Below are 121,896 nucleotides of genomic sequence, written 5' to 3' on the forward strand. Positions count from 1 at the left end.
CATATGAGCACTTTATTAGTAGTATTTTTTTACAAACAGGTGGTATCTTTTAAGGCAGGTGTTTCCAGACAGCATTTGTTCTAAGGAGAGTTGGCTTATCAGAGGCTTCTCACTGGCTTCTCTTTCCACACTATGATTAGATCTTTCTGAGAAACAAAAAATGCATCCATTAATCTGTACTGTCATAGAAGAAACCACAAAACTGCAAAAAAGTAGAAAGGTGATTTTACATGGTAATGTAAAGCAAAACAGCCATGATTTTTTTTTCTCTCAAGATATTGCCCTTACTAAAAACAATTTCAAAAGTCCTGTAGAGAAACATACACTTGAAAAAATATTAAATGTTGTGTTACAAGTCATATACTGCTGATGTCTGGAATTTTGAACACAAAACCATTAGAATAGTAGGGGTGGAAGAGTTTTTGAACTCAAGGTAACAAAGCTAGAACAGATACACAAGTGGGGGGGAAAAACCCCAAAAAAACCAGATTCCCTGAATGACAATTGAAATGAGAGACACTTTTTTTAAATGGAGAAATACTCTCACTGAGACCATTTAGCCCACTGAGAAACACAATTCTTTTTTTCACTTTCAAGTATTCTGAAGGTGGAAAAAAAAAAACCTTACTCCAACAGATGAGAGCAAAATACCTTTTTATCTTTCTATTTACTTTCTTGTCTAGTAGCTTTTTCCCTACAACCACATAAGCACTGGTCATTCCAAACAGAGTATCCCCACGATTTTTACAGGTAGGAAGTTGAGTCATAAAGGAGTAAAGCAGTATCCAAGATCACCAAGAAGGCCTGTGAGAGGTAGAAATCAAGAGCTGAATAGAATCTGTAACATGTGCTTTCATCACATAAATATTCTTCCCACCCCAGATTTCACTCCCAGTGCCTATGTAAATATCTTACTCATGTTAAACTGATACATGCAGAATGGGCAAGACTTTTCTTGAATATGGGATTGGCTGGAGCAGGATTCAGGAACACAGAGGATGAATTTGTTACCAAGGTGTTCATAAGTGAACTGAACAAATATGTGACCAAAACAGACATACAAAAAACACATACAAAAATATGGGGGGAAAGTTTATCAGAAGTGTTAAGGAAATAAGAGACAGCAATGAAATTTAAAGTCAATAAAGCAGACTTAGTAACTTCCCCCTATCCGTTCATGCTTTTAGAAGGTCACCTCTACCCCCACAAATTTAAAAAGTACAGCCACAAGCTTTTAAACACCTTGGTGCAATTCTAACTGAATAGCTAAAGCAGTAAGTTGGCAACAGCTGTGGCAAATAAGGGAGTGTCCTCGAGGGACACAAACCTTTTGAGGCTTTCCTGGGTGCTGCTTGGAAAGAAGCTGTAGGCCTGCAATGCTGAAAGAACAGGCTGAATAAGAGCACTGGAGGGCTGGAAGCAATCCTGAGGGGCCTGCAACTACAATGTGGAGAGATGGGAAACCCCAGCTAAACAAGTTTTGCACTGACAAAACTTGAGAAATTATATTTCAGGTATGAAATTTGTTTATTTGTGGCTGGTATTTCTGACTGTGAAAATTGTAGAGGTTGGCTGGGTGAGACAGAATTGGTGCTGCTGTTGTTGTCAGAGATGCTGTACATAGAATGGGGTTGATTTCTGGAGCCATGGGAGGTGCCTTAGGAGAATATTTTTGAGTTGAAGAAAGTCAAGAATCCTGTTAAATGTATTTAAACAAAAGCATAGAGAAGGCTCTAATGTTGTTAGCAATTGCACAAAACCCCTGAGAATTGAAACCAGCCAAGTTCTGGAAAGAGGGAAATTTGAGGGGGTTGAAAATAACTCCAGTTGTGAGGATAATAGTGAATAGTCAGATCAGTGTTTGTGCTCAGTCAGCCCAGGACTTGTCTGCCAGAGAGTTTGATTTTTGTGAAGGGAGAACAATGGAATTGCACATACAAAAAATGATACTTTGTGGATGGGAATGTTTCTTGAAAAAAGAAAAAGGAAACCAGAAGGGAAAAGGGAGCATAGGTTAAACTGATGTTTAAAATTTAAAAATGTGAGCAAGAAAAAATAGGAAGAAATAGAGAAATAGAACAAGCATAAACAACAATAAATAACTCCAAAGGCACTGGATAAAGTAGGCATTATGGTGGTGGCAGCTCCTGTGTGCTATGGGCCATGGTGGAGATATCAGTGAGCTTGTAGTGTGTTACTTATTTTGGTACTTTTGCAATAATAAATTAATAGAAACAGCAAAAATGTTCTAAGAGATGTCAGTATGGAGCTGGGAAATCAGTAGGTTTCTCATGGAATTTCTTTCAAAAGGGAAACACAAAATAACCCAGAGAACAGTAAATCCTAGTAAATGTTTATACACTTAACTTCACTCTGATGAGCAGCTCAGTCCCCCTCTGCTACAGAGCCCTGGAGTAGAGCTGGCAATTAATCTCCAATTGCTTGGGTGGGAGCAGTTCACAGCTCAAGGGGCTCTGTGGATTATAAATCTGGCAAGCAAAATGGGAACTCAGAGAACAGGTAATGAGGCAAGTGCCAATAGTTAAAGCTATAATCACCAGAATTGCAGGCCAGATAGTCGACACCTATATGGCAATTTTCAATTCAATAACTAAAGCTAATCGAGTTGCCTAACAACACCACTGAGCTGCGATTACAACTGGCAGCATTATGTAATTGCAATAACCAGACAAAGTGAAAAGAAAAAATAAGAGAGAAATGCATATATATTTCCAGTCCTAGTTACCGAAGGAGTTTGGGGGATAGAGCCCCCTATTTGAAAGCTGCAGAGAGAACATACTACAACCCATTTTGGATACTCATCAACACCCCAGGGATCTACAGACACACACAAAGAAAAGGCACCTTTTTTTAATCCTTACCATGAAAGTGGCACCGAACCATATTTTTTCCAGTGATTCAATGATGCAATCCAAGTATTCTTAAAAAACCTAGAGGCATGGCTAGCCTCATCTCTAGCCACCAGTATGGGATTTTGTACTGCAATATTCTCATGTTCAAATTTACCATAGCAACCTCCACATCACATTTAATACACGGAAACATCCCTCTTCTTTCCTGTTTAAAGAGACCTTGTTAAGTGGTTTTGCTGTATTTTAGATGCCAAGATGTCGGTAAGATTGATGGAGGGGTACACAATCAAACTTACAAGGAGAGCCTAGCATCTAGCTCATTATGTAAGAGAATTAGCAAGGCAGTTCTTTTGACATGACAGTCCATTAGGCAGCTGTCAATCATACCTTAACATAAGCTTTTTGGGTCCCCTTTGATGATATTTTTTTAAAGAAGTTGTTCCTTCCTGTTCCTCAATAAGGCAGTGTGTAGATGCTTTGTGTATGTGCACAGTAGCTGTTGTAGGTCTAGATGGACAGTGCTTTCTCCACATAATTGCTGGGTAACATGTAATTATGCACACATGTGTAATCATGACTCATATGGTTCTTTGGCCCAATTTTATGTGCACAGAGGCTTCAATCTGCTATGGCTTCTCATCCACCTCATAGCTTTGGCCCTCTCATATAAGATAGTGATGCTTAGGTATTTTGGTGCAGAAAGTCTAGGTTTGCTTCCTGAGGGAAATGCACCTAGAAGGGCAGTTATATTTACTCATTCCCCATTCAGAAGAGGGAAGAAAGTCTTGCACTAAGACTTGTATTAAAATGGTATCAGACATTGATGCCATAATAATATGTACTGGTTTTCATAAAAGGACTTCCATATAATGAACAGAGTAATTAATTTAACCTGGAAGGTGATTCAGTGTTACAGCAGTTGGCAAGTGAAGAAAAAGATGCATGGAGAATCTCAAGTTTGTCTCCAGTTCAGTACCCTTCCTCAAGTCTTCTACAACTGAGCCACTGTATATTAGAAAAGAACAGGGATGGAAAGGAAGCAACTGCTTAGAAAGGCTCTTTACTTCTCTGAAAGAACATCTAAGAGGGGGAGGGGGCACCAGAAGGACAGATTGCCTCTGAAAAATAAAGAAGTTCATCTGTACAATCTCAACTGGTGTGTTCATTTGAGACGGATGGTCACTGGCAGCAATGCATGCTAGGAACCCTGGGAAGTTAACACATATCAGTAGTGCATTTGCAAACATAGAATATGTATTACAATAGAAACATCTTTTCATTATATTTTTAAGAAAAAATCCTATATATTAGAAGGCAGCTCTTGGAAATTATAGTTTCACCTGCTTTAATTCGCACATTTGTCAAGCAGTACAGTTGAGACTAGGAGAATGCTTTACTGGTTTTGGTTCACTCACAGGAGGGAACAGAGAGATAAGTTGGAAAAAGAAGCTTCATTACTGCATATTCATCTTTCTGCCACTTGTTCTTTATGAATGTCTCTCTCTTTTCTAGTGCCTGTAAATTCTATGTTCTTGTCTTCTGGGAGAACACAAATGTAACTAACACAAAGCTGCACCAGTGGAAAAGAGGTAACCCATCTGTCCTAGCAAAGATGAACTTCCAAAAGAAGGTTAGTTCCCTGGAAAAAACAAGGAAAAATGCTTTATCTTGGTTACAGCTTTCATTGCTGTGAGTAGGAAAGTGGGACTGCATTTTAAAAGCCTAGTGGGAATACAAGGGTTTGGGAAGGTTTCTTCTTGAAGTAAATGTTTTCAGAAAAGTCCTTTAAAATATTCTCTAGTTTTCCTTCTCTTAGTTTTTTTCTGGGAAAAGTGTGTGCTTTATTTTATGCTGTAACCTACAAACCTAGGTAGGACAGAGGCATCCATATAAATGTAGATATATTACCCACTCTGCCCTGAGGATCATGCAGATTAAGGCTTGTTTCCTGGAAATTGCTGACTTAGGCAAATACTCTTGCTTGCATACATTGGCAATGATTTCGAGGGGATCCTCCAGAGCCAGGGCTCAAGAGACCTCCCAGCAGGACAGGTCTTGGACAATGGGTATTGTAATCATTGGCCTTACTCTTTCTGCACAAATGGATCAAGCATCATTGACTTCATTGGTACTGCTCAGATGTGCAGTGGTGTACAGATTTTTGCTTCTGACCTTTTAACATTCTTTTCCATTAAAAATCAATAAATGATGTCCTGAAATATGATCAAGATGCACATCATTCCAGCTGATTACAGCTTAGGTGTTTTTTCTTTCTGTGATATCATTTCATAGTCCTTAAAAATTGTTCTTTTTTTTTCTTGAGGGAAAGAATATATATATATTCACAAGCTGTTCTTCAACTTCAAGGATGCTTCATTCTACTATTTCAACCATTAGGTGACTCTTCCCCTGGTCTGATCTGCAATGAAATCAGTGGAAAGTGTTCTATTAAATTCATTTGGCTTCAGATCAGATGCTACCATTGAAAACTCTAATACAGGCAGCCTGGTCTTTGTGATATCTACCATAATGGCACAGTGTGGTCCCAATCCTGCAGTCTGACTCTGGGAAAATCCCTATTGACTTCAATGAGAGCTCTTCTGAACTAAAGATTTCACAATCAGGTAATGAGAAGCAATGAGCATACGCTGCCCTCCCTATTAGATCCTGTAGTCAGACTACTTCTGCTGGGCTTCTATAAAGTGATTTTCTCTGGCAATCTGTGCTTGCAGCAGCACCTGCTCTGTTAGTCTCTCAATTCTTCCCTTAACAAAACAGCTTGACTCCACAGGTGAAAGATTCTGAAATGTTTTAATTAACTAGCTTGAGCACCATTTGATTTCTGTCTCCCTAGATGTTTCAGAAATTGCAAACTGCTTGGCTTTGTGACTGCCATCAAACAAGATTTGAACGTATGAAACAGGATACTATAAAAGGAAAAGGTGTTGAGTTTATAATGTAAAGTTTATATCAGGCTACTGTAAACAGTGTGTGTACACAGCTTGTTATCATTGGGAGATTTGACTAGCAATGTTTCTGAGGCTGCAGGAGTAGTTCTAGAAACCATGGGCCAAATCTTATATCTCTAATTTAATCAAAACTCCTATAGATCTCAGATATTTTGAGTTGAGGCTTATCTTGAGTTTTAGAGAATGAAATAAAAGATCAATGGGAAGAGGAAAAAAAAAACACCTGGAAGTTTTTAACCTATTCGTTTTTAAGGTTACATAGGAATATGCATTTTGGTAGGCTGGCATTATACAAAAGCAATTGGAGCTCTTGGTCATACAGTTTAATAATTACTGCAGTGTTCTGGCCAGATTAGCACAGCGCAGTTCAGTGGGTCAAAGCTGTGCTCCTACCACCTCTCAGAGAGGGATGAAAAGAAGGCAATGAAACACAGTGCTGGGAATCCTTCTGAGACATCCCACAGCTCAGGCTCCCAGACCCTGCCCCAGCTGCTCACAGCACAGAGCAGCTGAAGATAAAGAGCTTGGTGTCTGCCTGCAGTGAAATAGATCCTTCCTAAAGTCCTCAGAATGGACCTGTATTTAGCAGTAGCACAATCAAGCAGGAGTAGCTATTACAGTTTATTTGCAGTATCAGCCCGAGTTACTTGCTTACAGGATTTGATATCAGGCTTCTAAAAAAAGGGGAAAAGTAGGTGTGTGAAAGGAGGGAAAGCCATGTCTGTCATGGCCAGTGGGACCTTTTTTAGTCTTGCCAAAATGATGAAAATATACCTTTAGTAAAAAGATAAAAGCTAAAATTCTCCTGTTACAACTTGCCTTCATGATCTAGAATATCACAAGGTTTATAAAGGGATGAAAACTGAACAGTTTTACTGGTACAGCAGCAAAGCACAGTGTACATCTGTGGAATCCAGGATTTGAACGTGATTTAGTCTATATGGAATGAGTTTAAAATGTTCTACACAGAGTAAGAAACCACTTACCAACAAATGTTTAATAATCAGTGAAGTGCTGCAGAGGAATTTTTTAATTTTTATTTTTAGTCTGAGATTATAACACAGATATCTTTGCAGAATTACATGTATTACTGTCCTGAAGTCAGAAACTTTAATCTTTAGGGTTTTTTCCTCCTCACATTAAAGCCAGTAAGCTAAATGAAATGTTCTGTGCTGCATTGTGTCTTTCCATAGTAATTGAAAAGAAGCCAATTTAAATAGTTAAAATCCATTTATGGGTAATGTTCCTCACAAACACTGCACCACTGAGACTATTTGTCTTTCTGAACTTGTGCTAGTGCTCACTGCATTAGCAGTTTAATCAGATTTGTTAATGAATAACGTTTTGCTTGCAAAGTATATCTTACATGCATTAAGCTCTTAATTGTAGAGTTGCCACAAGCCCTGGATAAAAGGCAACGTGCATTGAATCAGTCAGGAAATCCAGATCCCAGCTGGGTTCCTGCTCCCACTCACTCCTCCATGGAATTCCCACTAGGTAGGTAACAGGCACTGGTGAGCACCATCTGGTTTAGCTGAGCTCTCTGAGTCCTCTGAGCACTGTCCTGCTTCCCTCGAGTCCTTGGTGGACTCGGGTAGCAAGGACAAAAAAGATGATTTTTCTGATGTAAGGGTTTTTTTGGTTGTTTACAGTTTCTTTTTTGGTAAATTGAAACAGAGGAGTGTATGGGATATTGATTCCTGAAAATACTAATTAATCCCCATAGAATAGTTTCTATATTGTTGATTGCTGATGTGGTTTTCCCTACTGATGCCTTTGCTCTAGCCTTGGAGTTGTACTTTCATTCTTTGGCTTAGCATTTTAAGAAATTAACCAAAATATGGAAGTTTGATGTAAGTTTTGGGCTATTTTAACCTGCTCTTTCTTAATGCCTGCTCCTTACTTTCATAAGTTTCATTCATGTCTTTTTCTTGAGTGTTGCTTGGAGTCGTCGTTTGGAGACAGTAATAACAAGAACTCCGAGATCCATACCACGACAGCAATGGTTTATTATGGAAGCCTGCTTATATAGGGAGTTTAAAACTCCCAGGCTCAGACAACTGATTGGTCTGGGTCTTAACACCGCCCCAGCTCCTTGACCAGTGATGTGTCTACTTTCTGGATTGAACATGATTGGCTGAGTTCCCTGCTTGGGTCTGAATCCAACTCATCCCTGCCCCATCCGGGGACTTGTTTTACTTCTAGGCTGGTTGAGTTTGGGGGTCCGATATAGCCAAATTTATTTGGCAGCTACAGGCTAGCTGCAACTGTGACAGCTGAGTGGATGTAATTTATTAGTAAAATATATTCGCAGTTGGGCATCACAAAATTCCACAGGCTGGACAGTCTTTATTAAAGTAGAAGCTAGCTTCTACATTCTGACTAGTGATAAATCACAGCACTGTGTATGAAACTTCTCATTAATTGCAACATAGAACAGTGGGGCAGAAGTAGGAAGTGAGGTTTTCTCTTTGAAGTTAAACATTCCACTTCTCATTTTCTTATGAAGTTTTCAGTATCATATGTCTTTGAAATACAGCAATTATATTTAACACTGCTTTCAACAATGACATAGAAAACTGTGTGCCAAATTTTTTTAAGGCCTGGAAGTACATATAAACATAAGTTGTTTCACGTAATGTTTTATTTTGTGGAGTTTTTTGGAATGCAAACTAGAATACTGAATCAGCGTTAGGCACTTATTTAAGACATAATGAAATCTAGAAATTGTCAAATAGGAAATCAGGTTCTGTATCCAGGTATTAGTGATCAATTCCTTCCTCAATTTGGGTGGCAAAACACTTTTACAATGTTTTAAATATGTTCATTTTCCTCCATGGTGATTTTTTTTTTTTTTTTCTCCCCCAGGAAAAGCTAGTATGGTCTCAGGCTGGATTATCTAAAATTGCTTTCTTTAAAGTATCTTTTTCAATACTGTGAATTGTAACTTTTATTGAGTCATTCTAAAATCTGTCCAGCTTCAAAGAAATGAGACAGACATGCCTCAGCAGGGTGGTTTTGTAGCTGTCTGCTCTATGCCTTCACTGCTGGGCTGTGCCCCAGCAATGTGAAGAACCTCTGGCTGTGCCCATAAAGGGCACAGTTAGTCCCTTGAGCTATCAAGAGCACTTGTGGCCAGTAAGCTGAGCTCGGTGTTCGCTGTCCCTTTCCTCAGGTGACATCTCAGGTGGCTCAGAGGTGAAGCAGTGTGCATGAAAGCCACAGCAGATCCCTGTTACCAGCAACTTTCCCCCTTAGCCCCATCCTTTGTTGCCACCCGGCCACTGAGCACTTCGTGGGAGGTAGCAGCTCGCGGTCCTCGGCTCCCTGAATGCCATCAGAAACTGCCTACACACATTCTCCTCCAGCTGGCTCGGGAGGAGACAGGCTCCTGACGGCTGGGGCTCCTGGCAGTAGCACATGGTTCATTATTTATATAGGTTCTGTATTAAATGTTCCCCTATGCCTGCTTCGCTCACTTGCTCCTACCCTTTCCCGGCTGATCCTGGGAATTGCTCTGCTCCAGCGGCCCTGATTGAGGAGCACGGTGTTTGTGCAGCCGCGCTGGGGCCGGCCGAGGCTGATGTGCCAGCCCCGAGCGGGGCCAAACACCGCGCACGTCACTGCTACCCATGGCTCCCCGCCAGCCTCCAGTTCCTTCCTGCCTTTATTTATTGCTTGTGGTCAGCACCAGCTGAATGTGCCGTTTTATCCGCAGTAGGGCAGGGCACACCCAGTGAGGAGAAGCAGAAAGTTCAAGCCAAGCTAGGAGTCTCTGCGGGTCAACACAAGTGAGTGGAGCGCATTTGGACCGGGAAATACGACGGGTAAAACTTAAGGAAGGAGGCAAAGCCAAACGTGTCAGCTCTATCCAAAGCAGAGCTAGACAAACCTGCTGTCTATTAGGTTACACCAGCTGCTGTGACCCCTGTTTCCTAGAGTAAAGGCACAAAGAAACCAGATTGTAACTTTAAGCCTCATCTTATATGTTTGCCACTCTGGCACTGTATTTTGGTAGTAGAAGGATTGAAATTTTTGAAATTAATGTGTGATTGCTTTCTTTGTGTGTACTTCTGTGATGCTTATGTATGGATAGCACATCTCAGCATATTCCATGATTCTGAAGCTGATCCTTCTGCTTTGGGACTTCAATGCAAGTTTATCTGACTGATCTTCCCAATCACTGTAAGATTTTTATTTAGCACCTAACACTCTGTTAAGTTCTTTTTCTCCCTTCCCAATATACTGTCTACTTGGGGGGTTGCTGAACACCCATTGCCCCAAGCAGTGTCACCACTTGTCCTTCAGCTGATTCCCTGGAAGCACCCATGGCAGAGAAGAATATTTTATTATAATAATAGCTTATTATTATGAACTGTATACTTATATAAGTATATTATTATAATAGTTTATTAGAATAATATATATTATTATAAAATGTTGCTATGCTCACATCATTTTTCTGCATGCTTCCCTTGTAAAGCCAGCAGACTTGAGGGAAGGAATTGCTCCATCTTTGGTTTAAGACAACTTCTGACACCATGTAATGCTTTTATAAATACTCGAGAGGCAGGTTTTTCAGGAGAGAAGGCACACTACCTGTTAAATGCATGAGTAGTCAGCTGTGGTTGCTTTTACTCTGGCTATTGTAAACTGATGTTTTGCTTCAATAGAACCAGGATTTCACCTTTTTGGTAGACACAGGATACTCTAAGCAGTTCCGTTCTGTGTGATTATCAGCACAGTCACATATACACCAAAATTATCGTTTTATTTCTTAGTCACATTCCTGCTTGCAACCAGATACCTCAGCCCTAATACTCTTTGGGTAACTCTGCTATCTTCTTATGTACAGTCCTGTTTCCTTTGTGGACATAGAACTGAAATATGATCAAGTGCCAGGCCGTGCTGCCAAAGTGTAAAGTGCATATGAAGAGCAGACTAGCTCATCAGTAGAGCAACCAGTGCCATAGCCACGGATAACATTTATGTATGAACTGAACTATGCTATAAACATGAGAGAAAAATCCCAAGTCAATGAGAATACTGTTACATAAATAAAGTCATATTTATTTCGTTGGCCTAAGAAAATGTTGTGACTAAAATAGTGAGAGAAATCAAAGAGGCAAAAAAACCCCAAAGCCCTAAGTAACACAGTAATAAGTGGTGAGTCCAGCTTCCCTCTTATAAACTGATCAAGTGTGCCATAGCAAGTTCTTAAGCCCTTCAGTGATCACAACTGGAACAATGCTGCAGAGCACACAGGAGGTGGGAGGCTGTTCTTGGCCAGGTCCTGACTAACACTGACAAGTTAGCTAAGGGTGTAGCTGTGGCTAAACCACTGAGCAGCAGTGAATACAGTGAGTGGGGCAGTACTTTGAAAATGAAGTTTCCTCTCATTAAGAACACATGGAAATATCTGAGGAAAATTAATTTTTAGAACACTTTAGGAAATGGGCAAATTAGGTCTGACAGAATAGTGATACGCAAAACAATGAATCTAAGACAAAAAGTGGATTGTGGAATTCTCAACACCTCTTTCATAATAACAAAGCCAAAAGTCATGCAAGACATGGAAAGATAATTTTCTTTCAAGATACAGATTTTTTTTCCCCTAATTTTCTGGCATGCTGTTCCTATTTAGCAGCCTGGGAGCCTCTCCTCCATCTGCCTGCAATGCTAGGTCTTGGTTGCACAAGATATCACCAGTGAGTAAAGTTATTCAGACTTCATATTCACAAATAAGGTATTGTTTTTCTGCCTGTGTGAGAAATAAAATATTGAGACCTTACTAGTATTCAAGAAAGGACAACTAAATGTTCAGAAACAGGTCATGAGCTTATCTACACTGATGTGAACTAGGATAAAAATCTTAAGAGATTTAAATGCTTATAATTTGCAGCATATGTAAGTACTGACTGATGAGATTTAAGGAAATATTTCCTTCTATGGCAGGCTTTTCCATAATCAACCATTACAGGCACGCTTCCTCTGGTCCATGATACCAGACTACAGGGACAGCAGGTGTGATCCAGAATGGCAACTCCCATCTTCCTGCAAGTAACACCTGTGGCTTACAGTCCCTGTTCTCTTGGAGCCATCCCTACTGCAAATATGCAGCCCATTTGGGGGTTTTACCAAGGCAATATAGGGGGTTCTGCTTACTTGTTTTTTGTCATTTTAAGCTCTTTCCCAGGTCACCTTGTTAAAAACACTTCCAAAATTGCTGTGGATTGATTTTTGATCTGCTGTTATACCCAACTAGCCAGTGACTGGTCCAGCAAGGAATGTTCTCATTTGTGCATGTTGCTATTTCAAGACAAGATTGCAGTTAGCCTGGGGGGAAAAAAAAATGTATAGAAAAATTACTAGATGCTCCACTTTGGTCAAAGTCTTCCTTCTGTAGTTACCACCTGCCTTACTTCAAGACGAGCAGATACTGTGAGTAGGACTGTCAGGAAGGCAGGTGTGACTTTGAACATGTATGGTCCTGTTAGATCAGCAGTTAAACCTGTCATACCCTGCCACCAAAGACAGAGGTCCTGTCAGGCTGCTGTTTCTATGCTGTGAAACTAATATATAGATTTGTTTGTCAGAAAAGAGAGGGTGTCTGATGTGCAGAAGTAAGGGATCAGCAGCTGGGGTGGGTGCCTGTATCTTGCACATCTAAGGGACAGCTTTATACAGACTGGAGCAGCTCAACATCCACTAAGTGCTGTGATCTTTAACAAGTCTCCTGTACTGTGAAGGCACTAAAAATTGAAATCAACTCCCTTTTCTGTTGACAGCTCTTTATGATCCTCTCACTCGAAATACTGAAGTCTGCAGTTGAAACAGTAATAATGTTTAAGAAGTATACTTTTTTCTGTTTGCCTTGGCTAGAGGCTGAAGTGAGTACAGTGTGAGAATGGGGTGCAATAAAAGAAGCTTCAAGAAAGAAAAGAGTATGAGATGTGTATGTTGTAGATGTAAATATCGCTAGCAGAGTTGTGCTGCAGCATAAATTGAAAGGTTTATAATGGGTTTCTGTCAAGAGGTTGCATAATGGTTAGAAAGGCAATACATGGTTCAAGTCTAGAAATGGCAGTAGATGGAAAAGTATTGATTTCTATTAGTAACAGTAGAAAAATAAAGGAAATAATTGAGCTACAACAATATTGTTTCAGCTAGTTTCATGCTGAAAGAACAGTGTTCACATTCCAGTTGCTTGCTGCTAGTAAGTGTCACAGTAACTCCAGGAGAGATGCCTGTATTTCAACCACTGACACTGGCATGTTTGAGGGCCAAATAATTTAATAGCCATCAACTCTGAATCTAATGGTGTTATCCTGCATTCAGCTAGTGGTATTGAAAGCAGAATTTTGTCTCAATAGGAAACAAAGCTATCTTTATTTCTACCAGAATCTAATGTAAAAGATGTAAAAGCACAATTGTGCTCAGTGCTAGAGAACGGGAAAGATGTCAAAGATGTGACTATAGCCTCTTATATGCTGATCAATCTATACTGACAGACCCTGGATGACTTAAAAAATTATCACGAGATCACCACTGGAATGGAATTTTCATTTCATATGAAATGAAAAATCATGGGAGCAAAGCATCCCAAATACCACTTTGTTTCCAGTTAAAGTCCCTAATGAGATTGGAAAGGCACAGAAATCACTTCCACTTGGCTTTATCCCTGTAGTGAGGGAGGGTTTTTTTCTGGTCACATAAAGCAAAATCTGTTCCTTTGTGCCACTTTTACAGAATCAGGCTGGGATTTGTAATTCACCTGTAGGGGGCTGCAGCTAGACTGAATTCAGGAGAGTTCCCTGTGGGTCCAAGATCCTCGGGTGTGCAAATCAAGTTCTCTGGCACACAGGCAGCCAGACTACTTCCCGGGAAATCAGGAGGGATGGTGGTGGGTGGCTTGACAGGGGCTTAGCAAGACGGCTGAGGCAGAATCTGAGATGGGAATGTGCTCCAGTATCTTCCAGCCACCAGAGCCTGTGGCATAAACACGGGCAAACTTCTCACCTGAAGAGCTGCATGCAAAGAGACTCCTGCTATCTGCGCTCCTCTTCTCTCCCTTCATCTCTCACCTCTTTTCTGAGCAGAAATACTGAGCTGAAGCAGTCTGGGTTCCAGTTCAGTCTCATCTCCCACAGGGTACTTGTGCTCCCCTTTCTTGGAGTTTTAGGAGTGACAGAATTCCTGTATGTGTTTTTTTTTGTGAGTGTAGCTGCATGGAGAGGTGTGCCTGAATGTAGGTCTTCACATAACTTAGCCCTGGAACAATAAAAGTTCTGTAAATTAGGATTGAGTGTTTAAATCCGAGCAAAAAAATTATACAGGGGTCAACTAAGGCTGTGAACTGTGTTGTGCAAAACCCTGTATTTTCATCAACCTACTTTGCACACTTAACCCATAATATACAGGCTCTTCCAGCTGGATTTGCACTGTGGTGAGGCAGCTTTCTGGCAGAGGTGGCTACACATCCACATTTGCAGAGCCAGTCCTGAAGGACCTTGCCCATATTCCTTTGGAAAGACAAAGTGTGCCCAGTTCTGGGGGTGCTGCTGACACTTCCTGCCATCTTTCACTGGTATATCTGCCCCAGTAAGTGACTGTGCAAACCAAGAAAGATGAGTGGGATTTCTGGAGGGACCTAGGCTTCTTTTAAAGGACTACTAATATTGCCTGCTGCAGGAGCAGATGGGATTTGCAGGAACCCCAAGCTCCATCTGTTCACAGTAGACATGATGAACCCAAGATCCAGGGCACAGCTGAATGCAATGGCCAGCCCCTCATTGTCAGCTGGGAGTGAGGAACAAGTGGGTCAGAGCAGCAAGATTAGAAAACAAGCAGTAAAGGCTTCTTTCAGTAGAAAATGACAGAAAATACTTTTTACCACTGTTGAAATATACCTGCGGTAGAATCGAAAGTCCAGCAAGGCCACCTCCTAAATATGCCTGGCTGTCCTTTGAACAGCCTTATTTCCCCTTCTAAGCTGTCCGTGGCTGTGGCTGCACTGAAGGAGCCAGAGCCAACTGCAGCATGCAACCTTTTACATAGTGGGTGGAGCTGGCACAGCAGCATTTGTAACCTCAGAAGCTTGAATAACCCAGTTTCTAAAATCATCGTACTTGCCAGCCTATGCAAAGAACATATAATTAGAGCAGCTTTGGCTATTTCTGTTGAAATAGCTCTTGCAGCTTCTTGTTAGTTCTGATAGCAGAAATGTTGCTGCTTCTGCACTAATTGCTGTAACAATCTTCTGAGGGCTCAGTCCTGCAGTCAGTACATACCATTCTTGCTGAGCATGCTGCTCTTAAAACTAAGGGACTGTCAGCCCTGGCAGAGAAAGGAGCAGTGCTGGCTGATGTTCTGCAAGTTTTTCTTGCATAAAAGGAAAATACATCATTACTTATTATTGATTCAGTTCTTTAATGTAATCTGCTCAGCTGAACTCCAGTGTGATCTCCTCTGCTTCTGTCAGGCTGTACACAGCTAACTTCTGTCAATGTCCATGAGCTCTGCTGTGACTCTCAGGAACAGTCTCTTACTGCTGCAACAAAATTAGCCCCCTTGGGTAAATGGTGAGTTCATCTAAGATGGTATCCCTTGCTGATTAACTCATTACTTTATATGGGGAGAAGATGCTAAAGCTACTTTAGCTCTCTGTTACCTGTGACGTGTTTATCATTCTCCACAATGGGAAAGCTTTCTTATTGTTTTGGCTGTGATTCTTAGTTATCACCTGATATTTCCACATCAAAAGCACCAGGGCATGATTTGCTTCTCCATGAACTCCTAGAACTTCTATGCCTTTGCATAAACTCCTGGAACTGCTCACCTCAGATGAAGCCACATTTGAAGTGGACTTTTTTTGCATGCATAGAAGGCCAAATCAACTCTGTATCCTGGAATGGCCTGGGATCGTCAGAACTTTTCACCAAAATGCCAAGCTTCCTTTTGAGAGCCTTGGCCAGTGTTAGAGGGTTCAGGCTAAATCATTAGCAGACCAGGATCTTGCCTATGTAATATAGTTTAGAGTGTTGTATTTGAAATACTTCAACACAAATTTAGCAGTCACTGCCTCTGGGGCATTTGCCTGATATGTTGCAATCACCTGGATATTGTAGCAGAGTTTCAGTAGACTTGCATCAAAATCATTTTGCCATCATCTTGACATAGTAATGTAGTCTCCAGTGACTGCAGTGACATTATTTTGCCATCATCCTGATATAATCTATTACAGCATTATGGTCCCCATGCTCTGGCATTGCTGAGCACTTTGCCTCATTATACTATTTTCATAAGCTTGCTCTGAAATTTGTGCAAAATAGCTGTGATTTTCATAGCACGTTACATGCATGGGGAAGTTCCCTAAAATCAGAAAAGATATTTCAAGTATGCTGATCTGTTATTTTAAGAAAACTCCAGATTTTTAACATTTTTCCTTTAAATGACCAAAATGTTTAATTCATACAAAACTGCCAGAAAAAATGTTCACTTAGGAGGTAAATTATGTTTTACTCAGATTTTGGCAGGAATACTGAAAACTGTTTCCAAATTATGCTTTGTTAAACTCTTCATCGTTAAAAGCAACATAAACTTAATTTTTTGGGGGTGTACAGTGGAGGGAATGTTGCCTATTGCAGCTTGAAATAGCCTCAGTATTCTTGTGTTTGTAATCCAGTGACTCCTATGTTTGGGATCCATCTTATTTTGAGCAAACTCAGTACTTTACTGTATTATTTTAAGTCTTGATCACACACATATCCCAAATATCTTCAGATGCACAGATAATTTCAGAAATTGAGAGTATTCCTGAATTGTCTTCTGGGCTTAGCCTGGCTATATTTAGCTAAAGCCATCTTAAACTTGGCCATATTCTGAGTTTAAGACAAACAATTTCTCCAGTGGGATTGTTCATGTGAACATTAAATACACACATAATTATTTGGAGAATCCAAGAGTGCAAGAGACAGATGTAAAGATTCTCACTGACTTTTGTGGCTTTAAAATGGCTTCAGTTGCTTTACACCAGGTCGCCAAAGGGCTTCTACTTCTCATATTTGTAGAAACAGGAGGAAAATTTAAGCTTGGTGCATCAGTCAGTGCACAATGATGTTCCTCTTTGCAATCCTCTAAGTACTGGAGTTTGAAACTTAACTATGGAAAACACTGTCTGTGGTGTTTCAGCTCTGTAAGCTCCAGGAATGCTTTCAGCAGGGGGTACAACACTGACAACACTGCAGACACAGTTGACACAGAACTTCATGTTAAATAGCAGTTCATATTTTGCAAGCTTTTTATAAATTGCTGTAGGGTCCCTGCTTCTTAGCACCCTGCCTTGGTATTCTCATATCTCTATTCTGTTGGTCTCTTTTTCACCTTTTTAGTTAATCACATTTTCTAAAGAGAACCACAGTAAAAATTAGGTACCAGTGAAGTCATTAATCCTTTTTTTTTCCATGCCTTCATAGGAGGCCACCAGATTATAAACAAAAAAAAAAAATTAAGACAATTAGTTTGGTTATCTTTTAATAGGGAGAAAATAGCTGGGGTTTCTTTTTTATTGCTATTGATGTTACCCTTTTCAAAAGTACACATGTAGCAGGAGTTTTAAAGTTTCAGCTTTTAAAGTATGTTGTCTCACATTCCAGTACTGATCCTTGCAGTATTGTCTCTTGGTTGGCTGCCCTTTCATTTCTCTTCAATTACATCTCCCTCAAAAGCTGTATAGAAAAAGATGCAAAAGAATAACACAGGCCATTATTCTAGGCTTTCAGTGGTGATAAACTCCACTATAGCAGACATTCAAATAATGACTGAACTATCACTCCCCTCAGAAGTTGTTCTAACAAACCACCAACAAAATTCATGGGGTTAGTTAATGTTTAATCGTGACAAGTTATGGGATGATATGGAATCACTTTTTGTTCAAACCCAGAATTACCTCATGGTTTTGTTAGCTATATTAAATCTTCTTTAGTCCAAAAACAAGACTGAAATCAGGCCATTCATACACTGACATCTGCTGAGCTTGCAGATGAATAAAACTTTGTGCTTCTTCCCTACATTCAGTGGGTTGGCAAACAAATAATTATTTTCTGTTTGTATTTTGTTCATACAAAACCATCAAATCATGGTGCAAATATATGCAATAGTAAATCTTCCATTGTCTTTAACCAGAGCCATGTCTGGGTCCATCTATATGCAAGTTGTAAAGTCTGTACTGGTAAGAAGAAAGCTGCCTGGTAACTCTGTGAGTATGCCAGCAGTCATAAATGTGGTCTATTTTACAGGGCATGCTGGAAAACTACTTGTGTTAGGGAAAAAGTTACTGACAGCAGCAGCCGCTCTCCCCCAGGATGGGAAAGCAGGCACATCCATTAGTGATTCCTTTGTCGGTAGGAGCAGCTTATCTTCATAATGCAGCCAGGGGAAGGCTGAATTCCTATCAGGAAAATAGACAAGTAGCTACTACTATAAGCTGAGTGGGAGGAGAAGCATAATGGGGACCACATCGGTGGGACTGTGCTGAAGGGAGTGAGAGGGAAGTTAGATAAAATGAAAATAGGGTCAGTGTCAAAATGTTTAATTAAGAGGCAGCAGCAGTGGAGTGAGCAGGAACAGGAGATCACAAGAGATAAAGGGATGGTGCAGAAAAGTAACAAATGCGAAAAGCTCAAGGATCGTCTTTGAATTCTCTAGGGGTTTTTCCCAAGGAGAAACATTGTATCTGGAAAAGAATCTTCACCTCATTTACCCTGGTAGGAGGTGTAAGTGTGAAGCCTGAGAGGGTTTCATTGATCCTTAGCAAGGAGGGGGGGAGACCTCGGGGAAAGGGACACTGCTGCCACAGGGAAGGAACTATTGTGTGAGGAGTACCTCTTCCATTTCACTGTAGGTGAATAACAGTAAATGCTCACCTCTGGGACAGGTAGGTAGAAAGCCCCTGCGCCCCGAAAGGAGGGAGGGAATGGTTTTTGTGAGCCTACTTGATGAGGCTGGTGGGATGAGGTGTGTGAGGAAGAGCTCAATGTGAAGGAAAAAGGGCTTTTTCTCTGGGTGCCCACAGGCTACAGCCCAACACAGAGTATTTAAAATGCTTCTGCTAGGCCCTGCTTACATTTTTCGTATTAAAACAATGAATATAGATAGTCCTAATTTATTGTAGTATGCTCAGAGCTGGCAGATCACAAGCGTTGTGATTAACCACCAGATTAACCCTGGCATCCCCTGAGTTGCTGCCACCAGGGTTGTTGTTTTGAATTCTGCAGCACCAGCTCAGTCAATCAATCACCCCAATCAGTGCTGGCACTGAGACACAAAATAACATGGAAAAAAACCCACTGTGTAACCCAGGGAAGGGCTGGGTGGCATTGTGAAATCAAGAGCAGACACATCCTGCCAGTGGCTACATCATCTCCTCATTCCCTGCTCTGTGTTAATGTGTGTGTGTATGAGTATGCACATGTGTTGTGTGGCTTTTCTCCTTCCTCCTACAAGTTTGAGAAACTTGGCCCAATATGCCAGAAAAACCTACTGAGACAGCGAAATACTTAATGGATCCTCTTTATGCCTCAAATCCAGTCCAGGCTAAGGAGAATGGGAGAAGAAATTGTAATTAAATAAATAGTTTTATGTATTCTTGATACATGCTTTATTAGCATGTAACTAACAGTAAACTGAATGAAATATGTTGTGTAACAGCTCACACCTCCTTTACAACTGAAACCTTAAGATAGAGATCAGTGTTTGTACAGGAGGGGAATGCAAGACTTCTAATACATTTTGCCTTTTCAACCAGCAGACAAGCTCTGCCTTCTTCTGATTTCCCCAATTTTATTATCACTTTAGCGATGTCATCTCATGCTGTGCATTTTCAGATAAACGAACTTCCTCATTTTCTGAGAGCTGTGACTTTCTTACAGCACTGTGGCTTCAGTGGGCAGAGATAGTGACATGTGTCTGGGACTGCTGGGGTTGGTAGGAACATTAATATATTTGTGACTGTGAGCTTAGTGATAGATATTCTAGTTACCATTTTAATGGAAAGATTCAGCAACTGCTTCATTCAGAGCATTCTACACATGGCTAGGTCTCAGTTTAAACACGTTTGTTGTAGGGATAAATTTTTGACTAGTGAATGATCTGATGCCTACTGTCTGCATGTGTGTTACCCTCAGGTTGTGCAGATGCTCCCAAGCAGGGCAGGAGGTGCAGTGGATATGACATGATCTGCTACATGAGACTCTAACTTGGAATTTGGTGTTCAATACTTTGTGTCGCTCTGAAATGAATTCTTAGCTAGAGCATGGAGTGCAGGCTATGTTTCTACCCAGCAGTTCAGTTTTCTCTGGAAACATGGAGCATTGAGTAAAGTCGCTGTGTCCTTCAGCAGCAATTCCCAGCTGAGCACTGCCACAGGTGTGAACAGTGGATGGTAAAAACATGCAGTTGTATTTGCACCTTGGCAGGGGAAAGGCTGCCAGCTGAGCTCCTGGTTCAATAAAATGCTGAAAAGTTAGTACAGAGGTGCCTGCAGGAGGGATCACCTCTCTGCTGGAGCCGAGACACCGGCTGACACACCTGCTGAGTGCTGACTCCCAGAGAGGGCAGGGATATGCCATTCCAGCATCCAGGCATGCTTGCCATTTTCCTAGAGTGAATTATCCTTTCAAGCTGGGAGAATAGTAGCCCACATAAAGGGAAGTGGGTGTTTACAGGTCATCTAAGTCTGCCACAACTTTAAAGGCAAAACTTCTGTTAAGTGTTTATCTTGCATACTCTTGAAACCTTCCAAGGAGGGAGGCTCTACAACCTCCCCAAACGATCTTTTCCAGGGCTTAACTAGCCATATTATTACCAAGTGTTTCCTAATGTTTAATCTAAATTTCCTGTGGTCCTGTTTAACCCAATACTTCTTATCCTATCCACACTGGATAAGGAAGACTACTCACTCCTTTTCTCTTTTAAGTGCATATTACATATGTAGTCCTCCTCAGCCTTTTCTGCAAGACTATATGAGAGCATTGCTTCCACTTTTCCTTGTAGCTTGTGTTTGCTGGGCCACTGGCTACTCTCAGTGCTCTCTGCTAGATCTTTTCTGTTTGGTATCTTCTTTAAAGCTGAAAGGACTTACCACAAACTGCCTACACTGCTCCAGCTGTAAAAAAATTGCATTGTATTCTAAGCAAACAGCCTCAGAATGGCCTGGCATCACCTGTGCAGCCCTTCTCACTTTTACTGTATGCAGAAACATACTATATACATAATATACAGAAAGATAACTTTCTGTATGCAGTAAATCTTTCTGATCTAACATACAAGACTGGAGTAGTATTTTATAGGAACAAATCCATGGCAGATGCCTACAGAAATGTATTTAACATACTTCTAATTTGAGAGAGAATTTTGTAGGTGGAGGGAGACTATTTTTCCTAGCTCACTTATGACCATGAAGAGGCTGATCCTGGAAAAGTTTAATAAAGTTGAGATTTATCTGTTGCTTCTTCTCCATTCCCACTGAAGGAAATTAAACTGTTTTAACAAATCTGTGTTTTTAACAAAGTCGTGCTAACTGTTACTCATCTCCTTGTTATTTCCTGAGCGGTTACAAATAATGGGTTTGTTTCCATATTTTTTCCAAAAACTGACCTTCACTCACTGCTCTTTAATTCCCCATTACAATCTTTTCCCTCTCTGTAAGGAAATGCACTATCTGCTGTTTTTCTGTCTTCTGGATATTCTTTATCCCTTAAGATCTCCAAGAAAACCAGTCATGGCCCTGAGATTGCTTCGGGTATTTCAGTAGGGTACTTTAACATGAATTATATCTGACCCAGCCAATTTGAAAGATCTGATTCATCTAAGCACTATTGTTGGGGTTAGGTGTCCTCCTTTTAGTTCTGGCTCACCTGTGGAATTTTTACCCATTAGTTGCAGGGAAAACCTGACTGCTGGTACTTGGTGGGTGCTTGTGAAAACACAGAGTTCGGCTGGGCCCGGGGGGAAGGGGGGACAGGAAGAAAGGGGAGGGCGGGGGCAGCTTGCTGGTTTCTTCAGCTTCAGAGAAGGACACTTTGCTGGGAGCTGTTGCTGTGGAGAGAAGGGAATTTATCATCACCCAGACGGAGCTGCTGCTTCTTCTCCTTCTTCCCTCTTCGTTGGTGGCCTCGCACCCCCTGTCCTGCCGGGACGTGTGGCAGTGCCAGCCACTGCCATGGAGCTGCTGATCCACCTCAGCCACCGGCCCAGGATCTCTGCTCATCCCTGCTGTTCCAGCTGAGTGTTCCTCAGAGCCCTGCAGGAGCACCGGGACTGACAGCCCGAGGGGTTTGTGAAGCAAAGCCTCTCCTCCATCCCTTCCCATCTCAGCTGAGAAGGCTGTCACGGGGTCCCTGGTTCTGTTTTCTTGCTAATGCTGTAGTTATTGTTGTTTGTTTGCCTTGCTATACATACTAGCAAAGAACTGTTATTCCTATCCCCAGATCTCTGCCTGAGAGCCCTTGATATTGATTATAATAATTCGGAAGGAGGGGGTCTACATTTTTCATTCTTCCATTTTTCACTCCAGCCCTCCCTAGCAGACACCTGTCTTCCAAAACCGAGACAACTATTTAATCTGTTCTTTCTCTGATTTCACTAGTGTTTCTAACTCTTTGTCACTACTGCTGTCTCCCACCTAACCTCATTTGACCTTTTTGGTAAAAGTTGAAGGAAAAAAACCAAGCCCTCAGCCTCTTCAGCATCACCTGTCAAAAACTTTCCCTGCCTTGTTCAATAGAAGACAAACACATTTTCCTCATCGTCATTTCTTTATGAAGTATGGTCACATCCTGATTTCTTGCTGTCCTTTCTGTACCAATGTGTTCTCGTCTGACCTTTGTTATTCGGGCCCTACATTCTCTTTTTTCTTTCCTCCTGCTCTTCAGTAATCTGACCTAGGTTCAACTTTCTATGCTTTCCTGGTATTTGAGGTCAGAGAGGAGGAGTCCATGATTTAGCTAAGGAGGTTTCTTACAACACTTCAAATGGTTTTGCTGCTTTAATTTGCACTCATGCTGTTAATAGAACTATTTTAAGGAACTATCAGCTACTCTGAGTGTATTCCCCATGAGATAACACTTAAAATTCTCTGAGTTTATTTAATCTGGCTATTTTCAAGTTTATTGCTTATATTTGCTATTCATTTTCCCTTCTAGGAGCAGTGGGTTTTCTCATTCCATAATAACTGTCACCAAATTGCATTCTGTTTGATTTTTAAACCTATTTCTCCTGATTCTTAAAATTAAGAGTAAAGAATATTCCCTTCAGTTGCTTCTCCAGCCTTGTCTCCCGCAAGACCCTGGCAGCGTGGGAGTTTGTCCTGCAATGCCTGTGTCCCAGCAGGTATCTCCATCAGCCTCCTGCTTCCATCTCCTGTGCCTCCATCGTCTCCAAGCCCAGGGCCTGGATGTGTGTATGATTCATCTTCTTGCCCTCCAAAAGAAGGGGTTCTGTCCATCTGTTCTTTGTGGCTTTATTTTGTACATCCCCCCCCCCCCCCCATTGTGACAGCACCTGTGTTCACTCCCTCTGTTATTATTAGCTAGGGATTTTCAACTGGTTATCTCTTCCCATGTTTTACACTGTGGGATGAATGTGTTTGTGGACAGCATTTCATCCTGCTCCCTGAACAAGCTCCACTGGGTATATTAATATTCTAGTCATGTGAATTAGCCCAACAAGTTTCTTGTGCCAATTAATTCATAATTTTGAGCACGTATTAAAACTTCCAAGTCCCCCTGTTTATTCCATATATTTCTTGCATAAGTTCTTGTGATTACTTTTTTTGTGATTGCACCCAGCATCTATCAGGAATAACTCTCTGAAGTCAGTGGGTCGTATTTTGCTGTCATTTACATGAATGTCAATCCAAATGATTCCAGTGATTGGTAAGAAGCTATTTCAGATTTACTTACATGAGGATAAAGGAAGAATTTGGCCCCCTCAGAAATGAATTCGGAATTCAGAAATGAATTCTGTGTGAAATAGATCTGGGCCAGGAGGATTAACATGTTTCTCTAATTGCTTGATGTGTTATATTGTATGTAATCAGTGTAGTGGCAATAAAATATGATTGCCACACACAGATTATTTCATCACTGAGCTTTTTTGAATCCTTTAGTTGTCCTTCACTTGTTACTGTGCTCATATTAATAAGATGCAGAGTTTAACATAATTGGAAAAACAAAATTGTTAAAAAAGAGAACTCAGATGTGCATGGAAGCAGACTGTACCATGTACTTAGTGCTAAGCAAAGCAGCAAAATGAGGTAGAAAAAGTCAGCTTTTGAGGTTTTATTACTTTTTGCTTTGTGATGACTGGCTTCAAGCCCACACATTTCTTGAATACACAATAGGGAGTTGGGCAAGACTGCAGAAATAAATTTTATTAACACACAATCACTGCAGCACCAGACAGAATAATCTCCTTTAGTCTCCTGTAGCTGGCAGAGTCCTCTTTGTACCAGGTCAAGTCAATTAGCAGTATAAGGTACAACAATGTTTTACTGAAAAAGGGTTTAATTAAAGTTTTGTTACAAAGCTCATACAAACCAACAATCTGTCTTTTAGGGATATGTGTTATCTAGAAATTGATTTTAACTTAAACACTAATTTATAGACTGTCCCCTTTAATAAGTATAATTCCTTGGAAGATATTAAGGTCCTCCTACCCCAAATAAATTCAGGTCCTGATTCAGCAAAACATGTAATTACTAAGGACTTCAATGAAGCCACTCATGCACTAAAAGCTGAAGGTGTGCTCCAGCACTTTGCTGAATCGGGGCCTTACTGTGTAACTCTACACTGATTACACACATGGGCGAATTCAGCTATGTAATTGCTGAGAAAGACAAAACCATTGTGATATCTTTAAAATATCTCATACAGACCAGTAAGGATGGGAGCATTTCCTTCTTCTAGGTATGGATGGTTTTCACAAGTCCTGGTATCTTCTCAGTTCTTACATCTAAATACAGTGATTTGCCTGTGCCACCTGTGAATATATTTTTTTTAAATAGAAAATATGAACCCTACTAATTATTTGGGTTTTTTCTTTTTTCTCTTCTCAAGAAAGCAAAAGCTGTCTCTCCAGAAAATGCAGCTAAGTAGAGCTACATTAACTTAAATGGAACTATGTTAATTTATGCCATTTGAGGATGGTAGCCCAAAAGTTTAAGTAGATGTTCTAATGAAGACTAGCAATACTACTCTAGTGATTGCTAACTACAAACTTGTGCCTGATTGTAATCCCTTTAGAATAAATATACCCCTAAAAGCTGAAGAATATGTCACATTTCAAGATAAATGATAATTCATCATTGTATGTGATTTTTTTTTATTTTTTATTTATTATTCACAAGCTATATGATTTAGAGTAACAAACAAGTGACTAGAAGGGATTTCTGTGTAGAAAAGATCCCTGATGGTTTTTGGCTCTCTCCTGGGCAGTGTGGTTAACTTACACCCAAAACCTCGGGATCATTAATTTTCCCAGTGACCAGGAGGCAGGTGAGCTGGGCTCTGTAGTGCACCTTGGACACTCCAGAACATGCTGGATATTTACAGCATGTGCTGGAGCCAGGAATGCTGCACCCTGCTGCAGCAGCTCCCCATGCTGGAAGCAGGCTTGGGCAGCCCCAGCAGCCCCCGTTCTAGCAGCATACAGCCATGAATCCGCAACAATGGCTAAAGACACTAAGAAGCCTAAGATGGCTTAGAAGGCTATCTTCACAGCATGTTTGGGAAAGTTATGCCTTTTTCTTGTAATGTTTATTAGGAAAGCAAAGCCTCCTCATTTTTTGTTTTCACTTTTTAAATCTTTGATACACACCTAACAGCAGGTCAGAATTTGTTTTGATTGATCTCCAGTCTGATTCTACTGTGTTCTTCCCCATGGTGCAAATCTAGACTGCAGCTGGTAGGGGTTTGTATGCTTAAAAAGAAAAAAGCCTCAGCAGCACAACATGCAAAGTAGCAGGCTCGCATTGCTTACTTCTACATCTGAATGGTCTGAAAACCAAAACATAATTCAAACACTACTCTTCCTGCCACCTTCTGCATGAGCCCTCAAGAGCTGAGGCAGGGAAGGCAGGTGAGTATTTGAAATATGTGACAAGAAAATAAAATGGGCGGGGGGGGGGTGGGCAAGCAGAGGGAGAGAGAAAGAAGTGCATTCAGATAACTTGTAGAAGAGAGTAAAGACAACCTTGAATAGAGCAATAAATTCTGTGGGACACGTCCTACACTGAGCTTCAGTGACGTATCCCTTGATTTCAGGGAGGTTGCTGACACTGAGCTGTTCAGGAGATTTTGCTGTAATGGCCCTACTTGTTTGAGCAGAGCTGTTGGGTGGGGATGCCTGACCCAAGTATACATCACAGGCTGCCTGCTAGCTAGAAGAACAGGCTTGCTCATTTAAAATTGAATCAGGCTTCAAGCTTAAGTTTGCAACAGAGAAACATAAAGAATGAAATAGTTTGCAAAGAAATCTCAAGTAATTTGATAAATTCTCAAACCAAGCTCTTCAAGATGTGTCCAGGATTAACACCCAGTTATATTACAAGTTAAACATGCTGGTCAAAGCATATTTTACAAAATCTGAAGAGCTCTAGCACATAATAGGGCATGGGGTTCCACAGGAATAGTCACCAGACTCAGGTGCACTGGAGCATAGGGCACAGCTGGTGCTCCACCAGGCATGGCTGGTGTTCCTCATGAAGGCTACCAGGCTGAGGGACAACTGACCTCTGCGATTAAACAGAAATCTTTTCTATGATTGGGTTCCTTGTTGTCCAGTTAAGAGGAATGGGGTATCTTTACTTGCCATTTTACAAGTCTGTGTGTGACCACATTGTCCATAGGATATGGAGAGAGATGAGTGTTTAAGGACTCAGTACTATTTCCCTGGCTCTGCATAAGTGTCCAGGGGTGGTGGAATGGCTGTGTTGGGATGTGTGCAAAGCCTCACAAGCGTGAGTACTAATGAAAGTAGCCTGGTAGAAGGGAAAGAGACGGAATCAGAGATGAGCTGCTGGGAATGGTTGGATGTTGAAAGGTGCTGTGCACCAGCCAGTGCAGGTCACTGCACTTCCCAGAACATCAGCTTCTAAGGTCCCGCAGTCTTCCAAAGACATTTGCAGGTTTAAAGTTAAGTGTTTTTAGAAGTGCAATTGAGATTGAGGCCAAACTGATCAGCATTTTAAGAGTTCAAACCCAGAACTGTAAAGCAAAATAAACCCAGGCCTCCATGTGCCAAAGCCTAATGTGTTAGTCCACTCTTTCATCCACCCTTTCCTTCCCTCCCCTCCAGAAACAGTCTCACCCAATTTTACTGTACTGTAATGGAAAATAGGAACCAGATTGCACTGGGACCTCATTTACTGATTTTTTTTTTTAGTCCAAATAGGTCCCATAGACCTCTCACCAAGTGATTTCAGTTCTCTCAGTCAAAGTAGCCACATGGGATAAAATACAAACAGCATTAATCCTAAAAGACAAAATACAGTAGAAGAGTTGCAGTGAAAATTAAAATATCTGCAAATGAATTTAACTAGTGTCCACCATCCTTTTTACATTCAGAGTGATCTTCCTCTTGAAAAAAATAATTAAGGTCAACATACAAACTTCCTCTGCTTCCTGGAATTCTTACATATTTTCACTATGATAACATGATTTGTGTGTGTGTAAATGCAAGGGGAGAGGCGGCCGAGAGCTGCCAGAGAGCTCCCTCCCCCTCTGTCCTGGGAGAATGCCTGAAGCATGAGCTCAGCTGTTCGGCTCTCTGTGCATGGTGTCATACACTTCCACAAGCAAATTCACAGTGACATTAAGAAAAGAAGATCTGGGGCCCTAGTCTCTAAAGTGTTCACAGTGTCCACGAGACAGCTCCTACATAAAGGACTGTTTATTTGTTGAATTAGCAAGTTGGTACCCATGGAGGGGGTTGAAAATATCTATGCAGTCCTGGGGTTTTCTTTGGTACAGTCACAAAAGTGTGTTTTCTTCTATGTGAGTTTTCTCTGACAGAAACTCAGGTCTTTGCATTTCTGCTTCCTTCCCCTCCTCCCTCATAAATAAATACCCTTTTAAAAAAGGGTAGTTCACAATTAGCCATTAATTAAGTCCTTTACTGGTTTAAAATAAATAGTTGCTGAAAGCTTAGGATGAGGATCTCAGCACAAAGCACATCTGTACACCATGGTATGCTTCTGAGAAACAGAATTTAAATGATTTGCATATGGCCGCCTAAATATTTAATGGGTTTGCAGTTTAGGAAAGCTGGCTTAGAACTATGATGTGCAGCCTATCATGTCCTCTAGCTCTGCTAGCTATGTTGGGTCAAACATGTTATTATTTTTAGGGCCTGATCCTGGAATCAGAAGCTGTCAGAGCCCTTGGCACCATTTTAAATGGGGGCTCCTCTCCAGCTTTGTGTCTGCACACAGCTGAGCCTAGGACGCATTCAAGTTCCTAAAGCTGCTGGAGTGTTTGAGAATCTTTAAGCTAAAACGTGGCAGTGTTGTTCCCTTCACAAAGAAGTTTCACACTAGCATGGTATCCGTTCTCAAGCTGCCTTACAGCCCCTCTTTCTTCCCCTGCCCCATCCCCCCACTGTGGCCCGCTATGTACACACTCCCAAGCCCAGCTAAGCATTTCACGAGTGTGCAGGGCTGAATGCACATTCACAGGAAACAAAACCGTGAGATACTTTCAAAAACGCAGACACACACAACACTTCTAAACAGCTACAGGCAGGCGCAGTGTTTATGCTCTAGCCAACTGTCCGGCACTGCAATAGGACAGGGGCATTCCGATGAGACTGCAATCCAAGGCCACAGTAAAATATTAACTGAATGGAAAAGTTAAAGGAAAAGAAGCAGCTCTTCCCAGTGGAAATTGTAGCATTCCCTCGTCACATTCTTTTGAGCTCATTCATTCCTTTGAGCTCCAATAACAAGTCAGCTCTTTGTATATGGTGAGACTTGTAATGGAGAAGAGAGAGAAATTCCCTCAGAAGCAGAATCCGGTCTTGCACGTTTTGCAGGGATCACAATGCTTCTCTGCCAGCCACAGAAAAATTTCTTCCTAATTCCACTTCCAGGCAGGTTCTCTGGCACAGGTCTGGTCCGTGTTCTTTAGAGATCAAGTCTCCCATCACAAACATGCATCCAAATAACCAGCATTTTTGGAGCAGTCATCCCAAGTACTTAATCAGGTAAACACTGTGGCTGACTAGGCTAATAGCCCTGGGGATTCTTAATCTCATGCAGAATCAGGTTTTACTGGCTAAATCCCAGTAATCCAAAATTCCTGTTGACTCCAGTGGGAGTTGCAGGTGCTTGAAAACCTCAGATTTCTGGATTGCTTCATTCATCATTCCACTGCAGCCTTGTCTGGACAGGAAGACAGTAACCTTTAAAGAGCAACACTTCACAACCATTAAGGAACTAATATTTTATGCATTTATATCACAGTTGGCTCCAAAGCCAACCTTGGCAAGTGTCTGGAGATTTCTCCTGAGAGATATTTTGTGTGTTAATACTGCTGCTCTGTCTAAGATGTTTAAGGGTTGTTTCTCTGGTCCTTCTTCATTAGAGGTAATTGAATAGTTTAGAAGCCAAATCACTGTTTGGCTGAGTCTTCCAGTCAGCAACCCACCAATTGAATAATCGCTCACAAGACACAGAGGCACAGAAAGATAAGTTTATCACAATCTTCTAGTACTCAGAACATCTTTAAAGTGCTTGACAAGCCACTAATTACCTTTTTTTATAAACAGCTGTGGATTCAAATCTTGCCAAAATGCTGAAAGATTCCTGTAGCTCATTATTTCAATTTCCCTACTTCACTGGTGACTTCGGCAACAACATCGTCTGCACAATTCCCTCAATTGGGGGAAAAAAATTCCCTCCAGTTGCTTTGCAAGGAGGTTCTGTGCAACCCCAGGTGCCAGCCCCTTCCAGGCTTCTGAGCTGCTCTGTGTTCTTTCTGCACTAAGAGATTTCATTTCACCACCCCCAGTGAGACAGAGTCTACCTTCTGCCTGAGGCAGAGCTGCAGCTCAGCCATGCCAATTATAAAAGATGCCTCCCAAACGTGTATTCCTGGTTTCCAGAGTGACTTCGAAGTGCTACCTCACCTATCTTTAGAGTGGCTAAAAGTTACCAAAAGGCAGTGTGGTCACAGGGAGTCACATACCCTGCTGATGAGCATAGCATGAATTGCTAACTAGATGGTCAGGGACACTTGGATTTTCCTCCTGAAATTTCTAACTGACAGAGACAAATCTACAAATCTCTCTCTTTGTTTTTGTTGTTGTTGTTGTTGTTTTGGGGTTTTTTGTTGTGTTTTTTTGTTTGTTTTGTTTTGTTGGATTGTTTTTTTGTGGATGAACTGCTGTTTGGCTCTCCATGCTTTGCTGGGACATACCATGGCTTGCTTTCCTCCTTGGCATTACACCCAAAGTTGCACTTGCCTCTTACCTCACCTCTTTAGGCTGCTCTGTATCAGGTGAGCCCCACCTGGGAAAACTACTCCAAGCTCTGTGCTCCATTTCATTGTCATTGACTTCAATCCTGCTGTCTCAAAAACACTTTCCCATGACCCCTGTGGAAACTGTGATACATGCTCATACCAGCATTCAACAACCTTCAAAATAATGTGAATTTTGAATGTATGGTCACTTTCATCCTTGGACTGCTGACTCCCCAAAAGTCTCAGAATTACTGCACCAGAAATTTTATCAAGATCTCTGGTTTAGTGTCTAAAGGTGTTTCTGGGGCAGAGCAGCATGACTGCTAGTACAATAATTTGGCAGCAGGCTAGGGTTAAGGTTGCCTGTGCTGTAGATATTTCAAATCTATCCAATTAAACAATATTAATTAGTGGTGGTTCTTTTTTGTAGTGCAGTCAGAGCTTTTTTTTTTTTCCCTGTCTAATAATGTTAGAATGCCACCACCTTCAGAAGTGATTTCTATGGACTGATTAAGGAATATTTGTTCAACTTAGAGAAGAATGAAGTCCTACCTATATGTTAACACATCCCCACCAACACAGAATGGCTTTTTGTTGTTCTCCCCTGTCTGGAACATGAACAATTTATAGTCTCCTGTTGCATCTAATTAGTGAATCTGACCCTTAAATTGAAACAGTAGAGGTTTGTGATTTCTAAGTCCAACATTTCTAGGCTCTGTCGTTGAAAAAAGGCTTCATAAAAGACTCAAGAGATGCAGTAGGATAACTTTTAAAAGCTGGTCAGATACAGCCAAAAAATAAAGGCATGATCTGAAGCAGTTGCATGGCTGTCTTGGTTCACATTCACAATGCAGAGCGAAGGTAAACTGCTTTCAACATGGATATGTGGGAAGTACTTGGCCTTGTACAGCTTCTTCCTTGGTACTAGCCAAGATAAAAATACATCAGGATTACCAGCATCTAGGAAACTAACATATGGTGCTACCACAGAATGCAATATGAATATACTTTAGAAAACCATTATTTTTCTCTTCTTAAGCAGTTTTGCATTAATCTAGGTGCCATTCATTCTCTGCCTGGATCTTTTCCACATTTTTCCCATGAAAAGAGAGGATATGCTTGAATCAATTTAATTTCCAACCTTTTTTCAAGTAGTTATGGCAGAAATAACTTTTCCTAGCCAGGTTAAAGACCCCCTTCAGCTCAGCAGTTAACTTTTATTGTTGCTGTCAGCCCCTCTGCATTGATTCAGAATCACAGTGCAATTAGTGCTGAAGTGGCTTGGGAAGTTGCAGTGCTTCCTTTTCTCTCCTTTCTTTTTCCTGCAAGAGAAAGATGGTCTCACCATAATCTGGCAGTAAGTTGTTTTCAAATACTTTAGGAAGAGCCAGAGTGCTCAAAAGGAATTCAGGGGTTCATTTCCAAGCCATTTGAAAATTGTCCCCAAATGAGAGGGCTCCTTCCTTCATAGTGTTGTGATCACTGTTCTGTGGGGATGTTGTGTCTTTGGGAAATAAGCATCAGCCAGGCAACATCCCCCATGGCTGGAAGATGCTTCCCACCTTTTCCATCCTGCCATGGCAAAACCCAGCTTCCTCAATGTAATGTGTAAAGTGCAGGTGATGCTGCTCCACATAGCAGTGGGTACAGTTGGAAGGCAGAGCAGGAATGATCACCACCACCTCTCTGAGATGGAAGGGCTTTCCCTGTCCCATCTGCACCAGCCACAGCAGCAGGGAGGGAGCAAAGCTGATTCATGTCCATCTCACAGTCTACCTGCAAAGGTTACGCTGGCTGGTCCTGTAAGGCTGTGCCTCGTTCTCTTGTTCCCAAACTTAATCTATTCTGCACTGTACATAAATAAGTGAGATGACAAAAGAAAGTGCTATTCTGTTTATTCTGTCATTTCTGCCACCACTGTCAGCCTTGAACATTTTGTATTTTTGTAAACATAGAATTCATTAGGGCATGCAACTAGCTTGAGAAAAGTGGTGGTGAAACGGGGAGATTTTTTGGAGAAAAATATAAAACCAAACTCCTTCTCTGAATACTGAGATGGATATGGATGGAATTCTGCATGCAGCAGAATTGTCAGCATCTTTCAACAAATTCCAAAAATGACATTGTACCCTGTGGCACATCCTGGCAGCTCCAGCAGTAAGTGAGGGACCTGTCTCCACCCTGGAGTACTTCCCTTGGGAAAGGGAAGACAGCAGAGTGGGTAGCTGGAATTAGAGGTACGAACACAGCAGAAGGACCAAGAGAAAGTCTTAAGGAGTAGTAGGGCTAAATGAAAGAAATACTGACCAGGAGCAGAAGATGGGCAGAAGAACAGAGGGTTCTGAGAGCGGGACAGTCTGAGAGGACACACATGGTGGAGTTCCCAAGGACTCCCAGGGGTATTCTCCTTTCTGCCTTTTACAAGTGCTGGAAATTCAACTATCACTTTTGGTCCTAATGTACAAGAGTAATTATACTCATCATCCTTTGGCACTTGCATGTTGTGTAACTGACTTGTAAATTATACATACCTAAAAGTAGTTATGTTCAGGCTGTTTCTTGAATTATATGAGAAGTCTGAGGTTGCTGGTTATGTACTTTCCTTTGGGGGACAGGGAGGGTCAGTAGCACAATTACTCAGGACCATGCTGCCATATTTATTTGAATAACAAAATGTACAATTCTGGATGGATGCCACATTTTGTTGATAGTGTATTGGACATAGAAATGTATCTTAATAACTTTCATTCATTCCTATACTGAAGGGAAGTAAAGCTTTATTTTTCAGTTCAAGAAATCTGACACTAGTTGAGACACCACACATTTCTACAGAAGGCTGCAGTCTCTAGCAAACGAATGCATATTTATATGACAGGATATGCTCAGTAGCCCTTGGAAACCAGGAATTTAAATCAATAATTTCAAGTAAATCACAAACTGACATTGGCAGCATCCTAGTCTGGCTGAATATCTGTATCATCACAGACACTCTTCTTTAATAAACAGAACATACAATGTTTCATGCACTGGTTTTGCATTTTCTTGGCAACTGCATAAAAGTATAATTTCTAAGCATGATCCAAGGGATCTCTGACAAAGGAAGGAGGGTAACATTTGTTTCTGTGAGCTTTATGGGTTTAAATCTCAGGGCCAATTCTGCCATCAGGTAGTTCATGAATATTCATGTAAATTGTTTTGAGTTGAAGAATATGTAACTTTGCCATGTATCTGGCATGGAAAGAATACTTTGACAGTCATGAAATAGAGAATATTTTAAAAAATAGCTTTAGCAAAGGGAGGACAGCTTTAGAAACGAAAGGGAAAATTAAGGAAAAAAGGTGTGTTTCCCAAGGAAAGCAAAATTATGTGAATGTTGAAGCATTTTCGTATGCTTAGATATTTAAAGCAATTTGGAATATCTTGTATCAGGTATGGTTCACATTCTGCCTTTCTGTTGATTTCTAGAGGAATTGAGACAGGTCTATATGTCCCTGATCATTCCACTTGTGTATGAACTGTGTGATCCAGCAGTGAAAAACAGTGAGGCTAGAATTATTGCTAAGCCTTGTTTGTGTTATTACATATTCTGAGTGGTATATTACTTGCAGTCAAGTACAGGAGTCAAATTAGTGTGTCCTATTGCCTAGACCTATTGTTAACCTGGAAATTTGGCAGGTGGTGCCTGTCACTATTTGCTTCTGATCCAATGCTCCCCATGTGCTGGGAGCTGATTCTGTACCCATTTGGCTGCTGGAGCAATTGATAAATGTTACAATGCTGCTGAACATAATGCTTGGAGGAAAGGCATTCCTGGGGAGCTACAGGGGCTCATTTAGACAGTGCCTGAGTGTTTGGAGGTACCACACACTTCAGCAAATGACAGCTTTTATTCTTAGGTATAACTGAGGCTGTAGGTAGAATGTGCAGCAACCTCAGACCTGCCATCCAACACACCTGCAGTCCAGCACAGGGTTTGTGCTTGCTGGGCAGAGCCAGCAACAGCCACACTGAGAGCACACATCACAAGTGAAGAGGGAAGATGTTTAATGCACAAGTCAGATTGGAGAAATGTCATTCATTATCAAGCATTTCAATGTATTGTTGCTGACAATAGGGCTATTAAATGTGATATTATGTTCATTTGTATCAGCTTCTGTGCATTTAATGAAAAATCTTACTAGCTGCAAGATGGTCAGAATTGAAATGTCTGTAAGTCTTCTACAAAAGCAGCTCATAGAATCACAGAATATTTGGTTCCAAAGGGACCTTTAAAGGTCATCTGATCCAGACCCCCTGCACTGAGCAGGGACAACTTCCAACTGTATCAGGTTGCTCAGAGCCCTATCTGACCTGACCTTGAAAGTCTCCAGAGATGGGACATCCACCAACCCTCTGAGCAACCTGTCAGCATTTCACCATCCTGATCATCTGCGTGCTTCCCTCAGCACTTGGATAATCCTTCCCATTTCTGATAGACTCATAAATAATGTTAGCATGTGCCTAAGTGGATCTCTGAGCTATGCAAATAATTGATTTCTGAGTTTAAAAATTAAGCTCAAAAGACATCAATTCGAAGCAAGCAACACTATGCGAGTGTTGAGGCCCTGGCACAGGTTACCCAGAGAAGCTATGGGTGACTCATCCCTGGAAATGTTCATGGTGAGATTGGATGGGGTCCCAAACAACCTGATCTGGTGGAAGGTGTCCCTGCTTATGGCAGGGGATTGGAGGTAAATGGTCTTTAAGGTGTTTTCCAACCCAAAACATAGTATCAAAGATCGGTTTGATTCTATGAAAAAGGACATGCAGAAATTACCTGACATGCTCTTTTACTTAACTCAATATTACTGATGCTGATAGTATTGTGACTTTCAGAAATTAACTGAAATTTTGCATGCATTATTAATTTTATCCCCAGTTTATTGCACTGTACTATGGGGAAGTACCTGAAGGACATGAACCTTCCTGGTTCTGAGCATCAGCCAATTATGGATTGGCTTTGCTTAAAAAGAAACTTGCTAAGAGGTTGCACCACTCCCTGCAATTTGTCCTGCAACTGTTCAGTAAAAGTTTCTTTTCTATCTTTTGCTTCATCAGCTATTGCCTATAGTCAGAGACAAGATACCAAATTAGCTGGATTGCTGATCTGATCTAGCACAAGAAATGCAGGACTGACTAGTCCAACTGAAGATTCATCTAGCCCAAGCCATTAATTTCACCTGATTTCAGGTTGCAAATATGCAAGTAGAAAGCATCACATGCTTTCCATCCATCTGGTTCTGAGAAACTGACAAATTTGTGAATCCTTCTGTGAATCTGTGGTGAATCCTTGTGCTGCTCAGTTGCTGCTTTCCTTGAGAGCACAAGACATGCTGTGGAGCAGCTCTTGTCTGCTCGGACTTCTGTTATCCTTTCTGATCTCCGGAACACCAGGAGCCAGCTAAAAGTCAGGCATAGTTCTCCTGAGAGAACAGAGTCCCAGCATCATGGTTACCTGGATGCTCAGTTTTAGCAGGTTTAATTCACACCACCTGGAAGGTGCAAATCTTTTCTCTAGCCCTTGAGAGAAAAGGTCGTCTTACATTGGCAGTACCTGTTGCTGACACAACCCATCAAGGCTGTGTCTGAGTGCATGATCCTTTTGCTTGGTGAACACAACTTCAGGCAGTTATTTAGCATATTGCAGCTTTCCAGCTAACTGTTCTCCTTAGGTAGAAAGATACTGCTTTTTCAAAACCATGGAGTAAAGGAAAAATGTTGGTCTTGTTTGGAATATTTTTGGTTTGTTATGTTTTTTGGGTTTTGTTTTGGTTCAAGGTACTCTTCTCATTATTTTGTTATTTTTCAAATATTCAAAGGTTATAATTTCTCAGTTCTCTGACTGGCTTTTGAAAAAGACGTCTCCATGTGGAAAGAAATTACACTATTTTTATAAAGGAATAAAACAAACTATATTTTATATGGATATTAAATATGCTAAATGAAATGTGGCAAACTACTGTAAAATTGATAAAGAATGCAATTAATCACAGCTAGTCACAGCCAGGTTTGATGCCCAGCATTGGGAGAAGCATTTGAGGTACTAGAATATGTTTTGTCAAGCCTCATGCCTGTAATAGCCTTGATGCCATTAGAATCACATCTTTTCTGCAGAATCCTACAAGTAACTTTTTCAAAATAGGACAGAAGCATAGCAATAAGGTCATCTGCAACATGTTTAGAGTAAGCCTAACCTGGGAAGATGAAATACTGCCCTGAAGAAGCCAATGAATGTTCTGTTATTGATTCCAGAGCAGCCAGGGATTCCCCCAGGTCAGCTAGAGCAAATATGCCAAAAGAAAGGACTCATAATTTAATCACCAAAGACCAAAATTGCAGCCCTGAAATTCCCTGCTTAGCCATTAGCTATCACTGATAATGAGTGATCTCTGCAAGGGATTTGTTAAATGCTTACACTGCTTGAAATTAGGCTTTTGAGCACACCCAAAGCTGTCCTTGCCACTGTTGAGCAGAAGAGCACAGACCATACAGGCTTATGAGCCCAGTGCACCAGGTTTGGCGGCATGGGCACACTTGACACTGAGCTGCTGGAGTGACATCTAGAGCCTACATGGCTTAATCCAGCAGGTTCAGAAAAGACAATGTTGCCAGCTCTGTAGTGGACTAACTTCTAAGAGTGTCCTGATTTCATTTCCCTCTGAGAGCACACCCCACCTTACAGAGGAGAACACAAACCAGTACCTGGCAAGCAGATTCCCTTGGCAACTAAAGGCAGCAGCATCATTGCTGCTGCAGAGCAGGCACGGACAGGACTCCTATACACCCTACCCATGCCATTTTCCTTTTGGGGAAGACCTTTGCTCTAGTTTTATGAAGTGAACAAAGCAAATGTCAGTTCTTAGGAAGTATTGTCATCTGTCAGGAACTTCAGATGTTTGGCAAGAGTCATAAATGACAAAACTCCTCGACAATTGGCATGCACTGAAGGTGCTACATAGAAAAACTGACATGGACCCACTGTACATCATCTGATCATGGTGTTGTCAGTAGGTCCAGCTACAGAGTGAATCCCTGTCTGCCCCACATGTTCCATACATCTGTATTTTAGTTTAAAAATCTCAAGGGGGAAAGATGGGAGCCCTTACACACACATGTATCTTCAGGGGAGGATTTTTGACATTGCATACTGGACGAAGAGTGGCACCTCCTTCCAGGTGGAGCTTAATTCAGGCATAATGAATGCGTGTCTTCACTGAGCCTGCTCATTTTAGGTGACTCCTGCTCAGCATGTTGGCTCTTCTAGATCCTATGCTGATGTCCTAATGCTGTGTTTGGTCCTCAGCACCTCAGGCAGGGTTGTAGATTTGGTTTGGGCAGCCCAAATATCAGATGTTGATACACCTCCCCTTAGTCACTGAAACCCTTTGAGATCTAGCCCACAGAGGCTGTAGAATTCAGGGTATTTACACCCACAAGAGTTTATTATTTTTGTGTTTGTTTTTTTTTTTAATTGACAAAATAGATCAAAGTAATATTAAATAACATAGAAGGCAGAAGCACTAGAAAAGCAAACCAATAGGTTCCAAAGAACGCAAACTGAAATACCACAAATACTGCTCAGGGAAGTGGGCCCATTGTTACAGCTGTCACAGGCAAGCCAGAGGCTTCAGCAAAACTGAAAAGCAATGTTTCTCTGTTGATGAACTGATATTGCCAATATTTATTAGCTCAGGGTACAAAGATGGGTTTGGAGGTCAATAAGTTCACTGCAAGTTGAAAGTGATTGCTGTCTGGAAAACTTTCAGGAAAGTGAGGCCAGATTCTGGCTCCACTTTTATGTATTTGGTTACAGTAAAGGGGCTGTATTCAGCCCCTAATTTCAGCCTTCCTAATTTTACAGAGCATAATTTACTCATATCATTATTTCAGGAATGATCTTAGAAACTAGACATTTTATTACAAATACTACTAAGTCTTCCACACCTCATCCATTGACTCAATGTACTGGGACAGGGTTTCTAGCATCTCCAATTTATCAGAGTAGGAGTGACAATTGTAGTGATTTAGCAAGGCAATAAAATGAAATTATATCAGCAATTGTTTGTGGATCCAGAGTGCTCTCCTAGCTGCCTGCAGCTTGCTCTTCCCAGTTCTTCCTGCACAGTCCAAGAGGCGGTCTGAATAGCTTTCAGTTGATGGTCTATCAAAATTAGTATTCAGAGATTGCAGCTTGTAGCAAGCACATTTATAGTCATATGGGGAAGTGCATGGCTTTACGGGAGCTCTCTATTTGGAATTGTGTCTGCCTTCAAAAAGACATGTATATAGCACAAAAGATGAAAATGAAAGAACTCTGCTGTTTCCTTCTTGCTAACCTGGATTTACCTGGGTGAGATGAGTTTAACCTTTTTGTGTTAAAAGTGCTGAATATCATATGTCATAAAGGGACAGGAAACTGCACTCTGTAAGAATAACTGTAATCTTTACATTTCGTGCTTTGGGCTCTCTTTTCAGCAATTTGAGCACCTTGATTTGGAAGGAAAAAAATAAATTAATTGCCAGTAGCTTTCTGACCTATCTGACTTTGTACTAAATGAATTTGAAGCTCTACAAGGAAGGTGCTAAACATTCTAAGCAGCTTTATGTGTGTTAAAATTTTGACCATAGGCTGGTTAATTTTCGCCTTCATGCACGGAGAAAAAAAAATTAAATCCTTGGATCTGTGAGGTGTCCAATTTCTGTAGAGAAGAAAGTGTTACTTCCCCTTTAAGCCTGGCGCCGTTCGTGTGTGTGTGTGCAGTCCGTGTGTGTGAGTGTGTGTGTGTGTGTGTCTCCTCCTCTTTGAGTGACACAGCACTTAGATATGCCTATCAGTAACTTAAACCCCACAAACTCCACCTTCTAAGTGAGGAAGCTGTGGGTTGATGGAAATGTAGTGAGCAGATCGAGACAGACGGTGAATCATTAGCAAACTGCAACGCCAGGATGAACTTGTCTGGAACCTAGAAGGAGAAAACAGGCTGCGAGTCCTCTGCGGTGCTGGGTTTGCTCAATACAGCCAAAGTGGATCTAAAAGCTGGTTGATCCCCAGTCCAAGATGCTGCTGGTTTCCCAGCGGGTAGAAGCACCACGGATGGAGCCACATATTCCAGTAAGTAGCATTTGAAATCGATATGGGCTGGTTTAAAAGGACTTAAACACCCTCGGAACAGTTGCTCACTGGGCTCGGCACGGTCGCAGTCAGACTGGAAAGTTTGCAGGGGCGGTACAAGAAAGCGCCCACCTTGAGCTCGCTCTGTCCGGGGTCCCATGTGCCGGGGCCGCCGGAGGGAAGAGGACAGAAACTGGAGGGAAGAATTTCGCCCTCCATTCTGGTCAGAGCTGTAGTCGGACCACGGAGAGGAGGGCAGGAGGGAGGGGGTCCTTTAAAATGGTGGTGAAGAGGGTGATTTGCGGTGCCGTGCGGTCCCGGGCACGGCGGCGGGGAACGCTCCATGGTTTTCCGTGTCATTGCTCGGGTGGTGACGCGCTGGACTGCGGGAAGAGGCAGTGGATGCTGTCGGGGGCGAGCGGGAGCGGGGACCCGCCGGTGCGCCCGGCGCCGCCAGCCCGCGGGTTCTCGTGTCAGTGCGGCCGGGCCGGCTCAGCCATCGTCCGGGGATTTCCAGCTAAACTTGGATCAGACAGGCAGGGGAGGATAAACCCATCATCGCCCGGGGACTCCGCCGGGAGGGTGTCACGCGTGGAGCGGCTAGCGCTGGTCCCTCTAGTATCATTTTCTTAATAATTCCTGGTATTTGTGTCGGTAGCCGCGTGCCTGGTTATTTTGGGAACCTGAAGCGCACGTTCGACAGGCAGGATTGCGAACAAAAGGCTCGTCCGAGCCCCGAAGGAGTCCTGGGTTATTCCTGACGGGAGCGTGGAGCGCGGCGCTGAGCCCCGAGCTGCGGGAACGCGTGTGCGGGAACAGCCCCGAGTGCGGGCGCTGCTGCCGGCGCGGCGCCTTCGCCGCTCGCTGCCGGACCGTCCTTGTGTTCGGAACAGAACGCGTGAACAAAACGCCTGCTGACTCATGCTTTTAACTCTTTTGGTTTCTTATGCTGTGGTTAAGATCGGGGTTCAGAGCAATGGCAGGGTAAACACGGCGCTCGCTGGCTCGGCCCCAAGTCCCTCCCCCCTTCCCCCCCCGACAAGGTAGGCGCTGCCCTCTCTCCCGTCAATAGCCGGTCCCTCCTCCCGGTCCCTCCTCCGCCGCCTCTCCCGGCCTGTTGCTCGGCCCGGAGGAGCGCCGGGGCCGGGGGCACCGCGGCTTTTGTTCGTCTTTGGCTGGAGGGGGGTTGTCACCAGGGTGACTCGGAGGGATCCCGGGGAGAACGGCCGTTCCTGGGAAGAAAATGGTCTTTGATTTCCTTTCAGACCGCCCCCCCTCCGGCCTCCCCCCGGAACAATAAATTAAAAGCCGCTTTTGTTTTCCACGGTGCTCCCGGCGGGGGGACGGCGGAGCCCAGGGCCAGGGAGCGGGGCGGGAGGCGCCGCGGAGCCGCGGCCTGGAGTGCTCGGTGGGCTGGTCCCCGGTGCGGTGCGCGGGGGACGCGCGGCCGTCTCGCCTCGTCCCGTCGGAAGCCGATAAATCCTGCGAGCAGCGGCCGCTCGGAGGGAGCCTCCTGGAAGAGCCTTCTTCCTCCTCCTCTTCTTCTTCTTCTTCCTCCTCCTCCTCCTCCTCCTCCTCCTCCTCCTCCTCCTCCTCCTCCTCCTCGGGCGGCGGGGACTCCCCGCGGTCCCTCCCCCGCCCCGCATGCGGGGGCATTAACTGCGTCTGGCCCCTTCCGCCGGCCGGGGGCGGAGGCGCCGGACTCATCCCCCCACCGCTGTGCGGCCGCCCTGGCTGGGGCGGAGGGAGGGCTGTGGGAGCGCCGGGAGGGCGGAACGGTCACCCGGTTATATAACGCGAGTCTTTCCCTACTTAGCCGCGTAATCCCCGGGTAGTATCTAATGCGGGGGGCTGCGGGGCAGAGGGAGGCTGCTGCTCCCGCAGCTCCCCTTCTGGGCCGAGCTGATGGGCAAATAAAGCTGCCGATGTGCAAGATGGACTATATGGTGCCTCCGGGAGACAGGGAGCCGGAACGGCCTTGAACCTGTGGGTCCCGGTAGCTGGGTAATGCCCCCCGCCCCCTCCGGGCTTCCCCTGGCGCACCGGCATCCCCGGATCAGTGGGGCCCCGCCACCCCCAAAACAGGCTGCCCGGGACGTGCCCTCCTGTTCAGGGAGGAGCTGCGTGCCGGGAGAGCAGCGGCGGCGGAAGGCACTGACAGTCCCCGGGGGGGAACCCTCACCCCGGGGAGACGGGGGAAGCCCCCACCACGGGGGGCTCTTCCCTTCGGCCGTGCTCGCCGAGTGCAAGACAGCGAAGCAGTTTGAGTCAGTTACACTCGAGCACCTAAAAAAGCAGCGATCTAGTGCTGGCACTGCCCATTTTCAGTCCTCTTTCCCTGCCATATGTTTAGGAGGGAGAAAAAAAAAAATGCACTTTGGGAAGGATGCTCTCAGCTGAAGGAAGAGGTGGGCTGGGGGACGAGGTACAAGGAAATTCCATGTTAGGAAAGCATTAGCAAGGGGTGACTTCTAATGTTTTCCTGCCACTGACGTTGACAGTGACACACATGTGTGGGTTGATATTGGAACGTCACAGAGTTTTTAAACTCAACCAGGAAATAGTCTGTTGCTCAGGGATAAAAAACAAATTGTCTGTACTGTAAGGCAGGTAACATGCAGTTAACGGCCCTCAAGTGAGTGAAAAGCGGTTCAATGTTAACAGTTGAGCAGCTCAAATTTAGTTCAGCTTTTTATTTTCAGAGGGCTTTTTTCTCTTTTTTACGTGTGGTTTTTCAACTCCATTTTTATTCCTTTTTAGTAATACTTCAAAATCAGAAAAACACATATTGACTGGGCTTTGCTATTGGTCCTTTGTAACTAAGTATTTTGAACTGTAAAGCGTCTTGGATTTTTTTAAAACTAAGGTAGTTTGGAAAGAGTTTAGTAATTAAAGGAGGCAGTTATATTTTTTAAATTCTTTTGTATGACTTCCTCTTAACACAGGAGTGTTTAATAAATACAATGGGTTTGGTTTTGGTTTTTACTGACCCCATTGTAAATGTTACTGTGTGGTAGCATTTTGAGATTTAAAATGGGATTAGGGACCTATTGTGCTAGATGGTTTCTGAATATGCAGGAAGATTTACTGGATGAGTTCATGATCCCAGGTGGCAGGCTGACACTCTTGCCCGACTTAAGTGGTCAATAACCTGACTATGTGTGGCTGTACGACAAGAATTGACCTAAGAATGGGCTTCATGAGAGAGACAAAAGTTAGGGAGGCAGAAGGAAACACAAGGGCAAGAATAATAGTAAGTAAAATCCCTGAGTCGTCCTCAGGTTAAGTACAGTGCAACTCACTGGTTCCCAGCAATTTAATCAACAAATGTTCTATGTTGCTTGCTACTTCTCTGATAAAAGTTGCCTTAAAATAACTTTCATGAGTACATAGCCATGGGAAAGTGAAGTAAATCTTGTAGAAGCTGTGACAAATGGGTTTATCCAAACTGAGGGATGGAGCAGTAGAAGGTTGAGCTCCTGAAATAGGGAGAGGCAGAATCTCTAGGTTTTCATTGTTCCCTGGTGCTGGCTGTGTCAGAAATTTTCATCATTTAGGCAAAGGTGACTATAAGTTACGATTCATTAATAATTGGTATGGTCTCCAAATAAAGATAGCTAAATCAGTTTAAATGGTGCTGGCCCCTCTCCAAGGAGTCCTCTTTATATTTTACACATTTTCTGCAAACTTCTTTGGGGAACAATTAATATTGTACACTGCTATATCGTCCTCTTTGGGAGGAAGGGTGATGTAACTCACTATGAAGGCTTTCTACCTGATGTTCCAGTTTGAAAAAAACAAAAACAAAAATATTTTGGACAGAAGGAAGCAGGAGACACACCAAGGCTTGAGCTGTTTTATATCAATATTGATTTTTTAAGAGGGTTTGTGTTATAAAGAGGGAGCTTTTATCCCCCTGAGCTCTTTGGCAATTATCTTCCTGCCATAAATGTTGATATGCACATAATGGATGTAACTAAAAAATCTCCTTATCCCAGCAGAAAAGGCTGTCTGTTTGTTGGAGCAGAGAGAATGCTGAGAGTGTGAATAGACAAACCCATATGTCGCTGGTGAGAGAGATAAATGATGGACGAACAGGAGTTGGTTACTATGGATCAGCACAATAAACCAATTCCCATCATACACCTCTCTTAATAATATACCAGTTTCAATGCCATTGACGGGTAACCTAGGTAGCACCAGTCAACTGTAAGTTTTTCAACTGTTCTTTTATGCATCTCAAAGAACACTTGGGACATTTCTAATTTTTTCAGATGTTGAGTGCTAAAATTATGCAGAACTTCCTTCCTTGCCAGTAATTTTGAAGGGGAACTTTAGAGCACAGATGTAAAATGCCAAATGTGCATGATACTATTGTGTGCTTGTAGTAAGTTTTGTGTTGTGTGCCTGTAAAAGGGGTACCCTTGAAATGGCAATCGCTGAAAAAATACATGATTAAACTGATTTGGTGTATAGTTATGCCCTCCTTAGGGTTATTTCAGGATTGGAGTGGCTTTGGAAGATACTGGAATACTGTTTTAAGTGAAAATATAAATAGAAAAATGCTGTTTAATTTTTTTAAACAGCGCTGTAGAACAGACAGGGATCAGTACCACAATTTTAACTTTCTGTAACCCATTTCAGGGCTGCCAGCAACAGAAGGGAAACTTTGCAGAAGTCTGTGCTTGTATCACAGTCTCCTTTCCTTGTTCTGTACTATCACTGCTATTGCTCTACGCAGAAAATGGAAGCCTTTGTCACTTAGAGGTTTCACTTTACATCCTTGTCTTCTGGTAGGTATTTTTCATTGCAGTTGCTATGGACTGGCCTGTTAACTCAGTTCACAATGAAAATATACCTCAGGGTGACAGCACTAAGCAGGGATTGTGGCTCTTAGGATGTGACTCCATGGTTTTAGAATTCACCAGTTACACTACCAGAGAGCAGTGCAGTTCGAGTGGGATAACTTGCAAATGCAAATGAGTTAGAAGGAGTACTTATTCCTTTTGGGAGCCCTTCTCGATAATATTTTTCATTTTATTTAATAGAAGAAAAATTATTACTAAGTCATTACTTTCTTTTAAGAAAATACTTATTTTGTGCAGCATTTACTTGTCAAGTTGCAGTAGGGCTTTCAGAGCTGTTAACTTTGGTGTGAACTTCATTGGGTAGGTGGTAGGAGAGTACACCCAAATTTCTCTTTCCAGCGCCCAGCTTAGCAGTCCTAAAGTCCTTAGTAGTCCTTTTACATTTTGTAAATGATGAGGCTCAGATTTGATCCAAGAATTATGGCCTCAAGGATCAGGCCTTTCAGTACAGACAGGAAATTGTTGTGTGCCCCACCCTGCTCATTCTTGCCTGATGGGGGAAGCAAAATGGAGGCAAAGCAGGGCTCAGTATACTATCTCTGATGGATGAATTTTACCTAGCTCTTTCCTCCTGTGGAGAACCTTTTGCACCCAAAGGGAAGACCAGAGGGAAAAGCTGTGGGTTTCCTTCCTCCCCTCCCTACCCACTAGCCAGCTGGACTGGCTGGAGGACACACGCTGTGCCCAGGGAGTGTGTGGCTGGAGGCTGTTTCCATGGGGCCAGTGGAGAGCCAGTGGGGCCCAGTTGTGGGAGATGCAGTGGGATGAAGGCTTTCATACGGCACTTTACTCATAGCGCTGCCTTGTTCCTACAATGAGCCATTGATAAGCACTGACCTGATTAAAGGGCTGCTGCTCACGGGGGCTAGGGTGCAGCCTCGGCCTCTGGCAGGGGCTGCTGGGCTGCCCAGAATTCATCTTTGGGAATGGGTGGCCAGACTGAGGAGGGGGAGACCAGAATTCATTGGAGTGTCTTGTCCAGAGGAAGGTATCATATTGTGATTTGTTGAGGTCCATGATGGGACTTGGCAGTTTTATTGATAAAGGAGTGTACATAAGTAACCCTTATTATATATATTATTAGGCATGTCCTAATTTGTTAATAATTTATGATCTGGGTAGTACAGAAATGCTGGTGCTGTTAAAGCACTTCCACATGGATCCTCAATCTCTGCAGGCCCCGTGCTTGATTTTTACTTTAATTGCAATACAGGCATTTTGGTTTTTTCCATTTGGTTTTGGGTTTTTTTGAATTTACATGGTGATCCCACTGCAGGTGCCTGTTGTGCCTTCCCATTTGGTCAGGGAAAGCTGGGTACTCAGTGTGGTGCAGACAGGATCAATGTTCCCTCGGCAGGTGTTACCTATGGGAGGGTGTTACCCCACATAAGGCAATCTCTTGAGTGGCAGCAGCATTAGCCCCAGGAGAAGCCTGTTCCTTATGCCTTTCACCTTTGGAGGGAAGGTATCAGTGTGGTGGGAATGGAGGCAGTGGTGCTTCTACAATTCCTGCACCAGGATTTGCCAGCACAGGAGACAGAATGCTTCTCGCACAGCACAGAACAGGTGTTCTTCAGTTACCCCCTGTTGATAACAGGCTGTGTTTGCATGGATTTAAAACCTGGTTACTTTCATGTGCCACAGCTAGAGAGATTGGAAGAAACATTTACCTCTGCTGACACACACACACAAAAGAAATACTTGGTATCATCAGCATGATCTGTCTGCCTCTTTCTTCTTTCACAGTTTTTCTTTTCTATGGAAGTTTCTTTTTATCTAGAATTCAGTACCTTAAAATTCTGAGCAGATTTGGGAGTTACACCTACCCCAGACGTACCCTATTTATTGCTTTCAGAGTAACCCAGCACGTTTATTCTGTTGAGGGCAATGAAATCCATTAGCTGCATTAAAATCCAAAGCAGCAGGTAACTTTCTAGATATGTTGTGAAATATAATGCCATTGTTTGCTTTTATTAATGTCTCGAGGTGGATTACACAGTAGTTAGAAGGCTGTTCTGCTTGGTAAAAGACTGTCTGTAATTTCAAGTGGTTGATCCTGATCAGGCAGTTCAAGTGGCTGCAGCAACTGTCCCTTGGAGCTCTAAATCACATTTGTCACAAGATCTGCCTGGTAGTATTGGCTGCTCCAAGAATTACTCTGACTTCTCAGCACTCTCTCCCTTTGGTTGGATCACAACAGTGAGGGACTTGCCAATCTTCTCTGTTCTTTGTGCCTAATTCTGAAAGACTGGCAGGCTTTATGCTCTGTTTTCTGAAGAGGGCCCAGCTTTACTAAGCTGCCTGTCTGTCAGGGATTAATTTAACCTCTAATTACTACGTTTTCTTCACAGTTTGCTGCACATGAGCATGTTGTAACAAAAGCACAAAGAAGTATGTCATTTTATTTAGCCACTACTCTGAAATTAATTTAGGGGGTACAGAGTCAGATCTGACACACTTGGTATTAAAATAATTGTGCTGGAATTAGAATTAAAGTACATAATCTCGTTGTTTCTAATGATACAACAGTACTAGTGTAAATTGTGTTGTTAACTCGTTAGTTATGGCCACAGTAATAGAAGCGATATCTACTTACAGAGAAACCCTCAAATAAGCATCTCAGCAAAAGTTTCCCCCAAATAATTCATGGTTTCCTCAAAATTATGACATGGTTTCTACTTGATTTCCATCTGACATTTTGGTTTAAGATTATATATTCAAGTGTAGTTTGTTGGTTTTTTTCTCAAAAGGTCTGTCAAATTACAGTAAACAGACATTTATGAAGGCTTGGGCTTCTTCCAGCCTGGATGATTTTTGATTATTTTTTTTTTAACATGTGGCATCATGGGAACAGTACAGAAGGCCATATGTCCTCTTGTCCCTGCTCACAGGGACATCAGCAGTGCCACAGCTCACATTGAGAGGAGCCTGCTGTCTTGAAGGGAGTGAGTCTGCTCCTGATACGAAACATGGGATGACTTTCTTCTTTTCCAATTCTGTAACATTGACAACAAAAGGTGTCATTTGGTTGATTTTTTTTCTCTTTTGGGGAGGTTAGGCTTGGGAAACAGGCTATCTCCAGTTTAGGTAAATGTAGCTAAAATGTAGCTAAAAGTTGGTGGTGGTGCATCAGAAATGTGCAGTAGTGGTCTTGTCATCAGCTGTGTTCATTAACTCTGAGCCAGGCTTGTTAAATAGACTTTGAAAATGTAATTTCCCCTGTAAGGTTGGACCTGAAAAATCATATGTATGTACTGATAGTTTATTTCTAATGGAAACAGAAGATTGGTTGTATATTTTTGTGTTGTGCATTTGAGTTACAAAGCATGGGCCCAACTCAGTAATTCTTCTTCAGTAAAAACTGTAAGTGCAATTGATGGGAAACTTCCCCTAAAGATTCCCCAAGGTCAGGTAGAACACAGTTACAGTCACATCTTGTATATCCTTTCTCAAAAGGAGAATTAATGTGACATCATTATCCAGGCTTGTGACAACAGTGACACAGGATTGCCAAAAAGACTAAAGGGAGGAAAGTGATGATTGGTTCTCTTTACAGTAGTAGATCAAATTATTTCTCTGAAATCTTTCATCACTTTTCTCAATTCCCAAACTGTAGCCAGTTACTGTAATTATTTACTCTAATTACTTCCAACCTACAAGTAAATCAGACCAACTGATGTGAGGGATGAGGTAGTTCACTGAGCTGGCAGTCGGGTTTGGAGACACTCTCGCTGGTCAGAAGTTCCATAGGATGGTTTGATAGTTCTGTGTAGCAAGTAGGATTTTTTGTGGATGTGAGTTTTCATATAGCAAGCCAAGGCTGAGTAATGCTTATTCAAATTTCAAAGTTGTCAGCATTTTTTCACTAAGGGCCTGAATATCTGTATGTATATATGTATTGCTGGAGGCAATTTTTGGAGTAAATGGTTCCTAGGTTCTTACTTGTCCGTTGTAAAATGGCAATGATGGTGCTTTGCCTTTACCTTTGCACTAAGTATCCTTAGCAAGTTAAATAGTTCATAAATCATCAGTGCTTATTGCCAGCTGAGCTCTTTATGGTCTTTTCAAATAGTTATTAGTTATATTCTATATAATAGAAATTATATTCAAAATAAAGGTGGGTATATTCTACTGGAAGCCCCCCCTCACTGTGCACAACAGTTTTATTTCTTTGCTTTGGCTGTACTGCCAAGTCAGGTGGATTTTTTTTATTTTTTCACCCCAATATGACATCATAGTGTCTTTATTTTTGGCGAAACTTAAGAAATACATATAGGGATAAAGCAAATATTTAAAGAAAAAAATGGCATCTACCTCAGGCATGTATTTTAATGTTTCGTGTTTCATTCTCTGTTACACGCCTTCATAAGTTTAAGTTTTCAACAGTGGTAAAAATGTCAATATTCTACAAAGACATTTGTAACAGTTCCAAACACACCAGTAGCTTTGTTCCCAAGCATTAGTATGTAACATTTAGTATGTAAACATTAGCATTAGTTTAAGAATAATTATGTATCACTCATTTGGGTGGTTATCAGGAAGGATACTGAGTATAATTTCACTTTGCTTGGACTAGTTACTTAAAATCTTACTATGATTTTCACAAATCCAAATTTATATAAGGAAATAATTTCTGAATGTATTTGATACTTCAGTAGATCTTGCTGATGGTCAGGTACTTTTAAGGACTTCACTTTTTCTGTTACTTTAACTTACTTAATTTCTTAATTAATTGTGTTGATTTAAATAAATTCACACAGAGAAAAGCTCAAGTTTATACAATTTTCTAGTCAGAAATACAGGCAAAAGGTTTTGATCTCTGACTGTCAAATGGTGACTCATTAAAAAAGAATTTTTGTTCCTCCCTTTTCAAAGGGTTACTCACTACCAAGCAGTAATTATCTAGTTTTGATGCTACTGCATTGAAATGCTTGACATTGTTGGTATACTAAGTCCAAAGCCTGTAAGACTGTTCACAGGCTTCATGGGTTTTTGTTTGTTTGTTTTCATCGATTAAAGAAACCCATTGGGAGATATTCTTCAAGCTTTACCCTGTGAATTTGAGTACAAACTTTGTTTGGATTTTAATAACAGAGGACCTTGTCCATACTTTAAGCAGTAGGTCATTCAAATTATTTTTAAAAACACATGACCAAGCAAGCACTAATTTCTTTCCAATTTTGCATTGGGTAACATTAGACAAGGACATTGGAATTCGTCTAAATAAAAAAAAAAAATTCTTTGTCTTCCACATCAAGGGTTGTATGCTAAGCATTTTCTAATACTGTATTGCATAAAGCTGAAAATAAATTGTACTGAAGAGAGACAGATAAAATCCAGCCCAAGGCATGCCCTTTTTCTCCATTTCCATATTAATCTTGACTCTCTGAGCGTCTCTTTTGTCTTCCTGTTCTTACCTATTCTACACATTTGATGGAAGGGCACAGAGGCATGATTGAATCTTTCATCTCATCTCCCCTTCTTAGGTATGGATTGATTGGTTTGAATTTACGTAGCATTGGAAGGATGTTTTCTTGGTTGCATCAACACTTGTGTTTGACTTGAAGCAGAATGAGAGTGCATTTGAGCTTTTCAGTACTTATGAGACATGAATCTTGGTCCCTGATCCCAGGAGGTAGATCAGACTTAATTTCAAGTGAAAATCCTGCATCGCCAAATAACTTCCCATGTCAGTTAAAGTTCAATATTCTTGAATTTCAGAGATGTAAGATGAGTTGAATCTGAGGTTTGGGGCAGTGTGAAGGATGTAAAAGAAAATGTGGATGTTTCTTCTGATGCTGCTCTCCCTTCTCCTTCACAGGGCTCCCACGTCTGTCAGCTGTAACAGAGTGATTTGATTACTTTGTAGTGTTAAGCTAAGAGAATAAATCTGAGCATCTTGGGAATGGGGAGTCAAACCAACAATCAAACCCAAACAAGTTAATAAACATGAAGCATTTCTGCTCAGTGCTGCTGTAGAAATGCTAGTTCCAGAAATGCTTGGGGCAGCTGTGGTGAAGGCCCAGTCAATTAGTGTGAGTACATCCCCTATACACACCACCATTAACTGCATGCTGGGGGCTGAGCTCTCTGTTTTGAAAGAGAAGCATGCGTTTTCTGTTGGTTATAAATTATGAAGATGTTGAATGTCACAGGATGACTGTTTATTGCTTACCACCTTGCTTCCCATTCTCTCTACATACCTAGAAAAAGCTCGACTAAGGCAATCTGAATTGCCCTTTCTTTAAAATCACATTTGCTTTACACATTATCTACATATTGCTATCTTCCCCTTGTCAGTTCTTCTCTCCCCCAGCCCAGCATCCCACAAATTAGCCAGAAATAGAGCATTTCAGTGACTGTCTACAGAGGTGGTTTGAAATCTAAATTGTCGCCCTGGAAATTGAAGCCTTCTGATAATGTTTTCACAGTCTTAGTTGCTTTCTCATGAAAGTAACATAAACATAAGTTGTTTATCACATTCCTTCTAAGAAACGTCTTTTGATGGACATTTTTTATGACCAGTGTGGTTTGGAAGGTGGTAACTTAATTATCCAATCCCTGGTCATTGTAGAGAATCTATAAATACTGGAGTTAGAGAATAAAGGTACGGTTTTTTGTTCTGACACTGATCGTGTGTTCGTGTGAATCATTTTGTGTCCTCTAGCAACACTAAATGACACCCTCAGACTCGTTTCTGATGCCCACATGCAATGCTAGGTACAGTCCAGAGTCATTTGCAAGACAGTGTACATAGATACACTGTGAGCTACAACAACAGTGTCAAGTGTTGTTGAGTAAGAAAATCTGTACTCCTTGTCTGCATGGAACTGACTGTGGATGTGGATACTTCTGCAGATAAGGAAGGCTCCTTACAAGGAGCCTTATAATAGCCTGTTGCTTTAATTTTATCATATCTAAGAATGGCAGTAATGGCAAACTAGCCAGGAAATGACCAATTCTGGCTGCCCACAAGATCTCCCTGTGGAGCATCTACATGTATGTTATTTCAGGGTATTCAGTGACTATCTAGTCCAGCAAACATCCATTTGTTGATGTTCATGCCTGGAACAGAAACAGGTACAGCCCTTTGTACAAGAATGGCAGAAAATGTGCCATTGAGTGCTTTGCCCATCTGCTCCTCAAACAGTAGCAAAGCAAACTGTTAAACTTTGCACAGAGCTTAGGGCTTGATTAACTTAAATTACCATCCTGTGGTACGTGTTTGCAATGCCGAGGGGATTAGGTGGCATGTATTTTCAAGAAATACACGTTCATTATTCAGAAGGGTTATGCAATAACATCCAGCAGCCATTTCCTTTTTGAGCATAGCTGTGTCAGTAGTATAGCTTGTTTGTTTATGCATTCATCCAGCTGGATCCTGGTGAGGAGACAGACTGGCACAGCCAGCACCAGCGGAGCTGCTCTGCGGCACTGGCTGGCCTGGCTTTGCAAGCTGGTGCTGTTGCAGCCACACATGGAGAACCAGAGACCTGGGGGTGTAGAGGTGAAGAGATCCAAAGTACGAGGAGGCAATGGTAGGGGAGAGAGCTGGGATGGGCTGGGATATGCTGGGACCAAAGGGAGGGCAAAGCCAAGGAGACAGGAGAACTAAGGAAACTGAGCAAGTGTCTGGGAGATGATGAAGACACAGCAGGTTCAGAACTGCCTCAGTAAGGCTGGAATCTCTCATATGCCTGGTCCACAAGGTCCAGCAATTCCTATGACTTCCATTCAAGCAGTAAATGCATCCTGTGTGTAAACTTGTCCTGTGCTCCTTGGACACTGCCTTCCAGGCACTGCTTTTCTTTATTTCTGTTGTCTCTTAAGTTTGCAGGCCTTGTTTTTCCCTTTTGCTCTTCCTTTCATGCCTTTGTTGTGGTTCTTTGGCCCTGCTTCTGGGGTCTCACCTGGTGTCGCCTTTCCAGAGGCAGGCAGAGCTGTGGCAGGGAGCAGCACAGTGCCAGGGCTGTGCGCTCCCCATGATCACAGGAATGGCTTGATTTGGTTTGTTTTGCCAGAGGGATTTTCCTTGGGTGGGCACAGTGCTGGGGCAGCCCAGGTATCTCATAGCCGGCTGAAGCACATCCCTGTGCAGCGGTGAGATGTTCCCCTTGGATGTGAGCTGGTGCTAACAGTGGGGCAAAAGTGAAGGTATGACTACCCTGCTGTCCTTATTTGAATTCACTGGTTCAGACAGAAACAGTGAGGTCCGCTTTCACCTGGCCAACCTGCAGTTCAGTGTCAGCAGGACAACAGTGGCTGTGTGAGCTGAGTTTGGGCTGCAGGAGTTGCTTAAGACATTAAGTAAATAATCTGGCACTTGACCCATATGCAATAGCAGAAGTAACCAGAGCAGCATTGCCAGCCTGCCCCAGGCTGGCTTTCCCTGGGACAGACTTTCCTGGGACAGCCTCAGGGGCATGTCTGCATGAGACCAGTGCACCTTGCACCAGGAAGCTAGTTTAGATCTAGATCATCTGAGCTGCTAATTAAACATCTTTCCAAATCTCCTTCAACAGCAATTTGGGATCTTAAGGTGGCCTTGAATTTTGCGAACCAAAGACAGTAATGTTCTCTTTTACAGCTGTTTCTGAAGCTTTGTAGCTTCTCTGAAGTAAGGAGACATAATTCAGTGTTTATAAAGGCAGACCAGAAAGTAAAAGACTCTTTGGTTCTCTCTGAGAGCTTTTTCAAATGTAGAAAGAATGAGTCACTCGACATTTCATTACTGAATAGGAGCTGATTTACAAGTGCATATGCCCTGAGATGAATGCCAGTGGATGAACACCAATAGTTTCCTCCATGACCATGCTGTAAATGGGCTTCAGCCAGTTTGATATAATTAATTCTGGGACACTGTGCTGTCTTTTGAAATGGAAGCATCATCCTTCTTATGATCTTCTGAATGCTAGAAAGCCAATTAACATGGGAATTCCTGATTAGCTTTAATTCAGCTCTACTACTCTAAGAAAGCATAGTTCCTGAATTTCACAAAGAAAGCCTCTTCAAGCATGGATCCAAATCAGTGTACTGAAGATCCTGTTGGTAGGTGTGGTAGGTATGATTAATATTTACTTGATGTCTTTCATCTTCCAAGTACTTTACACAGAATAAGCATTTAATCTTCTCAAAAGATGTATGAGTTAGGTGAAGTAAGTTTTACTCCCTCAGCTTTATTAATAAAGGCAGAAAAATGGAAGCAAAGAGATTAAAGTAGTTGTGTCATGGTTATAAAGAAGGCCAGCACTGAAACTGAGTAATGTCAGGTTTCTATTTCTGAGTCCAGACTACAGTCTCTTCTTGGTAAGAAAAAGCAGCAGGACAGACTTTGGAATAAGAACATCATAAGAACTCAGTGAGGCATCACTTAGACTGATGCACTGCTAGCCTGTTCTCCTCCCTCCTCCCTTACAGAGGCATTCCTACAGGTTGCCACTTGAGTTGCAAAGCATCCATGGATATTTCCTTAGGCTGATATAATGGCCCAGTTTAGTCTCTGGTCTGGTTGGACCACTGAGAAATAAGTGTGTGTTGAAATTTCTGGAATAAAAGAGTCTCTGCTAAAGTGAATATGATGAGATGCATATATGATTTTAATCAGTTCAATGGCTTACTGCATTAGAAAGTGCTTAAATTACATTGTTGAATTTTAAGCAGGCAAGTTATCTCATTAATCTGAAAAAAATTTTGTTTGCCTTTGGTTTGGATAGGGCTACTCATAGAGCTCTATTTAAGTATACACTGAAGTTTATTGCCAAATCAGGGCCCTGGTTTGCAGCAAATGTCACCCTGAATTGAAGACTGGCAGGGAACCTGTTGAGGGCCCAAAGGTAGTTTTTGGCTTAAAGAGCTTCCTATTAAAATGAGTCAGTGGACAAAGCTTAACATCTGAGAAAGTTCTTGTGTGAGAAGGCATCTGATCTTTTGAAAGAGAAGCCTACTTGGTAGATGCATAGGGGTTGTGTGCATCCTGGATCTGGTTGTGCAACTGGTTGACTGTAATGGAAACACTCACCTGGGAGGCTCCGCTGGGAGTCTTCCTCCTTCTGTGTGGGGAAAAGCAATTGCCTTTTAGTTCCTCCAATCCTACCTTAAAGAAGAAAGAGAAGATGCCCTTGCCTGAAACTGAAATCCACTCGGAGATGGTGGCTGTAGAAGCCACTTCATATTGTCTATATTTGACTGTAAATTGAGCCTCCTGTTTCACACGGAGTAATGATTTTAATGCTGCAGTGAGGAATCACTGGGTGAGAGAAGGGAGGCAGCAAAGAAAAGTAGTGCTGCCGCACTCCCCTTGTAAGGCCATGGTTCAAAATGCTTAATTAGTTGTTTCAAACCAATGGCTCTTCTCCTTTGAGGCAGAAATGATGTATCAGCAAAAGCTGACCAAATTGATGTAGCAAATCAATTCTATGGTAATCTGTTTATTTAAACTTTGGTACCTAAACTTATAAGCTCTTCTCAAGTGTACCTGCACTGCTGTTCATTAGCCTGTATTCTTTTATGCTCTTGCTTGGAGGTTTGTGCTGCAGATAGCAAAATGGCCAGGACATGCCACTTGAATCTGCTTCCAAATGTAATGCAAGCAGGTCCGCAATAATAGCGCTAAAAAAAGAGCTATTTAGAAGCATTATTAATGGGAAAAAAGTTCAGGCAGGATTATGAAAAGTAAATTTTTATTAAGAGTGGAGAAGCTAGAAGAATGGACCGATTGCCCTGAGTCCTCTGGGCCCTCGAGCAATCAATTTCCCTTTCTAGTATTCAGTTACTTGCTAATTGTATTGATTTTTATCAAATATGTGTACAAATCAATTTTATATTTTAGTGCTATTAAAAGCTTCCTTCCTTCCTTGCAGGCAATGTTGCTCTGATCATTCTCATTGTCTTCCTTTATTTTAATGCTTTTATCCTAATGCATATTTTCATTATGACATGCATGTTTTTCTTTAGGACATTGAACTAGGTTTGGATTTTACCTTGATGCTCAGGGGTTGAGCAAATAGGCATCAATCAGTCCAAACCTCTGTGAAGTCAGTGGAACTGTCTGCTTAAGGAAAAATTGCAGGAAAGGGATGTGTGGTGTCATAAAATGAGTGTGTGCAAATGACCACACAGTGTGACCCCCTGAAGAATAGGAAGTACGGCTGCCACAGGATGGGGATTGTGCTGCAGAAAGCTTGTAATGAGAAACAGAGGGGATAAATGCTGAGCATGATGCACTCTTACTGAGTAAAGGGGGAAATGAAGTCAGGGTGAGAAAAATGAAACTCCTGTTTTATTAGGATGACCCCCATTGCTGCTGCAAACCAAGTCACTTAGGCACGTCAAGTAAAGTGGATACTGGAGAAATCTCTGAGCAGAGTGAATCTGTTGAGCTCTGAACAAAAAAAAAAAACAAAAAAAAGCCAGCATTCTCCATTTGTGTTTGTTTATGCCCATGGAGATTCAGATTGTTTTGATTGTCAAAGGTACCTGTTTTCTGAGACAGAACACACTTGTGAGCCACACAGTTTGGGTTTGGGGAGAATCTTTTTGGCTGTGTGTGAGCCTGAGAAATGGACTCCCATAATTTAAATATTTGGTGTATGTACAGCACTGCCAGAGATGGTGGGGAGACTTTGGACTTTTAAAGGTGTGAGCAATAGTCACAGAACAAAGGAAGTTAGCACTCTGCTATTCCAGTTGCCTCTGACTTAATATTAAAACTGGAGAGTTTATGGTGGTGTATTTTCCACTCTTACGCCCAGGCACTTAAACAAAATACTTTTATACTTTTCTTCAGGAAGGAAGAGTTGCATTAGCAATTATTTGGGTATATACACATGTGGTAAAAATGTACCTTACATTAAATCGTCTAAAACAGTGGTACATAGAGCATTTTTTATTTTATGTGGATCACTTTGGTCTTTTTGATTGCTCTTCTCCGTGGTTCCACTGATGTTTATTCATCTCACAGCAAACCCATTTGGGAAAACCAGCCAAAGCCACAGCTTTCTCAGCCTCTCCTCCCTGCCAGTTGCTGGTCCAAAAGGCAGAGGTGCTGTGGTATAGAAAGACAGACCCAAGCCCTCCTGCCTCATCCAAAGGCATAAAAGGACCGGGGTTCTTGTTCCCCATGACCCCGAGACAACAGCTCAGCGGGGAGTAGGCATCCTTTGTGCCCCATGACACGATTTTGCTGCACTCCCTGGATGCCACAATGGCTTTTCTTGCCACTTTGGGGTGCTTGATATATTCAGATCCAGTGTAGGTACTGCAACCACCATCATCAGTATAATGTTTTAGAAGCTGGTTAGGAGAAACCAGTCTTCTTGTCCTTTGATCTTAAGCACAGCGAGTCCCTCCCTGTATTCCCAGCTGGAGTGGAGGACAGATCCTGTGTGCATGCACAGGCCCCTGAGCGAGGAGCTGGCAGCTCCGTGTCCGAATGGCCAGGGCTCTGTGCGAGAAGAGCCGCTGTGCTGCTGCTGGCTCTGGCACCACTTGGCTGACCGGGAGCACATTTTTGTCATTAGGTTTATACAGCACCTATTGTACGAGAAATCACAGACTGGATAAACCGTGTGAGAGGTCATTATAACACAGAGAAGATAAATGTACTGGTTCTGCTGGAGGCTGTCCTCAGGCTGTTTGTTATGTGTCTCTAACACTGTCACTACATCACACACTTCCTCGATCTCCGTATTACCCTACAAGCCTGTCTAATGGGATCCTCTGTTGCTGATTCCAGCTTACCCTGACCTACTTCTTTCTTGTGTCCCAGCAAGCTGTCAGGAGCTATCAGAGCACTGGGAGCTGAAATAAACACTCACTGAGGGGAAAAGCGAGGCTGTCTCTGGTGAATTTAATTAGCTTTGTTTAACTGGCTTGTTTGCTTTGTAAATCACATCATTTTTAGTCAAATTTAAGGGATAAAAAAATCTGTAATTAAAATCAAATGATGCACGACCTTATTAAAAGTCAAGGGTTTTAGAAGTTCTGTACAAAAAGTCATTTAGTTTGTAACAGATTTGCAGCACTCTGAATATTTTAGGGAGAAGAAGGATGAAACTGAAATTCTTTTTGGTTTTGGAATCTTTCTTCAGACTGGAAGGAGATTGGGGCTTTTTGAATCATTATCTTTACCTTTTCCTGAATATAGTTTTTTAAAAAAATTTCTTTGGTCTTTTTTGCACACTCGCTGCATAAAATTTTAGGATCCAAATAAAGATTCTTACTGTTCCTTTCTTCCCTATGGCCTAAGCGTCCGTGTATTATGCATAGTTTGAATCCTTGCTGTTGTGTGAAACCATGGTTTAAATCCTGGCTTCCCTTTGCATGTCTTGCATTTTTGAGTGTTGGAACAGAAGTCATTGTAATTTTGACTCTGCCAGACAAATGAAGCACTGACTCGGCAAGTCATCACTGGGTTGAATTTGAAAGTGCTTAGTGTTTTTATCAGACAATACATTTTGTCTTTCAGGTGCTTTACTCTATTTCAGTATGACACATACTTCTAATAAGTGATGTTTTTGCTCTTGTCAGTGTAGGGTCTAATCCTCTTGCTGTTGAAAATTATAAAAGCCCTATGAATTCATGATATGTCTTATCAAAATCTGGCTCAAGTATAAAATGTCTGGCCCCAACTTCTGATTCTTCTTCAACAGAAATATTTTTCTGCCTTGCATCATGCATGCATATTGATAGAGCCTCTTGAGCACGTGGCTTGTAGAGATACCCTCATCCTTGTGCTGAGCTGCAGCATGGACAGAAAAGGATTAAAGGACCGCTGAGAAATAAATGGGTATGCATGAACTTGCAGTGTGAGAAACAGTAAAATATGGGATAAAACTACTATCCGAGAGTATGAGAGGAATTAAAAATCTTTTTCATAAAGGTGCAGAACTTCTTTGAGTCTTTTGAAGAGGATGTAAGATTGGCTAACCTGTAGTACTGCACTGAGAATTACTTGTGGTAGTAATCTCATTGAGGAGTATAATGAGCAGCCTGATCGCTCAATGACTTCTGAGTAACTCACTAACTTAAGAATCACTGTGAGGTTTCAGGGAAGGAAAAGAGAAATGTTCTTTTCTCAGTGGGAGTTTTGGAGTTCCCTTGGCCCCACTGGAATGTGTGGTGCTGGAAGCTGTCTGCTGTGCCAGGAGTGGAAGTTGATGGGAGTCTTACAAAAAGATACACAGAGGGAGTGGCTTGACAAAATTGAATTGAAACAAGAATATCCAGGTGAGGGGGCAACCAAGCACCAAGTGGTTACAGTAAAGTTTGTGGTCTTTCAACAGTAGGTAATGAGGCAAGGAAAGTTGAGACATCCCAGTTACCTTTCAATATCTTCAATTACTCCAGTGAACACAGAACAGAAAATTTCAGGTATTGTAACTTCAGAAACTCTGCTTGCATTCTACAGCTTTACCAGATCCTGTATATATCTTGTGGATTGAGGTCTTGGTATTTTTGGCATCTGTAGCTGAGATGTGTAGAGTGGGAGGAATACAAGTACTGCTCCTAGGTTATTGCTCCAGAGAAAGTGGCTGAGGTGCATATTGTGGAGCTTTTTTCACAGACGTTGAAGCAGGCTTGTTTTATAATCTGATCCAGTGGGAATGGCAAGAAAAATTTAGAGTTTTGACACCCTCTCAAGAGGAGAGTGGTAGAGCAGGGAGGTACGAGGGGGCTAAAGCTAAATGCTAAATGCTAATGAGCTAAATGCTCATTTGGACCCATTAGCTGCTGAGTGTTGCTCACTGCCGCTGGGAACTGGGTGTGAGGACAAGGAGACCTCAGCGCTGTGGGAAGGTGGAAATTTAATGTGTTTAGCAACAAACGTGATTAATAGCTGTGTGCTTGTCATCTCTGCGATAGCACCATCATCCATCCGTTCATCTCCACAGCGGTGGGAGGAGGGGAGCAGGAGAGGGACTCTATGCTCGGGGTGGAGGGGATGTGTGCTCTTGGTAGAGATCAGGAACTGAGAAAGGGACCTGTCCTGGCACCTCCCTTTGCACTGGAAAAAACTTCTAGGAAACTGCCTGGCATGTTCTGGGCACCACTGTAATCTGAATAATAAACATTTAATTCCAAGCTCCTCATATTTGGCTGTTGTTCTGTTCAATGATGCTTAGCTTAGAGGAGACAAAAAGGGACAAATGTTCATAAGATTTGAGTCGTTTAACTTAAATCAGCCTCCTCCTACCCACTATTGACAGATCAAGAGAACCAATGAGGCATGTTTAATTACACATGCCTCCGTTTACAATTTGTCTGCAGAGGGATTTTTTTTGTTCTTTTTTTTTTTTATTCCTCATATCACAAGGTAAAATTTGGTCCTGCGAGAGGTCTTACTGAATGTAAGACGAGCAGGGCTGCAGTGGGGGTTTTTTCCCTTTTTAAATGTACATGGAATATCTTCTAGGTCAAATTATTTAATCTGGTGCTCTAATGTGACATGGTTTAGCAATCCGTCTGCTCCCCTTCTGCTTGTAATAAGTGACAAAAATATGGCTTCTTGCTCGATAAATGGGTTAACAGTATTCACAAGGCAGGTAATAGAAATCCATATTAATAGGTGGAAATTGGCTCTTGATGCCAAGCAGGAGAGTCTAATGAAAATATTATTGTTTTAGCTTCCAGCTCCTTTGGAAGCTGAAAGGTAAATGCCCATATTATATTCTTATTACCTATTTATCACACTATATAGCTGAGTGGCTATTTATTAAATTACATTCATATTTAATGCCTGTTTGTATACTTTTCACCCAATGTGTTCTCAAAGGAAATTCTCTGGAAGTGTTTCAGAAATATGCAACTGTTTTCCCATTCTCTTTTTGTAAAGTAAGCCCATTGTTGCAAACTGTCAATATACAATTGGCTTGGAAATTGAATTGTTTCCTGCTAAGCTGTAAGAACTAGCTAATCCTGCTCTATTTAATTTAGGAAATAAATATTTAAAAATCTGGAAAACACAAGGTATTTTTGGGTAGTGTTGATTCTATTTTAGTCTTTGAAAATACCCAAGATCCCACGAGTTGGGCTTACCTATTTTCAGCTTTAATTTAGCATTAAATTGCTTCATCAGGGATTTTATATATGACCTGTATGTTTGTGATTCTTTTGAGAATATTTAAAATAGTACTGAATACCATCAGAGATAAGAAATTAGAAGCCTGTTTATTAATACACCTACTTATCATGCTTCTCCAGTTTTACACTCTTACTTTCTTCTTAAGCAGCACATTCAATTAATTCCATCTAGGTTAAAAGGAAAAACAAAAAAAAGGAAGAAAACTAAAAGAATAAAAAAAAACTAAAGCCAAAACCCCAGCACAGCTCAAGTATTCCCACATAGCTTTGACCTGGAGAGTGCTGGCATCTCAAGGGCTTTTCTGTACACACTGAGAGGCAAAAAAAAGGGAAGGTAGGCTTGCATGTTCTTCCATCATATTATTTCCAGTTTGTCCCTCTTGTCAGAGCACTGTGACTGTGCAGCACTGTGGGGTGATGCAGTCACAGTGAGTCAGGCGAGGACCAGGGCTGATAGCCAAGGGCTCCTGTTTTTCTGTATACCTTGTCCAGCAGAGTCAGACCACTTCCTTCCTGACCAGCATCCTGCACTCATAGAGCATGCAAGAGAGATGCCCAGCTGGAAGTCTGTGCCAATTTATTTAAACAATCCCAAACAGGACATTTGACTCTCATTCTTACACTGAGAAATAGCTGTAATGTGTAGAAATCTGAAGAGCTTATTCTTTCCCTTCACCAAGTTATTTGCAGATGCCTCAGAAATACCTGGGGCTTGGTGCAAGCAGCTCCTGTGCTCACACAGAGCCTCAGCAGCTCTCACAGGCACCCTGGTCAGGCATGAAACAGCCCAGGTGAAATGCAGGAGTCCCTACCCATGAAATCCTTCTAGGAGATCAGGCTGTAAGGTCTGGACTTAGATATTAGAAGAAGGCCAAGTGGTTTTCTATTCAAAGGCTTTTATAGCTCTTGTCTGCTTGAAATTTAATTTCAGTGGAATATTGTATTGATCCATCAATGCAATCTGTTAAATACTGCTATTTAAACCACTCTGGCTTATTTATATTAAGGATAAATAAATAACTCAGAGCTGCTGTGCACATTGCAGCTCTCTGCAGTGTGGGAAATAATGCAAACACTCACTTCTGCAAAAAGCAGGTTAATGACTTTTCATTTTTATTAAAATTTTGCTGCCACTACTCTTTAAAGACTTAATCTTTGTCATTAGTGGGTTGTAACAATGCCCAGTGAACATACTTTCAAGTTAGAGAGACTGAAAAAAAATATATAAAAATACCATATTATGCTTCATTTAGTACTGATTTACATTATTAATGTAAGAGAACAATTCAGAAAAATATCATGCTACCAATTTTTTATTATATTTTTTTAATGGTGTGGAGAGAAACAAGAAATCAGTCTTCTGGAGTATGTGGAGCATATGAGCAAGTAGCAGTTCATGCAAATTTTAGCAGGTTTATTGTGTTTTGACATTTTAGGCATCTTGGATCAGCAAATATTAATGTTTTAAGAGCTATTGCAAGGGCTTCCTTAGATTTTGTACATATATATATATAAATATATATAGACTAAGAAGTTTATATATATGAGTGTATGTATATGTAGAGATGTAGAGAAACTCCTGTTGAGCATTTTAGTTGTCAGGGGAATAAACTCTTCAAACTGTTTTTCTTCCAGTTTTAATAATCTTAAGTCCCATTTTAGTACTTGCAGCTTTGCTTTACCTCTGTGTTCACTCAGTTTGATGAAGATTCTATGGGCTAATTAGTTTCATTTCTGGTTATGGCTGATATCTGATAGTTTTTGTTCTTTTGGCTTCTCAGATCTTTATCAATGCTCTGGTGTGTTTACCGTAAGCACTGCAGGGAATGGTTGTTCTCTCTTCTGTACCCCAGTAACACATATTGCAGCACTTGACCGGTTCCCCATTTTGTGAAACCTCTAAAATATGACTCCTTCTGAGTCATATTTTATTTTATTTTATCTGAGTCATATCATATTGATAGAAAAGTTGCATTCAATCCTTTTTCATGTAATGTGACAGTACAGCAGAATTTATAGCATTGGAACTCATCTGAGAGACACCCATAGTGACACTAATATTTTCTGATCTGCCTTAATTTCTTTTCTTATTCCAGGCATCTGTAAATGACTGTGTTAATTTTTTGTTTAATGTTCTTTAAGATGAAATTTTGCCAATTGGTGTTTGGGCAAGTCTTTAATAATATTTTTTTTTTATTTTCTTGATTTGTTATCTAACTCTTCAACAGTTTGAGCATATTTGAGTTATTTTGAGTTTGGATTCTGTCCTTGGAAGTCAACACAAAGTGCTTAGCATGAGGCAGAGCTCTTGTAGATCCTACAGTAATGTGAAAGCAGCTTGTGGCACTGCAAACAACAGCAAAACCACTTACAGGTTTAATATGTTTGGATAGGAAATGCCCAAGAAAATGTATTTCTGAGCCCTGTGTTGTTTGGTAAGTCATACTGATGCACAGCCAAGGGCCTGAGGAAAAGTTCAGGAATGGCAGAGAGCAAGGGAGGAACTCATTGGTGGAGTATTTCTATGGAGAGAGATTCTGGGCTGTTTATTGATTGCTCGGGTCATTGGTGAAAGGTCAACAGCTCTGCTGTGTCGGCAGATAAAGACAGAGGAATGGCATGTTGAGGTCACATTGGAAAGGAATTCAGGCACGCTAAAGAACGTTTTAAACCTTTACTTACTCAAAAAGGGTTGTGAGGTACTGAGCTTGCACATATATGACCCTTCAGTGTAAGATTAAGAAACCTTATTCTCAGCTTTCACTGAGAGTTTTCCCCTTCATTTTACAATCTGCTTTTAAAGTTGAACCATTTTAAACTCATTGCTTAATTCCTTGCTCCTGGTTTTGTGTCTGGCAAAGATTAGAAAAATATTTCCTTGTGCAAAGAAACACTGGTAATTTTTTCTGAACAACCAAATTCTAATGCAATTATGCCCTATAGTTAATATAATTTTTTTTCCTCAAAGTGACTGTACAGTGCTGAGCCCTGTTTGTGTTTATTTCTATTGTGTTTTGCTTTTATCCTCCATGAAGCTAACTATTGCATGGCAGGGCTGATGTTTAACACATCTGAAAGGTGAACTGTTCAGGGTAGAATTTAAATCCAAAGGACTCAGGTCTTGTCTGAACAAGGTAGTAACACTGCTCATCAGCTGGTGTGTGCTGGAATTTAGACAAGCAGAGTGAAAACAATCCTTGTCATTTTATTTACCTCCATTAGGAGCCAATTTAAATGAAAGCTAATAGGCCATTATTGCACTTTAGAAAAAGGGTTCTTATAGAAACACTTAAGTTCTGGTTTTAAGTAATCCAGTGCAGATTTGTTTTGTAGTAAGCTGTAAGTAGATGGGGAGCTGTTTTCCAGATTTGGGGACCAAAACCCCTGTCAATAAGCATGGTATTCTCTCTAATGCAAAGTCCTGGTCCAGACCTTCCCCATCACCAAAGTCCCCTTAATCCCTGGAAGCGGTACAGGGAAGAACAGCCAGACACAAAGTGAGTGGCAAAGATCACATTTGTTTCTTTAGTCAAGTTGGGCATAAAGGCAATAAGTGAATAGGATTTGTATAGAAGACATGAGAAAAGATTTGTGTGTTGGAAACAGGGTTGCTGTGACAGATGATTTAATATTGTCACTTAGTCTGGGCTTCTAAACTCCAAAATTACAACTAAAAAAAAAAAATCCCAGTATCTTTCTTCAGTGACTCAAGGCTCCTGAGTTTATGATGAGGGTAGATTTTTAAAATATTTTAGTATTAAAACTAATAAATCCTACCTTTTAGATCTTCCAGGATTGCTCAGGTAGTTTGCTTCCCCCATGCCAACCTTGATGCAAAGCACTATGTAAAGGTAACACTTGTGCTTTTGATGAAGACACTCAGAACTGCTCAGGAGAAGATGCTAAGGAGCATGTCCATGAACTGGGCCTGTCCCAGCATCCTTGTGCACCCTCTACATCATCACTGCTAACCAGGGCTTCTCCTGTTCAACTTTATAGGTTGAGATGTTCAATGCAGCCATTTCTGTACCTCACAAAGAACAGAGTAAAAAATACATATCTTGCCTATTTTGCAATCATCTCATCTCTGCTGTTCCCAGCAGCTCGGATGTGGATGGAAGGTGACTGTGATCCTCCAAACTGCCCATTAGGCAGGGGGCACTACCTGATGTGCCCTGCTCTGGCACTGTCCTAAGAGGACAGAGCAACAGAGAAGCTGCTTCCAGCGGTTTGTGTAAAACAGCTGTAGTGGTGTGTGTATTTTGGGTGAAATTTTGATAAAATATAGAGGAAAACTTTTCAGAGGCTAAGCCAAATGTGATGCCCAGCAGAGGATTTTTAGCCTTATTGATGTGTGGCAATGCTACAATGCCTCATAGGTTTTCTGAATACTAGAGAAGAGTTGTGTTAGACCAGTAATGACTGTAATAAAAAAAAATCAACAAAGTAAAAATTAATAAATTACTTTTTTAAAATTCATTAAGAAAAATGGAGTCTTGAAGATGAAATGAATACCCTGCTATTTGCCTGTAGTTGCTGAATCACATCCTGCTCTATCCAGAATTAACTACATGTTGGCATCTAAATGGATGTTGAGTCACCTCTGCAATATGAACTGGTGATTTACATTCATACACCAGAAAAGTGTCTCTGTTTAACAGTGGGGGGAAAAAACCCAACCCAAACTGGTTTTTGCAAGAGAATGTCCCAGAGGAAAAATCTCTGGATGGGGTTAAGATTTCTATTGATAACAGGCAAAAGCTTGCCAGGGACCTGCTCCATTGTAGCTGCTGGGAGAAGGTGCAGAGGTGCAAATACCCAGCTGCAGTGTTGGCTATGAACACATCCAGGAGGCTGCTGCTGGAGCTGCAGGAGCTACAGGTCCCTCCTTTTTCTAAATGTATGGTCCCAAAACCTGAAGCAGTGTCTGGGGAGCAGACTCCTACAAATACTGGCAGAGCCATGTGCCAGCACTGTGCCCAGAACACTGTGACCATGTTTTCTGTGTGGTTGCCCTCCCTTTGCAGAAAATCAGCCCTTTGTCTGAACAACTCCTTTCTCCTTTTCTTTTCTTTCTGAAGTTTTCAGTTGGTGACTGGGAAGCGGGGAGGGGAAAGGGTAAAAGCCTGCAAAGATGAAGCAGCTCATGAAAAGAAAGCTGCTGAATAGGCAGATTGTTTTATCTGGAAGAGTTTTGTGTTCCTGACTCTGTGTTGCAAGGGAAGGTACAGTACAAACAGTATTCTGGCTCACACACTCCTGCTGCAGCCAGGAGATCGCTCTTTCTCCTGCTGCTGCTGCTGCTCAAGAGCTCTGAGCGTGTGTTATCTTTTTCCCCCTCCTCCTGAAGGTATCTGTTTGCTGCTGATGGTATTTCTGGTCAGCAAGGGCCGTGTTTACACTGTAAGAAATGTGAACATATCTCAAGGATTCTGCAGCTTTGTGCACCCCTGCAAAGTGGTTTTTCCTATAGCTGCTGACTCCAAAACGGTCCTGTGTTCCCAGCCTATTTGCTTAACAGTCTGGAAAGAAATCTGGAAAGCTGAGGATAAAACATCTAAATGAACTTTAGGAGGAAATGTGGAAGCCCAGGCTTGGAGTGGGGATTCCAAATTACCCTTCATTTGCTGAATCTTCTCCTTCTTCTCTCTTTTCCCGTCAGAAAACTAGGAATAGCTGAGGCTCTGGTCAGCTGGTGGTTGCTTTGGTTGCCCAAATAGTCCCAGGCTCCAACATGAGCTGTGATGATGGTCTTTGAAATGGAGAGGCAATGGCCTCTGTATTATTAAAGGTCATCAGGCATCTGGTACAAGCTGAAGGAATTTTGTGCAAGCAAAAGAGCCCAAAGGGTGTATAAAATTTAAAAGAAGAAAAAAAAAAGAGGAAAAAAATTAAAGGAAGAAGAGGGAAAAAAAGATGGTAAATTTTGTTCTTCAGGTTCAAGATAGCAGGGAGGGACAGGAGGTGGGATGTGTATATCCAGGTAAAATAATCCTGATTAAAGTCCTGATGATTCAGGGCCCTTGGAAAGAAAATTCCTCCTCTAATGCAACTAATTTGTTTTTTTTGCATCCTGAACTGTGTCAGTGAGACCCTGAAACCCTCATCAGTGGAGGGGGAAGGAATAGTGCTTCTGGCCTCTTCTGTGCTGAAACCATAATTTAAGAATGGGGGGATTTAGGGCTGCTGGAAGTTTTCTGGTGTTTCATCTGAGAATAAAGTGCTAATGCATCCCCCCACTGAAAGTTAGGAAGCCAGTGAGCAGGACTCTCCTCAAACACAATGGCTCTATCTTGCTGTTATGCCACAAAGGAGTGGCTTGCTTAATCTCTGAAATTAATAGAGCAGAGAGGAAATGGCTCTTAAAAAGATGTGTGTCTGCTTCCTTCCTGTGCAAATGCAGGGAGCCTGGGGCACCGAGGCAATGTCATTTCACATAACTAGAGGGCTCTTCTTATAGAGGACAATTACAGTAAGTCTAGCAAGGCTGGAATTTTTCACTTTTCAGGGTTTTTTTTCCCTGTTCTGGTGGTGAGGATTTTTGTTTAAAACCTGGAATATTACTTTGGTGGAAGATGATGTTGTGAGAGTGTGTCCCACATTTTCTTTCTCCAGAGATTTATTGGGGGGGAGGAGGGGCAGGGAAGGGGACAGGGACAGGGGGCTGTCTGCCTGTTGTTTAGTGACATCAGAGAAACCAGCCTGCTGCTCCATTCCCTGCCACACTTAGTACAACAGTCTAAATGTGTTTTGAGTTCTTGTCCTAGGAGAATGTCAGTTCGACCAGAATTAACGGAGTGTATTCTAGTAGAACAGCTCCTTTTTCACACTGTGTTAGCCCTTTATAATAGTGTGGTACTTTTGCTGTGAAGCCAAATCAACTGATAAGCAATGCACTAGATTTTCCTGCTTATGGTCAAGGCTGTTCGCTTTATACAAACATTTTTAGCTTTAGCAAAACAGCCTAGTGCTCACAAAACTAAACTCCACCTAGCCACTGTCAAGTCAGAGGGAGGGAGAGAGAATAACTGGCTTGCCAGGAAGCCTTCAGGATTTTTGGATTGCTTCAGGGAGAAAGATGGGGAGACCAGGAAGAGATGCCGTGGTGACCAGGTTGATTTGAGAACAGGGGGATGCTTTCAGGAACTGACTAAGTTGGGCAGGTGATGCTTTGCTCTGCTTTCATTCCTTAACATTTGTTAATAATTTATGTGTGATACTGCACAGTGGAAATATACCCCCAACTCTGCATTTGAAACGAGCAGCATAACATCATCCAGCCATGTTGTGTATCTTGTGCATCTATTAAAGAGAAAGGGTGTGTGGATTGTGTGGGTTTTGAGTCACAATGGGGGAATCTGTAATAAAATGGCTATCTATAAAGTGCAGGACAGTTTGTTCCCTCCAAGCAAAATGATGTATTTTACATATGAACAATAATAAGTTGCTCTGCAGAAAAATGTGGCTTTGATATTAAGATTATCAGTGCTTCCACCCCTTGTCCCTCATTTATTATGGGACTCCATGCAGCAAAATTGCCAAGTTCTTTGCGCTTTTTCAGCTTTCATTCAGCCACATGATTTGTAATGACTGTGGTGAGCTGGGGAAAGAAGGAAGTTTAAATTTGGGCAGTTGTGCATCTATCTGCAGCTAACAAGGCATCTAATTTCTCTGCAAATCTGATACAGCTTTACCACAGCAATGGCTGTAAGTTCAAGAATTCTGTAGTATTTTTCTGCACCTTTGCTATTGCCAGTGTTTTAAGCGCCATCTATTTTGAATTTTATTTATCTGAAAGATGAGATGGAGAATTGGCTGGTATCAGTGCTGCTCACCAGTGGTGTGGAAGGCTCAGCAACCTTTGGCTGCCTGACCCCACATTGCCCATGGCTGCTCTAACCAGGTACTGGAAGGGACAATATTCAGTAGGGATTGTATTGCTGCAATGTCCTTTTGCCTTTTCAGGAGCCCTGAGTAGCTACAACCATCTGTGCCAACCATCACTTTAGTGCCCTGAACAAAATATACCCCTTCCAAGCATGGCTAAAGCTTAGCTTCAGAGTCCCTGCAGGCTCCTGGGGGCAGGGACCAGCCTTTCTCCTGGTTTCAGGCAGGTACCCAGCCCCAACCATTGTGACCTTGTCTGTCTTGCATGGAATTATTGTGCTCCATGCAATGCTGCCTGAGAACAGGCAGCAGCACAGTACAAGGTGGGATGGAAACCGTTTAAAATAGAAGTTGGCATAATGAAGTTCTTAGGCTAAATGCCAGTAAAATTAGCATTTAACTTCCCCCTTAGAATTTGCCTATTAATTAGGTATCACTGTCTATATTGGAGTAATTTTTAGAAGTTGTTACAGCAATATTATCATGACTGAAATACATTGCATGAAATTATATTTTGCATCAAAGTTTTCTCCTGGTGGGGGCTTAGATCATCCAGCCCAGCTGGGAATGGTATTATTTTACTTGTTCTATTATAGACATCTAGACACATACACAGCCCTCAGACTTGAAGGAATGTGTCTTCAAGGTAAAATAATAAGTGTATACCAGACAGTCCACAGGATTAGAAGTCTATTTAAATGAGAAGAAAAAGTGGGGAGCAGAGATGAAAAGGGATGGATTTCTACACCTTGTAACAATACCCTATTTCACCCTCCGGCTAGGACTTCTCAAACTGGATCAGGGCACTGCACTTTTTCTTCTGAACATATATAAAGCCAGGTGTTAGCATCCCAGAGTAGGTTGGATAGATTTCCATTACATCCTGTCTTTGGACATTTTTTTTTAAATAAATCTTAATGCAGTGCCTTTCATGCATTTTGATATCAAGTTTCACCAACTTGCAAAAAGTTTCACTTCTGGATGTTTCCCCAAAATAGACGTATAGATGTGGCACTGAACTGTTGCTGTTGGGCTTCCCCCTGCTCCAGGACCTTTCTGAAATCCTGGGAAAGTCTGGGGTCCAGTGTATGCAGGGCTGCCTATTTTGCAATGCCTCCCATTTCCATGTAGTCATTGTCTTTCTTTGGGGGACTCCCATGATGTGGGGTTCCATACAGCTGACCTGTGACAGCTCTGCCCATTTGTTTCTTCCTCCTAACCAGTGCAGAGTTAGAGGGATGCAGGCTCTAGGGTCTTGTGCCATCCACTGCAGGAGTACCAGAAGGCAAGCAATTAGCTTTTTAATAATTCCCTCATTATGTATTTGTTTCACCTTGTCAATATTTCGCATTTTTTAAACTTTGCTGACTGCAAACATTGTGGGCTATCAAATCAATAATTAGATTGCCTTATTTTGAACACCTAGGTTATAAATCAGAGCAGCCTGATTCTGTAGCCCAGTGCTGTGTCTGGAGAGCAGCTGGCCTATATGTGAAAGGCAAAAGATTTGAGGAGAGCATTGCACACAGATTTGCTGTTGTTAAGAATGCCCTCCGGAACATACTCAAAATGGTTTGGGGGGAGGGGATCAATCCTGTTTTAGAAATAAAAAATACAGAAATTAAATCTTCATCAGGGGACATAGCATCACCTTGCCTGTCAAGTGAGTATGGTTCTTCCCACACCAAGTGAGTGTTGTAAACCTCACCTTCATTTTATTCCACCTGCCAGATGAGATGGGGTGTTTTATTTCACCTAAAGCCTGAGCTCATGGCAGAAGCATTAAATGTGAATTGCACCTTGAGGACCCCCCCCTTGGATCACACAGCATAGCTTGTGCTGCCATTGATGCTGGGTTTATCTCAATTGTTGTCTAAGGCTTTGGAATTATAAATGTTTATTTTAAACATGTACTTTCTCTTCCTTGTAGTGCAGTTACTTGTATTGCACATGGGGTTTGAAAGAAGTCAAATATGGAGAGTACAGAAACAATAAAATCTCTATTCATGTCTAGATGCACAGGTATGCGGAAAGTGAGGGTGAGTGCTGCTGGTGGTGTAAAAGATGTGGATATCATTTCATCCTCAAAAGAGAAAACTGTGAGTGGATACACAAAGAACTGCCCACTGAAATCAGCAGCAAAGTTTCCAGTTGTTTCACCAGCTCAGTTCCAGTTAGAAAACTGAATACAGATTGTTCTGAGTATAGAATATCCTAAAGACAGATTTCAGAGAAGAGCCCAAGTTCTGCTTTTATTTAGAAAAAATATTACTGATGAGCACTGAGATACCCAAACAGAAATATGTTTGATGCAATGGAGAGCCTGGATCAAATGACATCTGCAGTTGGCACTGGAATGTGGCAAAATGGGTGCTGGAAGGACACCAGCACAAAGGAACCCCAGAAACAGGTGAGTACAGACAAGGGAAGGTTTGCTTCTTTGAATTTGCATCAGGAACAAAGGGAAAGTTGTGTGCAGATGCATTGGAGAGGGAGGAAAAATATTATTAGAAGCTGCATTATTTCGCTTACTGTAAATAGGTTTCTGTTCAGCATGGAAAGACATCAGCTCTTTCTGGGGTTTTTTGCTTTTCTTGTGTGACTGCTTGATGGTTCAGCTTGTAAATGGACCAGGTTTCTATTAAAAGTGTTTAGTTTTTTGACAATCATGTGCTTCAGAAGCCAGGAGCTTACTATGTGCTGGTGAAGGCTGCCACTGTTTTCTTATATGGAGGGGTAATAGAAATTTCTTCTGGTTCTTGGATTCTCTTAGAGTTAGGTACAGATCATTAGAAAATAGTAGAAATGTACTTGAGGTTAATTTTCCTTCTGTCCTTCCCATTGCATCCATGAGCTTCTGCAAAAAGAAGTTTGGTCTCTTTCAGAAAATTCAAAACTAATCTGGGTCGGTGAGAGATCTAGACCATGGCAATGTGAAAGGCATCTAGGAATCCCATAACAGCTCCATTTTGGCATCATGAAATGGGCAGTTCAGAAGAGCCCATGGTTTTCAGAGCTGCTGTGCAAGTGCTGCTCAAAGTGCCCTCGTATCCCAGCCCCATCCCGGAAGGCACCCTGAGCCCTGGGAGTGGGGGCACTTAGTGACAAGCAGAATCTCATCTTGCACAAGTGCTTGGTGAGGAAACCTGGTGACACAGCTTCTGGCCAACTTGCCGTTCTTCCCAGGAGTCCCGTTTTCTCGACAGAGTTGAGGAGTGGGGCCCTGTGCTTTGCCATAGGCCCAGCTTGCTCTCAGGAGCCTGGCAAACTCTTTCCCCGCAGTGCAGTTCCATGTGCTGCACTAGAAACTCTGTATTGTAAATGAGCAAAGTTTATTTTCAGGGAGTTGCTCATATTGACACTTGTGACTTACTTTCTGTCTTGTTACAGAGCAGATTTGTCTCACATAAACCAGGAAACACTGTAAGGCAACACAGGGCTCAGCTGGAGCAGAAACTTCCATAAATCAACAGTCTGCTCCAATGCCACCCTGTTTCTCCCATGTGTTATTTTTGGTGTCTTGTTGTATACTTAGAAAAAGTACTTCAAGAAGAAGAATAATTTTTTTTTTTTTTTTGCATTGGAGGACTGATAAATAGTGGTGCATTTTTCCTTTAAAAATACACTTGACATTTATTTGTCCCTGTTCATATATAATGAATGGGGAAACAAAAGAAGGAAATTGTATTTCAACTTTAGGTGCTCAAGATGAAAAGAGAGGTAGTTTTATTAGGGAAAGACATGCTGTATCTGATTACAATTCCTTATTCTTTAGGCTGTCATTTACACCTGGATAAAGTAAATATAAAATGCTGCCAGGGTAGAACAGTGCTATTTTAAATACATTGTCCAAACAATTTTGCAAAGAAACATGGTGAAGGACTAATTCTGTGTTGGTTTTTTGATTAGATTTTGAAATAGAATCAAAGTGAAGATGACTGTAAAAAGGAAAAATACAACAGTTGAAACCTCCTAACAAATTGTACACCTTTTTTGTATATCAGCACCTCTCATGTCTGTATGGTGGCCAAATAATACCAGCTCTTCAACAGTTTTTACACCAGAACCAGAATAAAAAATAGGTTGAGTTTTTAAAATTTTTGTTGATCTTAACAAATTCCTGCAGTTAAAAATGTTCGGTACATTTCAGATTTGAGTACAAATAGGTATAAAACAGTGTGTCAGCCTTTTTCATTAAAAAAAATTTATGTGTTTGGCAATATGTTTGGCTTTCTGTTTGTTTTTGCCTCCAGATCTGATTCAAATGTTTGTGTAAGAAAGGCTACACTAAAACGTGCAAGGTCAGGTCTTGGTGTGCTACTCAAACGTGTCATGGAGGGAAGAGGAAGAATTGCTGCCCTACATAAGGCTGGCGTTTCCTGCCCATTTCCTACATCATGTTTAGTAAATGTAGACTGAAGCACAGGAAACCAGGTACAATTTCGCTGCAGTCTCTTCAAGCAAGTTCAGTAGGACGTCAGATAGTTTTGAAGAACTGAAGATCTCTTCCCCAGCAGGGGTGGGATGAGGCGCACAGGGCTGGGTATGCACTGTGGTGAGGAACCAGTGGTGCTGGTGGGCACTAGAAGAGACACTGCTGAAAATTTGCTTCAGAAGAGAAGTAGGCCCTTTTATAGGAAGTTGGGAATGGGAGACTGGTGAAATGCGTATTGATGGTCATGATGTATGCAGGAAATGCTTTCAAGATCCTGGAAGAGCTTTGAATGGGTACAGATGGAGGTGAGAGGTTGTAGCTGTGGTAAGCACTTGGACGTATGCAAGTTAGTCCATTTAAGGAGTTTAATTTCCTTCTACAGAGCAGTAGAGCCTTTGTGCTAATGTGAAATAAAATGGTTATCTTCAGCCACTTTGTAGTGGCTCACCTATTCTATTTCCATTGTGTTTGCAGTCAGTCAGTGCTTCTCAGCTGGTGTTCAGCTGCTTTCACCTGAGGGGCTGTCATTTCTTACAGAGGACAGTCATCTTACTGTGCCTAAGATGTTCTTATGGGGGCTGTCTCTCAGTACAATTCTGCTTCAGATTGCTGAGACTACATGGGCACTGTACATGCAATGTCCTGCTGAGGTCCCAGCATGTCCCAGCCAGGTGGGTTGCATTAACACAGTGCCAACCCATGCTAATTAGTCCCAGAGCTAGCTCAGTGTGGCCTTGGCTTCAGGATCTCTGAGCCCTAGGGAAGAAATATGGTCTGAAGTGATAAAGTCATCTCAAGAAGCTCTGTTGAAATTAAGTGAACCTCCCCTCTCTGGATTAGGTTTAAACTAGTGCCCCTTCAATTCCTTGAGTGCCCTGAAACTTGAAGGTGGATGCAACACTGTGTTTAGTGACAGATGAGAACGCTTCCAGGAAATCCAAACTTTGGTTCCCAGTTTGCAAGGTCCTTGCAGCTCCCAGGGAACACTCCATGGTGCCATCTGGATAGTTGTTTTCTGATGGTTGCAGCAGTTACATCTCCAGTAACCCATGTATGATAGCTGAAAGAGGAAGTTCCTCCCATTCTTTCAGAAAAAAATGAAGAGCTACTTGCCCTCCAGCTGTGTGGTTTGGGAGAATTCATAGTTGTTCATTCAGGTTTGCAAAGTTTGGTGAATGGTTGTGTGTGCTAGCCTGGGCAGTAGCTCTTCATTGGCTGCCATCCAGCCAAATCTGCCCCTCTCCTCAAAGTGGACAGGGTATCCCTGTGCCTGCTGCTGGCTCAAGCCCTTTTTGGAGGAAAGGCAGAAATCTCCGTAAGTCACAGGATTCAGTGGCAGCTGTGATAAATTTATGTAGAAAAAGATTTTTGCCTTCCCAGTGCCCTAGACAGTGGGAGAAGAGTATGTTCTCAAGCTTGAAAACTTTTAGGGGAAGTAGTGCAATTCTTGTGGGTAAACTGAAATGTCATAGCTAAAAAGCGGCAACAGGTTTGTTGTCTTAAACTACATACACACAGTTTAAGTGTTCTGACCTTTCAGGAATGTGTTTGTTCAACTCCAGACATCATGTCTGTATTAGAAAATAGAAGGGTAATTAAGTGTTGATGTTCAAAAGCATACAGTAAGTTTTCCTGTAATATTATTGTTTCTTACTAAAGGCCAAGTCTTGCAACCCACATTTCTCAGTTAAGGAGCCCTTACTAGGACAAGGACTATAACCCAGGATGTCAGCCTTGCTCTCTGGGTGGAGGGAAGGCTTCTACTCATTTGAAAACTTAAGTCTTTCAAGAAGGGGCTCAGAAAAAAATCAAAGTACCTGCAGGGCTTTTTGGTTTTCTCCTTAACCTGATGCTCATGTTGCATAATGCAAACACCTCAGACAAAAAACTGTGATACTCTGAATTGAACTTGTGCTATGTTTAAAAGGAAAAAAAAACCTCTGACCAGAACAACAACAACAAAAAGCACATGTATATCGTAGACGTGGTGTATTGTAGCCAATAGTGCATGGTAAATGTTGCTGCCTGGCCACTGCCTCCTGTGAATTTCAACTTGCTCTGGTGCTGCTGCAGAGCCAAGGGCTCCTCGCCCTGGTGCCCTCCTAGCCCTGGTACTGTTTCCTCAGTTCTCACCTCCCAGATACACCACCATACCTGTGGTAGGGTAGAGGAAGCAAACTAACACAATTTGCTTGGAAAGTCCATTAGCATTTAAAGAGTTCTAATAAGAGAATGTTTGATCACACATAGTATTGGGAGAGAAGATAAGTGAAATGGGGAAATGAGGAGTCTATTTATGAAGCACTCACAAGGTCTAGGGTTTTCAGGTTATCTTGTCCCCTTGAAATTAAATTGCAGCCAAGTGTCTAGGCTCATCTGCAAGGCTTAGCTAAGACACTTAATGAAAAAAATAGTTCCTTTACATAATTCTCTTCCTTTCACCATTAACAGGATATGTGGAATTCCATCAGTACTTCCTCTGTAAATCAAGATATTGGAGGCTATTGTCTCTATGTGCAGATCTAGCTCAATGTGCAAAGTATTTCATATTCAAAGCTTCAAGAGTCAATCATCTGATTAATACTCCCATTCCCCCAATGAGTCTTTTCTCTTTGTGGTATCCCTGTAGTTTCGAAACGCCTTATGCAGATGACTCTGAGAGCATTTCCTATGCACTCAGAGTTGACCCAGCTCCTGCAGCTGCATGTTGATGCTGCCCCATAGCAAAAGTTCCTAAAGGGAATGAAGGAGAGAGCTGCAGCCATCCAGGAGGCTTCCATGAGATAGTCTACAGCCAGCATTAAGTTTCAAGCTCTTTTTCCCCCACTGCAGTTCATCTCCCCAGAGTTTTACAAAGAGACCAGGATCACATAAAGTATTTCCAAGTGGAACAGCAGGCTTCATCCTGTGTATTCCAAACTACCTCCTCTGTTATGACAGATAACTGCAGTCTGACTACAAAGTCTGTATCAGGGTTTGGTAACCCTCCAGGATGGTACTTGGCACTCAAGAGCTAACACATGTTTTATGTTACATGAGCATGAGTCTAATAAAATGTCTCAGTGGTTTAATATGCCCCTCTGTAAAAACAAGGCGCAGTTGGATTTAGAAATTGTGATGATTTGGCAAGTTCAATTATTAACTTCTCTTGCAGGGTTAAGCTTTGACCAGAAATTTGCCATGAACCCATGGGCACATCCTGCTAGGAAACAACATGCAGAAATCCTTTGCTGTCTTCCTTGATTTATCTGCACAGTACAAACTCAGAGTGTAGAGCTGTATTTTCCCCCAAGGAAGTCACAGCAAGCTCCATCACCACTCCAGAGTAGAATGTGCTGAGGTTTTATTGTTTTTGTGATTGAAAATAGTTCTGCTATGCTCAAGACAATGCATCTTAGGAAACTGTAGCAGGTCCTGAACTGGTTTGCTTTATACTCTGCTTTCACCATGTTTTGGGAGAAAAGTTGGAATGTGGTGAAGAGCCTGAGCTATGTTAGCTATGAAGTGTCCTGTGGGATTGTTTGTGAACACAGCAGCTAAAGATAGGAATGCACCACGGAGGTTCTAAAAATACTGTCCAACTCTATGGTGGTTGTTTAGCATTTGGAACGCTATAGTTGGCCTTACACAGACAAAAGGAAGATGCAGTTTTGCAATTTGAATATGCAAATTAAGTCCTGATCTTGCAAATGTGCAATCATATGCTCAAATCTAAAAAGACCAGTTGTATTCCTGAAGTTAAGTATTGGCAGGATTAAGAGTTTAATCAGTCAAATACAGTGTCATCAGAAGTCAGTGTGATTGCATGGCAATGCAGAGACTTGGCTTCAAAAAACAGCCAAACAAAACCATGTTGTGTGATTGAGATCAGATCTCTACATTCCACATGTTGATATTTGGAATTGTCTTGTAAATTGTCTTTTATTAATGCAGTAGGTTGCAAACAGTTTTTTCTTTACATTTACGTGCATGATTTAGTAAACAGTATTTTAATATCAGTGGGAACACATGCTATGTTTCATAGCTTTCAACCGTGTGACCTTTCAAGGCAGAACGAAAGCTTAGAAATTAGAGTTTACATAAAACTGAGAAGTGTAAAAAGCTTAAAAGGCTGTGTAATTCACTTCTGCAGCAAGAACACAATTTTCTTTAACATTGTTTGCATAAGTCATCATTTATGTTGTCAATTTGCGATGATGAATGTGTGATTAGCATTACTTTTAGGACAGAGGTGAATTGGTATCTATAGCACATCAAGATGTTCTCTGGTTAAAACCCAAATAACTTACGTATTGCATATTCTGGCAGAGAGAATTTCTCTAACTCCTGTGTATTTTTAATTCACTCCTTGGTTAGAAAGAAGAAGCAAAGAGTGAAATATCATCCCTGATGGAGTCAGCGTCTCAAAATATTTATAGATTCATAGAATCATTTAGGTTGAAAAAGACCTAAGATCATCGAGTCCAACTGATTTATTTGAGGCCAAGATTTCAGCAGCTTTATACAGTATGAGGACTTCAGGACTGGAATCTGTGCTTGGTTTAGGGTTTATAGTACCACTGACATGCAGAATCCCTTTAAAGGTCCCTGGATAAGTTCAAGAGCAGTGTTCAAAGATCAGGTATTACAGGAGCAAGAGCTGCATGCTGAGCTGGTCATCCCACTGCTGCAGGAGGAAAGATGTGTAAAAACAGCATTTTTCCAATGAATCGTGCTTGTATTCCAGGTGATGCATGCTGAGAATAGCAGAGGTGCTGGGCTGGTAAAGATGAAAGTGGTGGGATAACATGAAGTAGTCAGAAACAAATTAAATATTCATTCCTCTGCCTTACAAAAGATTTCTGCTTCTGCCTGTTTTACAGACTTCTCTCTACACCCACTTTCTGTGGGACACACTAGATTGATTATCTTTTTTCTCTTAAGTGAAGCATGTTTGGTTTTTTTTGACCTGTGTTAATCAATATCTTGTTTATTGTTGCATTTTCTGAAAGATAGAGAACATCAAAGGAGCAGTTCAGGATGTTTCTTTCATTACTCACTTGTTCCATTCTTCTTAAGATTGTGCTCCAGTTTCTGATACCACTTAGGAAAAACCTCCAACTGCTCTTTTAAAGGTTTTGTCCTGCCCAAGCCTAGAGGAGAGCTCTAGATTCAGTAATAGATCATTTTCCAGTGCAGGCAGTCAGCAGAAGGGCACTGGGCTGGCAGATGGGAGGGTGATGGTGTCAGTGTTTGGGGCAGCCACACACAGGAGGCTGTAGCTGTTGTTCTTTGGAGGAGTGAGTACTTCAGCTGCTGGAATAAAAATGCCCTTTTTTCAGACTGAAATCCCATTGTTTCTTACTGTTCTGTGGATTTGAAAGCTTTTTATCCCTAGGTTTGACCTAATTGGAAGCTCTGCCTCCAGGCTGTTAATTCCCCAACCACACCTTTTGACAGAATACCACATGTAGTGTGGTAAAACCACAGGACTAAGTGTTCTGAGATATTAAAAATATAATATTTAGCAGAAAAGAAGTGTCAGACTGGGTTTTATCTGGTTATCTAATAAATGGAAAACCTACCTTGTAATTTAGGAACACGTGCATCCTGTTATATCTGGTCATTGCATAACTGTGCCAGTGTTAGGGGCTGAAAAAGAAGAGAGAACAGTATTTTACAAACACTGGGAGACTCAAGTAGCAAAAACATCACTTTTTGCTTAGTGGAGAGGATCTGCAATTCTCCAGCCTAGATGTTGCTGTAAGAAATGAATGTAGTCTACAAAATTGCTGCAAAGTGTTCCATAGGACTTTGAAATTAATGGACTATAAAAAAGGAGATAAAACAATACTGCTGGTATTAAAACTGAGGTAAAATGAGGTAATGCTGATGGAAAGGCATTGAGTCTAAGATTGATCTTGATATGAATCCACATATGAAGGAAATGCTCTTTTACTACAGCTTAAAACCAAGAGGCAAAGAACTTGTTCTGTCTTCAGCTATCTAGTTAATAACACTTGTCATTAAATGGAACATGGAAGTTACAGCCAAACAATACGTGATTTCTGTAAGTCTTCAGATGACTAATTACAAGGCATCTGTACAGAGATCTGCTAGCAGCACAACACAGGAGCAGGCAATAGTCCTGTTCTTCCAGATCCATTTGTCAACAGCAGTTTTTGTCCTGGAAAAAATTCCATTTTAGCAGTGCCATTAATACTGAAAGCAGATGAATTGCTAAGGAAAGACAAGATGGGAAGGCTCTGAACATTTGTTTTGATAGGGCAGATCTCTACTGGTGCCTAGCAAATGAGTCTGGTAATTCTGTCTGACCTGAAAAGTATCAAAGCTGCTGGTTTGGTTTTTTTTTTTCATTTCTTTGTAGTGAATACTACTTGGCTGCTTGCATGCATCTTGCTTGTGTAGGATGTCAAAATAGGTATATTTTTTGCAACATCTTTTTTCTCCTTGGAACTCATCCTGCATTGATACGTTTTTTAAGACATTAGTGATGTTTCCTGTGATTTTGCACAGGGGTAATTGGAAACATCTTGTTCACAAACTTGCTGCTCTGTAGGCTGTAAGTTGTTCCATTTGAAAGCAAGACATAGATCACACATATTTCTATCATTATAATTGCATTCACACAAATTGGTTAATGGGAAAATTATATTTGTAGTATTTTCTTCCCCTTAATTTTTTGTTAAAATTTAGAAAAAAAGAAAGCTAATATCTTTGGCTCATGGTAGTCCAGGTTGAATTTCCTGTTAGTTTCTGTGGCTTAAGCTTATTGCAAGATCACATTATTCTGGTTTTGTCTAGTCGTGATATTTGATGTTTAGGACTTCTGTGCTTACCAGCTAAAGGGTGCAGCTCCGTGTTTACAGCCAGGATTGCTTCCCTTGTGGCATGAGGACTTTGGGGAGAAGGCCATGCAAGAGTGCCAGGTCTGCAGTAAGTTCACATGCACTCAAGTCAAACAGCAGTGTCAAGAGGAGCAGGGATTGATCACAGCTCTGTAGCCATCGTGCAAGGAAGCCAAACCTCCTGTTGTGGTCTTTGACAGTGCACACTCAGGGGGTGTGTGAACACAGCCCCTGGTCCCTGCAGCTTTGCACTCGCTACAGGAGTGTGAGATTTATAAAGGGAAAGCACACACCCTGTTCTTTTCTTCCTCTTTTAACACAGCTTGAGGTCCCTGATTTACTAAGGGGATAACTGGGGAAGGTCTCAATGAGTGGTGCAATAGGGCAAATGATCAGCACACACTCAGATCAAGTCAGCTAATGCTTGTGTACTGATGGGAGATCAAACTCTCCAAATGTAGCAGCAGTGTTTAGGAGGTGATTCACATGTGCACAGGTAAGTAGCAACTTTCAGTACCTCTGTTACAATATTTGTTTTAAAGATAGGAGTTGGGAGAAAGTGTAGTGTCGGGTGAAAACAATCCACGTAATGCATACAAGCTAGCTAATAACCAATGCCCTTTTTTGGATAAAGTGGCTGCTTACATCCCCGGTTCCTCTTCCTACATCCTCCCTTCCAGTTGCCTATTTCTATAAACATGATGAATAGAAGGAAATCTACCATGTGAATTTTCCCTATTCATAATCCTTTCTCGACCACCACACATCATTACAAACGGATCCGACACCTTTGCAGGCGACAAGTAACCAACAGACCCCAAAGTGGACTTTCCTCTGGTACTCCTTACCTGCAGAATTGGGGAATTGCAATTCTTCTGCAATTTCAAGCACACTGGTGCATGCCTCTGTTAGCTTGGAGCTGCATTGTGATCCTTTTTCCTGACACTAAAATGACAACTTAATGTCCCTCCATGCTCAAATTGCTTGAAATCAAAAGGGCCAGGCAGCCCAAAGTAGTAGGAAGAATGTGATTTTAGCTTATGTTTAATCTTAGTGTGGAGAAAGTCAATGGTAGTTTTAATTGCTTGAGCCTCCTTGAGTTCTCCTTATAGCCTGGGATATGACTTTGATAAAATATAGTTTATGTTTCTCCTAGTCAGGTACTGCTTTGGCTGCTCACTTGTCAGCAGGAGGCATTTTTTCTTGGATTCAGGTATATAATGTGAGTGTCTGTTACCAAACTGCAGCCAGCATGCACAAACAGAAACCTACAGATGTGCTAAATGCACTTACTGCAGTGCCAGGTCTTGCTGTACTGGAGTGGAATTGTTGCCCAGGAGCATTTGGGGTTTGCTGTTCATGTACATGCCAGCCTACTACCCAACACAGAGAGTCTGCAAGTAACTGCTATTTAAAAGGTAACATTATATATCACATCCACTTTCCAGCCTTTAAACATGCGGGCACATTTTCACTTGTTTTTCACCAACTGTCCCTAAACATTAGCAGGACACTAAAATCTATCCAGAGTGTGGATAAATGGGCAATAGAAAGCACAGAACATTCTAACTGTGAATTTAAGGAATGGGAGAAAAAAATAGTGATGTTTTCTTGTTTTACATGGAAAATTGCCATTTCTCATTGCATGATTGTTGTTGTGAGAACAGATAGAAACATTTTGGGCTGATGGGCAGATAGGTCTCGCTGAAGCTTGTTGAAGCCACAGAGGCTGAAGTCTTGATTGCTGAATGCTGCAAACAGTTTGCCTTGGAAAATACGTACTTCCAGTTTTGGCAGTGTCTAGTGTTTGAAGGAGACAGAGACTGACAGATTCTCTGGTCAGTTCAGTTAAGCAAACCTTAGACTCGGATTTTATACTTTGCAGAGGGAACAGTTTGCAACATGCCTTGAGAAAATACTGGAGGGAAAAAATGCTTCTGTTTTTCTCAAGTTTCTGCCTTGCTCAGTCCTTCCACCAAAAATTAAACATGCTCTATCTGTCCAAATAATTCAGATATGCCAGATCTTATCAGCCTTTTATTGACCTGGATTACCCAGGTGTCTTCCTCTGAAGGGCTTTGTGCAAAGCTGCCACCACATTAGCAAATCCCAGGATCTGTGGTGAGGCTGATGTCTTTCCCACCTGCCCTATCTCCTTTTACAATAATTTCTTTTCCTCAATGATACAACAGAAAGGTCAGCACCTGGGATTTCTCAAGGTTACAAGGATCTTGAGACTCTTAGTGAAAGAAGGTTGTCTGACTCCCATTCTTGATATCCCAGTCATGGATCCATAAACTTCAGTTTATTAAATCAGGGAGTCTTCAGCCATGCTTCTGGACACAGGGACAGCTACCAAGGGAGTATGTGGATGGCAGTATCTCATTGGTCTCAGTGCTTACTTGAAGAGGCTGTGTAGGTGTGGGAATCACTGCTGTAGGTTGGATCTGTCCATGGCAGTGAGTGGGGTGGGGTAGTGCAGATCAATAATCAGCACCCTGCAGTTGCTGTAAATCAAGACTTGACTCTGACAGGCTGCGGGCACAGGAAGAGGCACTGAAATACCTTGCCTAATGTTTTCCCTCTCTCATTTCTGCAGTATGTTGGCCTAAATAGGAATCTCTGGTTAGAGGTGGCTTGTTTCTGGCGGACGAATTGTGAGGCTGGAGAAACAAGGCTCTCCAGTATAGGACGCAGTTGCTCTTTCTCAGGTTCCCACTTGCACATGCGAAGGGAAGGCATGAGTTCCAGGTGGAGAATTAACATTCTGGCAAGGAGCTGGCAGGAGGGCCTTGGGGCCGCTGGCTCACTGGGAGAGCTGGAGTAGTGGCTGAGGACAGCTGGTGTGTTACAAGAAAAGAAAGGCTGAGTGCTGGCAAAGCAGGGAGCCACAGTCCAGAGGTGCCCATGTGTGGTTGGTTATTATTAAAATCCAATGGAACCATCACATTATGTATGTATTAACAATTTGATCACTCTGCTTCAGTTTTTGCCACTTCCTGCCTTCCTTTCTCCCTTAATTGAATAGTAAGTTCCTCAAGGCCAGCACCACCTCCAAAGTTTGGAAGGTTTCTGATGCCCAACGTCACCCTCATGGCAGCCCCAGCAAGCCCAGCTTGAGGAAAGCACAGCCAAGGACTGGCTTGTGCTGCTGAGGCTGCCTTTCTCTCCTTTCACAAGAGAAGCCTGTGGAGCACTCATGGAGGGAAAGGCAGATGTGTGCCCACATGGAGGGAATCAGTCTGGTGCAGGTAGGGAGCATGTGACAAATTAGCTGTTTATAACCACCGGTGTGCAGCCTCTGTGGACAGAGCAGCGCAAATAGTTGTTATTTATTCTGACTGTGCTGCCATGTCGAGCCAGCAGTACTGCTCCTGAGTGACTTGGGTCTTTCCCAGAAAGACAGCCTGCTGGTTTGAAGAAGACAGTAGTTTTGGAACCATTTCTGAAAGGAAACCTGAGATAATGGAGAACTCATAATCAGATATTCCCTGAATCAGAGAGCTGCCTTTGTTTCCCAGGTATTCCCAAACAGAAGTTAGCCTGTGCATGCCAGTGCATTCTAATGCATTTTAACAATGTCACAAGAGCCCCTTTGTTGCTTGTCTGCTTTGTCCTTGCTTGCACATCTGAATTAAGTTTTCCCATATACTAAGCCATAGACAGCCTCCAGACAGCTTAGGAGACTAAGGGGGTGTGTGTGTGTGTGTGTGTGTGTGTGTGTGTGTGTGTGTGTGTGTGTGATGCATTTCTAAAATTTCCATTCACTTCTCAGGTATTCAGTTTAAAGCAAAGCTGCCTAATATACTAATCAGCAGAGAAAGGGGAAGAAAATGCTTTGCTGTTCTTCTCTTTTCTGTTGATTTTGTCAAATTGTGTAAAAAAAGAGGAGAAAAAGCTGGAATAAATTGCGTCCTTTGTGGAGAATCTGGAACCAGATGAAGGAAGTGGGCAATAAAAATATTTTTGGTAAGGAGGAGTCCAGAAAAACATAGGTAGGCTTCAAAGAGATAGTCTTGCAGTGTCTGGGAGTACTAGATGAATGTTCTGCAACAAACAGCTTATTGAATTACTTGAGGTGAGGACCTCCTGGTCCTAAAAGTTGTAGTGCCTTATTGATGCTCTCCTGCTACCACTGTGGTTGGCGTGTCTGAGCCAGGCAGGGACCCAGTGAAATGAAATTGTGTTACTGTGCCCTGCACTGATCAGGGGCTGCCACAGCAGCATGTGCATGGAGAGAAGTGACTGAGTTGAGGCTCCTCACAGCCAGCACCAGCCCAGAGCATGCTGTGTGGGTATAACAACCACTGAGGTGTCAGTGGGGAACACTGAAAACAACCTCTCAGCCAGAGAAAGGAGGGATTTCTGTTTATAATAGAAACTTCATACTTAAGTGCCTGGTGACTATCATCTATCTTTTACATTGGTGATGTGCTTGAAGCAGAAGGATGATGGCACTCAAATGCCCCTTTTAACCAAAATTATTCTATGATTTGTTTAGTTATTTTAAGGAGCGTATCTTTCTCTCTCAAGTTTGGGGCTGTAGTCAAATCTAAGCAAATTTAAACAAAAGCAATGTTACTAAATTCTGTGGAGTTATACCTGCCTGCACTGGGAGAAATCAGTCTTCTGGATTTTATGGTACTTGTGCAAATACTCACCCAGGAAACAGGAATCCTGCTTTTCAAGAGAACATGATACCCAGCTAATTTCATTGCCTCTCTTGCAGCAAATCTTCTCTGGAGAGCTAAGCATACTATTTAAAAGTCCTGTTCCAGTTTTGGAATACCTGTGCCATTGGAAAGCTATGGCCTTATTTTATCTGTTTATATTTAGTAACAGTCTAAGGAAATTAAGTTTTGTTTTGCCATCACATTTATTCCCCAGTGCAACAGTTAAAAAACTATTTTTCAGAGTGTTTAGAAAGCTCACATTTTTCCCGAGTAACTCAGGGCATAGGAATGTCCTATGGCAAAGGAAGAGCTGGCAAGGTCATGCATGCCAGCATGTCAGCTGGCCAAGGGTGGGAGATCCCCCACCACTTCCTGCCTGGAGGTTCCCAGGGTGCAACTTGGGAGCACACTCTGTTTGTTTTGGATGTCTGAAGCCCTTGTAAATACTCTCTATACATGTCTGAGTTTTAAATATATGTAGTTATGCTCTACCGACATGTTTCAGCCTACACAGGGCAACATCTGTTGAAACATGCAACTCTGGTTTAATTTTTGCAGAGAAAATGAAGGAAAACTATTTCATCCATCATTAGACTAACACTTGGGAGAAGATTTAGACCTGGTTCCATCTCCTAAAGCTAAGCAAATTTTGACCTCATTAGCAAATGTCTGGTGGTGCAGCAGTGTCTGGCTGTGACACTGGGACAGTCTCTCACAGAGCAGCAATCCTGGCCCAGCACAGACACTGCTGTCCAAAGAGACTCTCAGGTAACCAGACAATGTGCACTGGAAGCAGCTCTCCTCAGTTCTCCCCACCTGTGGTTTTTGAGCACAGCCTATGTTAAAGCAATATGACTGGAGATCACCAGAGACAAGCACTAATAAATCTGTAAGGGACAACTCTTGGAGAGTAAAAGGAAAATACTCATGTGAAAAAGTCTCTGCCACAATGCCAAAGCTGCTGTGTCTGGTGATGGACGGTAGATGAGCACGTCCTAAAAAGCTGCTCAGCAGCTCATTGTAGTCTGCAGACCTGCCATGATGATCACAGACAACTAGCTTGTATCCTGTCACTCTCTTCCAAATGTCTCTGTAAACTGGATATCAGCATGGTGATGTCTGATGCTAATCCCAAATTGCATCTACACCCTCAGCAACAGTAGGCACAAATCTGCCATTGTCCCTCTGCCCACAATTTAGAAATAAGCAATGAGAGGGCACTGGTGTGAGACCATCTGAGTGAGCCACCAGGCAGCCCTGCCATGTTCCCAGGCCAGAGCCATACATGTTTGTGGGTGATTGAGTGAAGATGGGCTGAATTTAGGGGTGGACATCATCTGTTTGCATAGTGTAGAAGGAGATGCACATAGTGCCCACCCTGTGCCCTGCAGCCTTCACATATCCTATGGTGACAGTGCTGTGACACTGTTGTCTGAGAGCACTGATGTGCTGCAGTTGTGTGTGCAGTGACTGAGGCATAACTGATGTGTTTAAAAATTAGTGTAAAATTTAGAAGTTGGTCATATGCTTCATAGCCCTAGTGTGGGTCTAGTTATGCTGGGATTGGTGGGGAGATTTTTCTGGTGATGTGACCTTGTATTAGATGGGATTTTTTTAATATCACTACATAAAAGTAGTGTTCTTATGGAAGAGGCACTTGGATTTGTAGCCCAGAGCTCAGAGAGGCTTTACTGGGATCTGGCTTAGAGGAGCCAGTGTTCTTTGGTTTTCCCATTGCTGATCAGATACTTTTCTATATACTGCTTCCCTCTATTGATAAACAAGGTCATAATGCTTATTTCCCTTAACTTGAAGCAGCAATGTTAAGGTCTGATTAATCCTGTGACATACAGATCAAGCTTGTTAAAATTGAAAGCCACAGATGATTTTATGTGGAAGAGATTGCCATATGCTGAAATAGCATGAGAAGGATTGTTTTCAGTTTCACTTTCTTTATATGTAGAAGGCAGGTTTCTTTTCCCTAAGATTTGTGAATTTACAGCTCCATCATTTCTTGCAGATCAAGATAATTATATAATTGTATTTTGCAAACATGTCCATTTTTATGAATGAGTGGCAATTCTTCAAAAGAATGAAGCTCACAATGCCTTAGACATAGAAGAATAAACAAAAATTGAGAAGTTTAGCAGTTACTTACTCTTTCTGGAATTTAAAACATCTGTGATTAGGAAGTTTGAAAGTCTGTTTTGACAGATAGCTGAGAATGTGTTTTGTTTTTGTTTGTTTAGAAAGTATGCTAGTTATTTCAGATGTTTGGCCTATAAAGAATGTAATTGTCTCTGGTCTGAATTTAATCTGAGTCACTGGCAGAAGGCAACTAAATTCAGTCCAGGGTCTCATTCAGATTTGCTATTTAGATTTTAAAAATGCTACCATAAAAATGTTGACATGCTTGTTATGCAGGGAGTATAATGCCTTAATTGAAATGCAACCAGAAACTATTTTAAAAACTTCTATTACACTTCACGTGACAGACAGTATTTTGTAGCTTTAACATCTGTTTTAAAGCCAGCTCATGAGATTTAGCCTTTGTCTGACTGTAACTCTTTTGATTTCGGTGAAGTTGAACACATTTAAATCCTGATTGTATTTATCTCACATGATTGGGTTTTTAATTGTATGATTTAGTTTTCTTTATCTCCAACCCAGTATGGTAGTATGGAGCTTCAGTGCATGTCATAATAATATGGTCAATAATGGATCCTTTCTACTTCCTTTTATATTTTCACAGTTACAGGGATCCATTAAAAGAAAACTGGAAGATGATAGCTCTCCTGCTTCCAATGGCGTGCCTGATGTCACTTTCCCAAATGACAGTAAAAGACTTTGTCTTGATGATGTAAACCTCACCATGGGCCAAGGTGCCAGTCCCAGCATGGCATGTCCAGAAATGCAAAGTTCTTCATTCTCCACTGGTCATAGCACTTCTTCCCTGGGAGTCACAGGGCACCCAGTGCTCCTTGAAAACAATCACATGAATGGTGGTGGCATTGGCTCCCCATTCACAGTGCCATCCAACACAGAAATAAATCAGAAGGGGTCAATAGGAGGGCAAACCAACAATATTGTCCATTATGATGAGAAAGGAAACAGCTTACAGTCTGTGGACCAAGAGCTGCAAGATCTATTGGAAGAGCTGACCAAAATGCCTGATCCTTCTCCCAATGACCTGGATCTGGAGAAGATTTTGTGCAGCAAAGCTGAAGATCCTCTTGGTCTGAGTCATTCCCAACCAAACATAAGTACCACTCCAAAGTCCTCCCCACAGACTTCCCACCTGGAGAACCATGTTGCTAACAAAGATTTTTCTCCAGGCTGCAATCCAGCCAGTGGAGGATCCCCTCAGATGAGACCATCATCTGCTGGAGCTAACTTCCAAGTTCCTCCCTCAAACAAACCTGCTGCATCACCCATCTCTACAGCAGCTCAGAACAAAAGCCAGCCTCCATCGATGCTCCCAGTACCCTTGCCCAACATGCCTGGCTCCAACTGGCATGCTCAGCAGCTAAAGCAGCTGGCAGCCAGCAAGCAGGTGTCTGGTACCAAGCAACAAGTACAGACTCCCAGCTGGACAACATTGTCTCCTCCTGGTCTCTCTCCGCCTTACAGGGCAGGATCATCCCCACATCATCAACCTTTCAGTCCTCAAAATGTTATGGTGTCTGGCATGCCTGCTAATAATTTACCAGGAAACAACATTCAGAGTCCTCAAAACACTCTGCTTTCAAGCATGACTTCCAGCAGCACCCCATCCAATGGCCCTTCTCCCCCTTACAGCTCTGAGAAGCTCTCCAGTCCAGCTCTGAGCCAGCAGCCCTTCAGTCCTCAGAGCTCCATGCTACCTGCTCTGACAGCAGCCAGCTTGCCAGCCAGCAGCATTAAAAGCCCACAGAACAACTTGGTTGCCAGCATGGCCTCCACAAATACTGGACCTTCTCCACCATACAGGCCAGAAAAGCTGTCAAGCCCTGCTCTGCATCAACAGCCCTTCAGTCCTCAAGGTACATTAATCTCTAACATCACTTCCAGCAGCAACCCCACAAGTATGCAGAACTCACTTTTTAAATCAAACCAGACCAAAAATATGAACATAATTATGCAACAGCCATCCAGTAGCTTACAGCCAGGTCTGGTGAATGAGAGCCCTGTTAGCCAAGACCAGTTTTCTTTCAACAACACCAAACCACTGTCTCACTTTGCTTCAGAGTCAGCTACTCAAAAAATGTCCCCTCTGACAGCAGGACAAGGACAGCAGTCCCTCATTCACTATCTCCAGCAGCAGCAGCAGCAGCAGCAGCAGCAGCAACAGCAGCAGCAGCAGCAGCAGCAGCAGCAGCAGCAGCAGCAGCAGTCTTCAGCCACGCAGCAGTCCCAGCAGACCAACAACAGCCAGTTTCTCCAGCAGCAGTTCCGACAGCTGATGCAGCCACATCGGATGCAGAGACAGATGCAAGCTGCCACACTGCTATCTCAAAGTAGACAGGTGAGAACCTCTCTTCTGTCTTACATGACTTATGTGAAAATACTGAGTAATTTATTTTCTTATTTTTGCTTTTCTATTTGTGTTTCAAATGCAACATCACTGAATTTCTGAGGTGTGCACAGTGCATACATGGACAAAACAAGAACAACCTCTGGTGTTATCAGAATAAATTTATTTATTTTTTCAACTAAAAATGTGCTGTAATTCACCATGCATTGCCTGTTTTAGCCTGGTGGAGAACTTTGTGCTGTTTTAAAATAATTTTTTTACATGTATAGGTGATAGTCTCTTTTAGCTGATATAATAAGGTCCAGAGATAGTTTGGTTGCATGTTTCATGTTATCCTTTCAGAGGGAATATCTTCTTTTTATCTTAGTGCCCTTCAACAAATTCATCTCTATGTTATGCTTCTGAGGCTAGAAAAGATCAGGTGGGGTGAGAAGTGAAGCTAGTGTGTCCTTCATGGACAGCAGGTCAAACAGTACAGCTCCTGAATAGCAAAGAGGCAGACTTGAAATACCTGTTTCTAGCATTTGCCAGAAGCCATTCCATGCTTTGGATGAGGGCCATTCCCCACCCATGGGGATACCAATTGAGCTGGTAAGTGCAAAAATGCAGCTAGCAAAAGTGAGGCACAGCCCTGGTTTCTGTCCAGAGAGACTGAGACTCAGTGAGAGGTGTGAATCAGCTACTACCCCAGATCAGAGAGATGTACTGTGAACAGGGTCCTGGGAGCAGGGAAGGGCTCAGGGACTGGGTTTGAGAGCAGCCTGGCTGTGAGGAATAAACGTCTTTTCGTTTAGAAGAATAGTGGGAAACACTGAATCTCACCACCAAACCAAGGGCTTTCTTAGGCTGAACCAACACTTTGTAAGCAGACTCCTCCAAGCTGCTTAGCTGTGCACACAGTCACTCCATCAGCAGCTTGGGGAGGACTGAGAGAGACACTTCTCTCCCAGCAAAGCAGAGACTGATCTAAATTCTACTGGGGTCTGCTTGAGAGCTGAAGTGTGAAATGCACTCCAGAGCCAGGTCTTCTTTCTCTTCTTCCCTGAAAAGTGACTGGTTCTTAAGGAGGGGGATTTAATCAATCTTGGTGTAATGCTGGTTTAACTAAATATCATAATGTACTATGATAGTGAGAAATAAGGGATAGTTACTAAATATCAGCTTCTGAGTGGTAAGTCAGTGAAGTGCATTGCCACTGTGCCTCTTCAGGATCAACTCATTCTTTTCCAAGTTCCAACACTTCATTCTCCCTTATTTCATGCAGCAGCCTAAAATAGGTGTCAGGGAACTGGTGACTCACTGAATTTGCTTATGCAGGTGTAGAACATATAACAATAGGGCACATCTAGTGCTCTTTAAGGGGTTTCCAGTGAAGGACGCCTTATTCAACGAAGATAGAGCAGTTTGTTGCTTCAAGCACATGAGGACCTTGCTTGTGTTTGGTGGGACCCAGATTAAACAGAGTAGCGAGTCTTGCTGGCTTGGGATGCAGACCTGTGGATAAACATACAACTGAAAGGGAGCAAAGTGCAGCAGTTCCATGAATTACTGCCCACCAGTTTTATGCTGGAGGCAGGTGTGGGTGAAGAATACATTCATAGTGTTTTCCTGCATCTTAGATGAGGACTAATAAATTGTTAACCACAGTGAGATGCTCACTTTTGATCATATGTCCACAAACTTTGAGGTTTTTATTTTGGCTTCACCACTGAGTCTGTGAAGTTGGAGTGTCCTTGTTGGATTCCTGAAGTTTCTATGCCCTAGTTTTCCCTGCCTTGCATTTTAGTCTTATACCTCTGAACCCCTTGCATCACTGATTAGACACAAAAAAAAATAAAATAAAATAATCCTGAAGTGAGTCTGCCTAACTGGCCAAAATATTCCTTCTTTGAGCAACTTTCCTGGTGCTCTGCCTGTGCTGTATTTTCAGCTGATTCTCACTGTCAGAGAGAGAGTTATTAATAATATTGCTGCTATCAGTAAAGATCAAGGACAGTTAAGACAATGATTACAGGTGATGAGCATTTTACATTTTCAGACTAGTTAGGTAAGCTTATGGTGCCTCCTTCATTTTACAGGGAACACTTATTACAATAATTACACACCAGATGACAGTACTTCAGTTTTACAGTCTGTTGAGCTGCTGAAGAAAGATGGTGGATGTTCAAGAGTGGAGCATTTTGTTAGGTTTTGACAACTTTACTGCAAATCTCCCAGAAGAAAATGTATCCTGAATGCTGAATTAAAAAAAGATTACATAGAAAAATTATTCTGTGTAGGAATCCTTGAATCTGAGATACTAAGTTTCTTGGAATCTAGCATGGAGATCTGTTATTTGTCTGCAATAGACTTCTTATTTACATTGAGAGATTGGTACTGAACTTTGGACCCCACCTGCTCTGTACCAGTTTTACTCCATTAGAGTGAAGTAGCCCCAGTGTCTGTGGTTTTGATTTCCAGCAGTGTATCCAGAGCTGAATTTAAGTTTTGCAGAATTTCAGTGCCAATTCCCTCCTGAGGTAGGTGATGAATAGGACTTTGCAAGCATGGAGCAGTTGTTTCATTAAAAGGCACAATGTTAAAGATTCAGAAGACAGGGGAGACAACTTCTGCATCTCAAAAATTAGTAAATTTCTGGTGGAAAAATTTCCCTTTTTAGCCTCATTCAAATAAATTTGCTCCGAGAAAAATAACAGCATTCCCTGAAATGTTGTTTAGTGCCTAAAAGTTATCCCCTTACTCTGTGTGTGTGTTTGCAAATGTGACTAAAATTTATGAAAAGAAGGCATAGTTCTCTCTTCTTTGAAGCAAGAGGTGCAGCTTTGTACAGAAGAAGAATGTGGATGCTGGCCAGTTGGAGGGAGAACAATAAACCATGAAATTTGATCCTTGTAGCAGGCACAGCAACATGGGGAAGACAGCAGCAGCCGTAGACCCAGAGTGAGCGTTTTGCTGTTGTTTCACTGTGTATTAAAGCAAACACTCCACATTCCAAAAGCAGGGTTACTGCTGGTGCCTCACAGCTCTACCATTTTTATAGTTAGTGAGATATCTTTTCAGTGTAATCAGTTTGTGTCCCAGATCCTGTCTTGCCTGGAAAGCTGCTGAATCTGATAGGGTTAATCTCCCCCATCTGAAGCACTATGTCTTTATTGTTGAGCATGCATGGGTATTGATTGAGGCACTGACAGTTTGCATTTGTGATAGCACAAAGCCTGGTGGGGCTAACACTGCTCTCTGGTTATGGGCAGGTTTTCATTTTATTCTGGTAGGGCCTAAGCCCGTGAGTGAAATTAAAGTTATACAGGACTCATAAATCCCCAATATAAAGATAGTAGTAAATGCCAGAATTAACCACAAAACTGTCACACACTCTTTTCAGGGGTAAAGCTTCACCACTTGACTTTATTGGCTGTTTCTGGGCGCACAAAAAGCTGGATTTGCCCAGGCAGGTTGAATAGTTGGGCATCTCCCCGATTTTCATGTCTAAATAGAGTTTGTACTTGCAGATTTCCTATTCTGGAATGTCAGATACACTGGGCCCAAATCTGCCTTCAGCAATGCTGTTACAACACCCCACTTCCAGAAGAGCTCTTCTGTCAGTCCCTCCAGTGTAAGAACAGACAGAGGGCTCTGTGCAGGGGAAGGAGGGATCCTCTCCTCCCTGAAGGTAGGAAAACCGGTGATATTCACAGTTTAAGTCAGGCTGGAATACAATAAACTCTTTGGGTGGCTATTTCTTTTCCAAGCCCAAGATGATATGGGTTAAAACTTGGGAGTCTCAGGGAGGAGGACAAGATTGCCCACTGACTGCTCTGTGTGTGAAATGCTGAGAACCAAAACACAGCTGAAAAAGTTGTTTTGCTGGGGGGATGTAGGTGATGAACAGCCATTGTCTGGGAGGGACATGACACGCTGTGTCTCTGAGCTCCACTCGCACCATAGGAACCAAATGTGCTATTTTTAGAACTCTGCATTCCTCCTGACATCCAGAGAGTTGTACACTGGATTGTCAGGAAAGGGTATATTTGTTTAATCTCCATTGCCAAAAATACTGATAGAGGAAAAAATTACAAGAGACAGAGAGTAAACTAGTATTATTTGCAGTAAAAGTGGCTGTACTTTTATTACATATGGACTGCATATGTGATAAAGAACATGCTGAAGACTAAAATACACTTTGAAAAGTGAAGTATTTCTTTGACTGTGGTAAAAGCAGCAATGTTATCTGAGTTGGAAGGATAAACTGTAGGTTGCAGAGAAACACCACAACTTCTGAGCTAGTTTAAATATCCTTTTTAAAAAACAGTTTTAAAATCTTCTTTCAGAGCATAAGTTTTCTAAATATAGAGACAAAACTGGAGAAGAAATGCGCTGTTATAAAGAGCAAACTGACCCAGAGGTTAGATATCAAAGGTTAAATAATTATAATGGAATACAAAATACAGCTTTTATCAATACAAAGAAATTATAATACCATGGCCTGATTTTGGGTGCTATATATTATGGGAAGTTATTTCTGCCTGAGAAAAGTCAGTGCACTGTGACTCTTAAGTGAGACTGTTCTGACTCAGCAGCACTTTATGAGCTCTGATGCAGGTGGATGAGAAGTTTGGAAAAGCAGAAAACACAACTCGCATCATCTGAGTACATACAGTCCTCCTGCAAGAAAAGGGGAAAATAACGTTTTATTTGGGATTTCCAAGATGTCACAAGGTATCTTCCTAATACATAAAACAATAAAAGTATCATGCATTATTAATAAAACCAAAAGTACTGGCCAGATTTCATCTGCAGTTTCAATCGCCTACTCTTTTTCTTCAGGTATCAAACTTAGTTTAAAAATAATTTATTTAAAATTTTTGAATTAAGTTCTGCTGGTCTCCTCTCCTCTCCTCTCCTCTCCTCTCCTCTCCTCTCCTCTCCTCTCCTCTCCTCTCCTCTCCTCTCCTCTCCTCTCCTCTCCTCTCCTCTCCTCTCCTCTCCTCTCCTCTCCTCTCCTCTCCTCTCCTCTCCTCTCCTCTCCTCTCCTCTCCTCTCCTCTCCTCTCCTCTCCTCTCCTCTCCTCTCCTCTCCTCTCCTCTCCTCTCCTCTCCTCTCCTCTCCTCTCCTCTCCTCTCCTCTCCTCTCCTCTCCTCTCCTCTCCTCTCCTCTCCTCTCCTCTCCTCTCCTCTCCTCTCCTCTCCTCTCCTCTCCTCTCCGCACCTTCCCTTTTCTCTACTCTTCTCTTTTCTCTTCTCCCTTCTCTCTCTTCTCTCTCTTTTCTCTTTTCCCTTTTCCCTCTCCCTTTCCATTTCCTCTCTTTTCCTTTACTTTTTTCTCAGGAACCAAGTTTTTAAAATACTACCTTTTTTTTTCTTTTACCAATGCTGTGAGGAGAAAACCAGATTTGATTTCAAAGGGCAATTGTAGCACAATACCAAAGCAAAGCCTTTGAGGGATGGAGAGCTTTTGAAGGCAAAACAACATGCCCTTCAGCTAATTAAGTGCCTTTGAATAGGGGAGTAAAGGAAGCTGGTGATGAATCTGGATTATAGAGAGCAATAAGGCTGAGCCCAGGGTTTGACATCTCTGCAGATGTAAAAACATCTTCTTGAATAGTAATTTCTGAATTTATATATATATATATTTATTGATTGATTGATTGATTGATTATTATTATTATTTTCAAACTTGGAGATTTTCTGTTCTCAAGAGAGTCTGAGAGGAGCTCAATTGAAGCTATCATCTGCCATCTTCTCCCCTCCCCTGTGAATAAATAATGTCAGATAAGTTTTGGAAAGTAAGAAGTAAACTTGTGGAACAAAATGGGGTGTTTGGCCTCAACATGTATACAGTATTTTCAGAAGTACAGTAATCAAGATTAAAAAACCTTAATTCACATCTGATCTTCTGAGCCCATTGCTCTTTCACAGGGTGTTTTTAAATTGCATGTGTTGTCTTCTTGTGTTCCATTTTGGGTATTTCAAAGCATTCTCCTTGTTGTAGTGGAGTCTTTGTGGTCATGTCTTAACCTTCCCACTTCCCACTTCTTTGGCTTGTATTTCAAGATGTTTGCAGGCCCTGATGTTTCCAACAGCTCTGCCTAATGCACTCGTAATTCCTTCCAGTTTAGCTCTCTGTTGTGCTGAAAGCACTCTTGGATACCACCCACCTTCTGGATCTGAAATTAATGTGGACACTACACCAAAGCTGCAGCACTTTCCTCAATCCAGACAGGTCTTTCCCTTGTTTACAACCTGTTTAATAAAATGGAAGATATTCTGTCAGCAATTGAGCATTTAGGACATGGACAACTCTATGGGAATCTCACACTGGACAAATTAAAATCCATTTGGAAAGAAAAAAGTCTCAGGAGGTACTGTAAACACCAGTGAGGGGTGCTGGAGGCATTCAGGGAAGTCCTTCTCTTCATTCTGTTCAGGACAATGAAGTGATGTCTGCAGGGCTGGGGGAGAGTGATCCAGGGGGAGGAAAGAGGAAGCAGTGCTCATGTGCTGTGGACATATAGAGGGAAATGTGACTTACCCTAGAGATATTTAGAGCAAGGTGCTGCATTTCAGCCTGACAAGCTGCTTGCAATGTTTCTAGGTGCTCAGGGTGGGGGCTGTGTGTCAGGGCTGTGTCCCTTTTCCAGGCCAGGCATGGCCGCAGAGCTGAGGGTGAGCAGAGGAGGGGGAGCCATGGCATGGGGATTCTCTGAAAACCTCTTGCTTTTGTGGTTTTCAGCTCTAAGCAACAGACAGTTGCTTCCTTCTACTCTGCAGTACAGCATGGGAAACAACCTCATCTCCCAAAGGTGTAGGGAAAGTGGTACTATCATGCTGAAAAATGTCTGATTCTCCAGTTGTACCTGAGCCCCTCTGACCCTGCCAACCCAGGTGGACAGTTCCTCTCAGGTTTTCCAGGCAGCTTGGTAGCAGTTCACAAGTGTTCTGGGCTAAATATCAGCTGAATCAGGCCCTATCTGCAGATTTTCATGCCTTTTTTTTCTCCCCCAACATAATCCATTTTGCTTTTCTTTATTATCACAGATTAGGAAAAAAAAATATGTATGCAGAAATGTTTAATTAAAATCAGTTGAGCAAAAGGTTTTGAACATATTTTCTCAACTTTCTCAACTATTTCCTGTTAGATACAATGAAATTTTAAACATCCTGGGAGCTTGGCTTCAGGATGAATGCCATAACTTCCTTCTGTGTATCATTCTTAAAAATAACAACTTATAGAGTGGTTAGTGATAGGTAAGGTACATCTTCAATTACAAGTCAGAACACCTGGAATCCTTACAATGCAAAGGTGTGTTCATGGCCCAGCGTGCTGAGGAACAGCAACAAGGAAATGGTTTCCATTACCCTGTAGTACACTCAACTCATTTCTGTGCTATAAATACCCATTAATATCAGAACATCTTCATTCCATTTTTCCCACGTTTTTGGAAGGTAGCTTTGTACGTTGTCTGTATTTTCTGTCTCTTTCTTAGCAAATGACAGTTTGGGGAGCTTGTGTTGAACTAAAAGCAAGCCTGGCTTTTGGAAAATGTGCTCACTTCCCTAAAACCATAGTCTACTTATTGCTGCCTAAATTATAAAATAATTAATCAATAATAAATTAATAAATAATATATAATAACACAATATGTTATATATAATAAATTAATATTATAATGCAATAATGAAATAAATAATTAAAAATTAATAAATAATTTAAATAACTTTCCACAGATACTGTTAGAGCATGGTATCTATGCTTGATTTTTGGAGTGCTTACTTACCTAGTATTGTCTTGTCAGAGTCTAAAATTATATCTGCACTTCACAAGGGAAAAATATGTGCAGAACCAAAGTCCAATTTAACAAACAGAATAAAGGCAAACAAGTGGGTAGGAGAGTTATGAATGCTGTTGGTGCCGTGCCTGGCTCCAGCCGGCGCTCCGGCAGGGCGGGGTGATGGCAGCAGCCCCTTCGCCTTCCTCTTCTGCTCCTCTGCCGCTCCTGCCCGGCTGCACTGAGAGCTGCCCACCAGCTCCAAGGACAAACATGTTTTGATTCAGATGCAATATCTAGAAATAACTTTACTGGTAAAATGAACTCGGTGGGTTTCCTTGTTTTTTGTTTTTGGGGTTTTTTTCCCCTTTGGGCATTTTGGAGACATTTCAGTGTGTGGGTGGGGGAAAACAAGGCCGTGGCTGTAAACAGGAACTGATAGTGTCTGTGGGACTGAATGGGGAGAGAAACTGAACTGGCTTTGGTGATTCTCTCATACATCTGTCAGTCTGGAAACACTGGGATGATTCATAGTTTGCTGATTAATACAGGAGCAAGAAAAATGGTGTGAATTAACGGCCATTACAGGATACTGGATGGCAAATACCCCCCAGTACAAATGATATTTCATGAAGATTACTTAGAGGAAGCTGTAATGGGTCTTAAATACGAATTAGAAGTAGTCCCATCAAAGCTGTTAACATTAAGGTTTGAAAGCCAAACAGTGTTATGAGCTGTTTTCACAAACCTTACATTTAGGAAGCCTGTCAGTCTGGCTTGTTGGCTGTGTTGTATTTCTGTCTCAAGCGCTCAAGCAGCCAGCACTAATAATTTATAGAAATCCACAATCTGAATGCAGCAGCTCTTTTTAGGACTTTGAAGGCTAATCACTGTTTTACATGTTTTAAAGTTGAACTTTTTATAGCATGCATAAAGGCAAGTATCATCATTATCAGTACATAATTCTGAAAATCGCTACCATTAACAAGAAGTAATCCCATGTTACAATTTAACCCTTGGCATATAGGAATGTTAAAGGACAAAGGTAGTAAATGTATTACTTCAGTATATATAATATTCTCTGCATAGCCAGCAAAATTATTTAACATTTGTCATTGAATTAATGAAAATGCAATTCCTTGGATCAGTGTCAGACAGATGCAGATGTGAATGCAGTTTATGCACGAACTGTGCTGAGCTATTTTTCCCCACTCCTGAATTAATGAAAGACCCACAAGAAGGGTAAGCCCTTTGGTGTAGCCAGAATAGTGTGATATCCCAGCCTAAGACATTATGTTAACAGTTTGATCTTGTAAAGATACACACACACACACACACACGCACACACACACACACGCCTGAATTTACGCAGTGGCAGGTCATTCCAGAATGACTGCAGGATTATTTCTGAGAGCAGAGTGAATAATGTATGAATCTAGGCTTTGTATGCTCAAGAAAGACCGAAGGTGGAGCAGAAGGATGCAGCAAGGGGTCAAGCAGTCATTGGCAGCAATTAGTGCTGCAGCTGAAAAAGAGAGGGAATGGAAGCTTTGATGCACTTATTCCTACCTCAGCTCAAGTTTACATTTGAATTATTTTTGGCTTTTATGGTGATTTTGTTGTTGTTGATACTGGGGTTTTTTCCCTCTAGGGATTAGTACCAGCATTTTAAGAACTTGCCAAGTTTTGAATAAATTAATGTTTTAATCAGGTCAGGGGTTATTTGAAGTCCTCTTGTGTTTGTTTTTTAAATTCATCAATTGCAAAATGAAAATTTGCCCCTTATGAGAAGGAAAGCTGCCCCATCCTCTCAGGCACAGCAATAAAAATAGCAAATGGGGAAAAAATCTTAACAAAACACTTTTTCCCTCTCTTTTGTCATTAGCAGGCTGCTAATGTTAATGTGTTTCTTCTTCCCTTTCCCACAAGATGAGGACATACTACCCTGGAATATCAGTAGTATGTATCCCTGTCATAAACAAATCAATTTCTCTTAGTGTTTAAATACTCAGGGCTTTTGAAAGCTTCTCTTTGCGTAATAAATATGTTTAATATTTCCTTTACTCTCTGGCATTAAGAATAAAGATTAAAGAATAAAGATTAAAGAATAAAGATTACAGCACTGGGTTGAAGGGTAGTTTACAGGACGCTCATACTCAGGCGGTCTGTTTTCTCTCCTCGTTGCTCTGAAGGCTGTGTTTAAGCAATGAATGAGCAATCATATGAACTTTTTTTTTTTTTTTTTTTTTTGTACAACCCCCTTTTCCTTCTCCTTTCCTACTCAGCACACTTTCTGCAGTGGCATTTTAGTTTTCTAGATGGAATTGTGTTTAGCAGCATAGCTGCATGATGGGTATGAGATACCTTTTTCTCCTTTCCCTCCTCTCCCAAGAGATGCCCTGTGACTTCCTCTATTAGTCTATTAATTGTCGTAGCTCAAAATTCAGTATGATCAAAGGAGCAGAACAAAGTTGTAAAGTGCAGATTCTAGCAATTGACTTGACTGTTTAGATTCCTTGCTGAGCTCCTCTAGAGCTGGAATTACTCTTGCTGTATTTTTCGTCCTTGGCTCAGTGCTAGCACAGTGCTGAGGGCTGCACTGGGGAGTGCTGAAGTCAGAGCGGCCACTGACTCCCCCAGCCTGGACCCAGCCCTGCCAGAGCAGCATCCATCCTGTGCCAGCACAACGCCGAGTAATCTTGGCTGGGTTTGATAAGAAGGTCAGTGTTTACATTGCTTTAGTTACTTGACTACAGGAAAAGTGGAGAACCAGTTCACTGAATGAGTAAATCTTAATGATTCTGTTTTCAGTTTAAGCATCAAGTTTCCATCGCCTGAAGATTGGTGCATGCTACGAGTGGGAAAGCAAGAATTAAAACAAAATGTAAATGGGAAATCTGTAAACAACATGAAGTCTCTTGTAAAAGTTTTCTTTGTGCTGTGATGAGTCACTTCAGGAATACAGTTAGTGTTAATGCCTGTTTATACATGCAGTTAGAAACTAATGCTGTTTTCTCTCATTAATAGTCTTGTTTTTCTTGTTTGCTTAAGGCAAAATTGCAGACTGCCCATACCTGTGGTGTTTGCTGCAGATTAACATCTGCTTTTGCAATTCTTACACATCTCAAATTCCTGTTGATGTAACTGGGAGTACAAGCTCTTCAGGAATAGTGTTGGACTCTGGATGCCATTATTTGTGATTCTACAGTTCCCCTAAGTGTGCTAATATCTCTCAAATAGAGGTAGAGTTATTTGACATGTAAGTTCTTATCTCATTAAGGTGAATTATTGTTCCTGAAATGTGAATGGCATTCTGTTAACAGAGAATGTTATGTATATGAAGGTTTAAGAGCACCTAAGGCCAGCAAGAACAGAGAAATGCTGATAACATCACCACAGACTGTGTGATGGTCCTGAAATCTTTAACTGAAAAAGATTTTGCTAGACATATCAGTGTTTCCCCATAGTTTAGGACTTGGACTAAAATCCCCAACATTTATTTATGTTGTTTTGGGTTTTTTTAAGGAAATTAAAAATTACTACTTAGTAAGAACTTTTTCATAAGAAAAAATTTTGACATTGAGGGGGAATATTTTGTGCCCAGTCCAGAGTCTTAAGCTTTTTCCTAGATAAGTGGTATATATCTATATGTCTATGAATTATATTTTTAAAAAGAACTGTGGCCTTCATGAGGGACTTCATGTGGAATAAGGTCTGTAAGGAACTCCTGTCTTCAGTGTGTTGCTCCATTCTAGGTTGACAATATATAAAGTTACTGTGCTTTAGCTTATGGAGAGCTAAATAATAATCCTCCAATTTCATCCTTTATAAAGCATTTATCAGAATGATGGACTAAAATACTACTTTCTCTATGGTTTCTTATTTTTTCTACTTATGATAACAGTATTAAGACATTTTATAAGATGAAATGCTGTCTAGCTGCAATTAAAAGACACATTTTGCATATTTGCGTCTTGATCAAGCTAAGGGGAAGGGATGTACCTGCTGCCTAGATTACTGCCAAACATAAATGAGAGCAGAGCTGAATTGTACTCTGTTCTCCTAAAAGACCCTATTAGCTCCTCTGACTGCCTACTAAAAGGCTTTTATTGCCCTGCCTCATTAACATTTTCCAAATAGAACATTTTTTTGCCAGTTTCTGAAGAAATAGCAGAGCAAGTACCATCTTAGACAGGCTGGAAGGAGTCCTGTGCCATGGATTATAAACCAAAACAGTTGGCCAGAATAAGGAATTAAAGTAATCCCTGATACTAGGAACATGAAAATGAGATGACCTTCTACACCTGTGAGTTTCTAACCCAGCTGCACCACAGGCTCCCCTCTATCGCTGTTTCTCCACACCTTTACTGGGCAGAAAACAAAAGCCCAGCCATTCAGCTGGGAAACTGGAACACATGCTTGCAAATGTTACAGACTTTAAATGCATTGTATTTTTAACAGTAGTTCATGATTGGAATGACAAGAAGGAAATGAGCAGAAAACGTCCTATTCTATCTTTATATAAAATCTTGCTTGTGAAAGATGTAGTTACCACAATAATGATGGGATGCCAATTGATTCATTGTGCTGAGAGAGAGACAAGTGCTGAGCCAGTGAGCCAGCAGGGTCATTTTCTTGCTCCAGATCCATTTTGGTTGTTTGCTGGGGAAGGGCAGGAGAGGGTTATAAAGCTGGTGCCACTAAATTCAGTGCATGTTTTTCTCAGAAAAGAAAAGACATCACCAGCCAAGATCTCTTTCCTTTGGAAATTGTGGCTGGGAAGGGCCCCTTTGGCTCCTCAAAGTGGGCAGTCAGACAGCCCCTTTCCTGAATCCCAGGCAGGCACCAGACAGCTGAAGGAAGAGAGGCACCAGGCAGAATTAGATTGTCTCCTGCTTTGGACAGTACAGCAGGGAAGCAGGCTTAATTGCTTTGCAGCTGTTCACTTTTTCCCCTTCTCCCTCCCCTGCTTCCTCTCCCTCCTCCCAACTGACTCTAGAGGCAGCCCCTGCTCCAGCCCCTGGAAACCTCCTCAGCTTGGGGGCAGAGTATCAGAGGTTTGTGGACTCATTTTTATCAGTGTTTATACTCTTTCCTCAAGCCTAGCAGCAAATGGGAGCAGAAAGGAAAGTATTAAGGAAAAAATCGGTGTAATCTTGTGGTTCGTTGTTTTTTTCCTTGGTTAGTTCGTGCCCTGAAAGCTTCTGGGACAGAGCAGGGCAGCACCAGGCAGGTGACTTGGGCGGCATCACATCAGGAGAGTTATCACCAGCAGGGTATGGCATCCTGTGTGAGCAGACAAACCAGGAGACCCTTCAAATGAGCCCCCTGTGATGTGGCACTACCTGCAGCAGGATTTACAAGACATTCGGGATTTGCTCTCCAGAGCTGCTGCTCCCTTTACAGAGCTCTCCCAGCTTCCTGTCAGGCTATGTGACTGTCAACTGGGGCTGGTTTGGTGATGGTAAAAGAGCCTTGACACCAAAATGATCTTGCCATGATTATTCAAGGCAAACTCTTTCGAACCTTGGAGAACTCTGCAAGTTTTCCAGCCCTCAAAAACTGCTCAGGCCAGACTTGCAGATTTGCATGTATCTCATAATCCCAAACTGTCTCAACCTCATGTTTGTTCAGGAAACAAAGTTGGTTTTCTTAATTGCTCTCATTCCCAGATTTAAAAGTTTAAAAGGTGTTTCTGTGCTGGAGCAATGAGGCTGTGGGCAACACTGTGCTCACCTGCTCTGCAGAGTGGAGCTCTGCTCACCTGCTACTCAGCCAGCCTTCCCAGCTCTGTTCACCTCCAGCAGCAATGTCAAGCTAACCCAATTTTTCAGCTGGTATTAAGTGCCATAGGCAAGCTTCAGAGATGTCTTTTTAATTCCTGAACTTGTAGAATTTTGTGAATATTTTCCCTCCAGTTCTACTGACTCATGCAGTCCAGAGAGCGGAGGCAGTGAGAGAACATGAAGACTGTAACTGAGACCTAATTTACTTATCTGGTAAAGGCAGTTGTCAGTAAGCTTTTCACCTATCTGTCCATAAAGATAGGTTCCTGTGAGTCTGTTAGGCCTCACAGGTAAAAATATGGCATCAGTAGTACTTGAGTATCCTAGGCCAATGCACCTCCTGTGCTGGAACGCCCTGAGTGATAGCATTCCAATGGGAAATGCTGCTGAGCACACAGCCCCATGCAGGGCATGCAGTGTTGTTGGGGGCACAGGTGGTCATGGCATACTAATCTCTTTATTCTGGACCTATTTGCTGCTTATCTTTTATATCCTTAACAGCCTAAACCAGAGCTTGGGATGGGCACCAGTACAGGGTTTTGACACGTTTCTTTTAAGGCACAGAAATGTAATGGGGATCATTGTTTAGTGCCAGTGGGAAGACTGAGGTGTCATTCCTGGAAAGGGAGTGTAGCTATGAGATGCTTCAGTGCTCAGAGAGATTTGTGTCTGTAAGAAATGGATTTAGAAATAAGTTGCAGTAGTGTGGCAGTGACTTTTTTTTCCCCCTAATATGTTCAACATGCAGCTGTGATAGCTCTGCCAGTTAGATTTGAATTTAAACTGGCTCCACAAGGTACAAAGGCTCTCAAGCCTCCTTGCTGAGACCGGAAATCCATTGTGACTCCTGATTAGTGCTGGTGAAATCGGAAACCTTTCTTGGGGCAGATAATGATCTCGCAAATGAAAATATAACCTGTTAATCCTGAATTTCAACAGGGTGGTTATACAACCCCAGGCCAAATCCAGGATGTGTTTTATCTGTTCCCCTTTTGGTCAGAAAGTCTTTGCTGAGCTCCCCTGCTTAATGCCAGGCCTGTGGCCAGAGGCAGCAGAGGGGTGGTGAGGGTGAGACTGAGTAAAGAAATTGAGGTTCACATGTTGAGACCACCCCTCTGAACTTCTTGGCTGAAGTACCTTAAAATTGGGCCTCTGTTTAATGTTCCTCCCAATGACAGTCACCACTGCCAAAAGACAGGTGGACTGGTTGGGGCTATCCATGCTTATGCTGTCCCACAATAATCCCTTTAATTTTGGGTAACAATAGGTTCTGGTTTTTCCTTTGTTAATAACAAGTTCCATGGTATAAATAACTGCAATTAAAACACCTAATGATTTACCACTGGACACCGATGCAGTCTGCTGGAGCCTTGTCTAAGCAAGGAATTTTTTCTCCTGCCCTGAATATTTTGTAATTGTTCTACAAAGAGCACATGGATGCTCCAGGCATTAAGAAATGCCAACCAAGGTACATTGTGGTACCAGGGAGCAGAGAACAAATAGCTAGGGTTGTGCTGCAGCCAAAGTCCTTTCAGACCTGCAGCCTTGGTTTGCTTGACTAGTTCTGTATATTGACCTTTGTTTTTTAAGAAAAACACAAACAGTATTGCTTTCTTATAGGATCCATTAACTTCTTCAGAGGTTTTGTGGTGCCTGTTTGATGAGAGCAGCACACATGTGGCCATGTACTGCAGCCTGAAAGACCTCTGCTATTCTTCTTTTGTTGGGTGTTTGCAGAGAGAACCTGCATTGCCCTTCCTTTGTGCTTTTGGAAGAGACAGTCTGTATGTAAATATATGTAAATGGGCCTAGTCACATTTGCCAAGGAGATAGGGGTGATGGGGAGAGGGAAATTCACCTCTCCTTTCTGTGGAGAGGCATTGAGTCCCAAGTGTCATTTTCCGAGAGCGCCTGTGATGTGTTTGATGTGGAGCCTGCAAATGGAGTTGCTTAAGCATACCAGTATGCCTAAAAATATAAAAATAAAAGCAGTGCTATTTTAAGACTCGAGAATCAGGGATTATAAATAGCTCAACTGGTGTGTTACTCCTGGCTGGGTGTGTCGGTCCATAAACATCAGCACAACTGCCACTTCCCTTTGAAGCGGCTTGTAGCTAATGACTGCAGCTGCAGTGCCTCCTCTGCATTCCCATGCTCTCCTGATAAGCACAGGGCACTGATAAGGTGCTCTCCAGGCTGAGTCCATCACACCAGCCCTCAAGTGGCCAGCTTGAGCCTTCAAGCACACATGAATGAGAGGTGAGTGCAGGTTGGCAGGGAGCTGCGGAGCTGAGATTCAGTGGAAGGAGGCAGTGCTGGCTGAGTACAGCAGAGGTGGTTCTGTTGAGAGCAGGCTATGGAGCTGGGCCTGCTGAACCCCAGAAAAAAGACAAAATAGTTGTGTGGTTTAGGACTGGTTTGGGCCTTGTGAGCTGTGGATTTAGCACTCTCCATTGTCAGGCTTTCTCTGTGACTGGTTGCGATACATCTTTCTGCTCCCATAATTTAGACTTCTCCTGTAGCCAGTGGAAGAAAAGATGTTTAGAGAGTAATTTCAGCTCACCATAATGTGCACCTCCAAGATGTGGTGGACTGGCTGCAGTGAGGGAAGCCTTGAAAACATGCCGAGGCTTGGCCCTTGCCTGCTGGAGATGCCTTTATTCCCAGTCTGTGGAGGCAAGAGCAGCTGAGGTGATTCAATATATAAAAGTAAAGTTGAAAGCCATGCAGGTAACTTAAATAGCTGACTTTTGACTTTCTGACTTTCAAAAATTGTTTTCATTTCTCTGTTATTCCAGTGTGGTGTCTGGAAAGAAGCACCTGTGATGGTGTGTTCCACTGCCCCCATGCTGCGTGTGAGAGGCAGGGGGACAGGCTCTTCCTTGGAGGCTGTTTCCAAGAGGAATTCTGGCTGACTCTTGCACCAAGTAATGAAATGTTTATTTGCAATATAATGGAGTCAGGAGCCATCTCTGGGTGATAGGGATATGGAGACTAGTAAACAAAAAAAGGCAAAGAACTCAAACTGTAAGAAGAGTTCTTTGGGTCTAAAGAAAACAACTAGATAATGGTGTTCAAAAAGGTCTGGAGTGGTGTATGTCAGGACAAGGTGCAAATGAATCTGCCAAGCCTCTGCACAGGTAGGATGCTAAAATCTGGGTTATTTTCACAGGGAGCTCTGAGAAGCTTGTACCCAGAAGGTGAAGCAAAGGGAACTTGTTGGCTATTTCTTCTTTTCATAACAGAGAGAAATGGGCCAGGAATCTGTCCTGGTGTAACTGAGTCTTCCCCAGACAGGCAGAGCTTATTTCATTTTCTTGCACTGGAGGAAAGCTGGCAAACAGGCATCAGTAAAAGAAGCAAAACACCCTGATGTCTGAAGGTTTCCAAGAGCTCATGCTGAATTCTTACTCGGTAGACTGCTTGTGACACATAGGCACCAAGCCATTAATGATAGAGAAAATTATTTCCATCAAAAATTGAACAGAAACAACAGCAATGACAAATAAAGATATTACAGGTTCAAACCTGAAAGCTGACAGCTCCGTTTCCAAAGCTGGATGTCTTCAACTAACCACCTAGAAACAGTATGTTAGTAATCTGCTGACTGCAGTGGGCCACCTGCATTCCCCACACCACTGACAATCAGGGAGCTTCTGGGGGTCCTGAACACAGATCTAAAAAGTTACAGTTAAGTGCCAGGCTAAAGATGAAAGCCTTTTTCTGAAAGTGAAGTTGTTAGTTCAGTCTGAGAGCAGAGTCTTCTCCCATGGCTCTCTGTGGTCAGAGCTGCTCCTGGGGGGCAGTGGAAGGACTGATTCAGTGCTCCATGTCTCCTTGCTTTTATGCTGAACTCTAAATCATGACTGCATTTGGTGACAGCTTATCAGTGAGTGCAGCACAGAGCCTGAGACTCCTCAGGTGCCACAAGCACCCAGATCTCCTCTTCCCTGACCTGGGGGATGTTGCAAGCTGAGGTCTATGGCTCTGTGAGAATGCACAACACACATGGACACAGACACACACACACAACCTGTTACAGTATGAAGATGCTCAGCTTGCTTTTTATTTCCTCTCCCCACTCCCTCCTTCTTATTTTCTATAGTCATTGCAAAACAGGAACAAATTAATGTGTCACTTTAAACCATGAAACCACTTAGTCCATGAAGACAGATTTGGTGTCTTTGTGCTGGCAGTGACAGGCCAGCGTCACTCCATAGTGATCCAACTGTTCTCCTCTGCCCTGCACCCCACTGCCCTCCTCACCCCCTTCAAGATTTGCTCCTTGTTTGCCTGCCTCTGTTTTTGTGGTTGGTAACCAGCAGAAGAATGGAATGGATTTAATTATTTGTTGGCTGCAGTGCTGGCATGATTAAGTCAATAAAGCTGCAAGCTGAAAACAGTATAGTTACAGTATATTACTTTAACCTTGTTTATGCATGTTTACGTCCTCCTGCCCAATGTATAGCTGTATATTGTATAAAGATCTGACCAATCTTTAACCCATTAAATAATTCATAAAGTAAGAGCAGACATCAGCTACTTGCAGAGCGGATCAGTAACCATGGGGTCAGCAATAACTTTGGCTCCCTGGACCATATCCAACATGTTTAAACTCTGGTGATGTCACCAGGCAAGCTTCTAAGCTTAATCATTTGGATGGGAGCAAAGGGAAGTTAACTGCTGACATGCAGTGTCTCTGGTGTCTCTGCAGAAGAGACACATGTGAGTGCTCTGCAACACCTCTGCCTTGCAGGAAGTGTGGCTGAGGTCCAGCCTCCCAGTCTATTTGTGCACTCCCCTTTTTCCTTACAGTGAAAGTGTGGCTGGCCAAATGTTCAAAGGCACGTGTTTCCTAGACTCCTATTATCTTAAGTGACAGAGACACCAAAATACCGCAGAATTTCAGGGACATCTTGGCTGACATGAGAAGATGGTATTTGGAGGCATTTGGAAGGTTTTCTCATAATGGATTAATTTTGAATGAAAAACATCTGCATGTAAATGACAGAGAAGGACATGTAAAGGGGATGGAACCAGGAAAAGACAGGAATGTGGGAGAGGATGTGGAGTGAAACTGGACCATTCTCCCTGCAGTAAAAGTTGTCATAATAGAATATCAAGTAGGACATGCAGGAAGGTCCCAAGATTTTCACGCATAACTACCTCAGCCAGTCTCTTCTTTTTGTAAAGACAAAACATGACATGTCCCAGCACTGAGCTCTCTTCACACAGCTTGCAGCTGGGCACTGAGGCATTCTTCAGGTGCTGTGATGTCTGAAGCTGTTGCAAGCAGAGTTTTTTGAGGACTTAAGGGTCAAGGCACAGTCACATGGGGCATGTGGCTGGGACATGCTGCACTCCACTGGTCTGTGCAGCCAGGTTAGAGGCCTTAGGGGACCATTACAACACTGCATAGTTTAGTGCTGTTCTGAGATACAACCAGCTGTGACCAGACCTGGAGAAGTGCAGAGAGAACATGACAATGACTTGTATGTGGAGTGAAGCAGGAAAAACCCTTCCACCTCTCACTGGTGAGCAGCAAGGAAAGCAGCTCTGCCACGTCTGTGGTGTCATGACCCCAGGGCACAGGAGAGACACATTTCAGAAGTAAACCCTCACATTGCCTCAGGAAATTTCCCTCATTCTCCTTTTCTGGGAGGAACTTTAATTCCTTTTGGAGGGAAACTGAGACAGGAAGCAATGAAGTTGTTTGCCCATAGTCACATGAAGAATCTCTATATGACAGAACTGGAAACTGGACCTGGTCATGTGAGCCCAAGTCGATAGGAATGGCTTTTGTCCTGTGACTCAGTAATGGAACAAACTCATTGTTCAAGATCATCTCTTTAGAGGCTTGGGAATTCACCTGTAATGACCCCAGGTTCCACTTCTTCTAACAAATTGCATGCTTACAGTCTCATGAGCTCACCCTCTGCTGTGTGTCCAAAGGGACACTTGCCTGTGCAGCTGAACTGCTCAGAGTCTTGAATGGCAGCACAGAGCCATGTGTGTTTGCAAACAGACATCTAGTTTCTTCATGACTAGGACTGCTGAGGCTATTAGAGACACCCAGGTAAAAGCTCTCACGTGGTTATTTGTGAGGCAGATGGCTGTGTACAGCATCTCAGAATCCACCACATCCACCCAGTAATGAATTTTTCAGGTGCCAAAAGATAGGCAGCTTGTGTTGGAGATTAGAGCCAGGAATTTCAGTCTGCTATTGCTAGCATCTGCAGGCAGAGATCAGGGACAAAACTAACCCACAGAGCTAATGCTCATTATTCTCAGTCACTCAGTTATTCCCTGTTTCTTTTTGGTGGTTCTTTTAAAGATTCTCAATTTAATTTACCCTGCCTTTTTGGTTTAGTTTGTTTTGTTTTGTTTTCTTGGTTTGGCTTCTGCTGTAATCCAGAGCAGCAGTCTCTGCTTTAGAGAAGATGCTCCAGAATTTATGGCAAGTCATATCTGATCTGTGTAGAAATTCCATGTTCAGTTTTCTTTGTTTTTAGCTTGGAACATTGTGTGATGTGCCTGAAAATCTTTCTTTACCGGTCCGTTGATTTCAATTAATGAACCCACATACACCTAGTGATGTTTTATTATCACTCACCCATCATATGGTGTTATAGCAGCTGGTAATTTTTGTGCATTGACTGCAGTTTTTTTCTGCTTAATAGAAAACAGGGTTGCTCCAAGCATGTGATAATGCTGAATGGGGGGATCCCAACTTCTGACCCATAGCTAATATCCTGCAAGTCACATGAAGCTACTGGGGATACTTGAGCTGTATCTCAAAATACCTGATTTGTTATCAGCAAATAAACACCATAAATTGCTTCTAATGTGACATGCAGTGGTTAAATGACAACATCCTTATTAATATGTGTGTATATCAGCCTTTCAGTGTGTATGAGGGGGAGTATGAAGTGGTAAAATTATTTAAAATTAGTAGGGAGTATTTACAGGAAGACATAAAGAACTGTCAGTTGAGGAAAGCAGCATTTTATATTCTTGTTCCAGATGACCTTGCTCCAAGGACAAATCAGAGCTTTATGAAATGAAGCTGCAGATGGCTAGTCTCAACTCTGTAATAATGAAATGACACAAGAAAAAAATGAGACATCTACAGTTTGTAAATACAATCTGAATGGAAGGGGAGAAAAGGGATTTTTTTAAGGGGAGACTGAGTTGACTTGGTTACAACAGTTCAGCTTCAGGTGTTACAATAATAATTTCCATTTAAAAACATAATGGAATCCCTCCTTATTCCCCATACTGAAGGTCACCTTAAAATATTTTTCATTTTTAATGTGTCAATATCTTGGTTTTAAAGATTTGATCATGAGGATTACATAGTCACAGCCTTCTTTGTATCCATTATTTTAGCATGTTATTATCACTGCATTTTAATTTGTAAGTTATGGTGTCCTATTTTTGACACCTGATTGGGCAGATGATCTGATGAAACCCTTTTCAGGTGTTGGACTAGTTTCATCTGTTAGAACAGAGTAAGGGTGTGAGAAGTTTAATACTGAAAATGTGATGTGATACTTTGTGCCAGAATATGCTTTGTTTGTGCACTTACATGAGAAATCGGGAGTAATTATGCTGGGTTTTTCATGTGGGGAGGTTTTCGTGCAAAGGGTTTCTCAGAAGTTGTTGGATATCCAACTACTGTTGAAAGTGAAGAAGACTTGGACATCTGCCTCTGCAAATTGATCCTTTGCATGACAAGGAAAAAGAAATTAATGGAAATGTTAACAGAGAGAAAGCAGGGGATTTTCAAAATCTCAGTGATCCAGACTACCTCACTGCAGTTCACAAAGCTTTTCAGAAATGGGCAGGTAGAAAACTGATTTATCCATTAGCTCAAGATTTTCTGACTTTCACTTTGTTAGTGTGAAATATTCAGTATTTCTTTTGTCAGACCTCTTCTGCTCTCCTTAATACATGCATTTACCAGCCAGTTATTGCACTTCCCTGTCCCAGCTTCTGCTGGGTGTTGAGTTAACTTGACTCCTTTGGAATCGCAGCACCTCTGAGAGCATGACTTGACATAACACAAGGGTTGCTTGAGTCAAACCACTTTATAAGATACAAGATATTGTAATTTGTCATCACAGCTAGCACTGTCTTTTGTAGAGACAGGCAGAAGGACTACCAGCCAGAACTGAGTGAGATAGATACAGTTTTAGATTCTCTTATTCAATTTATAGGCAAGCTGCCCTCCATGAGAACAAGAGTGTGGTGTCAAGGGTTGAAGAATCACAGCAACTGTACAACCCAAATATAAATATGTGTTCTGTGCAGAGAATTCAATTCTGGATCATGACTATATGTTAAAGAGAGAGGTACAAAATACCCATCCCTGCATCTTTACAGAAAAACAGTAGCAGACAGCTTCTGTTAAAGAATGGTGGTGTTGGATGAGTCTGACCCCAGAGTGCTGCTCTCAGGTGGAAGAAAAGTGTGTGAACACATAGATCCCACTGCCACGAGGGGCCTGGCAGAGAGTCTTCCTGAAAGGTTTGCTTTGCATGTGGGATGGTGGATCAAAGCTGTTCTCCAGGCTGCCTTCACCCATGGCCTGGGAATTTATCAGGGCCAAAGGATCTGTTTTCAAGGGAGCTGCTGTTGCTGGAATCTTGATCACACCTCTTTATAAGCACTGCAATCCCTGGGAGGTTGTGTCTGTCTGTAACACACCAACTCTTCCATTCCTCAAGCTCTTGGCTGCTCCCAAAGCTGTTTCCAATGTTCCTTGTAACTACATTGATGCTGGTAACAGCATCACAGTTTGATTTCCACATGCCTGCTAAAGGATTCATTTTTTCTAAGAGAAAAATCACTATTGTAATAATTCACTCTGGATTTTCTGTCTTTCTGTTGCTTTGGTTGCTGTTGCTCTTTAAGGACATGTTTTGATGGATGAAACCAGCTCTGAAAATATTGGTAAAGTCTTTGCACAAAACCTTTATCTAATTCAAATAACTTTTTTTTTCTTTAAGAGGGGAAGTGGAGTCAGTTTCCATCTTATTAGGATTGTGGGTGCATTTTAAAAGCACTTTGGATACCTTCACAAAATTTTGTGTTGTTTAGAACAGCATGAAGTAGAAGAACAGCTATAGGGAAATCAGTGCTTCACCTGCTTTGCTTGAAGGTAGGAAGAAGATCATGATAAAATTGCTAGCCAAGTGTGGTGATCTTGTCCCTGCTCACAGCAATTAAGGAGCACTACCTTTCAAGAAAACTGTACATGCTCATGCTGTATGAAAAGAAAAAAAACTTAGAAGTTTTTTTTAACAAAATCACATATCCACAGATCACTTACAGTCTTCAAACAAAGTCTTTTCCTGACAGACAGGCCCCAAGATAAGCTTAGAAACTTGAGTCTGGCAGTATTTCACATGCTTGTGTATGAAGTAAATGGGTGAAAGATGGGAAAAAACCCCTAGATCCACCGAACTGCACAGTTTGTTTTATCAGTGTTCATACATTGTGCTAAAGCAAACACACAGAAAGCTTGGGAGCATTTTTGAACTGAAAGGCTGTTTTATCTTGAAGAGCATCTCTGAACTGTGAGCAGAATAGAGGAGAAAAAAAGACAGAAAACTTCCAAAGAGCAGATGGAGAGTTTTGTTAACGGCAAGAAGCAGAGGCAAGAAGCACAGGTAACCCCAGACTTACACACGAAACAAATGACAGTGGCTCACAGACATTACACTCTTGAGTGGGCTGACATGATCCTTTTGACAAACCTGACACTGGATTTTGTTTGCTTTATTGTATTGCATAGGTTACTATCTTAGTATCTGCGTGCATTAACAGCTGTGGAGGCCATGAGCCTTCTTTGTAAAGGTGGCATCAAGGTCTCCTGCAGGGATGCACAAAGTCACTACACTCCAGGAGTCTACATGTGGCTTCTCTGTAATTCTATGTCATGAAATTCTTTAAACTATAGAGTTGGGTGAGGCAGCTTTAATGCTATTGGTGTTTTAATGGCTTAGTCTGTAGTATTTGTAGTATGGTTGTGCCCAGGGGTCTCAGTCCTGGGATTCACAGTGAAGTGCTGCCCAAGTTTGAAGGCCTCACCAAAGAGATGCAGCACAGTTCCTGGATGGAAGAAAATGCATCAGAGGGCAAGTGGGAGTGCATGGAAATGCAGGGGCATTGGTTTGAAACTAGTGTTTTCATTTTCTCAGCAGAATACAGAACTCTCTGTATGTTGTGGATGTTCTTAAAATGCAGAACAAAACTTGGTTTGTGAAACTTCATCCCACCCCTAGGGAACAGCTGTCCCTGCCATGATAACAGATTGCCCACAAGTCCCCAGCCCAAGAGCCAGGGCCATAGAGCAGGTCAGGAGTGGCTCTGCTCAAGTCCTATAGACATGGTTTTCTGGTTGTTTCTTGTGTTTCTTATTTACTATGTGATATCATGATAAATACTTCAAACTTAGCTACCTTTGGTTGCTGAAAAAACCCCAAACCTGGTGAAAAAAGCAGTTTGTCTCGCTCATGTACTTGGAGCAAACATCCACCCTGGGTGCCTCATTTCCTCTGGTCTTTTGTTTTTATGCTGTGGCTCATCTCAACAGCCCTTCTGGTTTAAGCTCTGAAATCACTGGATTAAGCTGAATGCTCCATTGGAAGTAGAGGGAATATTTCTCAAATCAGTAGTGTCTTTTGAAATTGAATAAACTTTTTCAATTCAGGTACTAGAAGTATTTTTAATTAGCCCCTTTTCTGTTCCTCCACTACTGCTAATGTTTTTTCAGTTAGGAAGTGCAGCTCTTCCCTGACTTTGCAAATATCTACTAAAATTTGCAGTGCTGCTTGCCTCTCTCTCAGTAACCTTGCTGTGACCTGGTTATCTATTAGAACCACAAAGAATTCAGTCTCTAATTAGTCCATCTGTTAACTATTCAAATTCATTACTTAGTTTTATTGTCTGAGCCTTTAACATAATGCTGAATGGTCTCACCTGGCAGCTTATTTCTTATAAAGCAAATGTGCCTTTCCAAGAGCCATTTTGGTGCAGATAACTGTCTTTTCAGCATTGGACAAATGAGACTGTCTAGCAGCCTGCAGTCCCCTTCCTGCCCCCACTGAAATAAATTGTACATCTCCAATAGCTCTGGGCTTAAGTCAATACAGTTTAACATGTACAATTTCTTTATTATTTTCTTTGGAGTTACACCGTAAGAGCAGATGGGAAAGTTTAATAATGACAAATGAGTTTAGTGTTTTCATATAGTCCTAAAAAACAATGAATGCTCTTTATTAAAGATTAGAGGACTTTTTACATACTTGCTAAAGAGTGATTACAACTGTGGTTCAGATCCTCAGAAACTCTTGCTTTTAAATTCTTTTTGGACTGTTTTTTAATGAGGATTCAGAGGAATTAGGGGCCATAAATTTGCTCATTCTTACTTAAGTGAAGCCACAAAGTGATTACTGGATATTAAGTATTGAGGACTGAAGTTTATCAACCATGTTCACACAGAACAATTAATCTCTATGCTTATTTGCTGCAGCTGTGCATTTTCTATGCAGTCAGATGATGGAGTTCAAGCTCGTCAGTGGATTTTTGGAAGGATGTCAGTTCATACATGTACATAGTAGGGCTCAGTGGCACTGTTTGCACGCTTTCCATTCAGCAGTTGCCTGAATGGTTGTTAGGCCAGAACCACACTCACTACAGCTGGGTGCAGAGACCTGCAGATTTGCCCATTGTGTACCAGCTGGGCGGCTGTGGGGCACTGGTTTCACTGGGCTGTGTGGCACTGGTTTCACTGGGCTGTGTGGCACTGGTTTCACTGGGCTGTGGGGCACTGGTTTCACTGGGCTGTGGGGCACTGGTTTCACTGGGCTGTACAACAGCCTTTACAGTTGCAGTCAGTGGCTGAACAGTGACAGAAGCATTACACATTCCTGTAAGCTTGGACTCTTTTCTCCCTGCTCTTGTAACTAGTACATGAGATACTAAGTCAGAATTGTGTAGTTTCCCCCAAGGCCTTTCTGAGCAGAAATTGCCCCATTGGGAAGCCCAGGGAGTGCTACAGGAGCTCTGGACCTGCTGTGACACTACCTGGCAACAGGAACACATGTTGTCAAATGCACTTTCCATTTCTAGGTCTGTGTGTGATGTGCCATTTAATTAGGGATTCTGCCCATTTTAATATAAGTTTTGGGAGGGGAAAACGGAGAAAAAAACCCTGAAACCTAAATGCAAATGCTTTTAATGTTTTTGGGGGGTTTGGGGGGTTTTTTGGGGTGTTTTTTTGAAAGTCAAGGAGTCAGAACCTCCCATAGCTCTCTTCACCCTCCAATGTAACTGTACGTCTCAGCCACACAGACCCTTGAGTGGAAACACCCACTTTGAACATTCCCAGCTTTGGCACCAGAATCCTCCTCTCTTTGCTGTCTTCCTGGATTTACAATGGAATAAATCCAAACTACAGGTGAGTTAAGATTATGGCTGCTTTGGCTTGATTTTACTAGGGGAAGAAAAGTGATTTTTCTTGGGAAGTGATGAAAAGGAAAAATATTTAAAGTTCATTAACCTTTAGTACAGATTGCAGTGTCCTTTAGACTACACCGTAGCTATTCTTAGTCATGATGTGCAAGTGGTTATTTATTATTGTACAGGAATACAGTAGTTCCCACTAGTGGTGAAAAAAGAGAACTTTTTCCTTTTCCTTTCTGTTTTTCTTTCTTGTCTTAATCTAAATGTAAACTTGTAGAAGTCAAGATTTTGAATTCACTCTTTGGCTTCTCATCTATGCTATTTTGTCCTAAATTCCCCAAAAGCAAACTGCATATCTCTAGACTGTTTCTTTACTGGCTAATTTAGTGTTATACAACTTTGCTCTGAAAAACTCAGCAACTCATTAAGTGTATTTGCAAATAAACTTTGCTGATTGTCATTATTGTTATAGGGTGCCTGCAGAAAATCAGGTATAATTAAGCAGTTGTACCTCTACAGCACAACAGCAACAATTAATAATGTGATTTACACTTCTTTGCCATTAATAATATGGAAAAATCAACATTATTTTCTTGATGCTGTTTAGGAGAAATTAGAATGAGGTGGACATGATTAGGAGAAGATACTTTAATGTTATGACTTGTTAATGCAATAGCCCAGAGCAAGACATCAGAATGATTGTCCTTACACTAAAACTCCTTTGCTTCAGTAAGCGCAGACCCTCTGTGCACCACAAGATGAGTTTGGAGGAAATTGGATACATGGCAGGGATTTTGGTGGTATGAACATTTTAGCCTCTTTCATGTGCAGGGTACACAAACTGAATCTCTCCACTTTCAAATATTCCCCCAAAGGCAATTTGCTTTATTCAAAGCTTAACTGTGGCTGCAGAATCCTGTCTGACATGAAAGCAGACTTCCAGCTTAAAATGAACTTTCGTATTTACATCTGTAGTAAATCATATTTACTTTTTCCCTCCCCTCCTCTTTTTCTGTGGGAGAGAGGGAGTAAAATCATTAGGAGGGAAGGGGAATGAGGAGAGATGTGTCCAGCAGGATTGTAAGCAAAGTACCAGTAATAAAATCTAGTCTTATGAGACTGCCCATGAATAGGAATGATAATGAGAGCAGTGATGAGGTGCAGGTTTGTGTTTTTTAGTAAATTATCTAGCAGGCATTTACATTTCATCAATTGTACTTTTGCATAATAGACCAAAATGCTACAACAAAAGGAGGCCCCATAAAAACGAGTAATTTCAGTGACCTTCTTGGTAATCCCTCTTAGAAAGAATGACTTGGAAGGAGTTGGATGTTTCCTCATGATGAAGCCTCTGGAAAGGTGCCCCAGGCTCAAGGAACTTTCCTGGTGACAAATGCCTTCCAAGGCTTCCTTCTGGCCACTCTGAAATATGACTCGTATCCTGTTTTCTCCATCTGAGCATTCTTCTAATTGTCAGATGTCAGAAGGCAACAACCATTTTCTTCTTGTTTATCTCCTGATAACATTGATTCTCAAACAAAGGATGTAGGCTTCCATTCTGAAAACAAAGGAAGCATGGCCCAGCTAAGGATGCTGGATATAATATACATACTTCTCCCTGCCAGTAATAACTTAACATCATAAATAATGTAAAAGCTGAATGTGAAGACAGAGAACGGGGAACACACTGGTATTGCTGTTCCTAGGTACAGCACTAACAGGATCTTGTCCTTAGCAAGGCCTTCTTCCCTCATTTTTCTCTTGTATTTCACTGAATACCTGACAGCTCCTAAGATGTTTAGAACTCAGTATTTTTTAAATTATTTTTCCATTTTTGGGTTGTGTCTTCACCATATTCTGGTCAATTTTTTTCTCTCCTCTCCACCATACTGTCTTTGGAAACAAGAGCTCAGCTGTCAAAGTCAATTTGGATCTTTCACTGAGGACATAGAAAGAGGCTGGTTTTTGCCAGGCAGGAGCAGGGCTCACTGCATTTATTACTGATTTGTGCACAGGCATGACCTGGCCCTGCATTTCTGTATGTTCTTCTCTCCTTTCACAGTGACCTCTTCTTGTTCATCTGATCTTGAAACCCACAAGAACCACTTCAATCCCAGGTCCATCTATTCCTTGTCTCTCTGGGTCCCAGGTCTGATGGCACTTTCTCTGTTCCTATTCCTTCCTTAGTTTGCTCTTTTCCTGTAGGTTTTTCCTTTACATTCACATGCCAAATCCTACCCTGATGCAACTTTCCTTTCTGTCTGTCTTTCACTGTAACAGTTGGAGAAGTTGTGAGAAAATGTGATGCTTTACTCACACCCCTTCTGCCAGCCAGGCAGCCCTGTGACTGCAGCAGTGGTAGTGAATGGGTCCCCATGGCCTTGGGCGACTCACAGGGAATTTTGGATTAACCTTTAGCTTCTCGCACTTCTTCTTGTGCTTATCCTTAGAAATCAGAGCACTTCCCCACCTCTCACTGTCCTCACTGTAACACACAGGGCCATGTGAGTCCATGAGGTATTTTGGCCTTGGGACAGCTGAAGACTGAAGAGAGGGCATCAGCAGAGAGGATAAGGGCTTCTGTTGTTACCTCCCTGATGAGATTAATTTTCTTTTTTTATCTTTCTTGGCAGGATCAAAATCCTGGACTTGCTGCCAGATTGCAGGAGCCAGGCTCCATCCCAAGCAGTGGCTCTGTGCCGGCACCAGCCACGGTCAACGGGTACACAATGAGAAACCATTTACTGAAGCAGCAAATAATGAAACGGCAGCTGATGCAGGTATGATGCTGAATGCCTCTGTGGGTTGCTGTGCACCTCACTGGGAAGGACAGGACTAACTGGAATGAGGAAATCATCAGTCAGCAAACACTGAGAGTGATGCTGGATTTGCTAGGCTGAGTCAAACTAAGGCTGCGGTGGATCTAGGATGAGGCCAAGAGAGGCCAAGGCCAAGTGCTCTCTGCCAGAGTTGAGTGCAAATCTGCCCCCTCATATGCAAGGGAAGGATTTGGTCACCTCCATATCCCTGACATCATTTTTGGTCAGCCACAGAGTTGGGAGGGAAGATGCAGAGAAGGGAGACTTGGAAAGTGAATCAGCCCCAGAGAGATGGTCTCCATGCTTGTCTTTCTCTCTGTTTTCCCAGGAATTTAGCAGAGCAGATGTTAGGCTTCAGTTTGTCTTAAGACTTGACTGGTCTCTCTAGCAACAGAAGCCGCTGTAGGAGGTTTGCAACAGGCTCTGTGAGGAAGCTGGGATGGGGAAATCCCACAGATCAATTGGGTAAAGCAGCTCTGACCATGTGCCTCTGACTTTCTGAATGTGCTGCTGGATTTTGGTCAAGGAGACTTATTTCTGTGGATGGGAAATAAGATGAGAAGTAGCTCAGTAAAACCCTCAATGAAGTCCTGAGCTGCTCCTTGATCAAACTCCCTTTCAAACCCATCTCTACCTCCCTGACATCACTTGGCTTCAACTTTTTCTGGGCCGCTCTAACATGGGGAGCTCCACCATCGCCAGGTCACAGCTGCTGCCCACAGCAGGGATGTGAGTGAGTGGTGGGTTCTAGGGCTAAATGGTGGGAGACTTGATTCAGGTCACCTGGAGTAGCCCAGCAATACCTTGCTCAGGGAGCACCTGCTGTGGATCCTTGGCTCCTAGGTTCTGGATAGAAGTGGCAACCAGCACACAAGGGGATGGTCCACGTGGGCAGAGCCTCCAGCAGCAGCACACTTCACTCATAAGCTGGTGAACATAGGAGTCTCCATGTTAGTCCAGCTCCCCTTTGGCTGCCTGCACAGCATCTGCTGAAGGTTGCAGTTCCCAGTGCTGGGCTGGCATCAGGACACCTTTGCAAGAAGGGGAATGTGAGAAATTAAGATTCAGTCTGAAATGAACTGTCTGGGCTGAGTCTCATCAAAGTAGGGGGGTAAAGGGTGTATGGGAGAAGTTGTTAATGATAGTGGCTATGCTTCAAGTGTCTGCTGCTCTTTTGCTTGTCAAGAAACTTCACTATTACTCCCCTTGCTTTCCAGGAAAAGCAAAGACAAAACATGCTGGGAGTAACATCTGAACAGAGAAGCTTGTTTGTGGCTCAGCAGATAAACCAGTTTCAAGGTAAGGAAGGAAATGCCCTGAAAATGGTCTGAAAGTCCTTGAGATGCCAGGGTCTGGTGTCTGGTTAAATAGAGACAATGATTCTCTGCCCTGAATTAAAAGCATTTTCCATTTTATCACATATCATGAGATTCCCGTTTCCTTATGGCTCCAGTATAACTCTGTTACAAAGAACACAAAGGTGAAGCCCCCGTGACATGAAAGAAAGACAGAGCAGCAGGTTTTTAAGGTTTTGCCACATTTACAGGGTGAATCTGTGCTCACCAGCTAATGTGTCTCTTTATCCACAGCCGTGCAGCAGCCCATTCCTGCTGACTGCAACCAGGTAATCCCAGCTCCTCTGCCCAACCACCGCATGCTGCCGTCAAACCCAGCAATGCTCCAGAGCACTTTGGGCTCTGGCATGGCCTCAGCCACTGCCAGCCAGAGCAGCGGGACAATGGTGATGATTCCACACAACCCTGGCAAGCAGCAGGGGATTTTTCCACCTAATTCTGACTTTAACATCCAGCTGCGGCCAAGCCAGAACTCACTAGGCATGAACTCAGGGTGCCAAACTGTTCACTCCACTGTGAAGCCAGGAATGCCAATGGGAGGGTTCAGTTCTGGCTCCTTAGCAAATCACTCTGCAGCACAGCAACACTTGAGGCAGCCAAGCGTGCCAAGAATCCCCAATGTCTACCCCAATTCATCTGCCCAGATGTGGACACCAACTACTGTGCCAAGAATGCCAAATCAAAGCCAAATGGATACCAGCATGCAGCAGTTTTCTGGGAGCACGGTGTTCTCCAAACAGAGCATGAGGCCAAGCACACCAGGTCAGGCATTCTCCCAGCAGGCTGTGGTGCCACCGAATCAGATCGCTCCCAGCATCCAGGTCAGGCAGATGCAGAAACTGAGCATGGGACAGTCTGGCCAGAGCTTGAGCTCAATGAATAATCAGAACTTGAGAAACAGTTTAACCAGGGGACCGTTGCCAACTATGAATGTTATGAAATCAGTCTCCCAAGGAGTGTCCAGTTTTAACCACCTCAATCCTGCCCAAGGCCTCGGCCCAACAAGTTACCCTTCCACTGTCCAGCCCGACACCTTCAGCAGGATGAGCACTGCCACTGAGCTGCCCCAGTATGACTTTGTGTCCCAGCACAGCAATTCCATCATGCCTGCCAACTGCAATGACACTGACTTCCTCGACTCCCTCATGAAGAACAGCAGCAGCAACGATGAAGAGTGGTTGAACAATCTGACAATGATAGATGACATTTTGGGACAGCACGCTCAAAGCTCTGGACACGTTTAGCTTGGAGAGAAGCAGCCTCATTGTAAATAACACACATATGGCTTTGAACAGAACAGATACGTGAAAGCCACTGTGTTGTTCAATACAGAGGGAATAGACCCAGCCAATTCTTTGCCTGCATCAAAGTTTAATATTAGCAGTTTTTCAGATGACTGTATATATTTGAATATTTTGTAAATTATGTTTTCCTAAACGTTAAATGTAGAAGTATTTATACGTCTTTGCTGGACTTCTTGTAAATAAATCTAGAGCATAACTTTTGGTTTTATTATAGGGATTTCATTATACCTTGTTATAAATATGTAAATAATATTGTTAGTTTCAGTAATACTGTGTATTACAGCATAAAATACTTATGTTTTTGACATAACTTAACACATGATCTAGGGGTGTCATTGCAACCAGATAAGCAGAAGTCAAATGTGGCACCTATTTTCCCGTATCAAGAGGAAAGATTGAAAAGTTGCATTAAAAAAAAATAAAGTCCCTAAAAGGAGCTGCTGATTCCCTCATTGCTTAGTATTGAAGACAAAAATTGTTGCATAGGTCCTATCCAGGCACCCAGTGCATTCAGGGAGCTGCTTGCAGACATCCATTTGCCAGATCCTGGGAATGTTCTCAGCTTGATATGCTCCAGTAGGTTGCTGTGCCACTGACAACACGGCAGCGCTGTCCTGCAGGGAGTGTGTGCTTGTGACCGTCCAGCTGCTGGCAGGTGTGTGCCTGGGCTCACAGGTTCACCATGGTGTGGCCCATGGTGGCCACACTGGACAGGAGGTGCTGGGCATGCACTTCCCAGCTTCCAGCCACTAGTCCCTTCAGCAAAAAGGTAGCTCTGGTTTGTGCACCTCTGCCATGTGTATTTGTAGTGTACAGGTGATTTGTTCCTGGTTTTAAGGCTTTTCATAATTTCTGTTTTAATGTAAGACTTTTTTCAGGGAAAAAGTCTATAAACATTAATAGTTATTTTTTGATGTTTTTCTGCCAGCTACTATTGTTCTCTGTATATTTAAGAGTCTGTTTATAAAAAGGTTCACTGTACTATAAACTTCTTAAAATGTTCATACTTTGTGTAATCATATTTTAATAGTCACATCATACTTCGCAATACATTTGTAATATAATGTCCGCTTCAAGCACAGAGTGTTTTTTTCTTCATACCATAATAAACTGCCAGGGGAAAATTGGTTATCTTTATGTGCTCATTTTTCAGTTACAGTATTTTGCACCCACAGGTAATTGAATTAATTTGATTTGTCCAGGATGCTACAATGTCAATCTAATAACATGGAAAAACGCATGTCTGCTGTTGGTAGGAGCAGTGGGCCAGACAGAGAGTTTAAGCAGGCTTTAATTTTATTTTAAGGTGGGATTGCTGAGGCCCACTGTTCTTTTTGAGTGAAAATTATAAGTGAATGTGAAATTAATCTCTGTTGGGATGTTTTTTTTTTTACATAGCACCATGTTTATTTAAGTGGCAGTTCTTGTCTGTAAATGCCAAGTGTGAGGCAGTGAGAAGGTGACCTTGCTCATTCTGTGGCACCTGCAAGGGCAGTGGTGGGTACAGAATGTCACTCCTTCGACACAGAAATTATCTTATGGGAGAGCTGGTGCCTGTCCTGTGGGAGACCAGGCTGAAAG

At 42.1% G+C, this 121,896-nt stretch overlaps 1 protein-coding gene across 3 annotated transcripts; it reads left to right on the top strand.

Annotated features, from left to right (window-relative positions):
• The first annotated feature begins 37,853 nt into the window (after positions 1-37,853).
• Positions 37,854-121,442, top strand: MAMLD1 (mastermind like domain containing 1). Of its 3 annotated transcripts, XM_058847896.1 has the most exons (7): positions 37,854-39,511; positions 44,156-44,304; positions 50,201-50,414; positions 87,055-88,806; positions 117,471-117,617; positions 118,874-118,955; positions 119,246-121,442. In XM_058847896.1, the coding sequence occupies exons 3-7, from the start codon at positions 50,361-50,363 to the stop codon at positions 120,253-120,255; spliced, it is 3,045 nt and encodes a 1,014-aa protein (XP_058703879.1). In that variant the 5' UTR covers positions 37,854-39,511; positions 44,156-44,304; positions 50,201-50,360; the 3' UTR covers positions 120,256-121,442. The 3 variants fall into 3 exon arrangements, with proteins under 3 accessions (XP_058703879.1, XP_058703878.1, XP_058703880.1); XM_058847897.1 differs by lacking the exon at positions 44,156-44,304 and having other exon boundaries at positions 39,436-39,511; XM_058847895.1 differs by lacking the exons at positions 44,156-44,304; positions 50,201-50,414 and having other exon boundaries at positions 37,855-39,511.
• Positions 121,443-121,896: the final 454 nt, after the last annotated feature.

This window comes from Poecile atricapillus, chromosome 12, assembly GCF_030490865.1.
Source record: "Poecile atricapillus isolate bPoeAtr1 chromosome 12, bPoeAtr1.hap1, whole genome shotgun sequence".
Lineage (NCBI taxonomy): Eukaryota > Metazoa > Chordata > Aves > Passeriformes > Paridae > Poecile > Poecile atricapillus.

What these genes read in the sequence shown, in the direction of transcription:
- MAMLD1 (XM_058847896.1), top strand. Translation starts at nt 50,361, where the DNA reads ATGCTAGTTCCAGAAATGCTTGGGGCAGCTGTGGTGAAGGCCCAGTCA. An exon ending in TGAAACGGCAGCTGATGCAG is followed by an intron (nt 117,618 to 118,873) that starts GTATGATGCTGA and finishes CTTGCTTTCCAG; the next exon opens with GAAAAGCAAAGACAAAACAT. An exon ending in GCAGATAAACCAGTTTCAAG is followed by an intron (nt 118,956 to 119,245) that starts GTAAGGAAGGAA and finishes CTTTATCCACAG; the next exon opens with CCGTGCAGCAGCCCATTCCT.